Genomic DNA, 138,669 nt, shown 5'->3' with positions numbered 1-138,669 from the left:
GGGGGATCGATTCACCCACTTTTCAATTTTACCCAACAAAAGATGACATTTTTTTCTCACCCTTTGATGTTTTTATTTTTTGTAGGCTTGGCTTTGGTTGTTTGAATGAATTTTAAACTTAAAAAAACCGAGAAATAAATTTTAATTTTTAACATAAAAATATTGGAAACTTATAAATAAATAAAATTATATATATATATATATGTATCAACATAAATTATAGATATTTATATTTTTTAAAAAATAATTTAATACAATATATCAAAATTTTGAAAAGATGACACCATCTTAGTAATTTAAAATGATATTTATACTAAAAATATGTAGTTATAAAATGCATTTCAAAATATTTTTATATTTTTTTACAGAATCATAGATATCATGTAATTTCTATATATACTTAAATATATACCTTTTGGAAAACAGAGAAGGAGAATTATTGGGATTTTAGAAGTAATAGCCTTCTTTTGAAAAAGCTAAAATGAGTATTTTTGTATGGGAATGTGTCTTTGTTCAATTAGTACTGGAAAAAAAAAGAGAAAATAAAAAAAAAAATAAAAAAGGGGGCACCGCTGGATTCCCGCTATAAAAGCTTTGGGAAGGCCATCGGGTCGATTTAATCTCGGTAGATATATGCCAGTAATCCGTGCGGCGAAAGAGAGAGAAGGGGGCGTTGCGTGTGGGCGACGAGGTGCGTAGGGTTTCGCCGATCGGCCAACCGAGCGCCAGAGAATCCGAGAAGCCATCCTTCGTCGCTTGCGCCAGATCGCGGTCGATCATGGGGAGAGGCAGGTTCAAGGCCAAGCCCACCGGCCGCAGGAACTTCTCCACGCCCGAAGAGATGGGTATTTTTCTCTGATCTGCCTCTGTTTCGGATACCTAGGGTTTTATGGATGTTTCTCGTTCCCATTCTGGGATATTCGTTTTACTTTAGTTTCTTGTAAGTTGTTGGTTTCTCCTCCATCTGATGTAGCGTCATCGGATCACGTCACGGGGTTATTTGTGATCTGTGTGGATCTTACACTTCCTTTGGATGGTACGCGGTGTATCCAGGAAATATTGCCGTAGCTTGAACATGCCATCGATTAGTACTCGGCTGATTAGCTGTTTTCTGATATTAGAATAATTGTGGGAAGGCGTTCGTTCTTGCGGAGTGGTTGGGGATGGCTTATCAACCAGGCTTTTCACATACCGATGTAGCGTAGCCTCGTGTTTTAGAAACCCCAAGATTTGGTTTTAGTGTTTTAGTTGATCCAAGTGGGCCAGCAACCTCGTACGAGTTCATCGAAGGGTGATATATATATATATATATATATATATATATATATATGTGTGTGTGTGTGTGTGTGTGTGTGTGTGTGTGTGTGTGTGTGTGTGTGTGTGTGTGTGTGTGTGTGTGTATAACCATAAAACAAGTCAGCCTATCTCAAATCACTTCATTGCCAAACAGATGCAACTGTTCTGAGACCTCAATATTTTTGTTGTTTGGTTGCTTTTTGAATAATATTTGTATTTAATCAAAAGTCATGCTGCTTGAACAACAAAGTGTCACGGCCTAGGTTTGATGAGCTAACTGGCTTATCAACTTTGTTTGACCCAAACTATGGTCAAAATACTTAGTTGAAGTTGATAACAGTACGCTCATAAGACATTTATAAGTCAATCTTAGTTTTGTTTACTTCTAATATGAAACTAATCATGGTGTTATAATTTTTCCCACTCAATGGTTTGATGTACTCGTTAAGGCCCCAATATAGCCTAGATCAAATCCTAACATGATGCATGTGAAGCGTAACTCAATAGTGGCTCCACGCTGTAGTGAGTCATCTGACTCTATCTATAGATAGTCCTTTCCTACTTGAGCTTCTTCACCATACCCAAATATTAAATCAGTTCTGATATCAAATGTTACAACTCGGGCTTGATAGGCTAACTCGTCTATCAACTTTGTTTGACCCAAATCATTAGCCAAAATGCGTACGTTGAAATTGATAGTAGTATACTCATTAGACTCTTATAAGTCAATCTTAGTCTTACCCACTTTTGATGTGGGATTAATCGGAGTGTTACACAAAGACTATGCATGATGATCTATATTAAAAGCTCATTGCATAGATTGAGCATAACACTTACTCAAAGTAGATTTCCAACAGTTCAATAACAGAGGGGAAAAAAAATAAACTCCATGACAGAGAGATAATGGAAGGGTACATGATTCGCAAGACAGAATCACTTCTCACAAGTGCTTGGACAGGGTCTTTATGTCACTGCATATATCATTCTTATCATACTCTTACACGATAGCCAAGAAAAGAAACCATAAAGTTTGTTTTTTTTTTCACTATATGGATTTCTCTTTTAACTGAACATGGATGTTTTGCTCATAAATTGTTACAAAGAGATGCGCTTCACTAAGAATTGTCCTATTTACAATAAAGTTACTTGAACGAGCTGCTTGAATGATTTGCTACTTTACTGTGGGAAACTGCTGTTTCATTGAATTATAAACATTTCTTTAATCCTTCCTTTTTAGTTAGCAACCCATGCGGTTGGGACATAATGGCTTGTTGTAGTTGTTGCAGCTGTTTTAGATTGTATACAAAAAAATGCAAATTCAATTTCCTTGGGAAAAATATTCAAATCCACCCTGTAATCTCTTTGGGTTCGGGACTTGAGATATCATGGTGAGAAGCACTTCCATAGTAAAACAAGGACTTTGTTGTATACATATATATAGTAAATACAAAGGTGATTTTTTTTGCAGTTCTAATAGGTTAACTAAGAGACCCTTATTTTTAATTTGTCCCTCATTTTGAGTTTCTGTTTTATGTGATTCTTTTTTTCAAATTAGTTATATCTTCAGTAGGAAATTTCGTAGGCTTTTTTATCACCAATTTGTGCTTGTTAAGATGGCACATAAACCATTGACTTGAATTCCAATTTGAGGAAAATTCTGGTTGAATGCACTTCTGTCAGCTATTATATTTATTTATTTCTCATTTTCCACTTGAAATTTAGTGCATTATTGTGGAATCACAATCTATATATTAAGTTACTTGAACGAGCTGCTTGAATGATTTGCTACTTTACTTCTAACTTCTGTTCAGTATATTCTTTTTGTTTGTTATTCTTCACCAGCACTTGTAGAAAATGCTATAATTTTTTAGAGAAATTTTTGATGATTTATGTATGTTTAGCTTCTAGATAATTTTTTGCTCTTAGTAGGTTTTTAGTTTGTGGATGGTTGTTTCCTTCTTTACCTAGAGTTGACAATGTTTAGTTGGCCTAGAAAGATCATATGGCTTGAAGAATACAAACTATTGTAGATCTATTTGAAATCCTTGTTTTCAGATTCTGTCTATTTTGCTATTACATTCTGTGCTCTGTTTTAAGTAACATGTTCCTGGTTAACATAATTGCAGTTGCTGGCTCTTCGGCTCGTCCTCGCACCTTTAAACAGGTTGGATGTTTGTTTTGCTAGTTAAATGAGGATAATAATATTATTTGAATACTTTTATGTAAAAAGTAATTTATGGCCATGACCCTGTCTGTTCTCTGTTGGCACTGCTCGTTACATGCATAAAACTCTTCTATATTGTATGCACTCTTAATTTACTTGTGCTGGGAAGTAACTTATTTCAACATCTCTAACCAAATGAGCCATGCATCTCCCTTCTTGATTATCTATCAGGTTTTGGGGTATATCTAGTATTTTTCAACTACTTGTATTAAATATAAACCATGCTCGGGTAGCATGTTGGGTTTATTCAGGAGAGAATGGCAATGAGGAAAAAAAAAGCTCACAATTTAGTTCTGAACTCAATTTGTAACAAACCCTTGTTAGGAGTCTGAAAATGCTGTTGTTTGATTGCTGATATATATAACTCGTTAAAACTTTAAATAATGAAATGATTTTTGACAGCCTAAGATGGCTATTTCGATAGCTTTTGGTATTTCATAATTTCATGATGCATGTCAACCATTATCTTCTGCTAACATTTCTTTCTGAATTTCTCTTGTTTAGACTACATATTGCTAGTTTCAGCTAATGCAGAAGTCTGTACCTTCTAGATTAGCAATTTGTAAATTCTTTCATCTTTTTAGTTTATATTATGTTTTTGAGCATTTTTGTTCTAACTTGTACGGGTTTCCTTTTCCTTTTTAGGTGCAACAGGAGGAAGCTGAACATAGTGAAGAGGAGGAATCTGAGGAAAGTGGAGGGGAGACTGAAGAGACTGAGGTAACATGTTTCTTTACTGTTTGTATATTTATTATATATCTTTGTTTGTTTTGATTTTTTTCTGTCATTTAAGTGTTATATCAGATTTATATTTTATTTTTTTCAATGATTTTTATATCAGAAAAAAAAGGGCATTCTTGACATAAGCGAGATTCAGAACCCAAACTTGGCAAAGCCTAAAAATGTGAAAGCTAGAGCAGTTGATGTAAGTGCAAAGCTTTTATTTCTTTACCTTTTCTTATAGAATTTTTTTTTATCAATTTGTGTTTACCTTTTCTTTTTATTTGTTCTGAAAATTATTTTTTAAGATAGAGTGACTGGTTTTATCTCAAGGATTAAGTAGTGGTTACAACAAAACTATGAAGCTAATTGTGTTCTATAGCAAAAATGTTTTAAAGAAGGGTCATGTACACAATTAGACAATTGCTGTATATCATATGTTTAGTAAAAACGCTTCTGCTAATGCAGGGTCTTGGGAGGTTGCACACTAGGAGATTGCTTTTATGATGTGACTGCATGTGGTTACTATAAAAGAAATATGCATTGAAGTATAATATATTAATAGGTAAAAATATGCTTAGACCACATTAACATTTTAGTATTTTACAAGATGACATTTATTTTCATACAAGAATTAGTATAAGTGATAAGCTCATGAAATTGTTAAATGTCTATTATTATGCACCACATATAATAGTATTTGAGATAATTATAAAATTTGTTACTATACTAATAGAGAGGAAATGTAAATCACATATGTGCCCTTAATTTCATGCAAAAGCAAACCATATACGTTTGCTGCATGTATGGTCATATATCCTTATATGTGGAGATCATAAGGACATTGTTGAACTATCTTAGCCTGATTAGGGAATAAATAAAAAGATGACTTTGACATATAATTAAATGTAAAGAGTATTAGTCGATAGCATTGTTCAGGTCATTTCTATACGTGATGTCATAGTAAGTAGAATATACAACAACAGCATTCATTACATGTTGAAGATCATGACCATAAATAACAAAATTTGAGATGGTTTTCTGATACAAAAGTTCCAAGCTTCACGTATAAAAATATTTCTTTTCCAAAGTCCCGGTTTCACAACCATAAAGTGTCAAAGATCTGATGTCTTTTCTTGAACGTTAGACAAGGCCTTTTGATTTAGTTTACTAAAAAATGAAACAAGTAAAAAGTGGATACTTGTGTGGGCAACATGATATTCGGCGCTATAGAGGGTTGTCTGGCTTTTTCAGTTTAATCCAACGTTTTTAATACCATTATGTACCGCCCGATACGGGCAGTACGTACCGGTCCACCAGCTGACCGGCACGCAGATCACCCGCTATCGGGCGGTATAAGGTATTTGGCTGTGACAAGACAAAGCGAGGAAGAAGAGGGAGAAGCATCAAAGACCCCGAAACTTTTGTAAACCTCCTGAAGGTCGCAGCTGAAGGGTTTCTCCTCCCTACCTCCATGAGGAAGGGTTTCTCCTCTCCACCTCCTTGATGTTGAATGCCGCAGCCAGTTTGGAGAGAGCAGCGGGCATACCTAAAATTGTAAATTTTTTTAGGTGTACCGCTTGGTACCCTGTACCGTACCATATCGAGAAAAGCTCAGTGCATTGGTACAGTATGAGATTAAAAACTTTGGTTTAATCTAGCACTACATACTGAGAGTTATTACTATAGAACCAATGCTGTTCATGAAATTACATGTTTTTGCTACTGTACATTGTAGAAATTGCTGTTTGAAGTTAACGGTATCTATTACTGTGTTTGCACTGTATTGAATTTGGTCATATCCATGAACATTGTGTCCATGATCCTTCTCGCTTTCAAACAATTATGGATGGAAATTCTTTTGCTCATTTTTTTAATGTGTTTGGGTTATTCGTGCTATTAGCGTAAACTTCAGATGATAAATAAACATTTGAGTGTCCTTTGTAGTCTCAAGTTGGACACTCGATTTCTAAGATGACTAAACTTCTACGACGGTGACTTCCACTTGGAAAGCAGCAACCTTGTGTCACATGGTTCATGTAAATCTTGTTTACCTGACTAACTTGTAGAGGCAACTATGCTTAAGTTATTATGTTCATGAATCACCAACTAGAACATTAATGATCCCCCCCTCCCTCAATTTGTCTAATTTTGGCTGACATGAGAGGCCTTATATGGCTTGAGATAATGATAGCCTGTATAAGTATAAAAAACTGATCAGTAATAACTTCCTTTTGGTAAACCTCCATAAAATCATGTAGGACAATTTCATTATGTTCTTTTGATTTTGAGACAAAAAGATACTTAAGTTGTTGAAAATCTCTCATCTTCTTGGGCTACTTGTCTTAACCAATTATTACCATTGGCAAGTTCTTGCTACAAAGCATCTTGCTTGTGATATGTTGTTTGGTTTACCTTTTATTGATTCTGATTCCTCCATTGTGAAGAGCCTTAAGATTAGTTGTAGGAAATTGGCTTTTCCATTTGTTGTGTAGGTCCTAATGTTCTGAAACAATTATTTTGCTCTCTGTATGATGGGTTAATTCTGATAATTAATCCCACATCAAATATGAGTCTGTCTGAGATAGTATATATATCTCACAACTCACCTCCAAAGAGCTCTGAGCAACAACTGCTTGTGTGTGTATGAATCATTTTAGGCCCAACCATGCATCTTGTTGAGTCTGTAGTTTGACGGTGGCTAACAGTGACGATGGTGGCATGATAACTCCAGAATTGCACATCAGTTGTGATGATCTTGGTGATCAATGTGGCCTGTGTATGTACTTTCGTGTAGACCTACAGTTGTGTCAAACATTTGATTAGGGGAGATTGTGATATCCTGATTAGTCCTATTGTGTATCGAGAACTCTTTTCTTGAGTATTTGCCTCATGTGGGTTGGATCTTGGATCATGGCATTAATTGCCTGTCACATCTTCCCTTTCTTGTCACTTTTCTTCTTCTAGACTTCGTTTTCGTGCTCTGGTGATTATGGTGGGTTTGCAGTCGTTGAGTTATAGTTGGCTATTTCTTTTTTTTTTTTTGCTTTCAACTGGCTGAATAAATTAAGCTAACTGGTAGTCTTAATTCTTTTTGTTGTCATTTCTGGTGGTAGCAATCTAAATAACTTTTACTTTTTATCAAACTGTAACATTTCTGTCATCACTTATTTTAGTGAATTTAAGTATATGGTTATGTAGTCTAGGCAGTTGTTAACGAGTTTCATAAAGTTTTGATATATATTCTTGAAATTCCAATGCAGGTTGAAAGCACTCCTGAACTCTCTCGACGTGAAAGGTAAACTGAATCTGCATATATTGTTCTCTTTAAGGGCTTTTGCTAATTAAGTTTCCATGATTGGCCGTGTAAGCTTTTATGCTTAGCAGTTCTTATTGTGTCATTGATCTATTTCGCTTTAAAATGTGTTCCTGTTGTAATTTGGCAAGCATATCTCGTAACCATAAAGGAAAATGGGTGGATTGCTTAGCACTTTTTAAAACTGTCACTGTCATGCAAAAGTTTTTAGTGTGCCTAATACTTTGTGGCTAATGCAGATTCTAGGTAATCTGTTCCTGGTTTTGATCAAGAATCAGTTCATGCTTTTGTTTTTACTAGCTGGAGATATGCATTTTGTTTTATCAGTTCGAGTTTGGTAGTTTATTTGTCAGTCACAAGATTTGCTGATTTTTGGTAGGCACTTATTAGTGTCTCGTAACTGTGTTGGAATCTAGTGTTTGGTTGATTAAAGTTAGGGATTAATGGTTTGATGTTTTATTTCCTAAGACTCCTTATCAAAATAAGACTGATAAGATGACAGCATTACTATCAGGAGCTGTTACTGTTCAGTAAGCAGCTGATAGAATACAGTTACACAATTCTCTACTGTTTCTCTGTTTCCTCTACTTTTTCATCTCCTCTTTATTTTGCCTAAATCTCAAAACTTTGATACTCGACCACTAGTTTTCATTCACTTTCATGATTGAAATTGACCATTTAATAATCTAGTGATAATTCGTATGTCATCTGAAAATGCAATAATGTAGCAATGCCTTGCAGTTTTGCTTTGAGTTACCACCACAATATCTTTGTGTTTCTTACATGATCTAGATGGTTGAATAATACATTAAATTAGATCAATTGTCAAAAAATACAACTATTTGCTATTAGTTATGGTAATGCTACAATTATGGGCCTTTTAGGAGCAGTAGACCTAAATGATTTTGCATTTTTCTCTTTGTTACCAATGTTTTATGACCTCTTTTCTATAGGGAAGAGATAGAGAGACAGAGAGCTCATGAGCGATACATGAGGCTACAGGAACAAGGAAAAACAGAACAAGCACGAAAAGACTTGGGTAACAATCAGACAGCCTTCACTGTTTACTGTCTAACACTTTTTGTTTGTTGAGTAACAATCTTGTTCTAAGCTCTCTGCGTTAACATATCTGCTTTGTTTTTTAGTAGAATGTTCTGTAATCAAGTTGATTGGCTGATATGTTGTATCAAACTAGTATAATATGGTTGTATTTTGAGTTTCTTTTGAGAAGTATATCATCTGTATTTTCTTGATAATGCAATCTAAGTACTTCATTATTTGCTTAAGTTTATTGTTGTCACCCTTTAAAAAATTTCCCAGTGCTCCAGAGTACTCCCAGTTTTGTCAGAATAAGCTGCCAATGTACTTGAACTTGATGCATCAGATATATTGTATCGGTCGTGACAACGTGGAATTATTAAATCTCAATATGTTTAATTTGGAATCATTCAATGTACTTGAACTCGGGTGTTCACTTGTTCTGGATGTTTGGGTCTGCATTATGGATGACAACTCAAGCATTTTATCACCCAAAAATTTGCCATCTATGACGCCAATCGCTGATATCTGCAAGTGTTACTCAGCTTGATATTCCAATCTTGATATTCATTATTGGTAATCACATGTTGATCTACGTATTATTTTCTGCAGAGCGCCTAGCATTAATACGACAACAAAGAGCTGAAGCTGCAAAAAAGCGAGAGGAAGAAAAAGCTGGTATGATGTGTTCTTTGTGTAAATCCTCTTTGGTTGTGCTGTTTGTTATACATGAATGTGATCAGCTCTTTTTTATAGTTACTTTTTATATCAGAAACTGGCTTTATTGATAGAGAACTGATCAAGATACTTGTTTGATCTTTTGCTTGGTTTTAGCAGATTTACAGCCTTTAGACTTTGCATTATGGTCCATGTTTTACTTTTTCTTCTTGTTTCAATCTTACAATTTCTAACTATAATTATACTCCATGTGCTTACTTACCCATCTGCTGTTTTGTAATGACAGCCAAAGAACAGAAGAAGGCTGAAGCTCGCAAGTAACTAACTGTACTTGGTGTGCTTTTCTGGCTCTACGTTTCATTTCCAGACGCATCTGATTGTATTTTCTAGTAAGCTGCCGCAGGTTGTACTTTTGCTGCATTAACCTTTCTTTATTCGATATGCTTTCAACTGTCGGGATTAAAATTTGAAGCCGGTTATTGACGAATACTTGGCTCTTGTGACAACAGAATATTAAATATAGTATTGAACAATAATCTTTGAATTGGCAGGTGGTGTTTTTGTTCCAGGGTAGTTGGTGAGTTGCATTCTTTTGAAGATTTTGTTCCTTTGTTTGCATATTCGATGTTTTTGTTGGCTGTTTGATTTTACCAAGTGGGATCTGATAAACTATTATTTGCATTGGTCGTCTTGATTAGTGCTGTTTTGATGATGCAAGCAGAATCAATCTTGTTTTTATATATATATTTTGTGGCTTGTTTTGAAGCCTGCATACAGATCGGCACTGCTCCTAGGATTGATGATTATTCTGGCTGCTGGTGGCAGAAGAGAATCTATTGCTTAGGCTTCGTTGTAAAATGCAAACGTGATCTTTGTGCCATAGATGGCCACATTCAGTAACAGGGGGCTGCTTATTGACTCAAACGCATCTCTTGAATATTTTGACTAGTGGGGGGGAGGGTACATAATGGCAACATACTTGAAAAAGAGAAATGTCAGATGAATCAACAAAGTTGTTACAATATTTACTAAAACACAATCATTACCGAATTATATACTCGGATGAAGGTAACCACGATACAACAGTATAAAACGAATCCAATGCTCTTTTGGTGTAGAAAACGATCACTGTTGCCAACTGTGTTGTACCAGCAGATCCAAAAACCAAATATCAAAGTGTACAAACCTGCCAAACCCCCTAACATTTATGTATCTGTGCCCCCCGAGTGAGCTAAGCTGAGCAGCAACCGGCTTTCTTAACAGCAGATACATCATCATTGGTGCCAATGTCGATTGTTTGACCCTTAGGCAACGTCTCTGGGTCATCACCAGCATCAAGTGCCTTCCTGCTCGTCACACGATAGATCTGAGTGAGCACTTCGGTGAAGGCATTCTCTACGTTCATCGATTCCAAAGCAGATGTCTCCATAAAGAAGGTATTTTCCCTTTCGGCAAAAGCCTTTGCGTCATCAACAGTAACAGCCCTCAGATGGCGTAAGTCTGCTTTGTTGCCCACAAGCATAATTACAATGTTAGAGTCAGTGTGATCCCTTAGTTCCTTCAACCATCTCTCCACAGCCTCAAACGTTGTATGCCGAGTAACATCATAGACAAGAAGTGCGCCGACTGCTCCACGGTAGTATGCACTAGTGATTGCTCGGTACCTATTAGAAGCAACAAAAAGAGACTATTAATTTTCTTTTTAACTTGCATATTAGAAGCTAAAACAAAGCTTCTCCCCAAGGTGAAGGCAATTATTTTATGTGGCCGCAGAAGCAGTTCATGTTGAAGCATGAAAGAGATTGTTTGTACTTTAAAATGAGCTGCATAAAGTACCAACTTAATAGTAATACTATCAACCTAAAATAACAAATGGAAACACTAGACCAAGTCAAACTAACTCCTCAAGTATGCAACAAAATGTGTACTAGTTTTAAAACCAATCTAGGTGATAACTGATAACAAATGAAAGAAGGGTTCATGCAATATAGCACAAAAAACTATAGAGATACCAGTTATGGATTATGAACAAGAAGCATCACATGCTACTGCTAAGGTACATATAGAGGCACATTACCTGCTTGTGCACAAGACTTGCGAAACAACTTGCTTATATCCAGTTATCTGGCAGCATATTTTTGATATACAGTCATACTATATCTAATAGTTGCCACTAGCCTTACGTGAGTGGCACGACCCCCATTTGCATATTCAGTCGCTCGAATGGCACCTTGGAACACTTATTACGGTAATAAAGATGACTAAATAATAACAGTGAGTTGATTAATTGAAAGGATGATACTTTAATGACCAAACAAGTCCAAGAAACTTAGAATACTTCATCTTCTTCGTGTTCCATGGAGACCAATAGTTGTCATAAATTTCAGACCATTTCCAATTATGAGATCTCAGATGTTCTGACGATTAGAGGTGTACTTGTTCACTTAATCAAAAAAATCTTCTCTAGCATTATGTTACTATGCACCTACTTGCATTGACTTCCCTGATAACCCTGACATCAGCCCTAAGGTGGTGGCCTCTTACTATATCTGACTGGTCACTATGGTCCTCGTTTGACCAGCAGTAAGAATTGGCAAATTTGGCTGGCCATGTTGGCCGATGGACTTATCCTTGCAAGGCCACCACTAAGCTGGCCTAGATGACATCCAATGAATTCGATTCAATGAGGACAGGAGAGAGTGATTCAAATAAATTTCAAGTTGGTTTTCTAGGCTGGAAAGGACTCCTGCAGTGCATATTATTAGTTTTCTTTACCTTATTTTACACCTTGCTATAAACCCTCAATCATTACCAACCAAGTATAAAACTGATCCACATGTTTGTTATGCACAAATCCAATCCAAATCTGAGATCAGGGTGCATCAAAACCCATTTCCACCAGGTTTTGTACCACATAAAAATGTTAGATCCATAAGGTGCCACGCTATGCCTGCTATGGATTATTAACAGAAAGCGACCTTAGTCTGACAATCATCCATAGTTTGCCAAAACATATAGATGCACTTGGATAAGCAAATGATCACTTTGACCATTAGTTGGTCAAATTTAAACAAAAGTTTAGACTCCGACAGCTGTCAACAGTTTGCCAAAAGTATAGATGCAACTTGGATGAGCAAAGGTTCCTTTTGACTGATCCTTACCCAATATAAAATAAAAACTTTCAGCAGTAGATGATGAATCACCATATGGCACAAAGGACATGTCACATACACTAACGTTAATAGGGCATATTATTTACACTATGGATAATTCATACTGTTTTCAGGTAATCACCAATCTACTGTAGATAAGTTCTATAATATAGTAGTGTGGTAAACCATACAAACATAAGGTACATAGCTGTTTTATATATATATATATATATATATATATATATATATATATATATATATATACTGTTCATTCATGGTCATATCTCAATTTCATGTATTCCTTTGGAAAAGTATCTTGTCCATATGTTAGCTTGTGAACATGTAGGTATGCATGTGTATAGTTTAGATACACTACAATCAAGATCAAAAACTACTATACCAAAGGACCAAGGTCCAAAGACCAGGATGCATTCTAGCGTCAAAACCTGCACACAACGACAGCAGCCAATAGGCATTTTGGACTGGAAGTGGCAATCTTGAGCCAAACCCGTTGGGTCAGTCTGACCTGATCCACTTAGTATAGCTTGTTCTGTTCAAGGATCAGATCTCAATCAAGAAATCTTAATCCATTGATGGGTTGGTTCAAGTTGGACATATATTCTAGGGTCTGACAGATCAAACAAAACCATTAGGCAGACAGGTAGGTACATGTAAAAAAAAATCTTGACCTCCAGGCGCAGAAGATTGGGCTCGAGCTACCCTTATATTTAATAACCTATAATCCAACCAGACCTAAATCAACTTAACCTGGCGTGATCACCACCCTAGTTTTGATATTGACATCCATGGGCAATTTTCCTACCATGCATTTGCTTAAAGGGAACTTCTAACCGTATCAACCAAAGTAAAGCAAGCAAAATTTCAATTTAGGTAAGCAGTCTTCCTAATTTCTAGCATCAGTACAACATCAATCAACCTCGAAAACTCTAGATGCCTAGAGTTTTCAAGCATATGCTTGCGATCATAGATGCTGTAAACACTGTAGAAGAAAACTAAGGTTTTCATACATGCAAAGCCCTTGGAAGAAATTAAGGTACAACAAAGAGAACATATGAAATTTTTTGTAATAGAATCAGCATCTTACAAATTGATAACATGCCTATCCTGCTTGCATTTTTGTTCTCTTTTCCCTTACAAGATATGGATCTATTTTCAATCTGGGGAACTTAGTGTACAACTCGACTAACACTTTGACTTTTTTCAGCACTTAGGAAGTGGCAGCAAAAACTAAAATCATATAAGGGTATCGAGAGTGGTACGAGGCAAGACAAATGAAAGAATCTTATTTTTTACTTAGGAACAGAAAGAACTTCAAGCAATACCCGTAAGCACGAAAAGACCAAGTTACCTATTCGGGAAGAAAATTGTTTTCCATTAGCTGTCTTTTACAAGTTCATATTCTATAAGGATTGATGATGCAAGTCATTAACTTGCACCAGCATTTTCATTCACAGGTAGTGAAGCAATCTGAAATACTGGCCACAATTAAAAGCATATGACCAAGAAAACTCCCACACGGAGGACAGATGGGCTAAATTTAATAAGCTGATTCTTAGGAAATCAAAACTACAATATATCTATACATAAAACCACAATTTATCTGTTTGTAGACTACAACATTGCATATACTCAACCATGAATTAGCAAATGATAGGAACGATGATGAGACCTTGAACTGCATAACTTCTTTTAATAATTACCCTACCAAGCAATCCTCTCCTTCTATATATCTCTACTCTATCTATCTAACTTGTCCAGCACCATATAGTAAAGTATACGATCGATTCAAACCCTAAATTAGTCCTCCCGAAACTCAATTGCACCACATAGAAGAAGATTCAAGAGAGTCTTATGGACGCTAATATGTGATCATAGAGACTTCCTTGATCCCCGCAATAGATGATCTGAAAAACAGCATATCATTCGCATCAAGCCCAACGAATGATTTGTAACGACCACCCAAGTAAGAGAACCCTAATTTCCGTCGGATCCAAACTAGCCGGCCCAAGATCTTACAAGAACACACCGCCCCATGTCCGATCGGAGATTCTGGAAATGGTAATTAGGAAAAGTAGCAGAAAAAGAAACCGATTCTTCCAGATCATCAGGATATGTAGGAGTATCGAATCGAACCTTTCTTGACCGGCTGTGTCCCAAATCTGCGCCCTGACGACCTTATCCTCGACGCGTATGCTCCGGGTGGCGAACTCCACGCCGATGGTGGACTTGGACTCGAGGTTGAACTCGTTGCGGGTGAACCGGGAGAGGAGGTTGGATTTCCCGACGCCGGAGTCGCCGATGAGCACAACCTTGACGAGGTAGTCGTAGTCGTCATCCGACCTGTAGGCCATTCCTCTGCCACCGCCACCGGCGCCGCCGACAACGCAAACGTCGCCGCTTCTCTCGCTGACCGGATCCGAGCTCTGTGTCGCTTACTGACCGGAGGAATCCGAGTCCGCTGTTGCTTCGTCTCGAAGTAAGCGGGAACGGCTCGTCTTGCGGAGGAAACGCTTCGGAGGAGGCGCGACGGGCGTCTCTTTCCCTTCGCACTTTACAATAAATATTATTATTTTTACATATATGCCCTTCGACAGACATACATTATTATAAATGTCAATATAATATATTTATAATTATTATTTAAAATATTAATTGGGCTGAATTTAATATATATATATATATATATATATATATTATGAAATAAAATGAGAGCTTTTAAAAGATATTAATGTAAATTAGAGTTTCAACTAATAAATCTTAAAATTACTGACTTTATAATGACATAAATATTTTCATATTTTATTGAATTTTCTCCTTTCTAGAAAAGATTTTTGATTGTATGGATTCAATGCATCCATGATTACCAACAAATTACATATACCTTTATAATTAATTTCTTTGTACCTTTGAAGATTAAAAGAAATTTTAGAAATATTATAATTTATATATATTTAATATTTTATCTAAGATTTATAGAGAGCATAGACTAAAGGCACTGATAAGGATAAATAATCTAAAGCACAATAATGTTTGAAAGGATGGATATGTAAAAACACATTCAAAGAAATGTCAATTCTCCTTTGAGAAAAAGAAAAGTTCAAAACTTGAAACTTTCAACTTTGAAAGTATTTCTTAAATCAATTGATTGACAAAAATATGTCTATCAACATATTCACAACTTTCTATTTCTGAAAAAAAAATTAGAAAAAAATTTGGAATTTTCTTCCTTGATTTTTGGATGAAAAGAAATTGCATCTACACATGCAAAGGAATGCCAAGTCAAATAGGTAAAGATCTAAGAAGAACACCCAAAGTGATTTGCTTGTGAAATCTTCTTGTCTTCTCGTTGAAAGGAGGACTTGGTCGGAGGTCTGACAGAGTCGATCATGTAGCGTGGTTTTCCATTCACCAAACATTAGAATCGGTAAAGCTTTAGGACGACGGCTTTGACTACTTGAGAAAAATAAAAAGAGTATTATTATTTTGTAGGCTTTAGATGAATCCGTAGTAATATAAACATCTAAAGTATCATAATCGTATGAGTAATTTATAATATGATTGGTGAAAGGGACCTAACCCGGAGCACAAGACCTCAGGAGGGAGATAGAGCAATGATAGATGTGTCGTCGATAATCCGGGATGCAACGGTCTGCGCTATTCAACGTTGCGCGTCAACTAGTCCCTCCGCAACAAATTAATAATTTATAATAGTTAATTTTCAACAAATTAATAATTTTATTTTGGTTATGAAATTTTCACTACCTTTCGAGAATTTATAATAATTAACATAATTGTCTACAATATACAATTTTATATTTACTAATGGATATAGTTGATGTTTAACTAAATAAAACTTAAAGATGATTTATTTCAACTTTATTTTTTATTTTTATTTATCCTTATTGCAACTTCAACACAAAAGGTTTTGGTACCAAAATCTTTGGAACTCGCCAAAAAAAATCAAATTTAGGTGCAAAGAACTCCTATGAAGGTATAGGTTATATGAAACATGAAGTTGTATATGTGTATATAACTATATAGATCATCCTCACTAGTGTAATCACTTTAACACCAACATCCATTACTGGAAAGAGTAATCAGCAACAGCTTGAATGTTTCTCTTACATTTTACTCCTCACATTCCAATATGATGTCTTGACTGTTAATAATGTGCATACATACACAGAGAGAGAGAGAGAGAGAGAGAGAGAGAGAGAGAGAGAGAGAGAGGGAGGGAGGACAAGGGCAAGTCACTAGAATGGCCAAGTATAGGAGCCTATTGTTGTGGGCGCAGGCCTATTACGTGATGTTGTGATCCTACGTTACAACACTGTGTTCCTTTGACGACAAACCTGCTTTTTTGACTCTCTCTTGTCAGTCAAACATCCGTTTCGGTCAGCAGATTGATGCGTTCACGTTTGCCCACTGTTGTTTGACACCTACAACTCTCTCTCTCTCCCTCCCCCCCTCTCTTCGCCTGCACCAACTCAGCCACTGCATTTCTCTTGGTATTTATTGCCACAACAAGTCGATCTTCCAGACAGATATCGAGAGTTCACATTTATAATTCGAAGATGACACATGCATGATGATGATGATGCCCACTCTATCCCAAATGATGCGGCTTCCCAGCTAGTTTTTCTTTGAATGCTTCAGCATGAGGTATGGCAAGGTAAGAGGGCATGGCATTGCGATGGTTGCCACCATCACATAACTAGCAGTCAATCATCGAGTGATCTTTTATGTACGTGTTATCGATCACAAGGAGTAGTTGATTATGGGCATCCATAGCTCATGTTGTTAATCCAGTGGCAAATATTTGTTGGTGCAGCGAGACAGATAAATTGGAGGCCAGCATTTATGTAATGTAGGATAGAAAAATGCATGATAAAGATAATATCCATCAGTTACATCACATAGCCCAAAAGTACTTGTAAATAACTTGCAAAACTGAGCTACATAGTCCGAAAGTAGAGCTACGACAGTACTGCAGCATATTGGAGTGCTAAAACCACAAGCAAAACAAGCTTATAGATAGATTCTGCCTCACCATCGTCGTTCTTCTAAACCTGCATTACAACAGCATTAGATGAAGAAGAAGAAGAAATCCATAGTAGCATAAAATAGAGAGAGAGAGAGAGAGAGAGAGAGAGGACCAGGTAGTAGGAGGCTCCATGTCGGAGGGGATGGATGGTGACGCCCCACTCATCGGTGAGCACAGGGCGGCCGGAATGGTCGATGAGGATGGCTTCGTGTCCGAAGGCCTCCCTCACGTTCACCGGCCCAGCCGCCACCTCGAAAGCCACCTCATTGATGAACACGGTCGATCTCGCTGCTGCTGCACCACCTGATCCTCCAACTCCCATCACTGTAGCAGAGGAAGAAGAAGACATGGGGGGTAAGAACGTATTAAAGGGACGGATAATGTAAATGGAGGCATAATTGTGGTTGGAAGAGGAAGGGATTACGTGCTGGTGAAGTACTTGGCGGATTTCAATGCCATGCACACGTCCAATCTAGGTAACAGCGCTATAATGTGGAAGCTAAGATCGAATGCCTATGGTGAGTGAGGAGGGGGAGGATGAGGAGGAAACCATGACCACCATCCTCTCTATCTTTTCAACAACGTACGCGTGTAAACCCCTCTCCCCGCACTCGAGAATCTCCAATGACATGACCACATAGAGGCTACTTTCTCATGTAAACCCCCTCCCCGATCAATCCCCTCAATCATATTTCTCTCTCTCTCTCACACACACACACAATCTTTTATTCTGTAATATCTCTTGTCATCACCAGATCTCGTGCACGAAGATGTTAGCAGGCCTCTTTCCCTTCTGGGACGAGGAAAAGATTATAAGAGTGAGATCAGCTTCGTGAGAATTAGCGAGTGACGGATGGGTCAGCTCCCAGTTGTGGGAGCATTGTAGGGAGGGTTACCTACACATAGCCTCTTCTGTTCATGTACTTGTTGGCAAAAGCAAAGATATTGAAGTGAAAACACACACCACGCTGAGATGAGATAGATGCAGAGAGGATTAGACAAGATAGAAACATCATCGCTCGATGTGCAAATGAGAGAGGCACATCAGAGAATTAATGCGACATACCTTGTATCTCATCGATGGAGCTACCAACGATAGCGGCAGTAGCAGCAACACCGGCTGTTGCACCACCACCACCACCACCGGAGGCATTGGCGCTGGTAACTGTAGTGACAACAGAAGGGGCAGAGGAAGATCCGGTTCCATAGAGGTGGTGCAACTGCACCGTAACCTTGGCATCGTCTTCCCCACTCTTGAAGCCCATGAGGTCACCCCACGGTCCGGGGTGCACCCCCGTGCCGTGCTCTGGCACACCGATGATTCCTGTTAGCTCTGCCGCTGGGAAGCAGTATCCCTGCGGACCCTGCAGAAGAAAAGGCTCGCCGCCCAACTCCAGCGGACCGTGGAGGTACATCGGGTTCACTGATGTCACCGGCAGAGGCGTTGCTGAATGGACCATGCTCGTCAGGGCGCCGCCCATGGAGGCCACCGGAAGTTGGGTTTTGTCAGACCCGGTCGATTGTTCGGAGGATGAGGAGGACGAAGACGTGGCGGTGCTGGTGGGCTTGGTGGCCACGGGCGGAGGGGATGGAGCAGCGGAAGAAGGCTGCGTCTGCGATCGGGTGGCTTGGAGGTGGCGCTGCTTGTTCTTGCTCCGGGACTTGCGGTTCTGGAACCAGTAGAAGACGTTGGCGTCGCCGACCTGGCCGTACTCCTGCAGCTGCGCTCGGATCCTTCGAATCTCGTCGCGCGGTGGGTTCACCATGCCGGAGTTGAAGATGGCTTCCAGGATGCGGATCTGCTCCGGCTTAGGGTTCCATCTCGGCTTCGGCTCCGGGCTGCGCTCCTCAAAACCTGTCCGTCACCGCCATGGATGAGTTAGTGCCGGTGTACACGACACATAAAAACCCTAACCCTAATTCTGCAGCTTATTCCTTCTGCTCTACAAACACAACTGTTCATTCACATCATTTGCATGGCGATTGGTTAACACAGCACGACCAAGTAAGTACACACATGTACCGAAGCTAAGACTGATGAAAGAAGGAATCATCGAGCTTCCACCAGCTATAGAACAGCAGGTATATGTCATGGTCGCGAGCGTCACCTGAAGCGTAGGGAGTTTTCTGGTGACAGGAGTTGATGTCATGCTGCCATTGGTGGTGGTGGGCGTTGCAGGGTTTGGACTTGAACATGCTAGGCCAGTGCCTGTTGGATGAGGCCATGATGATGATGATGATGATGATGATGATGGTGAGGGATGCTCTGTGTCTGGTGGTGGGATGAAAGAAAGGTCGATCAGAGGAGGCAGCCAGTGGGGAACAGCAGCAGCAGCAGCAGCAGCAGCAGCAGCAGAGCAAAAGGAAGGGGCGATGTAGGATGTGAGATCCTCCTACTCTTTTGCTTCCTGGTACTGCAACCTCGACGCCTCGACCCTCCTTGGACGCACGACACCCCAAAGTCTCCCCTTTCTTATAATAGCCTCCACCTACTCCTCCTGCCTTCAATTTCTCGCACCTAATAAGATATGTATTCATTGTGGAGATATTAAAGGAACAGCCATTAAAATACAACAACGATCTCCGTCCACTAAACCCCAAGAACATATCTCTATAGCTCTATATATGCATGAGAGGTGACGGTGACGCAGCAGGAGAGAAGAGGAGGAGGGAAGAGGTGGTAATCGGCATTAAAACTCCAACGCTAACGCTACCAATCAAAAAGTAAGTACGCAGGAATTCCCCCGTGCACCGAGCAAGAAAGACAAGGCAACCCACCCCATCCTTCTGCTGGGGCTTCGTTTGTACCGCATGCCATCGGGCGAGGCAACAAAGATAGCTTTTGCAGTGGCTATCACAAGGGAAAGGATGAGTCTTGTTTTGGATTGCGAGTTGCAGTCGACCAAAGGGCAAAAAGGGAGGAAGGGGAAGCATAAAACCGAGTCATCTAAACAAGCATCATCACAGCAGAATTACCATCACTTGAACCATCATCATCTGCTGCTGCCTCTCGGTCTCGTTCGGTGTGTTCTTGCTGGAGTGGGAGCGTAGAATTATTGTAATGGATGAGGTTGTTGCAGGAATAAATGGGAGGTGGTGGGGATTTAAAGGTGAAGAAGAAAGCATGAAAAGAAGCTTTGATTGGGAAAAGAGATGGGGAGTAGTAATTGCAGGTTTGGGTTATTTCGGGCATGGAGAGGTGCGCGATTGGATTGACTCGAGGGCTCTGCTTTTCTACCCTTTTCTCCAAACTCCTTCAAAGTCTCGACTTAGTATCATAAGTGCAATAAAAGCAGCAGTAGAACTCTTTGCAGAACATCACTACCATGCCATCAAATTTCACTATAATGGTTCTTATTTTCTCTCTCCAAAGTCTCAACTTAGTATGACAAGTGCAACAAAAGCAGTAGAAATCTTTAGAGAACAACACTGTCATGTTATTTCTTACTCCCTCTCTCCAAGTTAACTCCTTCAGGAGCCTTAACTTTTTAGAATGATCAGTGCAGTCAAAGCAGCAGAAATCTTTAGAAAACAACACTGATATGTTATATCTGCAACATATCTTTAGAGAAACTGAGTCTTTGCTTAGTAGGTATGATAAGTGCAAAAAAAGCTGTAGAAATCTTTCAAGAACAACACTAACATCTCATGAAATTTCTACAGCATATGTTTAGATACAATAATTCCTATTCCCTCTCTCCAAATTTGCTTCTTCTAAGTCTCAACTAGCATGACAAGTGCCATAAAAGTAGTATAAATCTTGAGAGAACAACACTTACATGACATCAAATTTCTGTATCATATGTTTAGAGGAAATAATCATTCCTCTCTCTCTCTCTCTCTCTCTCTCTCTCTCTCTCTCTCTCCATATCAGTCTTACATAAGTTGTGTGAGTTATTATTACCCATAGAGGAGCATTCTTCTGAGTAACTCCTTTTCTTTATTCAACCTTGATCAGGTTGTGAAGAATATATCATCAAAATAACAAATGTTCAGCGTGTGCCAGCCACATTGAGATATATTGTGGCATCCATGCGTCTTTGGCTTGATAAGCACATGCATTAGGCATGATAAAAATTATCTGGTGGATCATAACACTTACATATATATAGTGATTTGATTAGTCGAGCATTCGTATAGTGATTTGATTAGTCGAGCTTTGTAGGCTCGAGTCGTAACATGTTGAAATAATAAGGAAAAAAAGGAAACAATTATAATGAAAAAATAATCATAAATTGACCATATAAAATTCATCTTTATGTTGATGTTGATTTTGAAAATGTAATCAACCATTAGACCAAGAATAATAAATAGGTTAAGATAATAATATTGGATCACAGTATAATCTCTGGATGATACAGGTAATGGCATACTACTTTGATTGACCGGACTAATTAACCATTACAAGATCAACTAAGCAGAAGAACTCTGCAAAATAATTAGCTAACAAGAATATGGAGATAATTGTGTTGGAATGGTTGAAATCAAAGGCCTTCTGTTGACTTGTTCTTCAGATACTTAGTTTCTCTCTTGCTTCCTCACTCTGCACTTAGATATATGTTATGTAATTCGAAAGATAGCTCAGAGAAAACTCCAAAAATTAGAAAGGACAAATCATAATTTGAATATCGCAGTGAGAAAAAGGTGAGTTATAAAAGAAAAATATACTCATTCTCCCTCTTAAGTCAATACTGTCTTTCTCTTCCTCTTCTGTTTCTTATTGTAGTTTGTGAGAATGTAGGAACTATCAAAGTCAACTCACCCAGTTCTTTTATCCGCTATTTATTTTAACTATATTCTTTTGCAGTCGATATTGATCGGAAGGAAAAAAGACACCAAGTTTCCCATAGACCTTCAAACAGAAATTGAATTCATCTTATGGTTGGCTTTCATGAAAATGTGAAGCTTGGTGGAAATCTAGCAACCAGTATGTATGATTTGAAACCATATTTGGAGCATGGAGCTCATCTAGAGAGAGAGAGAGAGAGAGAGAGAGAGATTTGGCAACCTTAAGAAACTCGTGGGCTGTTTCACATGATTAGAATTGCTGTTTGATGAATTAATAGCATTGATGGCTGCCACTTAAAATTGGTATGTGGGTGTGAATGACTCATAACATGAGCTTAATATTTCTTATGATGATCTCAACTTAGTCAATCCAATATGAACTTCTCTGCCATTGGCTACTTTGTGGAATTTGACTCTCAGAAAAATTGAGATCATTTTAGTTATTAGCACTCCATATATTTATCTTTTAAAGAGTAAGAAATTACAATGAAGTCATGAGGTTGAAGTGAACAAGAATTTGACACCAACCATATGAGTGTCGATGCAGAAAGTACCCCAAAAATCTAAACCTAATCTGACCCGAAATTTCAAACAAACATTATGTTCTGATCTAAACTGAGAGATGCTATGCTCTTTGATGCACACGCATGGAGCACTCATGGCATCGCCCAAGCCCTCACTCTCTCCTCTTCTGCCAACTCCGTTCTTTCTCTTGATTGATTGCACGTACTACTCTTCGGTAGTCTTCGAAACGTAGTTAGAGAAGCTTTTGATGATGGTGAGATCGGTGATCTTCTTCGCATAAAATCTACTGCAAAGAGTAGAGAGAGAGAGAGAGAGAGAGGAAGCAAAGATGGCCATCGACTGTATGGTATTATTGTGGTCACAGATCTCAAAGAATGGATTACTTCATTTAGGAGGGGAGGCATAAAATAAGAGGGTTGAATGACTCAGATGTCTTGTACGGTGGAGCGAAAACTGCGGGACGCCAATCCCATCGCCAATGCCAGCAATGGAGCAAAATGTGTCCTGGGTGGAGTGAGGTGACGGCGACGTGTGGAGGTGTGCGGTTCTCCGTTGTGTATGCGTGGAATCGGATGATCACTCAAGCAAACCAGCGTGACGGTGTGTCCATATCTATCATCCATGAGAGAAAGAGAAGAAAAAGCTGCTGAACAAAGACTCTCTCTCTCTCTCTCTCTCTCTACATCTATCATCCATGAGAGAAAGAGAAAGAAAAAGCTGCTGAAGAAAGACTCTCGCTCTCTCTCTCTCTCTCTCAATGCAAGCAGCAGCAATGGCGGGGTAGTGTGGAGTTAGTTGGCTGAGAGCTAATAAAAGCGCCTGTGTCGGGAATCTTCATGCCGTGTAAATGGAAACACTATTTATTGTGGTCATCCCCCAAGGCAACTCACCCCGATAGCACTCTGCCTACTGTGAAGATGGAAAAGAAGAGAGAATTGCAGTCCAAGGGAAGCCGGATTGACATGGCTTATATATATATACATATATATATAATCTTATTCTATTTCCACACACAGAAAAATTAACGAAGGAAGTCAATATTTGCGCATCGAGATTATATATAAGTCACTCAATTTAAAGATATATTTTAATCACATTCACGAAGAGTTCTAACTAATTATAAGTCCCTAATCCTCCTACCACATAATAGGTTACATGCTTTACGTGCAAAATGGGGTTTAAAGTACAGCCTTCACACTTCACATGGGCCACAGTGAATGCTCCTATGCATCGATATGGGAACATCAACATGCATACGGTTTGAGGTTTGAAGAGGATAACGGGGAGAGAGAGAGAGAGAGAGAGAGAGAAATGGGAGTCGCTTCGCAAACAACGATCATCCACAAGCTCACGTGCACGGCATTAATGCACCAACATGCCCCGCTCTAAATGCATGCACTCCCCCAAGCACAAGCAACAGAGATTTTGAAGTACCAAGTTGGATCGGACTTTTGGGTGTCGAGTGCATGCAGAACTTCTCGCGGATCGCAGCAGGGTGGGGTCGAGGTGGGAGGAGTTAGGAAGGCTCGCTGCAGACCTGCGGCCATGGCACGGAAAATTTTGGAGCGAGTCGAAGCGAGGTCGGCGCCTGACGAGGGCCGGTGTTGGTGCTGCATCATGTGCAGGTGCAGCAGCAACAGCAGCAGCAGCAGCAACTAATCTTTTTTGCTTTAGGAGAAATAAAGAAGTAGCAGGCAGGTTGTCGTCTAGTTTGGCCGAGGAAGGGCTACGTGAAGCGACATGCATGCATTGTTTAGTGATATCCACTGGGGAATTGTAGCTTGAATCCACCGCAACCAGACTCTCCCGTGCAGCTTCACCCCTCCTTTCCTGGATGGCCTGGACGGAAGAGATTGATTACTGTGGGGAAAACCCTGGCTTTTCCTTCTCAATCAGCAGTTGGTAAACGACTCCCGATTGATTTCTTCTCCATTGCACGAGATTATTCTTAATCCTGCATAGTGGTTGTTCTCTCACTATCATTACTGTAGCGTACGAGCTTCAGCAGAGAGATTCCCCAAGCATGGATGATGCCTTTTTGTACCCTTTTATTTTGACCTAGAACAGTGTTAAGAATCATACATTTCGTAGTTTTCCACAGTGATTTTCCTATTTACCCTAGCTGATCAGGCCGCCCTAAAGCCTGCAACCATATGGCAGGGGGATGATCTGGGAATACTTGGACCATAGAGCATATCATTTTCCGTTCCAAGTATACTGCAGCCAAGTAATTTCCTAGGGCTAGGGTTGTGTAGGCATTTAATGAGAGGCCTTCAAGTATACTATTGGAACTTTGGAGATGAGGTTTTATTTCTTGGAGCCACTTCCTTGGGACTACCCTTAGGTATGTGTTTGAATAAGATATCAAACACCTCAGTAACCTTTTCAAGAAAAAATAAATAACATCTCAGTACCAGCCAAGAGAAGCATTAACAACAGTGTGTGGATTACCAGGCCTACTTAAAAAAAATAAAAGAGGGAAAAGATAATGATATTAATACTACTAATAATAATAGCATTATCAACAATGATAATAAAAGATAAATTTTACATAGAATTTAGGTGCACCATCACTGCTCAACCTCAAAATTATCCATGAATAAAATATTGTCTTTTATCAATATATATTTTCATTCCATGGTAACATGAATTTATATTTTCCGTAGCAGCATCAAAATCTATTTGATTGCTTATTCATCAATTCGAAATACATCTTTAAAAAATGCTCAAATATAAAAAAATTTTGGTCCATCAAAACATGATAATGATGATGATGATAATAATAATAATAGTAATAATTTGGTGTCAACTGTGTCATGATGCAACTTTGTGTTGTTCAATCGCCATCTCCTTCATAGCCAATAAATGTACAGTTAATATTCTGTCTTCAATCTTTTGGCTTATTTTTCATCATCTTCCTTTTATTGGCATCGAGATATCTTTTTCTCAATCTCACGGCTTTTGGCGTTACCTGTGGGAATAATGAGTTCATTCACAGATAAGAGGCATGACAAATCAACACAAGATTGGAAGGGAACCATTAGAAGAAGACTTACCTCGATAAGCTCATCAGAAGCAACATAACCAATGGCCTCTTCTAGACTCATCTGCACATTTTGTTTACCCAAAAAAAAGTCAGCAAGGTCTGTGCTATGTTTTGTCCTAATCATCCCATCTACTCAACTTCAGCTCCTGCTGCAAAAACTGCTACATTCAAGTTGCTCATACAGAGCTACAATCTTGGACTACATTCTTTGAATGCTCGATCCAGTGCGATGCAAGAACTCTTGCTAATTACCCATGTATTTTAATAATTCCAATCATGTTAATGCTGTACATCATTTTCATATGTTTAATAATCGATTTTATGTCAAGGCTTCAATTTTCCCAAAAGAGCACTAGCTCAACCACACATGCAAATTAAATCTGTTCACGTTTAGAGCATGAAAAACAATTGTACACTTAATCTTGCTTTTAACCTAGTAAAGGTTCTTATGATCTTTATTCGCATACGTTTAACAAAAGCTCTTCATAGTATACACTAAGGTCTATACTTCATTTTCCTGGTTTCTAAATTCCTTATGGTGTTTAAGAGATTCCATCCTTTAAAAAAATAAATAGTTACGATCTACATTATTTCATCTATGCCTTTAATCAAAAACCACATAAAGTTATTCATGCATACTATCTTATGTGAAAAGATAATATATGAAAAGTAGAAAAAAAAACTCGAGAAAGGACAAAGTTTAACAATCACAATTTCTATTCTAGATGACACTAAAAGCAACACGATGGTGCAAAAGTTTAAGCAAAAAATGATTATGAGGATTCAATGGTCCAAAGTGAACTATCACCAATATGAATAGTTCATATAGCAGTAATAAAATGTGAACTAAAACAAGATGTGCTTGGTTCCAATGAAACAAGTTAAATTCCAATACCAAAAGTTGACATGGAAGGATGTACCCCTGAAACAAAATGCTGAACACTTGTAAAAGAACATACCAAACGAGGTGGGGAAAGCCTGACATTTTCATCCTTCCCGGGTGCTCGAATGTTTGTCAACTCCTTCGTCCTTACAGGGTTTACCTAACCATAACAATTTTGTACAATCATTGCAAATAGAAAATTAGTAATAAAAACATCAGAGTTGATGAGTAAATTCCCCTTACATCAAGATCAGAATCACGTGAGTGTTCACCAACAATCATTCCCTCGTAGGTCTTCAGACACAAAATAAGAGGTAATAAGTCTGTCAATCCTATGGTGGTAACAGCAAGAAAGATAATCACATCAAGGAATAACCTCCATTCCAGGTGAGACGAAGAGAGTTCCACGAGCTTCCAAACTCATTAGTGCATGTGCAGTGATGATTCCATTGCCAACAGATATCTGTTACAGAAGCAATTAAGAAGATCTTGCAATTGTAACAAATTAAGGCATATGTTGGACGTGAAAGTACTAGACTGAGAAGTCATCTTGTATCATCTTTTTTCTTGAAAGAAAAAAGTCACAAGATGTCACATGCAATGAAATTGCCATATCAGTCTGCAATAGCAGTGTTTGCTTCATCAAACATCAAAATGTTTTTAATAGCAGTTATATAAGTTTGCCAATTCATTCCTTATCAGGAGTAAATACAAGCATTAGATCTTTCTAGTTCCTGACCTTATAATGGATGTGTCACAGTCATGTGAAAGCTAGTAATAACATGTAAAACAAAGGTTCTATTAAGTCTGTGCTACCTATTTGGATAATTACTACGGATCAATGTGCAAGACTCCAATAGTTGAGATACCATTGAAGGATAAGGTTACTAACAACCTAAGTATAGAAAAGAGCTACAATTTGGGATATTAAAAAAACAATGAAGGGATTGATATGACAGTTAATGGATAATTAATCTAATCACGGCTGGACAACATATAATCATAGTTACAAAGACAGTTTTCAGATTCTGTGATCAACTTTTAAGAAGGGAAACTCATGAGAAAATTAGTGCTTTTGCATGATGAACACAATGTCATTTGTTGATAATTATTTAATAGCTTACACTATAATTAAATAGTACTTTTAATTTCAACAGAAGGAATTGATTTGAATAGTGTTTTTCCATCAAATTATTCAATGGAGTGATTCACACTAATAGTAGTTCAAGATTTCACCGATTACTAAAACTTTTATAGAATTGACAGGGAAGGACTTACTAGTACTCCTTTCCTGACATTCCCAAGTGCACCCCGATGCTTTGAGTATGCTGCAAAGAAATACAATTTGTACATAAAAAATGGCATCCAGTTTGTACCATAAGAGAAATACTTCAGAGAATAAAAGACAAAGGTAGTTCAAACTACACGACTGTAGAACTTACAAACTCGTCAACCAGAAATCATACTCGCTACTAAATATATAAATATAGCTGCATTATTGTAGAACACATCAAAAAACTTGTAATCCTAATTTGGTTAAGAATCTCTTATGAAGCTATTGTGCTATCATGCAATGATGAAATAAAGGTGCTCGTAATAGTTACATGGGCTGTTTAAGTTGAAGAAAGTTGATCCTATTTTAATTAGAAAGTAGGATGCCCGAAAGAAGGTTCTTGGATCTTACTCCAGGGAGTTCCATGAGTTCAAACTATTCCATGTATAGATAGGATTCAGCAAGTAGGTAGGATTCGGCAAGAGAGGGACTACGGACTTACTAAGCACTTTCAGTCAATAACTTCCCAAGCCGTTTTATGCTAAAGACGGTCACTTACATGAGCAGGCCTGCCCACCCGGGTGTCGGCTGACATTCCATGTAGATGGGATCGGAAGTTAGTCCCTACCTTTCAAGACCAGTACCTTGAACCCATAGTCGTGACCCTACACCTTTGAAAGTAGTGCATAACTCTTGCCGGAGAGTCATGTGACTCAAGTACAGAGAACAAAAAGTTTAATATCTGACAATGAGCATACTGCTTCACCAATAAATCGGTACCATTCTCCTAATTATATAATGACAACTCCAGATTTGACGAATCCAACTGCTTCAAAACTAACTTATTACTCCTGATTTGACTCACCCCTAGAGTATTTGTTCATATGAGCACCCGGAAAGTCAAAAGAACAGAGGTGATCCATCAATATTAAAGTTATTGACTTTGGTCATAGATGCCCTTAATATTGGACTCACTATTTTTTCTAGAGAAATAGTTGAAGCTGTTTAATAGTTGCAGTTGAATCTATATTTTGCTCTGCATCTAAATGCTGTTAGGCATAGCAATACAAGAAAATGAGAGCAGCCAAACCACCACACACCAATTTTTGTGGTTTGTTTGTTATTAAATTCAATAATGAGATTTTCACAGCAATTCCATGGTACAAACAAAACCTTAAAGCAGCACCTATTAAAATATGGAAGAATCCCTCATAAAGTATATGCCAAAAAAAAGCTGAGAAGTAATCATAAGATGGTACTGACAAAAACACAAATAAAAATAACTCTGAAAGGCTATAACAAATGCATAATTTCATAATTATCATGCATGATATAGTCTAATGTACATACATAAAAAAGCACGGTGCATGAATCCAGTGCCACGAGTGTCGCTGCTGAATACACTTCTATACCCAACTAGGCCCCTGCATTAAGAAAAAAATCCAATGCAGTACTTTTAAGATAAATAAATGATCCGAAAATGATTTAAATGGTCTTTTATGGAATTAGTTTGTGTAATTTGACAAGCTTTGGGAGGTGGAACCATGGAAGTATAACAAAGTAATGAACAGACAAAGTTCACGGAGGCCAAAGTACATTGTGATTGTAAGTGGAGATAAAAAAGTTAAATCATGTCACATGGCTTTAATATACCGGCTCTACTAAGAAAAATATGCTCTAAAAAAACTGGGGTCACATGATTCACTTATATACAATCTTTTCAAAGTGCAGCTTTCACTAGCTTTGAATTTCGTTTAAAACAGGTAACCCCAATTACAGCACCAGGTAGTAGAGATATGCATTTAGCACCAATAGAACTTAGTGTTCTTTTTCTGAGAAGCATCTCATATTGGAAGAGATACCGTGAATGCAAATTTAACTTTGGAAAGAATCATAAATAGTCTAGTCACTCAAAATGCAGGTGTTGTCTTTTACAATTTGCAAACAAATGTAACACGCAAGTAACAAGGTTTTGTACATATCGAACCATTACATTGTCAGTCAGTATTTACTGGTCCAACCAAAGACCAGCATCAGTCTATCAAACCACAGAGCTTGCTATCTCCGATGTTTGTCTTTTTAATATTCACTTGAGTGACACTAGACAAAATCGGTTGTTACTGCTCAGTAAACTAGTATCATATCGATCTGACAAGTCTTGCCAAAACAGTTATTGAGCAAAAATTTTAAACCTAGACAAGTATCACTTGTTTTGGAGAGACAATGTCATGACCCAGCACGATGAGTAACTAACCCAACCTGTTGACATTGAACCGTTGACTCAAAATATTTAAACCTGAGTTAATGGTGGTAGACCCATCTAACCTTTGTGAATCCATTGAAGGAACTACATTAGGGCACCTCAATCTCATCCACTGAAGGAGGACCAATATAGTCTAGAATCAAACCCAGATGCCCAAATCACTCACTATATCCAATATATCCAACACTACACCATATCCAATATTAGTTGCTCTGATATCATTTGCATGAACCACTCAATGGTATTACAGATAGCATTAGTCAAGTCTAAGGATCACAAAAAGACGCTCAGCTTCATCATCCTTGTGTGGTGGTCACGTGCATTATATATGAACAAGGGTTGTTGTAGACTCTTGCGTAGTAATGGGGCCAACTGTCTCTTGTAGAATACAGTTGCAATTTTAGTCTAAACAAAGCCAAAACTTTGATCGGTACTCAAATTTCAATGTCACTTCTGAGAAAAATTCCAAAACACCCTTGAGAAATTTCTTTTTCAAAACAATCATCGTGTTAGTAAAAATGCCAAATTCTCTAATGACCATATACATCTCTAACCATTTGGAATAAGACTTCTAACTAAATTTAATAGGATTTTAGAAAATATTTATATTTTCAGTCAATATGCAGTAATCAGAGGATAAAATGTCACATACAAAAATGAAATTTAAACTAGCTAATAAGAAAGCAATAGGTAACTATCAAGTATCCCATATAAAACTTTAAATATATTCAATGCAGAAAAGTGGAGTGAACACGTCATTCAGATATCCAATCACACAAAATCATAAAGAATTAAGTTCCAGAAGATAACAAATAAACTGCAGATATGCAACATGCATAAGGTAACTAAACATCCAATTATAGGCATTGCACAGTAACTGATCCTAATCAATTATCTAAACTGCAGAAAAGAATTTAGGATCTACGAAACCAATGTGCTAAGCATTTCAGTCTTCGCTACTGAAGCCATCTATATTCTTTTAGTAGTTCAACGTCCTACTACTTCTATCACAAGTTCTCAATCACAAAATTAAGAGAACAGAGATACTGCAAATTAAGCAAAGAATCACCCATATTAATCAGCAAATTTATCTTGGAAAGATCTGATGTTGAAACTAAAAAAATACAAGATTGCATTGTACAATTAAAACTGTTGAAACAAGGAACAAAAAACATGAATTTTACACAGATAAACCAGTGAAATATAAAAAGCTGCAGCAAACTGTAGCCACTAACCTAGAGGGACAAGTCAAAGACATTCTAGTCCTGCCAGTAGTCCCTGGAACAGGACCCATGTCCGTCACTTCAGCCCGTCTATGTGAAAGGGCTTCCATGACAAGGCCAACATGCTCATCATTAACCTGTAATATAAACTTACACATAATTCATGTGCTCATTTGACAAAATAAATTGCTCACCAAACAAAGTTGTTATAGTGAGTACCTCAATCGTTACTTCTTCTATAGGCTCTAGCTTCTGGTTGTTCTCCATCTTATACCTGCATCCACAAAGAAAACTTTCACTACCTTATGCATGTTACATCTAAAGTAATAATTCTTAATCAAATCTTTCTAAAAAATGTTCTTTGTACAGATAAAGTTTGCAGTGAAATTATCAAATAGCAAAGTTATTCAGTACATCCATCAAAGTGTAGAGAAGCAAACTTTATCTGAAAATCAAAGAAAGTACAGATAGCCCTTCAAACAGCCATAACAGCTTCAAATCAGTGTGATGAGAACTGAGAAACAACCAGTCCAATACAAAGCAAAATTGAAGGGGCATCACCCTTTGCTTACAATGTTTGCATATATACATATGCACAAAAGCATCAGCAGTACATGCATGTGTGTGTTGTATGCACAAAATGTCATTTTTTTAGTAAACAGAGATACTATATTTTTTGTATAATATATCGTGTAAGATACGTACCGAGGTTAATCACATAAGACATAGGTCTACATGTATGCACATGCACACAACATACACCAATACTACATGATATACATTGTCTAAAAGAATACCGACATATTAGATATGATATGCATGCCCATGCATAACCACATCATTTTCACATTTATCTAAAACAATTAACATATGTAGTTGATATGCAGTAGCAATCAGTGATATGAGTGCAGGTCACAACAGCACTCCCTAAACCTAGCAGGATGCATCATTATTGTAAACAAAGATGAGTAGCACTACAGATGCCCCATTGCAGTATAAATCTATACGCAAAAATGCAAAAAGACGTCTCAACCCTGATATATGAGATCATTGAGATGCAATCAATAAAAAGAGTTAATTACACTGAAGTGCCGAAAACTTACATCACTCTTGGGGGTGATACTGAGAGTTCAAATCCTTCACGTCTCATGTTCTCGATTAATATACCTGAAAAATTGACAGAAGGTAAAATATCTGACACAAACAACAAATTGCAAACAAATAATAAACTGAATGATAAGTAAAAAATGATAAAATAAAAAGTAAATAAAAATAAGATGAATAAACTATAAAAATAACAACCTAACTGAAGCTCGCCCCTTCCTTGAACTTCATATGAATCTGATAATTGTCCAGGAAGAACATTTATTGCAAGATTTGTTTCCGCTTCTGATAACAGACGATCCCCGATTTTTCCTCCGGTCAACTATAATCATATTGTTCAGAAAAAAAGAAAATGAATTAAGGAAGGATGAACACAGAAATAATTCAGATAAACCATATGCTATACCAGCATAACAAGTATCATTATCTACTTTGTGATGCAAAAACACGAAAAAAAGGTATAAAGCAAAAAAAGGTAAAGATGGCCATTATGCAGAGGTTGTTATGTATTCAATGACAAAAAAAGAGAATTCGTGTAAGATGAACCATGACAAGCATGTCTCTCCATGTCTTATTAATTGAAATCAATCTTTGAATGATATTTCAGGTGCAAAGTGGTTTAAATATCAACTATTCAACATAAGCATTGGCAACTTCCAGAAATTTGACCTCTGTTATCCTAATAAACCAGTAATATTATTTGTACCTGCAAGGAAAATCATATCATTTTCTACCTCTGCTAAACTCAATCAAATATCAAAATAACCCTCCGGTGGAAGGAACATCCAGTGCAAGACATGAATAGGGATACTAGAAAATCACAAGTATACAAACTCCAATTCCTACATTTATAATAAAGAAAATATGCAAAAGGTTTCTATTCTCACAGGTGTGTACACAAGATGCTTCTCAGATTAACATAACAATCCAAATTGTTCATCAAAAAACACTAGGAACAAATCAAATAAACATATGAATGGGCAAACCAAGCATTTAAAAATAATATAATTTTTTTCTTATAATGTACCATGGTAAAGAATAACGTCGGAACTTATGGCTCTGTTGTTGTTATTATTATTGTTGTATAATATATCATGGGAACAAGATGCAGCAACCTATAAAAAAGTTAACCGTACAAACTCACGTGATAGTTTTTATGCTACTTACATGGGTCCCATCGCGACCAGCCAATGAGGAATCATTCACACCAAAAGTCATAGAAATTGTTGGAGGATCCAATTGAACAGTAGGTAGTGCAGTTGTGACCTGAAGTACAATTATCTTTCAGCACATATAAACCACTTCAACAAATGCATATATGATTAAGAAATAAAAACGGCAATTTAACTTCCAAATATTTTATGAACTTGATGGAAATAGATGGAGGTTTGTGTGCCCAGATCCATATTGCAACCCTGCTCACCCATCCACCCAAACCAACCAACACCTACTGGGACCAACATGCATCACAAACCAAATGGACCATAACGACATACGAAAAGATCAGGGCGACCATATATATGGTTAAAAGGATATTGCAAATGCCCCTTCTCACAATAGTTATTTCCACTAATACCACTCATGTGAGTAGGACAAGTTCTCTTTGCACCATAATATATTAAGTAACAAAAATATACCAAAGGACACAGGACTTCGATGCTGAAAATAACTGAAAAGCATAGGACCCTGGCACCAACTTTAAATGGAATAATTGATGACATCTTTCATTTTGGCAAGGTACATAGTTATTGACATGCAAGAATATTAAATATCGGAACATGTCGAACCTCAACATTTGCCACAGTGTGACCAATTGAAGGACTTGTTAATCCAGCCACAGATATGATATCACCAGCTCCTGCACTGTCGATCATAATTATATTTGTTCCCTTTTTTTTCATAAGCTTGGTTACCTACATGATAAGTCAGATAGAATCAGATATGCAGAACAGGTTCAGATCGGACAAAGGTTGACCATGCCTGTAAACTGCCAGGCAACAAATGGATGCAAAGCAATTTATTAATTTTCCAACCTTTCCTTCCTCGAACTTCTCAGCTCCATTATCTGTGCACCTAAGACCGTGAATTTTATCTCCTATATGGATGATTCCTGATGAAATACGACCGGTCAAAATTCGCCCAAGATAAAAATCACGTTCCATCATGGACACCTGCAAGATACTATAGTTCATGTTTCTCATGTTTTGGTACAAAGAGATGCCAAAAACAAAACTCGCCTTCAGTTAGAAGTTCTAATACATCATCCTAAAGAATGCTATTGAGATAAGACACTTTGCAACTATGTAAACAAATATAGTCAGTGCTTTATTTCCGATGGTGTCACCAGAGAAAGAAATTCATTGTTAGGAAGTTCAACTCTGTACCACAAAAGTTTACTTTTATCTCTCCATATGACAATGGCAAGGACTTCTGCATAATTATATATGCATGCTGCTTAATATTACATATTACAAAGTCTTATTATGAACAAACTTCCAAAATTGAATGAAGCACATAATGCATTGAAAATAAGCAGCAAGTTGCATACTAATAATACAAACATAAAATTAAGCATTGTTACCATTTAAATTGTGTAACATGTTTCTGAAACAATTATACTAACCAGCATCTGAAATGGGGCCTCAAAATTTGCTGCTGGAGAAGGAACATGCTTTATAATGGCATCAAGTAATGGTGACATGTTCCTTGCATCAGCCGCAGGATTTTTTGTGAATGTTAAGGAAGCCCAACCTTCTTTGGCAGATGCATAAAGAACTGGGAAGTCTAGCTGTTCCTCTGCAAAATGATAATCAAGAGGACCTCAATATTATATGAACACAACACAATTTAATCCTTTGAAAGCACTTCAGTTCAAACCTAAGCCTACCTGTAGCACCAAGATTTGCAAAAAGATCGAACACCAAGCTCTCAACCTCATTGCATGTCTCCTCAGAGACTGCAAGAGAGAAGAATATCAAACTTGCTATTAGATTATAAACATATATATCAAATTTACCTGCATCTTTAACAAACAGATGTAACCTCGTGCAATAGCTTTATCAGCTACTGAATAATGATAATTAGACAAATTAACCAAGTAAAATACCATTATTTAGTCATTGTTACCCTTAATTCATTATTCAAGTAGAAACACAACACAGCACGTATTTTCTCTTCCCCTTCGATCTTTTCTTCTGCTGCTGATACATTTTAAATTGCACAGCATGGGAAGGCAACTTGAAGCAACTTAGGCCTCCTCAACATTCCTCCAAACCTCACCAAAGAATACAATGAAACCCAACAAACTCCAGCCTCCTAGAAGCTTTATTACCCTACATTAACTATTTCCATTTCACTTCAAATCTGCAACCAAACCTCGAAAAGACAAAAGTCCAAACCCCACTCATCAACCCTAATCATGCTACTAAGAAGTGCACCTGCATACCATTCTTCGGATCTTAAGTATATTCTCTGTATCCTGCTGCAAACTGCTTCAGAGAAACCTCAGGTCTACCACCCTGTGGCCATCCCTTATTGTTGAATGATAATTTAAGAAATCGAGTGAAGGTAAATAATCTGCCTTCATCTGGTTGTATGCCAATTCATTAATGAAGTTACTGCTATAGAAAAGAAAATGACACTATTTATGAGACACAGAAGAAGAGATCGTAGGTCAATTTGATGCCTAATATATTCAGAATTAAGAAGCTCCTTAGGTAAATCACCACCAGCAAACTTGTGTGTGTATTCAGCTTCTTGAAAGAACTTTGAAGATAAGAGGAACAATAAGCTGTTTGAGATTAACAAAAACCACCCAAGTTTCATTCTAGGGACTGCAATAATGTTATACATGTAATTTAACAAGCTTCAGCGCAAACTTGAAATATGTTAAGGTGACAACGGAGACAAAAATTAATTAGACCAAGTGCGACATACAACTAACTCATACAAATTCTCATTAGATTTCATAATTGTTCAATACCATGCCCTTTTTTACCATCTAGTATAACAGCAGATAACTTACAAAGTAAACAAAGATAAAATTATCAATGCCTATTATTAATGTTTGAACCAAAAAACTGGGTAAAGCATTAGGCTTTAGAAGTTAATATATAAGAAACATTTAGGCACTATGTTCAGTAAGGGATTATCAGGCATACCTGAAGGTCTGTCAACCTTGTTCAAGAGAAGAATTGGACGCAAACCGAGCTTTAAAGCCTTTGCAACAACAAACTTTGTCTGTGCCAGAGGGCCTTCCCCAGCATCAACAACCAAGACAGCTCCCTCGACCATCCCAACAACTCTTTCTACCTATGAAACAATATCATGTTACTATTCCAAACCAATCAATCACTTCGTCGTATTCACTTGTTCACTTACTTCTCCACCAAAATCAGCATGGCCGGGAGTATCAACCATGTTGAGCTCATTGTCCTTCCAAGAAATCGAAGTCACCTAAAAGCACAGAGATATCAAAAATTCAAGATTAGCCGACGCATGCAAGCTGTTCGACGTGCTTACTACATAACCAAGTTCCACCGACGGATATGGCAACGGAGGGGCGATACCTTGGAGGCGATGGTGATACCGCGCTCGCGCTCGAGACTGATGGAATCGAGGGCGCGCTCGTGGGGGATGTCGGCGCCGCACTGGCGGAGGAGCCGGTCCATGAGGGTGGTCTTCCCGTGGTCGACGTGGGCTATGACGGCCACGTTGCGGATCCTGCTGGGGTCCAGCGCGGTCCCGGCGGGGGAGGGCGGCGCCGCGGCGTGCGCGGCAGCGGAGGAGAAGAGGCGGAAGGAGGAGGAGGGAGTTCTGCCGTAGAAGGGGAAGGGAGAGACGGGGGCTGATGAGAAAGGCCGGAGCGGCCTGCGGAAAGCGCGGAGCAGCAGGGTGGCCATTCCTTCCTCTCGCTTTCTTCACCCACCAGCGGCGGCGAGAGGTACCGCCGACTGCTTGGATTTTGTGCCGCACGGTGGAGCCTTCGTCTTCGTCGACGAGGGTTTTGGGTAGAGGGATGGCGATGGCCCAGACCGTGAGCTAGCAGGGGAGAAGCAGAGAAGGAGATTAGGGTTTTCCTTAAAGGAGACGGTCGCATATGGTCTAACGCATTGCGTCGGCGACCCGAGTCAGGCCCAGTCAACTGTGGCACTAATTCACTAATTTTATTTGATTTCGTTATTGATGCGCGGATATTAATCAATATTTTCCAAATTAACATCGATAATCATAACCATAACAACAATAATAATAAAATAATATGAATCTTTTATCATGTGATTATAAATATGATATAAAATAATAAAAATCATCTAATCATTTTTTAGCAGACAGGGTTAAATTAAACTCCTATTGATCGACAAACTACTTAATAACACTATTGGAGATATAAAAGTATAAGATGATGTGGCATTTACCGATATGATTTTTTTATGTATTAGTATTTATCAAAAATTTAAGATGATATCATAATAAAAAATCATGAGTCCAATTACAGTGATCAAAATTTTTAAAGTTTTATTAGAATAATTATTCAACATTAAAATCAGAGATGACTCGAAGAGGGAGCGAGCATGAGGAACATTTATATTTTGTTTTATCATGAATATATATTTTTATTTTTAATTTGAATTCGTCGTGCTTTAACCACAATACGACATCCTCTTACCTAAGTATCGGAGAGAAAGCACCAAATAAATATTATTTATCTGTATTACAGACATGACTTGAAAGACTTAAATACGAAATCAATATAGATTTTTCTTGGATCTCAAAAGATGTTAATAAAATCATCTGGATTGAATCAGCTATAATCGAATCAATCAACGAAGCCACTCGATGTTGAAATAGATATGATTGACTCGACTCGTTACCATATACACAAATGATCAAATATCTCTATTAATACATATCTAACAATGAAAATTATTTAAGATAAAGTAATATTAAGGATGTCAATTTTAAAGCTTTTGTCATGCAAATTGCTACGTGTTCTTTATCAAACCAACATTTAGCAAAATAAATCGTTTTAAACATAAACAAAACCCTTAATAACAAATAAAATCCATCAGCAAAGTAACATTATTCACACTATCTATCAGTGTCAGCTCCTTTAGCCCCATAAAACGATATTTTGGAGAGAAATTACCTTTGTCTTAAAAAAATAAAAAAATCATTGTACATTGATCCTATGTGATTTTAGAGTTAGTATTTGTTATTTATTATTAAGTATTGTATCTCGACTACTATGAAACCAACTGATATGGAGTATCCTAGCACTAGGTTGTCGATCGGTAGTCATCTAGGAGTTACGTGAAGAACAATATGACATCTGTCTAATGTAAGAGAGGAATGGGCTGATGATTGACAGTCCCTTAATCATCCCCTGTTATACCCATGGTGCACGGGACGGTACAAATTGATGCCATGCCACAAGGGGTTGAACGGGGTTAGGGGCCCACATGAATATGCCATAAGAGGTATAGGTGACCCTAGCAATAGTAGTTCTCTCCCATCAACTCTGTTGGTATAAAAGTAGGTCCCCAACGTCTAAAGAGAGATTAGTCCAAAAAACTCCCACCAAATACATAACTAATTTCCTATCACCTAACTTAAGAATAAGATGGGTCGGGTCAGAAATATCTTCCGACATTGACCTATTGTGCAGGGTCCCGATTAGATCAAATATACTTTAGCTTTATATCGGGATAACCTTATAATCGTTCTCGTCATTCGGTCTCAACCACTCCATCTCTCTCTCTCGAGAAGATTCACATAGACAATTTCATGCATTCAATATAAGATCGAGTCGTACTTACTCTCGATCCACGATATCGCTCTTGATCCATGGTATCAAGTTGTTAACACTAATCAATATGAAATTAAATATGATCCAATCATAAATAATGAGGAGAAAGAATGGAGAGGCCCGATTTGACGCTTCCATTCCAATGTGATTGAAATCCGGTCGGCATCGAGCTCATCCGAGTCCGATCCGTTTAGTCTCGGCCCGAAAGCGAACGAAAACGGTTAGGCCGGAAGGCCAAGTTCGAGTGGAACCCAACGGACACCAACCTAGGGAAGCACGAGGATAAGATTTACGCCTTCACCTCCTTTGGCAGGCTTCTTCGAGTGAGATGACGACGACCGCAGCGACCCTGTGGTCGCCGACCATGGCGTTCTCGGCCTCACATCGCTTCCAGTCTCCCGCGTCCTCGGTCCATCTTCGCTCGTGTCTGGGCCTCACTTGCCGCACCACCGCCTCCAAACCCCTCGCTCCGGCCACCAAGAGGTGCAGTACCATCAGAATGGTTTCCAGATTCCCCAACGGCAAATACATCAGAGAAGACTACCTTGTGGTGCCAATCTCTCTCCGACTTATGTGTTGTTTCTTCCAGCCGTTGTTTGCTCTTGTAGCGCTGACTGTTCTGTGGGGAGCAGAAGAAGGTGTCGGCCAAGGAGGTGCAGGAGCTGGTGAAGGGAGAGAGGACTGTTCCTCTAGTCGTGGACTTCTACGCAACCTGGTGCGGACCCTGCATTTTGATGGCCCAGGAACTTGAAACGGTAGTCATCGGTTGCCTCCACTTATTCTACACTTCTTCTTCCTTTCCGGTTTATTTTTCTTTGGCCTCGCTTAACTCTTTCGGCAGAAAGTTGGAAGCAGAAACTTGCTTCTCTTTCTGCGAAACATAACTACACAATGCCGAAAGTGATGGAGTTTGACCTGTTTCGTTTGTGCTTGGAGCCTGAATTTGTGGAATTTCTGGTGCTTTTTTATGACGCATGCCAACTGTTTGATCTTTTGCTCGCCTCTCTGAACGATATAATAAAATGTTGTTTAGGTATAACCATATCTGCCAAATAAATTATGGGTATTTTTGGTGACACCGATCAATATCAACTTCATTTAGAGCACGGACCGATTAAGGGGCCTCCAGGTAAAGCCCCCCTTTAGAAATCGAGAGTTTTCAGTAACCATCAATATCAACTTCTTACTAAGTGCCAATCATCTCTATAACCAGGAAAATCAACGAGGGATATCATTGGTTAGAATTTTCATCTAGGCTGAGGAACAAATGTTTACGAAATCAACAACAGTATCATATATTCTTTCCTTTTTCACATTCTTGCAGCTTGCCGTGGAATATGAAGGCAATGCACTCTTTGTGAAGGTGGACACTGATGATGAATACGAATTTGCCAGAGATATGCAGGTAACTATCGTCAGCTATCAGCAAAAGAAACCAAAAAAAATGGCACCAAATGTTATCATTATCTTCTTCTAAACATGCCATAAAAAAAATTCTTCTTCTAAACATGTAACCATCTAACAGGTACGAGGGTTGCCAACTTTGTACTTCATTAGTCCAGACCCAAACAAGGATGCCATCCGTACTGAAGGGCTTGTGCCACCAGAGATGATCAAGAACATAATTGATAATGAAATGTGACAAATATCCTCAAGGCTCATAGGCACTGTACCTGGTAATGTTGTTTTGAGATTGCTCATATCTCTGCTGGAAGATCATCTGTATCATGGAATCAAAGCGTGGCTTATCCATTGTGGTTTATGTTGGGATCATTTGCTTGCTGATTGCAGCAAATTGGTTGGTGGCTCCAGTGCATGCAATCGAGAAAACTCAGTAAAATGGGAAATGTGTTGTTGTAACTTTTTTTCAGATGAGTAGTTAGGGTATCTGGATGTGAGGCTTCAAAAGATTAGGAAAATGTTGATTTTTTGGTATCGCCTCTTTATGTTATTTTGAGGGAAGTCACATCATAATCTTACATTTGAAAAATGAAGTTGCTCTAATTCCCTTTATATATCTTTGCTAATATTAGTTATTTGATTGTTGGAAGTTTGTTTCTTTTGTCAAAAGGCCAAGTCCATCTTTTATCCTTGCTGCATTTCTTGATTTTTATTTGTCAGAAAGCTTTGTGGCTGGGGGGATTGCTTTTCCCACGAGCCTGCCTGGTTACCGAAGCCATAGGTAATGCTCTGGTAACTCACACATTCCTGCATTTGGTACCCTTGCTTTTTATGATTCCTCTTGTCTTACCAAGGAAAAATCTCGTAGATACCCATAACTTGTTGAATGTCTCAATTGGCAAGATAACTTCGTTGCAGTAATTATAGCATGAAAAGTATTCTGAAGATATCACCAGGTTCACTTCTTTGCCGTAATGAAGCCTTTGTTGTGTAATATGACAGGTACTAGCTGGAAATCATTTCATACAATTCCCATGTGTTACTGAAAGTTACTGTAAGGTTTACTATGTAACTGTAAACTACTTTGTCTCATGTGCTTGACTGCTTGTTAACAGATCTCACATGTTCCATCTCCTCCAAGGTAAGGATTCTAAGATCATAAGTTCATAACATATCAAATGTTTGAGCAGGAAGTTGCTTGTTTCTGTTCTTTTTTTGGTTGATATTTCATTATTTTTCTAGACATAAAAATCATTTGAGACTTCCTTATTCTTACTCCATTCAAAAGCTAAAACACAGAAATTTTTACTGGAGTGTTGCAAAATTCTTCTCAGAGGCATGAAGGTATGGACCTTTTGCACTGGCTGCTCGGAACTAGAGCCTGTGTTGGGTGTTGTGACCATCTACATTGGTTTACAAACCTTCCATGGGAGAACCTCAAAAAAGTTTGAGCATGTTGTGTGTTCTACTCCTGCAGAGGTGTAAATCATTGCCTTCAGCTATCTCCTTCATGACAGATAAAGAGCACATGATGAAAGCAACGAGTCATCCAAGATGAGCAGGTAAAATCCACCAACCTCATAGCATCTCCTAGTGGCCACCAGAAAGAGTTGCCAATGGAGTCTTATTTTTTGCATTGACCCTCTCAATACTTATAATTTCTCATTGGCAGCATGTCACTTTACAGAACACTTCATTAGCTTCCTTTCCAGCTCCCTGTCATCATGCATTAATCATTCGGAAAAAAGGCAAATCCAAGTCTAAAGCTGCAGGCAGCATAGCCAGAATTAACAAACGCGGCCAAGAAAGTAAGTAGCCAATCTATCTCGATACCCTTGTACAGTTGTTCCAGCAATTTTTCCGTTGTACTGTTGATGCTCATTTTGTGCACTCAGCCAATCCATCTTGCAATTAAAAGGCATTTGGACTGAGGAAGAAGGATTATTAGCAATTCAATCTTATAATGATCAAGCTCAAGAACCGGTTTGATGCAGTGGGACCAACGAGGAAGCTGATACATTCCATGGATTGACTCTGACATCCTCATTATTTCAAGAACTCAAGACCTAGCAGAGATAAAACTACAGGTTTGACGTTAATACCATTGCAGATTTCGTGTTGTTTGTGGGTGCAGATGTCAATAGTAAAACCTGCTGCAGTCTCCATTGTTTGGTAACTTAATACATGGTCCTGTAAACTCTTTTTTCTCTTCTATTAACTTCTCATAAATATTCATCCACCCCCAACACACCAAACATCAGAAATCAGTCATTCCACTTCAGCTTCCTGCATATATTGCGGATGAACTCTGATCGCTAGGAAAATGGAACTTTCATATATTTGGTCTATTGTTAGTGCTAAGCCATGGTAACAAAAGAGTTACCACGGCTCTCAATAGCAGATAAAGATCCAGATACCTTGGGACCATCTTCTTCTTGTCATAGACATCTTGCTTCTTCTATTATCTATTACTGCAACCTATCCATTTTATCAGATCTGTTTCTAGTGAGACTTTGCAAACAGATCTTTTCTTTGAAATGACTCTTGCAGACATACCTCTACTAAGATTGCTGTGGCCTACAGGTCAAAGCTTGTAAACGCGAGCACAGATGCGTATAAAGAACACCAAGGTGCGTCTATATTCCTCGTTTGTTGGCCTAATCCATCTACGTTGCTTTCATGTATAGTGGTTGGTCCATTTTTCTTGTTACATAGAGATCGATGCAGGAACCTGGTAGGGATGCTGTGCTCCTCCTCTCTTTGCTGTCATTTGGATTATATGCAGCGTCTTCTGCCATACCTTATGATTGCTAAAGAACAAACCGAGACTGTGGACGCTTGTAGCTGTATTTTTCCCGCTCATATTCCCTCTTCTACCTCACACTGCTCATCCGAGAATCAGCCTGCAGGATGATGTCACTGCAATATCCAACTATCATCAGGTGAACTGTGTATGAAACATAAAAACACCTCTGTTTTCTGGTTATATTCTCTCTTTTCTGCTTCACATTTGCTCATCCAGAGATTACACACAGGATTCTGTGACTATTCACAACAAAGTATCCGAAAGTTTCATTGAAGGCAAGGAGAACAAAAAGAACAAGAAGCAGCGGTAGCAGCACAAGGAAGACAATGCAACTACAAGCTCTCTAACGAGCCTTGAGCTGCCACAGCCGGTCCTCGACGAACCTATCAGATCGCTCGTTCCAGCGGCCGTCATCGAAGTTCTTGGAGTAGCTGTCGGCGTCGTAACCGAAATTGAGCTGCTTGGACCCGTACATGCTCCTGCCTTCCTTCAGCAACCGCTTGAGGAGATCGCGCCAGCTGCGGCTCCGCTCGAGGCCGACGGTGCGGCTGAGGAGGTGGAACCGCGAGTGGCCGCGCTGCAGCGGGAACCACGACGGGGAGGCCATGCAGCGAGCGAGGCGGGACGATGGCTCTGGCGACTCCATCGGGGTAGCCAAGCAGCGCTCGCTTCTCCGGTGGGTTATATAAACGGAGGAAGGCTTCCGTGGGGCAGTTCGGATCAGGTATGACGTGGCTTTACAGGGAAATTTGTGGAGGCTTGTCCGTATCTTTTATCGTTATACGAGTGATGGTGTTTGGTGTAGGAGCGAAACAGGCGATCGGCACCGAAGTCTGTAAAAGGTACGCATTCCAAATCACTAACTTTAAATTGATCCACCCACTGCATGATTTGGCGATTTATATACACAATTCGAGTACACCGCAAGCACCGTTTAGGGCGAACCAACTTTACACGTGTGGGGCAGGGCGGTGGGGGGGGTGGGATTAAGAAACGTCTCGATCCAAAAGAAACCGAGCTGCCACAGCAACCAAAACGGGCGCCCGTTGGGTACGTGTCGCGGGACGGCGACGATGCCTTGAGATTCGGGTGATGCGGGTGGGAAGGATGCGGATGGACGAGACAGGAAGGGGGTTTTGGGGGGCCGCGCCGAGGACGGTGGTGTGAGCTGGTGAAAGATGTGGGTTGGGTACAGCGAACCGTGGTGTGCCCCTCAGCGAACATCCCGTCCTCTCCTTTGTTGGGGACCGGAGGCCGTATAGGATGGGGCACGTGCAGCGGACTTTAATCTCGTAGGTGGGGAAATGATGATCGTTTTATCTCTAACCAAACTTTTATCTTGAAACTTCCCATCGTCAGTGGCCAACATTATCACTGATACAGGATTGATTGACCTTTCTAATTGATTCTTAGCGCATCATGCAGCATTGATTGAATTAATTCTGAGCACAGGGTGAATCCTTGGATTCTTTATCATGTGATCGTCCTGCCTCACTTTTACCAAGTAACCAGAAGAACGAAAGATACTATCAAAATAATCTATTGAGATGAAAAGAGATGAGTTGTTAAGAATGCAAAGGAGATAGGATGCATAATTGGTTGGATGTAGTATGAATTATGCATGGTCGATAGTTGGAGTCGACGATTCTTTCATGGTTATTTTCATTTGAGATCCAAGTTGATCTTTGCGAATAGCTTCATTCACTATTTCCCTTCGACCTTTTTAGTGAAATATGATAAAATAATAATAATAATAATAATAATAATAATCCATGAATGTTGGCCATTTGGGATCCGAGTAGGCCATTTGTCACCTAGTGTTTGAATAAGAACACTGGACCCCTTACCATAAATTCAACTCTAGATATAGATAAATATTTTTTTTTTGAAATGATAAATGGATTGTAGTTAACTTAACTGGTTAAGATTTTTTACTGTTTGATAGCAAAAAGTAAGGGTCAAATCTGATAAATAAATATCGATCCTTTATAACCAGGTGTTGCAAGAATGATATATGATTTGGGCAAAATCAGAATGAAATTTTGATTGAATATAATTTTCTATTTATGTTGATAAGATTTAATATTTTTATTAACATATGTTCTAACACTGAATAGCAACTGTATAAACAGCTAGCAGTGCTACATGTTTCGGACAAAAATTTGTGTCTTCCTATACCCGTATCAAACTAATAATTACTTTAGTACATAAGTAGTCTTGGAGCTTACTAATGAAAACAGATTATCTTATTCCTTGTGATATTATCTGTTTAAGAGGAATAAATTAAGCTTGATGCAACGCATACAAATTTGATTAACACATGAAACATAACATTAATATATAAAGAAAAAAATTTGATTACCACTTGATGCAAAGCTTTTTACTTTGTTTCTCACCTAATAACCCATCAAATCATAGTCAATCAAAAATGTCAATTGTATCAATCTCTAATTACAAATTAGTCTATGTAATTAGTTATCATTAATATTTTGATAATTATACTTTAAAAAATTAAATTGATATTTTTTTAGTTATAAAAGTGAAACACTTAATATTATTTCTCCTCACACATATTGTCACGTGATGTTAAAAAGAGGGATAAAAATATAATTTTATTATTTTTACCGCTCAAAGGATATTAATTTCATATAAGGGTAACTTTTACGAAATTTTCGTTCTCCTCCTAAACGGCTTAAGGACAAGGACAAGGGTGATAAGTATAATGACGAGGATGAGGATTATAAAATCGAAGGTGAGGGAGGATAATGAAGTTTTCATAGAAGTGTACCTTATATAAAATTAATAAAATTATTTTTTTTATCATTTTTTTAGCATCATTTCTACATGTGCATTATCTTTCATCAGTAGAGTCAATGGTGTAAGGAGAAACAATATTAAATATTTTACTTTTGTAACTAAAGATAAAATTTTAAAATATTCTATGATGTTAATATTATTTTTTTAATATGTAGAAATCGGAATGTTAAATATAACTAATTATATGAGCTAATATATAATTAGGCTCTCAACGAACCAATGACAAATATTAATGAGTTAGTTGCATAAAATTATAGAAAAGGAATAAATCGAATCCAACCAACGACATGAATTTTATATATACCAACAATGCTATGTGGTTAAGGCTGCAATGATTAACTTAGATCATTTAATGATTGGCAGATATATCTCGAGTTTTACGTGAACTGGTGGCATGCATAGCTTATTAGCCTATCATCTATAAAAGCCACGGATAAGGATTATTTATTAGTATTATTATTGTCCTTGGCTCATTGATTTGATTGATTATATCGCACTATCTAAATGATTAGGACATGAGTCATGAAAATAACATCTGTAATTAGAAATTCAAACCCAAAAGATAAGAATTAGACGACGATTAAAAACTCAGGGAGCTCCCAATCTATATGAAAATATACACTCATTTGATTGGATTCGAGTTGTCATCTCTAATTTCAGATGGAGTTGGGAAAATATTTGTTAGTGTAAACAACTTTAAGATGTGGCCTCGGGGCCGACGCGGCTTGGTTCGGGTTCGAATGATAGAGAATCTTCTTGGGACGACCCTTGAGACTGCAGAAGACCGACTACGGTGGTCCGATCGCGGAGGGGTCACCGTTTCCTTCGGGAGGGGGCTCCTCGCCTAGGCGTTTAGTGGGAGGCCTCCGTTTTCGCATCTGCACACAGGTCGGGTCGGGAGAGTTCGGCTCGACCCATCCGACGATCAAGTTAGTGAATAGTCGCAAGAGTTTTTTTTTATTGTTCTCACTTTTCCTCGGAGCGCGAGGGTTTTTATAATGAAGGTTATCGTTGCCTGATGTGCCTGCTTGTAGGGAGCAGGATCATACTCCTGGTAACGTCTGACATCGACATTGGCGTGGCGTGAAGGACCGAGCCTGAGCGGGATGTTAATGTGCCTCGATCGACGTTTCGGTCTGTGTTGACCATGTGCTGTCAGGTTAACAGAGGCGCGAGGTGTCATCTGGAGCAGTTGACATCAACCCGAATCTTATTATCATTATTACCCTCGTAAGTAAAAATTAAGATTATAAAGTAAATTCATAAAATTCCCCATACGACACGAGCCTAAACAAACCACGTGCAACGCACCTGCAGTCGATGATTTCGTCAACCGCGTTTTCTGTGTGGGTTTCAATCTAAAATTCCCCCATTCTACAGTGATACGCACACTCCGATGATTCCTTTAACGTACTCCCGTCCTCTCATCTGCGGCGCAGACATTTCAGGCAGAAAAAAGGAGTGAACATATCGACCCTTGTCTTGTTCGCTGGCCTCCCAACGTCTTCACCAGCAATCTTCAAATCCGCCTATCCACTCGACGCGTTCGGACTTTGAACCACGAGGAACACGCGTCACGTTGTTTTACGTCGACGTGCCCGATTCGATGGAAGGGGAGCTACAGCAGATCCTGCACAACCCTCGCACGTGGGGCCCGCGGTGTTGGTCCCGACCGCCCTCGCTCACGCGTCGCGCACATACGGGCATGGCTTAGGCAAGCGATGTCGAATCGCGACCGTTCGTTTGAGATCTCGTAGGTCGGCCTTCGTCTCCTCCTCGCTCTCCTTCGGTCTTTCCGGCGAAGGGTCTTCATATATATATATATAGAGAGAGAGAGAGAGAGGGACTCGTGGGATCCCAATTCCTTCTCTCTATCCGCTCGTCTCCTCGCTTACGCTCGCCTCCTCAATTCGAGCTCAAGGAGCGAGTGAGAGAGAGAGTCGTGTTAAGTATGTGTCTTTGATCTTGATCTTGTTACCTTGGGTCGTCTTTGATTGTCTGTAGATTTCGTGAAGTCAACGTTCTTCGAACTTTTAGATCTTTTGTTGTTTGATTCATGGTCGGCGTTTGAGTTTGTGGACTTGCTTCTCTGTGTCTTTGGAAACTGGATCGGGGGCTTTGGAATTTCTGTTGGATGATGATCACTGCGTTATCAGCTGCCAAAATTCGTGTCTTTTCTTAATTTCCGGGTTTCAATTGTTCGGGGGTAATAATACTTGTTGGTTAGTTCGTTTGTTTTCTTCGTCAAAACCCCTTGGTTCTTAGTTCATTTAGACGCCGTGGAGCGGTACCTTGGTTCTCACGGTTGACCCTCGCCCTGTTGGATTTACCTGCAACTTTGGTTCTCTAGGGGTCCTGTACTCCCTTGCAAGATCTTGGGCGCTGATTTTGACGCTGTCGATTGATCGACTTTGTGAGATTAGGTCGCTGGTTTTGTTTGTAGCTTGGGATCGAGTTATTCCTTTTTGTCTACTTATGATGTCTTTAGCCTGACCCTTTGCACTCATACTTCTTCGCAGTAGACATTAAGTTAGCGCAAATCTTTGTGCTCAACTTCACTTGGTGATTAATATACCCCTTCAGTTTACTCTTGTGTGGTTGTATTTCTTTGGCTTTGCATGGATCTGCTGTGGACCTCTAGTTTCTTCTCAGTTTTACTTGATATTACACGCGTTCACCAAATTATTGCTATTTCCGGAAGGTCATCTAGATGATCTTTTAGCAGCAACTGAGGGTTTTAGTCTTAGGTTTTTTGTCGATAATTTTGTTTGTGATTTTTTGTCTGGATTCTGATGCCCGAGCTGGATAGGACTTACTCTGCGGAAACTTATACGGTTGGCTCGCTCGGGCCTTCTGTTATAGGTTGAAAAATGCGCCTTTTGTTCTTTTGTGGTGACGAGAATTCCTATTACGTGGTGATACTTTTTCCATAATTGAAGAGTCTAATCTAAGAATTTTTATGTTTAATGGTGAGACAGAAGAGATGCAACAGTGACCTGTCAGGTTCTGCACAGTTTTCATGGAATTACTCTAGCTTTATATATAGTCCTTAGTCATTTAACAGCCGGCTACGTAGCATATGTTTCTTTTGTAAGTGTTTTCATTTTCGTTCTGCTGTTTTTACCTAACTGGCGGTTCGTTCTGCAGGTCATTCTAGGTTGGAAGGAATTCTTGTGCATATTAAGGAAGGTGATCTCAGATAACTGTGTTTGCTTATTGTATCTTGTCCATTGTGGTAAGTAACGAGTAACTCATATACAGATTATCTTTGTCATTTCTTCTTTTTTGGAGTGCTACAGATCTGATGATTCATCTTTACGGTACCTACCTGCCCATGTCTGGTGCATCCCATTGGACCATGGTAGTCCAGAAGTAACAGCATTATTTTGCCTGCAGATTTATTTTATCCATCAGTTGCTGTAAGCAACAACTAGGACATGTAGAGATTACCATTGTCATATCTGTTTCTGTTATGTTTCTTGTGGTAAAACTCTGGCAATGCTTTCGGTAAGGAACTTTGACACTGAACAGATCATCTATCCATGCTGCTCTAAGAATATTATGATGATGTAGCAGTCTTTTGTTAAGTGGGACCTTTTTATGGTAGTTATTCGATTTGTCGTCACTACTTATCTTTTAGCTTTATTTTAATAGCTTAAGGGCCACTGGTGTTGTGAAACATGCTTCCATTGTTCAATCTTCATTAGCTTTTACAATTTTTTTCCTAACAAATTAGCCTAGCAAAATCCATTTAAGTGAAAATGTAACACCCTGCTTTAGTACCTGGTCAAAGATGGGAAGAGACTTGAATAGATTTATCAGGGGACTACCATCCCATACATATGCACTGGCCTAGCAAGATCTGATGCACATTTATCTTATTTTGTACTTGAATATAGTTCAGTTAAGTTGACGTCTTTACTGGGCCCTAAACTTAAAGATCATGGTGCATCAACAATTAACGCAGCGGAAACAACAAGAATACTATGAAAAAAATAAAAAAAAATAGAGTGACTATGATATAACAAGCTCTAATGTCTCAAATCTTTTGAGTCGACCACATGAATCTTTTTCCATCATTGAACTCTTGAACTCTTAATAATGTAATTTGAATCTTCTTTTATTGTATCTAATAAATCCTTTTGTCTTTCCTTACACCATCGATCTTAGTAAACGTACATCAACCTTTTGAATATGGCTATATTTTTACTAATTTTATCCTCTTTTGAGGCAATACCTAATTACTTTCATATGAAATAATTTATTTTGTCATCTTATCCTATAACTCAACACAACTAACTCAACATTTTAATCTCAATTACATTAATTTTTCATGCATATTATTTTTTTATTGCTCAATACTCTGATCCATAAAGACTACCAACCGTACAATTATTTTATAAAATATTTCTGGAACATGATGGCTGCATGACAAAACCGTTCATGTCCCTTTTTGCTTTAACAACTCAGCTTTTACTCCATGAACAATGTCCTTATCTGTCTCTCCTTGTTGAATAATACATCCAAGATACCTAATTTTTTTTTGTGTGCATGGATCTCTTGTTCATGCATCATACTTAAAATTTAAAATTCTACAAATTTGTATTTGTTGGAGCACTATTGTGTCAATTCTTCAGTCTGAAAGAAATTCAGATTAGGCCGTCAGCTACTATTGGTCCCAACTTCTGTATCTTCTCCAGTGAAGCAGTATTCTTCTGACATAAATTCATATGCCAGTGAGCCATGCATGCTGGGATGCTTGCTACTGGCTGCAATAGCAGTTGAGAGTATTATATATTTATCTTTTAGAAAAGAAATCTGATGTAATAAATTTATGCAAACATAACTTCTCTTGAAAAATAAGAGTGTAGAAACCTACTTATTTAATCCTTTAAATGGATCTAACAGAAATTTTGTTTCAAAATTGAGTTTGCTGTATGTTTATGCATTGAAAAATTCTGGTTTGTAACAGCCGACTGAATCTGATAAGAAATGTGTCTGTTGTCTTATTTTGCAGTTGATGCTTCTCAAGTTGAATTACATGTAAAGCTCAAATGCCGGCATTCAGAATTAAAAGCAAATCAAACTCAGAATATTTAAGATTGCATGATCTTCATACATGTCGCAAATCAGCTAAAACATCAAAAAGCTCACAAACTCAGGTCAAGACGTTTCAACTAGAGACAGAACTGGATACATTTTTCCAAACCCAACAAAATGGTGAGCCATTAGGTGTAATGAACTTTTCAACGTATAAAGAAGGAACAGAATCGTAAAGACTGTCATCTTATGTTGTTTAAAATTTATTTTTCCTGTCAAAGAGTATGTCCGAAGTGACTTGATGTGTTTTTAGTCATTCACAAAATTGGTTAGGCTTGTGTGGACTTTAAGAAATCAGTAATACCAAAGTATTAGTTCTTATTTTGGGCTCCTCTAACTCATTGTGTACCTGGCATCAAAATTAAATATTGCAAGACAACCTCACTTGCTGATGCTTTAACATTAAGCAAAATCTCTCTTTTGTTCTGGTCATTGTTAATCTCATATTTGTTTCTCACACAGAATAGTAGCATAGCATATAATTTATAATTCATGCTACTGAAACGTTAATGCATTGTTTATTTGGATTCTCCTGGTGCTGTAAGTTCTGAAGGTATTTCTTTCCCCCATCTTAAAATTAAAGATAGGCAGGGGCCTAACAATAATATGAAATAAGAGTGTCTTTGGAGTGAATAGACGTTCCAGTGCTATTCAGAAACTTATTACTATTTGATACTTATATTTTTTTTTAATTTATGAGTTATGACTAAGTTTGCTCAAGGTTGTGTTCTAAATATGAGATAAGTTTTGCAACTTCAGCTTCTTCTAATAAAGAAGTATCTGTATGCAACTCAACACTTGCTGGATTTGATGGACCCTACACTCAGTTGCTGAACGCATCCCCATTTTCACTTGATCCAGTATCAATCAGAAGATCGGTACTAGTTCTCACTTTACTGGCATTTCAACTTACTCTAATATTTGAAGTCTTTGTCAATTCAATTTATTTCATTATGTTCTTTCTTGATCCGTGTAAGATCTTTTATCTGAATGAGATTTGGTTTCTAAGCGCGATATCTTTTTTCCTCCCTGTAAATTCTGAAAATTTTGTTGATGCTCAGGTGTAAGCATAATATTATTGTTTGCTATGCCGTAACCAAACTCTGACAATAAATTGGCATTTTTCTGTATAACATATAACATCAGGGCTCACCCCTAATCTCTGTCTGTAAGAAAATCTCAAGTAATCCTATACGGGGAAAAAATGTATGACTTTCTCACAAGACTTGATTGGCCTACTGTCACTCGATCCAAGTGTTTAGTCTGACTTGATAATACATTTTTTGGAAAACCAACAGCAAATTGCTTGATTCAATAGTATCAAAGCAGACACCTGATATTCATATATCACTAGTGGATACTGCAAGATGGGAAGTAATCGAGCTTATGTGTGGGATTGGGACTGATCATTTGTAGATTGTAAATTATAATTCTACGTACCTTCTAAAAATTTAACGAACATGGGGGCCTGATGGGGAGAGAATTTGAGGGTTTATATTGGTTTATGTTTAGTCTAGAACACTAGATACACTTGGTACACCAAGGATTTCAAGCGTTTTAAGGACAAAAAAAAGAAAGATCTTCTTCCTTCCTCTTTTGGTTAAAGTGCTGCTGATGGATTTCAATAGGCTAGCTACCATCACTATAGCCATCTAATATCTTATTTCCATGTCCCCATGAGCATTGCTTGCAATAACACATCATCTTTAATATTGTTATTTTTCTATCATTGTTAAATGATTGGTATTAAATATCATAATCTATTTAATATTGTTAAATGATAGTCACATATACCTTCCTTAAAATCATAGCTAGAATTTATTCTGAAAATTTTCGGAATCCTGCTCACTATGTTTGCTACGACTCCTTGATCAGAAGATCTTTTTGGACATATTATAGCTTACAATGCATGTGCTAGTTTTGATTATGGCCAATCTCTCCAAAATTTTGAGAAATTGAGATGTTTCTTTCGAAAAATTTGTATGTGGAGTTTGGTTTTCCATTATGGCCTTGTTGAACTTGTTATTTATGACTGCAGGATATACTATCAGAAACAAATCCATCTAACCTTGAAACAATCTTCTCTCCTGATCTTGAGCACCGTGCATCTCCCCTGAAGTCGGCAAATTACATTGATGAAGGTACTTAGTGTTGGTTTATGACTTTATTCATCTACCATGCATATAATGTTATCTATTCTTCTGTTAGATTAAAACCCCAACATGCCTTAGTTCATTGACCCCATGAAGCAGAAATTCTAAGATTGCTATTGTGGCCACCATATTGACTTTCTTTTCAGTATGTGCTCCAGCCTATCTCTTTGCTATAGTTGTGGTCTATGGACATGTTTAGAAAAGAATGCACATGATCAAATATCTACAATTTAAACTTCTCTAAAAAGTGTTTGTGTGGTTTACATAATTATGCCAAACTTGAATCAGCATTACAGCTGTTAATGATTTTGGTGCTATTGTACTGATGTGTTCTCATTCATGAATGTGCAGAAGCACACATGAACTGTCTATGCACATACAATTAGAGGAATGTAATGCCGGTGGCAGGTTTAGCTTAGGATCTCAAGCGTGCAGGTATAGTTGAAAGTAATACACACACACACAGAGCATGGCTTACATGGTATGTGAATATTGGCAAGGGTTGCATGCTGGTGTGCTGGAAAACACTAGCATTATGCTATTATAGTTTTGGGTTCCATGCTGTGGCATGGCGATGTGCCATGCCAGTACAGTCGAACATGATCGTCATGTGCAATCCTTGGCTAAAATTTTGTATTACAATTTACAACTATCATGTATGAGAAAAATCATGTCATTGATATAAATATATTATTATATTTAAGGGTTTGGAGTAAGGTTTCAAGTTTCGATCTGAGACCTGTAGCAATCCCTGACTGAACTGGTAGAAGTCTGGCATATACCAAAGCACCCGCACATGGTACACCGGTGTATTGGTTGGCACATACCAAAGAGAGAGGTAGAGAAGAGGGGTGGAAGAGGAGGAGCATAAGGAATGAGAGGAGGAGAGGGAGAGAAGAAGGAAAGGAGGTGAGGGGCTGTTAATAGCCTGTTGACAATTGTCATCAATAATCTAGATTAAGAAAATAAAAAAATAAAAAATGAATCTATGACCAGATTAGTTGAAATTGCATGTTCCAAATGCAGGTTCCTGGTTGGACAGATAAATATTGATTGGTACCTGTTGGGGTCCAATCGGTTCTTTGAACCTTAATTTTTTAGTAAAGTATTAAGGAATAACAATAATACAATCATAGTGAATTTTTTGTGCAGATTGAATAGTATATACAAGGTAGGCATGTAATACTGATTACAAACCTTGTGGAGTTAGTGGGCACTAACACACCATAAAAGAATGGTAATAAAATATGAAAGTGATCTATCTTTTCCCGTTCGATTTTTTTTTTCTTTTTTGGGTTCATGTTGTGGTTGCTTGTGTTTTCCTTTCACTGGTGTCCATGACCTTTTTGCAATTTTGAGAGAAACATGTTTTTTCCATTGATAATTACTTTGAAGCAAGTTTCTATTGTAACTGATATAAGATATCATTTCTAGACAGCCTGATGCTCGCTAGACTTGTTATCTATCACCAGCATATAATAAATTGGAGGGTCTTTTTTCTGTTGCAAATCTCCACTCTTATAAAATCTGATGCATATATATTGTATGTTTTTTTTTGCTTCTTTATATTATGTTCTTATTGTGTTTTTCTTTTCTGTAATCTATCTTGATGGTCAAGTTGACGCATGCTGATCTTTCATTTTTTTGGGTATGTTCTATAAGTTGATTAATGGTCAACTATGGCATATTTTTCCGGTTTTCCAGCAAAATATGAAGGCACCAGATTGCCTCATCTAGTTGCAGATGGTGCTAACAATGCTACCTGTATCTCAAGTGAATATCAAACTTGTGGCTTATCAGAATTCTACATTTCTGATAGCATTCATGAAGGCACCAAATTGCCTCATCTGGTTGCAGATGAAACTGATGATACTACCTGTGTCTCAAGTGAATATCAGACTTGTGGTTTATCGGATTTCATATCTGATTGCATTCATGAAGGCACCAAATTGCCTCATCTGGTTGCAGATGTAATTGATGATGCTACCTGTGTCTCAAGCGAATATCAAACTTGCAGTTTATCAGATTTCTACATTTCTGATAGCATTTCTGCTTTTCCCTTTGACAATAGTGTTGAAGTTACTGATGTTACAACTGCCACTTGCCCTGTTAATGAATATATGAACTCTGACATAATGATTGACATGGGGGAGGGATATATGATTCTTCCTTTCCTTGAGAGGACAGTGGAAACTGGAGATGATGATGACTCAGTTCAGGAGACCATGATGAACTTCAACGAAGCTTCTTTGTATTTGGCAGTTCATCCTGAAAATGAAAATAAATGCAACTTTGGCAATTTGGAAGAGATAGAATGCTTTGATCAACTGTTGGTTTTTAATCGATTACCTGATTTACCTCAGGCAGTTTCATCGATTTTTTTACCGCAGAAAACACAAGAAAAGATGCCTGTAACCCTTGTACTTGATTTAGATGGTAAGAGTCTTGCATATACCTTCCTCTTTCCATATAGTTGGATATCTTCATGCGACAAATGTGTTACTTGATCTATTGTATTATTGTTATTATTTTGAGATGAAAATAGAGGAAGAAAATCCTCCTGGTCTACTTTAGTGATTCAGATGTCAAACTAGAGTGTTCAAAAACTTTGCTTTATTTATTTTTCTGTCTTTGCAGAAACTCTTGTCCATTCTACCATGGAACAATGTGATCATGCTGATTTCACCTTTCCAGTTTTCTTTAACATGAAACATCACACAGTATATGTAAGACAGAGACCTTTTCTGCAGATGTTTCTTGACAGCGTAGCTCAGATGTTTGAAATTGTTATATTCACTGCCGCTCAAAGCATATATGCTGGAGAGCTTCTGGACATATTGGATCCAGACAGAAAGATAATCTCAAAGCGTATATATCGTGAATCATGCGTCTTCTCTGACGGTACTTATACCAAGGACCTAACCATTTTGGGAGTTGACCTGGCAAAAGTTGTCATAATTGACAATACTCCACAGGTATTTGATCTCCTGTATCCTATGTTTTTTAATGTCAGAATCAAAATATGTGATTTTACAGAAGTCTTAAAAATTATTGTAGGTAGCTAATCAACAAGCCATATTCATTTGTTGCTAATTTGCTTTACTTGTATTTTGTTCTGTTTCTTGTTCTTGTTTATTTGTAGGTTGTTTTCTATTTTTTTTTTTTTCTTGTAGTTCTGCTCTTTGTAATCCTATTGAATTGGAGTTCTTTAGGAAAGATTACTTGCTTTATTTCCTATCCCGATCCAAAAAGAGAACCCAGCATTATGTACTTCTATGGTAACAACAATATATTACAATGCATGGTATGTAATTTCGAATGATATCGCTTGGTACGAGCGGTACATACCGATCCGATGGTATACCGGTACGCGGACCGTCCGCTACCGGACGGACCGTGCTACAGTACTACAGTAAGAGGAAGAAATATTTAAAATCGTTCGGTAAACCTTGGTGTACTGCTCGGTACGTCGGTACCATATCGTACCGAGCCAACCTCGAAACATCGGTACGGTACGGTATTGCATACCTTGCTACAATGTCCTAAGTATTTCAGACTGGCTACAAAGTTTTTCATTCCACCATTTAGCTCTGTATAATGGAATATGACTAGTTAAACGAAGAGTATATTAGCTGCTATTATATGCATATAATTGCACAAAGTGAACAACCGAATGTTCTCCAATTCTTGCCTGGGTGTTGATACTTAGTGGTTGGTCTGCATCATAGGTGAAAGTGGATTAAGCCATGTAAAACTGCACTATCATTTGCATATAAAGAGTCATGTTTTTGTTTTTCAATAATGACCAGAAGAATTTTTTATTGTAACAGTAAAATAATTACTTTGAAACTTTCTATCAATTTTTTCTTTCTTATTTTCAGGTTTTTCGCTTGCAAGTCAACAACGGGATACCGATCGAGAGTTGGTTCGGGGATCCTTTGGACCATGCTTTAGTCCAGTTACTTCCCTTTCTTGAGACCTTGGTCTACGTAGAGGATGTTCGTCCAATTATTGCTAAGAAATTCAGCAATAATGAGTAGCAGCATTCTTTCCATGGGAGATTTTGCCTTGATGACTTCACCTTGCAGACTCTCCTGTAGGCATGCACCTTTCCACTCTCAAACTATAGAAATAACATTTACATGTACAATATGTGTGTCGGATTTAGATTTAGTTTATTGGAGCTGGCTATGTAATTTGGAGAAATGGTTACTAATCACTGTACCTGTGTTTGACGCTCAAGCCAACAGCTTTGATATGTTTGTTTCTCCCTCTTTCGACTTTGTACAGGAATGTCATGATGGAAATAAAATGGTGTTGTTCGCCCCGTTTGTTCAAATGTGCCCGTTTATGTGGTGGAAAATCTTGGATACATCTAGTTTATCTTCTGACTCTTGATCGAGAGGTTGTAGGATTGGATCCTGTTTTCATATCAATATTTTTTGCTTTTTGGGGTTGCTAAATCTAAAAGAGAAACAGATTTTGGGGTTGGATCTCAATGTGCCAATTGGAAGACCAATTTCTTCCAATAATGCCTGCAATCCAGAGTAGATAGGTTATTATTGTGTTAGACTCTAATACCATCGAACTGGTACTGGAACACTTAAATAGGCAAGGGGAGAGAGAGAGAGAGAGAGAGAAAGAGAGAGAGAGGGACGCGATCAAGTCGTTGAGTGGATCTCAAAGCGAGATGGAAGCCATCTCATATGTGCGCGGATCTCAAAGAGAGATGAAAGGCAGTGAAGCGAGATGGAGCGCACGACCAAATATCGCGATGGAGGTCCGATATATGCGAGGATCTGGAAGCGAGGTGGAACGCACGATCTGATATGTGCGGGAATCTCAAAGAGAGATGGGTGCGATCTCCCCTGTGCGTGGATCTGGAAGCCAAATGGATGTGATACGTGTCCCCGATCACAAACGGAGATGGAGCGCACGATCTAATATATGCGTGGATCTCAAAGCGAGATGGAGGGCAGGATCTACTTTATGAGCGGAGCTCGAAGCGAGATGGAGGGGCACGATCTGATATGTGCGCACATCTCATAGCGAGATGGAGAGGCACGTTCTAATACGTGCGCAGATCTCAAAGTGAGATGGAGGGGTTCGATCTAATTTGCGAGCGGACCTCAAAGCGAGATGGAGGGGCACCTTCTGATATGTGCGCGGATCTCAAAGCGAAGCGACATGGAGGGGCACGATCTGATATGTGCGCACATCTCATAGCGAGATGGAGAGGCACGATCTAATATGTGCGCAGATCTCAAAGCGAGATGGAGGGGCACCTTCTGATATGTGCGCGGATCTCAAAGCGAGATGGAGGGGCACCTTCTGATATGTGCGCGGATCTCAAAGCGAAGCGACATGAGCGAGATGGAGACGCCCTGTAGAGATATTTCGATTGACTCGCCTTCCATCTCAATCCTCCCCGCGGTTCTGCCATCGTCTCATCCCGCAGCACCGAGCAAGCTAATTGCCCACGCTTACGCTTCGTCAGTCCATTTCGATGCACCGTCCTTCGCTCCTCGCACCACCTCGTCCTCTTCCCCTCCCCTTTCTCCCCCCGCCACGGCCCCACTGGCGCTTCCCCCGTGGCCCGGCCGTCCTCCACAGGCCGCCGAGAACTCGCCTCGACGCCACCTCCCGTCTCCCGCTCCCCATTCTTGCCCTACTCTCTAGCCGGAGTATGGTTCATTCCCTTCACCATCTTTTTCCCTCTTTACTTGGCAATACCGGCTCTTTAACCCCCTTTTTGATAGGGCCGGTAGCCGTCGCTGCTGAAGGCGTTCTTGGCTCGAGCGAAGAAGGAAGTGACGATCAAGAAGCTAAATTTGTTGAGGTTGGATACGTTAGTAGCACGCATGGGATCAAAGGCGAGCTTCGAGTGATGCCAAGCACGGATTTCCCGGAACTTAGGTTCTGCACGGTATGAAGTTCCTAGGTTTATTGTAGCTTTGCAAGAAAATGTGTGACCTTCGATGCCTGTTTTGTTTTCTTGGGTTCTCATTTGAGTAATCTTTGCATTCTTGTTTCATGCTTTTATTGGGTTTTGATTTGGTTTAGTCTTTTTATTCGTTTCCTGCTGTGAATTCGTTGTTATAGCCAGGGATAAGATGGTTGAGGACCCGCATTTCAGGGAAGGAATTGATATCAGAAGTGCAGCTTACAGGTGGGAGAGGCCATCCCGGGCAGAAGAGTTGGATTGTTAGTTTGAGTGGGATCGACACCGTGGACAAGGTACAATTACTTCTTTGAGTTTATCTGTGGTGGAATGGTTAACTTAGGGTGGTTTTATTATATCTTACTCCATTAACACTTTAAGCTACTATGTTTAACCTGAGTGTTAATATGTTGAATATGAAGTTTACTGCAGAGTGTTTAATGGTGGTAAATGCTGATCAGGATTAGTGGATGAGATAGATACCTTCAGGTAGCTGGAGTGACACAGTGTGATAGTCAACATAAAAATATTTGCCTCTTGCTAAATTAATAACCTCACACTGTTTGTTATAATCAGATATCATGATCTAAACCATTGTGCAATATGAGGATGAATAGTTATCAAGGAATTTAGTGAATCATAGTATTTTAGAGCATTACCATGACAAGTTACTTGATATGAAACTTGCATCATCTTAAAAGGCTTCCTACTACAAGACATGGATATTTCCTTTATAAAATCAGTTTATTAGCGAAAGTAAGCTGTTGCACTTATTACCAAAGAACTTGTTCTGATTTACTAGCTTATGCCTCCACACAAAGTCTTTTCTCAGTCAGAAGAGGGACATGGCTGGGACATAGTTTGTAACTTTGTATTCCCTTGTAGTTTGAATCTGCTTCTTTGTAGGCACAGCTAAATAAGTTCTTGAGCTTTTAAAACACCATATAACTTTTTTTTGCAGGTCAGTCATTGTCAACATTGAAATGCTTAAAGTTTCGGTGAGATCTTACAGCAGTAGTTGAGAATATAATCGTCATACTAGGGAACTTGATTCTTTCTACACTTGCTGGTTATGTTTCAATTTTGGGAATGCAGAAGTCAAATAATATGTAGTCTATCACATAAATGGAAATTTAGAGTTGCATGTTCACTCAACTTGAAGATTGTTAATTCAGTGAACATTAGTGGATATGTATGTTGCCTTAAACAACATCTCTTTATTGTCTTTAATTCAGGCTAAGCAGATTGTTGGTTCAACTTTTCTTGTAAAGGAAGATGACAGACCAGACCTGGAGGAAGGCGAACTCTACACCCCTGATCTTGTTGGCATGCGAGTTGTTCTGAAGGTCTAGTTTTTAAAATTATATCATCCATTTAGTAAAACAGTTTCCTATCTACTTGATGAGTGCATAAAATTTATGACTAGGCTTTTACACAATGCACTAAAGGCTCTTTTCATTCATCTTTCATATGATCTGTTAGATGCAGTTTAAATGATCACTTCTGTGGATGTTTAAGTGCATCATCAAGAATCTGGAAGACCAAGCATCAAGAATCTGGAAGACCTTGGTTTGATTATTAAATTGGGACTGCTCTTTTTTTTTTTTGTGCATGTGTTCCTGTACCTTACTAAAGGATGTATATGTTGTAAAATGACTTGGTTCGTGAACTTAGGTCACCTACTTCCCCCACTGAAATCTTGTTTTCTACATATTTTTATTCCACATTTGAAGAATATATTATGTACCCTTTTGTTTGATTTTTAGTTCTTCTAGTTTGACAGAGAATTTTCTTTTTTAACCTAGTAAGCTTAATATATACTATTTTCTTCAGGAATCAGGCACTCTGGTGGGTACAGTTGCTAATGTATTCAACTTTGGCGCTAGTGATCTTCTCGAAGTCATGCTTGCCAGTGATGATAGACAAGATCAATCTAGTTCATCAAAACTAGATTCAACTTCTTGTGGTCGACATGTATGGGTTCCATTTGTTGAAGCAATAGTTCCTGAAGTGGACATGGATAAGAGAGAAATGTTGATAACTCCTCCAAAAGGTCTACTGGAGCTGAATTTACGTTCTGATATGAGACCAAAGAAAGAAAGGCGTCAGCTGGTTAGGTCTGCTCCTTTTTACTGCTATTTGAGAATTAGACTGTCATTTACCCTTATATTGATTACAGTCCAGAAGGAAAAGCAAAGTTATCACAATGGTAGTTGCTGCACATGCTATAGTTGCTTAAGGTCATGCTTGACAAACATATTCCAATAACTTGTGTAATCTTATTAAATATTAGAAGGAATTTATAGCTGAATTTCTAACTTTTAAAGAATAATGGACTGTCCAGTTCAATTACGCTTTGGTTGATGTTATTACCTATATAATGATGTGTCTTTCAGGGGAGTAACCAATTAATTAAGGATTATGTGGGTTTCAAAGATGTAGCATCATTATGAGGTATTTGTTGGTAATCCCTATCTTTGTAATTACAGGAATGGAAGGAAAGAAAGAGGTTGCAGCAGCGTCTTATTCCCGCTAAAAAGAAACTTGCTGAAATGTGCCAGACGCATGTTCTAGAAGGATTAAAAATTGGAGAGAAGGTTCAAAAGAGTTCGCTTGCAAGGCAGATTGTAAACATCGACTGTAAATTACTCCAGCATGCTCTACAAAGTATCAACAAACCTCTCCACAGGTTCTGCTTCCTCTGGTACCTGGCAAAAGAGCGTGAAGAATAATATTTATCATTTGTTTTTCTTTGTTATCATCTAATATACATGCTTCTTCTGTGCTAACCAGACATCATCTCTTTAAAAAAGTTATGCTAGTTGAATTTTTGGTGGCCTTTTAAATTCCTCACTGGCTTTTTTTTTTGTTTTTTGCATTTCCACCTTTTTACTCATTGATTACTACAATTTTTTCCCAAAGAAATTGTTTCAACTTTATCTACAGGAGCTTGTTTTCCAATTTGACAAAATTAAACCAACAATCTTTTATTTGTATTCTTATATATAACATCTTGAGTCGGTTTGAATGTTTGATGGGCTATATTTAAATTAAAAAGAACTAATAAGTGGAGGACTTTAAGCTAAATGCAAAGCCTTACCGGCACTATCTTCAGATCTATATCTTAAAGCATTTGGTATTATGCCAGGTCACTAGTGTGTACTTTAATGAAGTTTTCTGCTTGCTGAGGCAAGCAGAAAGCTTTGCTATATTCAGGACATGAAAAACTGTAGAATATTTGATGCAGTAAATCTTTCTATAGTTTCTTTTTTGTATTTTATCCCTTTCTTCTTTGGTTTTCCAAATTATTATTTTTCCTTCTTTTCTATATAAGTCCACTAACAGTATGGAAAGATTCTGTATATTTTAGTTGCAGCTTTCATTTTGCAGTACAAGTAAACAAAAACTAATAAGATAACAGACCTACCTATATCCATAAATTTGATATCAAGCTAGTCAACCAAATTGGCCTTGGTGCAAGTGATACCCAGTCAAGTATATGGATAGACCACCAACAGTCATGGGAATGCTACCTGAATTATATTTTTGATATTTGGGTCAGTCTTAATTACTCTGTTTTTCAAGTCTATCCACAAACATTACTTACTTGAGTGTTAAATTTTTGACTAAATACAGCTTTCCAGAGTTTGCTGGTGCTAATTCAGCTAAATTATTAAGGCGTTCAATCAGAGTATCACATGAGTACCTAAGAAATCATACAAGTAAACAGAAGGATGACTCAAACTATCTATTATACAAAGAAGGTCTGCAGCTACTTTCAAGATCTAAAACTGCTATCATTGTCATTATAAACGGAAACATTTGTGATGGAGATTCTGTGCCAAATGATGGAGGTTCTAAAACTTCACTAAGCCAGTTTGAGGATCTTCTTTTTGGTTGCAATGGATTCATGAAGGTGCGGTCCTATGATAAGTTCATGTTTATAGCATCTTTCTGAGCTAATTGGTTTTTTTATCCATCTTTTGTTGCAATTACATGTTGCAACACAACTAAGGAATGGAGTAGCATTGTGTCATCATGTGATCTTGGATGGTACATTATGGTTTGGTTTGGAGTCATACTTTAAGGCACACTGCACACATATAACTATATAAATGCATACAGTATATATATGGAAATGTTGAATGCCATGCATGATATAAGCATATGCATCTATATATCATGCCTCATCTTAATTTTTTGCAATCTATAATTGCAACTGCATTCATGAGATCCATCTTCATGTTCTTAGTCCATCTATTGCAACTGCATCCAAATTTGCTTGCTGGACGGTAATTTTAATAATGATCTTCTATTGTACATCAAGTTTCATTTAATTACTTCATTTTCTCTCATATGGTTGTCCTGTTTATGAACATTTATGGGCTCGTATTTATCAATATCCATATTGTGCAGGTGGTTTATGGGCCTTGTGTCTAACTAAAGCGAAAAATTTTTCAAACAGTTGCATCTTAAGTACCAAGTTTGATAATTGATACCTCAAAATATGTATTACATTCAGAGCAAAGATGAATCCAATAAGACTGATTTGGTGTGTATTGTACGTGTGTCCAATAGTTTCTTTGTCTGTTTTTCACATAACAACCATTTTGGTGATTCCTGCTCACTTGCGCCTAAAATTCATTTTTCTGGTTGATTTGGATGTTTACCTAATTCTTTTCTATGTTGTCATAATTTGACTTATTTATTATTTGTCTAAAGTATGCATTTTAACAGTTAATTTAGCTAAAGGTCTCGTTCCTTTTTTATTCTGAGTGCTTATTCTTTTTGGTATATCTTTGTATCATTTAGTCACCAAATAGCAGTTTCTTCCTGAATGGACCAATGTGATCCTTCATGTCCCTTGTAATCATTTGATAAATTTTGATGGACTTTCTAATCTTAATAAATTAAACAAAATTTGGGGATAAGATATTTGATGCAGCATTTGTCAAGTCTGTCAAGACTATTTTTTTCTTGCTAATTTCTGGAGATTATATATAACTTTAAATTGAATATGACCAAACTTCATACAAGGATGTGGTCTCTTTTTGATAAAAGGGGAAAAAACAGCAAATCAGGATAATGAACATAAAGAACATGCTATTCTCAGTTAGATTTCTTCCTTACAATTGCAGTAGAAGAAGAATGATTCCAAAATTACCTCACTAGTATACTTTTTGGTATGTACTCCATTGTGACAAAGTTCCTTTATAGCATTTTCTTTGTCTATCGTCATATGTGCATTTTCTTTAAATATTATTGTTATATACTAGATTCTAATTTCCTGGAGCAACTAATGTTTTTCAAAGTACATGTGCCACCAAAAATTTTTTGGTATGTGGCGAATCAGTAACAAGTTCACACTTTACATGCAAGAGCCGTTATTCAGTCGATGATAAACCATTTGTGCCACAGAACATTCTCATCAATTAATCTAGGTAATCATTTAGAATAATATACTATATACCCATACGTTGCAAATTTGAATGAGGAGAGATCTTTGAATTTGTGGTGTGTGCAAATATTTATCAGGCCAAATGACCAGCATTCATGCACCTGTAACCTACTGTGTTTTGGTATCTTTTCTTGACAACTAGGACATTAACTCATTTGATATTACTGTTCAGTATATTTTGTATAATTTTTCTCTTTGTTACTGATAAGCAATAATATGAATTTAATATAATAATCACAGAGGTAGATGCTTTTTCATGCAAGTAATCTATTTCTTCTATTTGGACCTCTCTCCAGTGCTTTGTTATTTAGGATAACCATATTAATTCTAAGGCTGTAACCCATGATACATAAATTATGTGCAAATTCTTCTGTGCAAATAAGTCTTCATTAACATTTGGAATATGTTATTTGTGCATTCAGGTGGAAGAAGAGAGTATGACAGTTCCTCTCATTGTGGTTTCTCCAGCTCATTTAATCCAGTCGTATAGAGAATGTTTGTCAGATAATGACTACTTTGGCATGAATAGTGAGAAGGTGTTTGATACTTAATTTAGTCACACTGTGTTGGTTGATTCTTAAAATTTTGTACATTTTTGAGATCATGATAGTGAAAGATTTAACAGTTGCGACATTATTTATGATCACATCTACAGGTTTGGGTCTTAGAAGAATTACAGTTACCAGTTGTTAGTATACCCATGGATCAAAATGGCAGCAAAATCCTGTTAAAGTCACCTTGGGAAATACTTCAAGCACCAATTGGTTCCGGAGGATTTTTCAGTTTACTGTTGTCACATAATATTTTACCTGAACTTAACAAAATGGGTGTTGAATATGTGCAGGTTAGACAATTACTTTGGTCATTCCTTTAAGTACTGCATTTAGCTTCTAATATTTGGGCTTTCTGATCAATAATTAAATTGAGTGTCATTTTTGTAGTCTCTGAGTACTAGAGGTTGATTTCTGATGTTACATCTATTTAATTGTCATATGCTGTGGCATGGTACCAAATTTGGTAGCTGTTCTACATAATTAAAAGCGGATGTTGCAACCAATGTTAGCCAGTGTTCCCTCGTATCTAGGACAAGTACTTTCCCGATACTCAATCCATTAAATTTCTAATGATTTTTTGCACCCTTTTGACCATAGAGGTGATCATTTATACATTTTTTGGGTTATAATCTCTATACTGAGAGATTGGTCATACTAGCATCCACAGCCACATGTTTCTCTAAAGTTCATATAGAACTCTAACCAGTTCAGCCAAGAAGAAACAAGTGAATATTAATTTTTAAATAAAGCTCATATTGTCAACAAACTTACTTTACTAATGTGGTTTTTATAAAAGAATCTTTAGTAGATATATTAGCATGATTGAGGTGTACGTTGTGTAAGATTAAAACGAAGCAATCAGAGATCAGGATTAGCCTTGATCACCTGTGTGAAGTCACTAGTTATATGCAACATGGAAGTTTTAGTTTGTGTTGTTAACTGATTGACACTTGGAATAGTTGTAGGGTGAGATTACATCAAAATTAGAACCATGGGGATAGGCATTAGAAATTTTGTATCAGTAGTAATAAAATTAAAATAGGGATTGCAATTCTGACAATATGAAATTTCAAAATAGATGGGCAAGAAATTTGAGAATTAAGAACTTCCTTAGATCTGTTATTTATAGTTTCAGTTGCTCGAGATTATAAATGTGCTATTGATAGCCAGATAGACACAGGCCTGGGGTACTTGTTGATAACCTAACCCAGATTTTTCTGAGCATGAATGAGTTCATTTTCCTGGGTTTAAGTATGAAATATTAATGTGCCAAACAAACACACACTCAATAACAAATACTGCTGCATTTTGATACTGCCTTTTCTAGTATAGCAGCATCTGGGATGGAGATAGATATATTTGTGGACTTGCTTTGGTACAAGTTCCATTATACGTAGTACAAGTAAATAAAAATAGAGAAGGATAATGGTTTAGTGGCTTTTTTATTAGAAGAAAGAAATACGAACAATGTGGTTTTTGTCTTTTGTGGTGAAAGAAACCTTTCTGTCAGAATCTAAGATCCAGGAGTTTCTCAAGCAACTTTTGATTTGATTTTGCTGGAATATGCTTACATGACAGGTCTGCAGTTTGAATGATAAAGCCACAATCCTGCATCCCTTGTTCCTTGGGTTGGTAAGTTCCTGCAGAGCAGATGTAGGGATCACAATGTTTGAGAGCAGCAAGGGGGAGGGGGAGGACGAGTGTGACATGATATTTTCCATGAGGCACATCATCAGGTTATCAAGACAAATTGAGAAGCTCCAGTTTTGCGCCGTTCCGGAGCAGCATGTGCATGTTGAGCAGGTGGATGATGAGTTGGTCACCAACTATCCAGATGCACCTAATTCTTATCGTCTACATTGTCCAATGTATGCCTCCCTGAACTCATGTTCCCTGGACGCTGTGTGTGTTGTGAAGGTCTTTGAATAAATTTGTGGCACTTATGTGTCCTTTTCCCTCTCCTGCATCAGTTGTTTGATGGCGTGGAAAAATTGCATGTGAGTCATTCCCTGCTTCTTGTCTCACATAGCTTCATGTCATTGTTTGCAAGTAAAAATGAGAGCTTCTGTGCTGAAAGAAATGGCAGTTCTGCAAACTGGTATTGATTTTATAGAATGTCAACAAGATTTCTGTGCCAAACACTTGGATCATGCATCAGTCATGCTCCTTTCAATTTCTGTGCCAAACCCTTCGACCATTCGAGTTAATGGAGCTATCAGCTTTGAGGCAGGGCATTGTTCTATGATCATGCTTCTTTCTCTTTTTGGGCTTTTGTCAAAAGGTGATCATGTTTTTATTTTTCTCATGTGGTATTTTTATTTCATGCTTCTTTCTCTTTTTGGGCTTTTGTCAAAAGGTGATCATGTTTTTATTTTTCTCATGTGGTATTTTTATTTCTTATAATCAGGTAAATATCCTTCATCGTCTCTTTTCGCCATTTGCAACAATCAATAGGCCCTCCTCATGTCTTCATTTTTCTTGGATGGTATCGTACGTCTTGTTACCTTCTATCACGTCGATCATCGGGCTCTCTCCATGCATACCTTGGTGCTTTCGTCCTTTATCGTCATTTCATTGTGCGAGACTTTTCCTCCCTCCTCTCTTGTATAACTTACTTTTTTGATTAATGAGTGATAGAAGTGATGAGCGAAAGCAAGTGGACAAAAATGATGGAGAACAAGGGGTGAAAGTGTCGAGATCGATGATCACGATATGTAGAGAGGGCCCGACGATCAACATAGAAAAATGTAGCCAAGACACATGTCATGGATTTAATTGGTTTTGCCAAAGTCGTGCGACACATTGGTATGTTTATCTAGAAAAGGTCAACCTCCCCAAAATCTCTTATAGTCCCTTGAGGACATGCAAAAAAGAAGACAAGTTAGAAAAATTGTTTAACTCAGGATCTCGTAAGTAATCATTTCAGCAAACACTTGATAGACAATACAAATTACTAACATGGACTTCAGAAGCCTGAACAGTTGTGTGATAAAGGATCTACGATGGTCCGTCGCAACCAAAGGTCCCCACAAGTGTCACATGATGCTACTGTAAAACAAGATAACGAATCAACCCTAGACACTATCCTAAATGATCATTCAGTAATGTGCTACCCAACTAGCTCCTAGGTGATGTGTTGGCTAACACTTTGTTTCACTCTAAGGAGCTAGAAAACCCTCAAAATGGTTATTTGGATGGCTTATTTCTAGATAGTTTTGCCTTTATGTGATAACTACACACCAATTACATTTAAAAGCCTGAAACGAACACAATGCCAACCAAAATAGGGTTGCTAAGCCTACTATAAGCCATCTACATATTGTGCAAAGTATAAATAAAATCGAAAGACATGAACATACATAAGCATTACATCGAACACCCTATTTATAATTTTGTTCATGATATTTTCTCTCATTTATTCTTTTGACATCCTCGTTGAAACTTTTGTGGATGTTGCATTTCCTAGCCTTTGCTGAATCTTTAATCTTTTGCTCTAATTACAATGCGGCTTTTAACTTCCAACTACTCTCTGTTGCTATTGTTGAGTAATCAAACTTTGATTCACCACGTTGTTTCGACTCTCCAATGACTTTTGTGTGGGGTCAATCAAGTTGTACTGATCTTTAATGATTCCTATAAATTCGTTAAATGAAGGAAAAAACCTTCCTTGTTATGTGTTAGTCTCTTAAATATCTCATGCTATTTAAACTGGGTAGATGTCTGTTGGAACTTTAATAAGCATTATCTCACAAACTTTAAAAATTTTGAGTCTTTCCTTAGTAGAATTTGCCTATTAATTCTTCTTTTACATAGTTATTGCCTTCAAGTAGGTTTCCATCACTTTCGTTTTTGATTAGTATTCTATTGAAAAATGAAGCAGATAATCCCCTCTTGATAGAACCGATCATCTTTAGTGAGAATTTAACAATTGTTATCATCTACTTTCTTCGAAGAATTTTTGAACATGTGCAAAATTCCTCTATTAGAAAATTAAGATAATTACAGTACTCAGTTTTGCCCATTCTCTTAAGAGTTGAGAAAATAAATGTAACTTGACTTCGCTTGCCTCCTCAAAGGTTATACTTCATACATCGAACTGGTTATTAGCTTATGATTCTTTACTCACACTTTCAAAACACCCGAAGTATGTGTACTCTTTGCCCTGAGTTGACAATTATGATTCACCTTTTCATTACTATCAAACTTCTAGAATGCAAGAAGTTTTACCCAAAAAGAGTAATTTTTTGTCCCGACTTAGAGCAAGTCTCTACTAGTTTTGATTGCCTATGAGATTATATCGTCTTTTCCATCATTTTTATCGCATACTCCTTTGAATATAAAATGTATAACATCATGTACTATCTATTTTGTTCCTTGGTAAAGCACTCCTCCGTCGACCCAAAGTCTCTCACTTTTGACTATTTTAATAAGAAGTCTGTTGACACTAAACTTACAAAGTTATCTGGTCTTTACCCTTTATCCTTGTTTCGGTACTTGGAGTTTGCCTCTGCATTCTTCACCTCCTTGACCCCTTTCATGACCAAACGCTCTACCTCTATGAGAATAAGGGATCGATCCATGGAAGTCTTGCCTCTATGGTACCATGACATTGTCATGCCTATGTCCATACTATTTGTCACCTCGCATCTGCGTCTCTTTTTTTATGATTGGTAGATCTGTCTCCATAGCACTGTGGTACTCCTTTAAGTTTATCTTCATTATAACCAACACTTGGTTTCGGGTAACTAAGTCTCTCTACACTCATCGTCACTTCCTTGTCCTTTTTTATCACTTGCTTCAACATCTTTGTGTTCTTCGAGTAATTCCTCTTGTCAAGGGTAAGATAAATAATAACTCTAATACATGGCCTTCACCATCATGTTACAAGGCTCGCACCATTTTTGTTCTTTACATTCTTGGTAGTAATATTCACTTACTCGGCTTTGTACTTTGACTTATCTGGCTCTCTTAAGTGAATATAAGCTTTGAAGTATTCCAACCCTCTAGTCACTCCGATCATACCTCTATATAATCAAGTCCCCCTATGGGACTCATTGATACTTAAACTCAGAATTCTCCCCTAGTAGTACATGCATGCATAGAAGACTCACCTTTGTGATACTATGATATTCACTACTTGAATCAATAACCATTTTTATCATAGTATTATTATCTAAAGTGGACCTCCCAGTAACTAATGATTATACCTTTATATGATCGAGTCCCTCGCGGGACTTCTCCCGTGTGTGTCATATTGTATCAAATTATTCCACCAGAATTTGCTATACCATGTCACCTCTAGATGACATCTCTATTGCATTTTGATCTTTGTAAGATGAACTCGGACTACGATCTCTCCTAATGCAGCCTTTGTCAATGTAGCACAAGGCTTTTATCACCTTCGATTGTGTTCACTCCTTTGGCAATCAACATTCGTCCACCCATTCTCAAGTCACACTTAAACGAAATGCATCTCTAGGATAGTTTGTTGCCTAGCAACTCTCAAAGTCCACTGACTTCGTTAAAATTGGTATATCATTATTTGGATCATGGGCCCTTACCTCCAACATAATCTTTACTACACACCGCTTCTTTAATGGTAACTCGAATGGTAGCATTGTAACATATTTTTCAAGGGTACCCACATTCATGTTCTCTTGCCTCGTACCAAGGCCTTTGGATCACAACTTTGTCACTGCAAGTTAAGTCATCTTAGTTCCTCTGTCCAATGCTTTATCAAGATAAGATGCATGTGCCTCGAAGCTCCATTTGACCTTAGCACCATGTAAGATGAGTCCGCTCCATCAGAATGAGAGAACCATGAAATAATATGATCTCGCTTTTGCCTTTGCAAAAGTTCATATTCTCAACCTTTTTTTAAGGAAAGTTTTATGTCTCCACTCCAAGTTTCATCTTCTATGTCGACTCCTTTCATACGACTTGGGCACCTAACTAAGTTTCACCTAAAGTGTTTTACTCCTCGGTTTGTATTAGATTGATGATGGCTCTCGCACTCATCATTCCACAAGTTAAACCTCCATTGAGTCTAATATCTATATTAACTCTAAGTGTGTCTTTGTTTAGTGTTGCCTTGGGTCATTCCCCTATTTGATCTCATAATGCGTCCACCAATATATTACCTCGTATGAGATTATGTGACGAGTTCTCATCACTCACTTAGTTCGTTGAGCTTTGTGGAGCTGTTATCTTGAGATACCCTTTCTCAACATGTGTGGTCTATTGTAGATGATTTCCTCTTTGGAGAATCAAGGCTTATCCCTCTCAGATATCTTTCTCATTGGGATTTTTTTTTGTCACATCATTTATTTTAGAAGTTTTAGAGATCACCATCCCCTTGGACTACTCCGCCTTACTGAACAAACTATGCACTATTCTGCCCCTTTGAACACACTTACTATATTGCAACTCTTAACCAATATAACCCTTGTTATGCCCCTCAAAGTTTAACAACATGCTGAACTTGCTGCACACTTCATATCCTTCTCATACTAAAAAGAAAGTTTTAATGCTTTAAGGCTCTGAGTTTCGATCATCTTGAGATGACCATGGATAGTTTATTATTCACATACAAGCCCTTACATAAATATCGAATTCTTCAAGTTAGCAATTCCTCTCACTTCCATGAGCTTTGTACAACTATTTTAGTCGTCAATCAATCCATCACTCCTTACATGGTCTTATCCTTTTCCAAACACCTTTCTTTCTCTTATGGTGCCTCTCGTGCCAAGGGTTGGTCATTCTTTTAAATATTAATTTTGGATACCCACTCTACTATGTGACTCCTTTCCCTATATTTCAACACTCATTTTCCTCAAATGGTCACACATACTGGCTGTCTTCAACGCAGCCCTGCTAAATTTCTCACATTTGTATGTCAAGTGGTTCTAAGTATGCTTATCCCGCTCTTATACCATCTATCACGGACTTAGCTAGTTTTACCTAAGTCATGTGACACCCTTACATTTCGTCTATAAAAGGTCAACCTCCCCGAAACCTCTTATGGTCCCTTAAGAGCTTGTAAAAGATAAGACAAGCTAGAAGAAATATTTAACTTAAGATCTTGTAGTAATCATTTCAATAAACACTTAATAGACTTCGCAAGCTCTAAAAAATCACACAACAAAGGGTTTAAGGTAATTCGTCATAGTCAAAAGTCCTTAGAAGTGCTCATATGGCACTAGTGTAGAACAAGATAACGAATCAGTCCTAAATACTACCCCAAGGGCCCATCCAATTATATACCACCCGAGTAACTCTTAAGTGATGTGTTGGCTAATACTTTACACCATTCTGCATAGCTAAAGAACCACTAAGATTATTACTTGCATGATATGTTTCGGAATAATTTAACATGTTCGTAAACATATTGTAAGCTCTCATTGTACTATGTAAAATAAAAAAGATACAAATATTCACAAATATTACATCCAATATCTTATTTGCAGTTTGTTTGTAAAACATAAGCAACCAGGGGTTAAGGACACTATCAGAAAAACGAAAACCTTCCCTTTCAATATATATATATATATATATATATATATATATATATATATATATATATATATATATAAAAGGAAAAACAAAAGTAAGAGAAAACATACATTATTCATATGTCAATTTAGTACTATCCAGCCCCTATCGTTAGTATAGATAGAAGTATAGATGTCAAATGATTTCACCAGTACGGAATAATAATAAAAAAAACAAGCGAGAGTTGGTAAATTTATACAAAAATTAGGTAAGATGTAGTTTACCATAAAAAAGCAAATTTTCACTTATAATAATATTGAAAACAGCGCATGTTCTGTGAAATTACAAAGCATTGTAGGCTACATTTGTATCTAATTCACAAACTACTACAAACTCCAGTTGGATGAGTGCAGGCTGCAACTAACGTCGCAGAACCTCTCACATATCAAATAGGAAAGCTCCCTCAGTACTAAACCGTGAAAACTAGACATCCCTCATAGACGAGAACATAAACTACTAAGCCAGGATATCTTTAGCAAGCACCATCAAATGCACTGATCGTTGTTGCTGTTATCATCACTCATATCCTCAGAAGCAGCGTTGCCCCCATCTACAGCTTCAAAGGAGATGAGGTTACATGAGAAGAAGGAAGACGCTACAACAAATGCAAACAATCAGGTAATACCTTCATTTTCAGTAGATGCATACACTGAGCGGCGAGAACGTGCTTGCTGCTGTGTGGGCTGACAAAAATGGGAATGTGCAGTCAATTAAAAACCTCTGTAATATGATCATTTTTTGTTTTGACACACATGTTTGATGCAAATGCATCAAAAAGTTGACTTAAAAATATGTTGCAGATATCGGATTGGACTTTGATGAGCAGATGACTGCTGACAGAACAGTGAACTGTATCATAGCATGGTAGATACTCTGCAACATCGGTGGATACCTGCAACTTTGGACGGAGTGCCTCAAGGGGACCTTTGGGCTTGTGAGCATGTCCTCCCTGCTGTAATTATAGAACCAAATCCAATCAGAGAAAAAGGTTGTGTCAAGTCTTAAACTTGTAATAACGATGCATATAAGAGCCGATCAAAATACCTTTCCTAAAGCCCAATCGGCTGAATCAAAGTAAGCACGTTCATGATCCTGCATAAGAATTTCTCTAAATGTTAGTTGTCCAAGAATGCTATAACTATTCATATGGGATATGCAACTGCAGCATAAATGGTACCCATTACAGACACCGGAGCACTTGCCTTGGATATGAGGGGTGGCTTTTTGGGTACAATTCCTCCGTACTTTTTCTTGATTGCTTCCTCCTGCAAAAGTTATCATAACAACATAAATCGATACATCCTCATTGATATATTCTCAAAAATTCATGCATGCACATCTCAAATACCAATTGCAATCATCTGCAGATCAACAGAAAGGAGGTTATAGTATCACCTCTTGTTGAGAAGATGGCATGGCAGTCTCCTCACTTTGGTTCAAATGTTCTTTGGCATCCATTTCTGACATGATGAGCTGTAATGAAGCTTAAGAAACTGCAGTTGAAATGATAGTTATAATAAATTAACTAAAAGCATAAAAAAGGATCTTGCAAGTTATTATAAAATAACTAAAAACATGAAAAAAAAGAATCTTTGGTGAGACTAGCCCGAAACAAAGGCTCGAATAACTGCGGTTGATCTGTAGAATGAAAACAAAATAGGAAGACGACAACAAGATGAGCTCAGACAATTACGAACCATACACCAAAGGCAAAAACAAAACTGAAACAAGAAATAATCTGTTGACAAACTAACTACAAGCAGATGCATGGTATAATTTACATAGATTGATCAAAACAACTTGCAAAAAACGTAAACACAAAAAAAAAAGCAGTACTAACTAGGCTAGAATATTTTCTAGAATCGTTGGCAACTTCTCTAAATTTTCATCTAACAAATGGTATATCAAAACTTTTGCTCCAACACCCATTTGGTGAAAGAGCAGCAAACAAAAAGCTTTTTACATATAATCACTTATTTGACTATGATAGGCAGCAGAAAAAATGTTTCTAGTCTGCAACATGATAGTAAAGCATTGATCCTAGTACAGTCTAAAGCTTAATCAGCTCCTATGCAGATAGAGGTATCTAGAAGCCGAAGGGCATAGGCAGAACCAAGAAAATGTGAAAATCCCTGATAACAAATTAAGAGAATTTAGGATAGATTTTGATTACATTAGAATGGTGTATGGATCTGATTCAGCATAATCTTTCATCCTTCAATTTTGGCAGCCCACTTGAGGAACTCATCTATCTGAATCATTAATGGATAACCATATGTCTTAAGAATCTTAAAGATGAATAGATTCCTTCACCAAGAAGACACACATGGGCAATCAAAATGCTGAGACTCATTTTTAGACATTCATAAAAAGTCAACGTGATCTAGGAACAAAAATTTTAGAGAAACAAAAATGGAATGAGAGGCTGAGAAATGATGATGAATGTCACAATAATGGATCATCATTTGTACAATGAAACAATAGGTTTATAATTCACAGAACACATTTACCAAAACATTATGGGTTCCGGGTCAGATGAAAGAGGAAAATGAAAAAGAGGCAACCTACATTTTCCTTAATTCCCCTTCCACATAGCACTATGAGTGTTTCATTATTAAATTAATGCACCTCACAAGGTCACATACAGTATAAATTGGCTTAAAGGTATCCCTATGAATAATGCACATTGATTCATCTCCAAGACATGTCTAGATAAGAAGGATGTTCACTAAATTTGTGGATACGAAGAAAATATCACCATAATAAATCGGATTTATAAGGATCATGTGTAAATTGGTTCAGGAGAAAAAGTCCATCCATATTCCGATTAATCATCATCATGACCATACAAAGAATACTGACAAACCCTACTTATACGGCCAAGTTCCCAGACAATATACACCATCGAGAAGTCAAATGGCTCTATTCTCGTAATCCATCTAAAAAACCGTAACATGCATTTGATGACCCAATCCCCAAATCCAAATCCATTTTAAGTTCTTTCAGTCCGTATCTAAAAGAAACACCTTTGCGTGGATCATGCTAATGTAAATCCAAATCGATCTAAAGAAGCCTTTTTGCTTGGTCTTGGACAAATAAACCATCCAATAACGGGTTGTGATCGAATGAGGCGAACAAGGATCCCGGATTCGCATGACCATAGGAAGAGGGATTCGCGATTCCTCTTTCTTCGTGCGACAAAAAAAGGCGAAAGCGAGTTCCTACGTATTCTGATGGCCGGATCACAAAAAGAAGAAACGAGAAATGGGTGAAATAACATGGTCTTCGTACCTTCTTGAGCGATATGAGGATCGCGACCGAGAACCCCGGTGTTCGTCTTCTCGCTCCCCCCAATTCCACCGTATAATCAAGATCGGATGAGAAGGAGTGGAGGGGGGGTGGAAGAAGTAGAAGGAGATGAATCAACTACGGACGACGCGTGTCCGCGTTCGCGGACGGGTGGTCGAAGCGGGCCGACATCGCCTATCTCGCCCAGATTAGGGAACAGCGATTGGTCGATCTTGGGACCGCGGGACCCACGCGGTAACACCGTCGTTCACGGAACATATGACGTGAGCTTCACCGTGTGGGCGTTGTGAGGGCTCCAAATTCCCGGTCCCTGTTCGATGCACCACAGTGACCGCCCTCATTTATCTCCGTCCAGAATTGGCAAGCGTGTCTTCGTCGGTGCAGTTTGTACGCGTCAATCTCGACTTGATTGGTTTCATCCGAGTCGGATTAGATTGAGTTCTAAATAGGACCCAAATGTGTTGGGACCTAAAGAAAAGCAATTCGAGGAGCTAAATAGGACCCAAATGTGAATTTAATTAAGCATTCAGCTTACAAACTGGCCCCTGATTTGAAGAACCGATGGATACCAAATTGGTTGCCCAGAGTTTATAATGGGAAGGAGAATGTGGTGAGGAGAGTTGGACTCAAATAGATTTGGGGTTGCTGTTGGGCTTTTAGATTCTTTTTTTCTTTTTTTTTTTTGACTCGACTTACTCTAAGTAGTTAGATCAATCATATATAGCTAGAGTTGTTAATTATACTCGTGGGTATAAGTATTCACAAGGATTTACCTCTGATGCGATAAAGATGAAGATATTTTATATTATTCACATGGATATCAAGCGAGGATGAATAGAATGCTCCATAATCTCTCTTTGTACCCATCCTTTTTTTATTAATATATTAGCCTAGAGGTCGACTTCAACTACTTAGCTCACTTGATATAAATCTGATTAGGTTAAGCCTTGATTGAATCGATTATATGTCCGTTATAAGCTTTTAGTTTGATTGAATCAAATAAAATAATATCAACATTCAATAATAAGCTTTTAGTTTGATTCAATATTCCTCTATCACATGATCTCTCTCTCTCTCTCTCTCTCTCTCTCTCTCTATATATATATATATATATATATATATATATATATATATATATATATATATATATATATATATATATATATATATATATGGTAGGATTTTCTTAAGGTATAGCTGTCATAAAAACAACATTTATCTAAAAAAATAATGATGGAAAACCATACTTGGCTGGACGTATGCATAAATAAATGCCACCGCAGTATCACTCAACTCTCACATTTATCATCGTGATTGGCATAGCTTCTCACTCATCTCCCAACCAAACGATTCAATACAAATCAAAATCATCATAAGATGACGCTCCTTGCGTGTTCATCTTCAAGAATTTAGATAAAATTCTTCCATGGCTCTCATCGAAGTCTCTCTAAGTCCAAATTTGTTCTTGAATCGTCAGATTCTAACACACATATACGCACGCAATCGAAGAAGAAAAAGAAGGAAGCATCGTGACTCGATTGTATGGTAGGAAGTGCATTAACACGAGGTGATGGGTGATACCACCACAAATCCACGTAAGATTCTTTGTCATTTAACACCCAATATTAATGTGGGATCAATTTGGATACTCAAATTTCGCTTCCATGAATGCGAGTTATGATGCTCCTTTTTTGTGCCTTTAATTGCTCCACGTGTGTTATGCATACCTGTAACATATGTATGGAGGCAAATGTGAGAATTATATTGGATGATGATGCTATATTTATACATTACGAAATGCATGGTTTATGTGAGCTAAACTTCATCTATCAATCTATATTTGTGATGCAAGTTTTTGAAGCTATCATAACCATACGCAAACACACACTATCCTCCTCTCTATAAATTTCATGTGGTTTACATGGATTAAATTAAATGGATCATATGTCCTCATACGATCTGACAAAGACTTCCTACCGGAGCTTATGCTTCCGTTCCTAGGGTTTGTGTCATGGGACTAGAAACCTACTACTCTTTTGCTCCCTAAGGAGCCATGCATTAATGGTGGGATTTCTCAACCCCCACGTTTCATGATCAGACATATATCTTCCCACTATTCTCTCAACCGCATGCTTTAATGCAGATCAAATCAAGCTTCCATCGAAAAGAGCTTAGGTGGCGTCTCCGAGCATATAGAATTGTTAGATTGGAAAGCACACTCGACATTAGACCTACCTACTGATTAAATGTATACGACAGCTATGATAAGACTGTTTACTTATTGAGTGAATCTATGCACGGATACGATGAGAATGTTAGTCTATAGTTACTCGAATACTGATATCATATATTATCTATACATGATGAACGAAGGACAACAATGTTTCAGATACTTCAAGGTAAAAAAAAAGTGATGTTTCGAGTTTATATCCTTTTCGCTCTTCTGTTCATTAACTACATAATCTAAGCAAGATTACATGAGTTCGAGCACTCGGTTCTTATCATGGTTTGACTAACCTAAACACAGAAATGATACTTCGATATCAACCGTGAAGAAGAAGACTGCTCAATGTATTTACTTGGTCCATTAAATTCTTCATCCAACAACCACATGAAATGTCTATTCTTTCACAGTGGCTCCATCACTAGCTCATGTCATTTTTCTTTTTTTCTCGCCACATGAACTGACCCAAATTTATTTATACTTTATGCTTTTGGATTGAAAGAGAGGAATTACCATCAGCTTCATGGGCTATCATATGCGCAATGAACCTCGATAACTTTGATCTTACACATGTGGCATCTTCTACGGCTAAACAAATTAGGAAGCATGCAAGCGACTGAATGAGAGAGTTGGTGGACATAGAAGATCGAAACAAGAAAAGGAGGGCGAAGAACAAGAATATTCGCCCCATGCAACGTTACGCGAATTATAAGCCTCAACTCCATGTAGAATATTTAGGGTGGAGAAGTATTACGATGACTAGTTTGGAGTATAGAACGATAGTAATCACCTCAACGAGCAGATTACAAGGAATGTAGAACGTCAGTGGCTGAGAATGGCTGTCTTCCGACATGCCAATATCAAGATACGGTGGGTAAAAGTTACTGTAGCTATAATTGAATGTAGGTGACACTACAGAGGATCTCTTCCCTAGGCCTGGAGGAACCCGGAGATGACTCGGTACCTTCGTCTTCCCCATGGCCATGGAACCGGCAGTTGTTTTGGGTCACTGGAGTTCACACCTAACGTTAATTTCTGCAGCAGAAGACTATGAGGTTTGGTTGTGCCATTAATGCTACCGGTGAGCAAAACCAGATGCTTTCCCCTTGGTCAACCCGACCCACATCGTCACGTCTCTCTCTCTCTCTGATAAGTGCTATCCACCACCGCCACCCTCCCGTTGCATTTAGTGTTATATATACTCATGATCTGCTCCTCCACCCATTGCCCTGAATCAACATTCCTCACTTTTGGCACGTAGCTAGCGACAGCTTCGGCCATGGCCAGTAGTTTCAGGAGCCATTAGTGGCAGCCAGTGGGAGATCGAGGAAGCCGAGAGAAAAAGAGTCATAGAGAGATTAGAGAAGAGGGAGGAGAAGGCTGTAGGTGTCCCCATGGTGCTGCTAAAGATAGCTGCACACTGGGAGTTCGCCTGCTGCAAGGTCGCTAAGAAGCTCAGGAGCCATGGCTTTCTCCTTAGGAACTCAGCCAGATTGCACCAGGTCCATTCCTTGCATTCTAGTGCGACCAAGTGCTCCTTAGAGGGAAGAGAGGGCCAAACCCTGGTGTGTGACTTCCATGGCACCCTCCTTGGGACACCATCTTTGTTTCCTTACTTCATGCTGGTGGCCTTTGAAGGTGGCAGCCTCTTGCGAGCTTTCCTTTTGCTTCTCCTCTCGCCCTTGCTCTGGGTTCTGGGTAACCATAGGGAGATCACCATGAGGATCCTAGTCTTCGTCACCTTCTGTGGGCTCAGGACCAAACACTTGGAGCTTGTGAGTAGGGCAGTGCTCCCAAAGTTCTATCTGGAGAACCTTCATCTCCAAGCCTGTGAGCTGCTGGCCGCCACCGGGATGAGGGTGGTCCTCACCAGCATGCCAAGGCTGATGGTAGAAGGCTTCCTGAAGGAGTACCTCGGTGTGAGTGAGGTGGTGGGAGCTGAGTTGCAGGTTGTCAGAGGCTGCTACTTCACTGGGCTCATATCTGGATCAACCCTGGCCGCAAAGCAGAAAGCTCTCAAAGACATCTTTGGGGAGGCCAAGGCTGATGTAGCCCTCGTGAGCTCCTCCAACCTGCATGATCATCTGTTCATCACCTACTGCAAGGTCTGCCACTGTACATTTCACACTCTCCAAGCATCCAACTAGCTTTCTTGCATGATACAACAGCAACAACAACCACCATAACAAGATGGATGTGAGAAATATCCCATCTCTGGCATATTCTATACATCTCTATTTTCCTTTCAGTACAACACATTCCACAAAGATTAGAACATGCATGAACATAAGAAAGCATGAAGACCTATATATATATATATATATATATATGTGTGTGTGTGTGTGTGTGTGTGTGTGTGTGTGTGTGTGTGTGTGTGTGTGTGTGTGTGTTCATTCTTAATGAGGTAGGTAGTCCAAACAGTGGATCCTTATGCTACTCTTTCTATAGCATGCTGAACTTGTTACTTGGCCAGGAAACGTTTGTTGTGAACAAGGAAGAGGATACCAGCGGCATCAGCACAGAGATGCCGAGAACCAAGTACCCAAAGCCTCTCGTCTTCCACGATGGAAGGCTAGCTTTGCTTCCCACCCCCTCGGCCACACTTGCTGTTTTCATGTGGCTACCGATTGCCATACCTCTGGCCATCATCAGAATCGCCATGGGGATCATCTTCCCCTACAGGGTTACCGTCTTCATCGGAGCACTCATCGGCATACGGTTCGCCGTTGGGAGACCGCACACGTCCACTTCCGACGCCAGCACAGGCTCTTGCAGGAAGGGAGAGTTGTACGTGTGCACGCACAGGACGCTGTTGGACCCCGTCATTCTTTGCATAGCGCTGCAGCGGCCGGTGCCGGCGGTGACGTACAGCCTAAGCCGGATGTCCGAGATCCTGGCGCCCATGAAGACGGTACGTTTGACGAGGGATCGCAAGCGTGACGCGGCCACCATCCGGCGCCTTCTGTGCGACGGCGACCTCGCGGTGTGCCCCGAGGGGACGACGTGCCGGGAGCCGTATCTGCTGCGGTTCAGCTCGCTGTTCGCGGAGCTGGCGGAGAACATCGTCCCGGTGGCGATGGACGCCCGGGTGGGGATGTTCTACGGCACGACAGCGAGCGGGCGGAAGTGGCTCGACCCGGTCGTGTTCATGCTAAACCCGCTGCCGGTGTACACGGTGGACATCCTGGAGCGAGTGCCGCCAGAGATGACCTGCGCCGGCGGGTTGACGGCTACGGAGGTGGCCAACAGGATCCAGAAGCAGCTGGCCGACGCGCTCGGCTTCGAGTGCACTGCCTTCACCCGGCGAGACAAGTACATGATTTTGGCCGGCAACGAAGGTGTGGTGAGCAACCAGTGCGAAGGGCGTGTGGTGAGTAATCAATGCGAAGGGCAAGAGAAGAAGCCGCCCAAGTAAAGTTAGTTGCTGACCGTGACCGATACTGGTGTAGTACTGCGACTACTTTCTACATGGCATAAATTTCACCATGTCTACAGGATCATGTGACTCATATCACATAAGTCCCTTTCGTATAGAACTGTTCTGCTGCTACTGTAAGTACGGTTTCCATTCAATGATGGGCCAGTAAAGGAAGAAGAAGCGTAAAGAAGTGCTGCATGCTTCACTCAGTCTTTTTCTTTTTAACCATATTTATTACAACTGATTATGTAGCACAAATATATATATATATATATATATATATATATATATATATATATATAATATGTTAGTATTTTTTAGTTACCCATTAGTTGAAATTTTAGTTTACATTAATAACCTTCAAATTTAAATTATGATACTGAAGATATTAAGGATAGTTTAGGTTTTTTCGATTGCAGCTATATTAAGGAACGTTATCAATATCAAGAATTTTGGATGAAACAAATATATATATATATATATATATATATATATATATATATATATATATATTTAAATCAGTTCTTGCATTAGTGTTATATTTAATTTTTCTTCCAATTCTTTATGTTCTTTCCATATGCCCTGAAGTTTCCTGTCAAATCATGTATAGATTTTTAGTTATGCTTTATTTATTTCTTGATGGAACATCTAAGTCACGCAACTATTCACAATCGATGCCAACCATATACTTGTCCAATGCTTACCTGCCTACAGTCAATTCAAGGATGCAATCATTTCAAATTAAAGAGGAACATATGATCCATGAAAAAATCGTCCTTACAACCATAGATCTTCTAATTATCTCAACAAGATCTTCTAATTATCTTCTAATTATCTCAACAAGATGAATGATTTTTGGCTATTACTTACATGGGACTAAATGTGGCATCATTAGATGATGCACTGAATTATCCCACCATAAAAACACTTGGGTTGGTGGGTGGCTGTCTTGCTCAAGAGGACATGCAGCTTCTTCTCTAGTAGCATTTGTCATCTTTGCATCACTAAATCATAGAGGTTATGAGTGAAGCTTGTCCTACACAAGCGACAAGGAACCGTTCAATGGAGTTGGCTGGCTCATGGATCGTAAATGTACCTCCATTAGTAGATGGCATGACTATGATCCATGTTAATTTTGAGATACCAATCTCTCACTCAAATCTGTCAATTGATTTGCTCGAACTTGTCAGGAAGCAATTAAATTCAGATGAGGTACTTGTTATACTTGATTTTAATTTGGTATTCATTAATTCTACTAAAAACAAAGAAAAGGAGGTAGTGAAGTAACATGATGTTTATTCCTCCCCATTCCCTTCACCAGCATATATTTTTCATCCATCTCAAATTATTGTCTGGCCCAATAGATTTATACTAGCAACTATGTCACATTTGACCCTTCTAATTGATGTTTCTTTAGAAGAAAAAAAGCGGAATCATCTATTAATGTATCATACTCGAGTCTGTAAAGTGGTTTCTCTGTAAAGTGCAACATATTGAGAGGTTCTAAATATTTTCATACACAACTTCCAGGTTATATAGCTCTATTGATCATCATGAGTCAGTAGAGTTTAAGAACATACCTCGGTGGGAGACAAAGACGCGAGTCCGTAAGCTCCTGATGGTGTCAGTCACAGTGGCAAGGCACCCGAAACTTTGATCCTGAAAAGGACAAGGATGTACTCAATAACAGAACTCACATAAGTCTACATAATTCAATTTCATGTAGGCAAAACATGCACTGCTGCAATGGTGTAATTTTTGTTTGATCTTGCTCTTTCCAAAGGAGAGTCTCCATAATCCTGTGCAAAATGCACTGTAGTAGATGGGTTCACTGAATCCTCCCTGGGATGGCCCATTTGATGACCTCTGGATCTGGCTTCACTGCTCCGTGCTGTTCTGAAGACCAAGACCAGCTTATAAAGAACTAATCAGCAACAGTGAGTTCACCTACAGCAGAGAAGTTGTTCATCCTTGAGATGAAGTTGGTGGAAGCTCCCAGTCTGCAGTCAATTTTTGGTAAAAAGATAACAAAACATTAGAGATCATTAAAGAAAGCTTTGCTGCATGCATGAGACCTGAAAATTTTCATGGTGATGTCGTCTCTCATAAACCTGATATATGTGGCTCTCATACGTATGACATGGATATGGTATTAAGGTATTTCCATTTAAGATGGGCAACACCAGTCATACCTGATAATCATACCGTGTTAGAATTGTCAACAAAAGGAGTGCAGTTTAAGATGGCATCAAGCACAGTGGCATTGAATCTGAAAGATAAGGATGTATCAAACAACAAAACCCACAGAAATCTACACAATTTAATTGCATGAGTAGGGTTAAGCATGCACTGTTGCAAATTTTTCGTACATGAATGGCACAGCTGAAATGGCCTAATATTTCATACATGCACCGTTGCAAACTTACTTCCAGAGAAGTCTGCAGGAGTGGGTTCATGTATAGCAGGAAGGTTGTTCATCCTTGAAATAAAGATGGTAGAAGCTCCCAGCCTGCAGTTAATTTTGGCGAAGAGACAATGAAAACACTAGAAACAGTAAAAGAAAGATTTGCAGCATGCATGAGACCTGTAAAATGCCATGGTGATGTTGTCACTCATGCGCCTGAAATATGTTGCTCATATATATAAGATGACCATGGTACTCAAGGTATCTCTTAAATATGCAGGCCATTTGTCATCCTCTTGCAAGCTGACACATTGACAAGCTCTGGATGTCATGCTTCACACGAACATAAAAGAAAAACCCTCTTCATATATTGACTCTAATGGTGAAGAAGCCAAACTTCTCAACTATTTAAGATAAATATGGAGCTTAGAAATTCATATTACACATAAATAGAAGGGCCATAGCAATTGATACATTCATTACAAGGATGAGAACCTGAGAGTTTGTGAAATTTGTTGTTGAAATGTGATTTTCTTGTCAAAATTAGTTGCTGTCTACAGATTTAGCAGACAAAACGTTGTAGTAGTGATAAACCCACAAGCAACTCCTATTGATACCTATCTTTCACTTATGACCTACATTAAATGCATTGAATCTTAACAACTTGCGGAAGAAGCATAAATTATAGTACCATCTCCAGCCTTCAAGAAAATCAATTGAAACATGAACATGTGGGAATAGAGAGAAAATGCCATTTCATGGGCAGGACAAAAGCAATCCATCTTATTACAAAGAACATTAACAAAAATAAAGTTTCTGTAGGTTATCACTATGATTTATGAATATACCTGTATGACCAAACCTTCAGATTTGGTGGTCCTTGTCCCAGCCATGTTGATTTGTGAAGCACATGCACCGGTGACTTCTAAACCTTCATATGCATCATTATATTATAATTACTATCTTATAGCAGTACAAAAACTGTTTTCTGCACCTACCTACTCTCAAGAGGCAAATGTATCAGGTACAAAAATCCAAGGAGATTTCCCAACAAAACAGGTCAGCTATATAACAGAAACTCAAAATGAAAAGCTTCAGTGTAGATGGCACTCCCATCAACACACCAATCTTCAAAAGCTGATGGCAACTTCCAAGCCAAACATAGGCAAAAAAATATTTGTTCACAGATCTCCATGACTAATAACTAATAAGTGGGTATAAAGACCTACCATAACGGCTGCAGTTTACTTTCATACAACCACGACACGATCTTGTAAAATTCAGCACTTATGGCCATTACATTCGGAAAATCTAGGAGCGGCAAAGTTACACTACTTGATTGCAGTATTATATTTGCATTACAATTAAGCTGGCTCACGGTAAATAAGCAAAATTTCTTTCAAGGACAAGCTCTGATACAAGGACGTATGGCCATTCATCAAAACATAAAAAGAAAATAACACATATTAAAATTTACCTGAGAAGTGTCAAATTCCTTGCCATGATCATCCTTTTGCTAGTTGGCTGCTTGTTGAACGGGCTGCTTTGCTATTTCAAACAGCAAATAAGTAAGCTAAGTAGAATATTTAGAATAATTGTTTCAATGTACTCTACCCTTCCAAATCTGACATTAGTAAGAACATGGTCAAACAAGAATGAAAAAGATAATTCCGTAATACATATGGTGGATGGGATTCAGGGGCCAGTTCTCGTTGCCAACACTAACAGAATATTTATAGGGCAAGAAACACAATTACAACCCCATTAGCGTCAAACATCGCGCAATCCTTCTACTGTACTCCACCAGCCAGTGCACAAAAAATGATTGAGAACGAGAGGGACAAACACCTGGTCTGGTGGCCGGTCTTCATTGGACGAGGAGCCGGGAGAGGGAAGCGTGCCAAGAAACGCCCTCGGCCCCCCCAATGGAATTGCGAAGAGGACGGGCTATCGGTGGGCGACGCTCTGAGACATCAAGTTGCGGAAGGGGAAGCCGATGGTCGGGCGCGTCGGCGTTCTTTATTACCAACGCCCCGATGACCCAAAAGGTACCATCGAGGTCAGGAGTTCCGGAGGAGAGGCAGAGGCGGTCGCGCCAAGGGCGACAAAGGGCTCCCCCGGGAATGGCCGTCCGTCGCCGCTGCTTTCTCGGGGCTCACTGGTCCCAGATGAGCATATTTGACCCACTAATGGCCATATAGTGCATAAGAAAGACACGAATAGATGCGATCAAGGAAGATTGGGCAAGTTCAACTTGAGAGAGAGAGAGAGAGTTGGCGCCCGCAAATGTCGGCATAATATGGCATTTGATGTGGTCAGCGACGAGAAATATTTACAAAAGGCAACAAGCTTCTTCATTGGAAGTATTCAAACTTTTCATACAAATCAACTGTTGTTCATGGTTGTTACACTCAAGACACACCTCATCTTAAAAAGAAATGGCAAATGCTTTGTCAAACATCACAGATAAGCCAGAAAAGAATCCATAAACCTTGAACTGTCATCACAAAGAGTAGGGAGCAATCTCTTGGGTGTCAGAGCAAAGAGGAATCTATTAATTTGTGCATTCACATTAATGTTGGAGATAATGTTAAATGCCTGAGATGTGTGGTCAACAGTCAACAAGAATATTTTGGGGGAATTGTCGACATTGACTGCATGGTAATGCAATATACGCTTTGCTGATTGATATTAAGCATGTCATACATTCTTAACGTTCTCCAGAATATAGACACATAACTTTAATAAACTTCCATGCATGCGATGGTGTTATTTGCCACATAAAGTCACGAACCTCTCCAAAGTTTCAGATGTACCAGCGGGTGACGAGAGTGACACGCTCCTTTTGACGCCTCTTATAGTTCTAGATTCCTTGACAACTTCTTGTACAAATAAGATCAGAACAAGAAGAACCAAGGAATGATGAGGCTACATATGACAGCTGAAGTTGCGACTATGGATCCTTGGTCGCATGCTTTTCGCAACCCTCCCACCCTTGAAAAATGTTGAAATGCCAAGTACCCAGCTATTGCCAATGAAACAATTGCACCAGCTTGGGTTCCTCTGTCAGAAATATAGAAGACATTGATAAGAATGGTGGAACATGTGTACAATTTGTTCTCTAATGACTAAAATTCCATTATAAACTTCTTGATTGCCTCCCGCCATGATCAACTCATGTGACTATAATTCAAAGCAAGATCTTAGAGATCCACCAAAAAGAAAACACCATACTTATATTTCTCTTTTTGAGTGTAAATGTCTATCACAAACTTGCCTTAAATTCATTGTTTGGTACGGAGCCACAATGACAAGTAACATTGCTAGGAATGGTAGCTCAAGTCCACCTATATAGCAAGAAAAAAATTAATAAATTCAAATTTTCTCTGGAAAATATATATGATGTCTTAGATATTGCAGAAAAGCAGTCTAATCTTAGCAAGGTAATGCAAACTTCTTCTTGAACTCTATGAAATTAGAATTTGGTCCTTTGATGCACGAAAGTATAAATATTACACAACAAAAGGAACACTTACCTGGAACAAAATAGAACAGACGAACCAGAAGCGCCAGAAATGCAGTCCAAGTACCATAGTCACCCCTGTATAAGAAAAGCAAGATCTAGTCATTATACTACTGAAATAGTTTAATTATATATATGACAACTTCTTCCATAAGCTCACTTGATCCATGAAATGACGGACGTTGGTGCTTGCAGAGCAAAAAGAGGGACAAGAAATGATTTCTGGATAGCTGTGCCTTTGGCAAACATTAATACCCTGAGAATATGCAGCAACGATTAGAGAATGTTCACAAAAAAAATATTAGAGAACGTCAAGTATATAAAGAGAGAAAAGGTACATAAACCATGCCACTTAACAAGCAAAGTCTGGTACCTTAGAGATAAGGATGTCTATAGTAAGAGAGAATAGAGATTGGAGATTTAGAATACTGGAATGATCAACAAAGTTTAATTCACATTCTGACAGGGAGAAGTTGAAATTTTTTGGTAGTCGCTAAGCTGGAGATAAAAATTTAATTCTATTCTAGAGTCCAAAATTGTTCCCTTAGCAAAGGAAGACGTGCCAAATTCCCTTTTGATTTTACTTTCTCAGTAGCCCTGCATTTTTACAGATCAAGTTTTTTTTTCTTATAATAGGCATAGAACACGATCCTATAGAGTATAGACCACAGCCAAGATATAAGTCCATTGAGTTCCATGTAAAATCAATGAAGTTTAGAAAAGATGATCACAATTCCACAAGACGCAAAGCAAGCACATAGCGTGGATTAAGCTAGGAATAGCCACTGGATCAAAGCCACCAAGGATTTGATTAAGTAAAGATACAAAATCCATTCGTGATCCAGTAAATTAACAGATCAAGAATGAGGATCAATATCTGAAATTTTAGATTTGAATTTCAAGTTAGCGGATCATGTTGACTACTGTATAAGGCTCTCTCTCTCTCTCTCTCTCTCTCTCTCTCTCTCTCTCTCTCTCTCTCTCTCACTCTCTCTACACATACATATGTATTTGAGAAAATATTGCAATTATGGGGACTCAAGCACTCAACCATTAATTTAAAGCAAGGATACCAATCGGCTGAGATAATCGTAGTTGGTGACAGTAGAACTACTTGCTCTAGTTGAACAAGAATCCAATTCAACCAAACTAACTTTTGATTGTGGCTTCAGATTCAAGATAGGTTATTAACTGAGATCCTGCCAGATGCAGCTAATTCACACAAGACTATTATAACAATGTCTTCTGCACTACACTAAACAGACATTTAGTAGCAACTTCAGAGTTGCACAACATCGACAAAAAGAACAGATACTTTAAATGTCACTCCTTAGATGAATTAATAACAATGCACAAGGAAAAATCATGAGAGAAAACAGAAAAGACATCAATGATGCGAGTCAGCGTACTAACGCGACCGAGACAGCAGAAACCCATTGAAGGGTTTGGGGGTTGAGCGGCGCACAATAGCAGACGACGCCGCCACGGCGTTCCGTCTGTTGTCTCCTCATCGGCGGTATGGCGACAGCGGGAGGAGGTGGACCCAGAAGCCTGAAGGATCAAGAAGCAACAGTGATTCAGAAGAAGGTAAAGAGTTCCCAACTCACATGGCAATGGTGGGACAATGGAAATTAACCTGAGTGGATCGAATCCGCCGGTGGTTCTTCCGCTGATCCCGCCGTTGAGAAGCGCAATAGCGGGAGTGCGGCATTTGAGCTTTGCGTGGGGGATCGAAGAGGTTAGAGATGGGGAAGGGAGGGTGAACCGGAAGCCGGCGGACGTCATCTTCTGCGGCTAACAGATCAAGAAGGAAGAAGACGCACGACGCGATACGGGGAGAGCGAGGAGAGGAGAGGCGAATAAGAAGAGGGAGCAGGTCGAGTCCGGACGCGTAGCACGCGATCCTCTCTCCATGTTTGTTAATCTGTTCGTGTGTAGGGTAGGAAAAGTTGGGGATTTCTCCGAGACGGAACTCCACCTGGCCGTTCAAGAAGCAGAAACTTCTAGATCGACCGACTTCATCGTTCACGCGCCGAGCCAGGTCGGTTCCCATAACTCAATCGCCAATCACCACGCGGGTACGCAAACCCATAGTAGCACAAGTCACTCCGATCACTCGTCCATAAGACGCGTTCTTGGCACGAGACACATGTGACGGTAACAAATATGAGAGAGAAAGAGAGGGAGGGAAGATATCGCTCCACGTGGACAGCAGAGTGGTGGACCAACCAGGGGGCCTCGGCCCGGTCCGTGTCCCTGATTCACTATTGACGATCGGAACCCATTTTTTGTTTCTTTTTTATTTTTCGCAAATTCATTCTCGTGCGAGTTCCTAAATTAATATCTGCAATTCGTATTCCTATTCACAATCTCTTAAAATAATTAGTATAAAATTAATAATAATTTTAGAATTACTACATGACACTCTTTTTTTTTTGATAAGAAGTGTTTTGATAATCGACCCTCATCCGTCAACTAATCATCTTAGAGACATTGACATGAAAGGAAATGGTCGAATCATCCTCCAATAGGCAGTATGATTCACTTAACTGATCATGTATAAAATTTGACCGAACCTCAAAGCCATTTTGGGTAGGTCAGGATTACATAAAGACCATCTCGAAGCCACCTTCCCCACGTCAAGGCTACCACGAATGTCATAGGAATGTCCTCTTACAAAACCCTCTCATCGAGGCTCCAGTGAGAAAGCTCTACTTGCAATCCATAGTACCTTCGCACAAGATAGGCAACTGTCTTCCTTTCCCCATGTGGACGTGTCCACCTCCACTAAAACATCGGGGTGTTACTGTTGCCTGTTCAATGACTAAGGGCTCTCACCTTTAGGGACAAACATGGGGCACCTGATTGTCCCCACTGAAACATTCTTAAACCTCACACACTAAGTGCAAGCGTTCATGGGGATGATGGAGGCCATTGCCCCACTTATGCCCTACCTGGCTCAACAGACTATATCGTCATCATAACCACAGTTAATATCTTAACCATAGCCAACACCTCCTGACTAACATAGTATTAGCAGCCTAGAACCTCCCCTGACTAGCTGAACTTCCGATAGAATATCACGAATGGTCATCGTGCACCCGCAACAACTCCGTTCAACGAACCGTTCGTCGCTCTAATATATATGTACAGCTGCTTGGTAGCATGTTTTGGCTTGGTTTTAGGTCATTTTGCTTGTAAAAATGTAAGTTCGAATAAGTTACAACGCTACAATGCGATCGCTCACCGAACCGAGCAAAACAGCCCTAAAACAGCTTCATTTTCGCGTGCCACGAGCTGATTTCTATAGCCCATTACTGCACGCGAAACATCAACATCTCAGCACCCTGGAACCACTTGGGTGGCACAGGGCTGGATGGGGCTTCGGTATAGTGTCGGGTGTTGAACACTCTTTCGCAAGTTCGCACGTTACCTTGACGGGAACTTGTTGTCACACCCGGCACCCGATGAGCAACTGTTTGTGGACTCGCAGCTGTTCGTTCAACCTTCTAAAGTTCTTATTTTCCCCCTCTCCCTCTTTTCTCTTGTGCACGCAAGGTGCTCGCTGAATTGCTTGCCAAGCTTCCCCTTTTCGCGAGACGTTGTGACTTGTCTGTCGCTCGTTTTTCGAACTAATCAACTTTCTCTTTTTACAGGTCCTTCGGGACCTGCGAGAGGTTGCAAGTGGGCTGATCTTTACAGATACAAATCGCAAGGGCAAAGCGCGACTTAGGCAATGCAAGCTAAGTTCACGTCTTTGCTGCAAGGGTACCTCGCGACTTAGGCAACGCAAGCTAAGTTCGTATCTTTGCCGCAAGGGTGTCTCACGCCTTAGGCAATTCTAGCTAAGGTTGTGACAAGAAGGAGTGCCATGCTTTCCGACAATGAAGTTCAGTACATTGTTACACCAAGGCTCGGCCTTACTTGAATCAGAGACCCAATCAATAGATTCAATAGACGATTCCTTAAGGGCTCAACTATGATAGATGGGCCAGCACTTAGACGAGATGCATCGAGAGTTCCAATAGTTCAGAAGGGGAGATGTAGATGACCCTACCTCAGGCTGCTTCCCATTTGTCTAAAGCATCTAGGAGGAGACGATCACAATAAATATTTGTCTCCTATCATTGGATGCCTTCGATGACAACTCTAACCTAATGAAGCACACTGTTGCTTTTCGATCTCAGATATCTTTGTATGGTAACTAGGACACTTTAATGTGCCGAGTATTCTCAACGACATTGAAGGGCTCAACGCAAGAGTGGTACAATTATCGGAATCCTTTCTCGGTCTTTGCCTTCACTTAGCTTACGAAGGAATTCGTGGTCCATTTTCTCGAGAACATATGTTTGAGGCTATCTGTGGTTATGCTACTCGGGCTAAGATAGAGGGATGATGAAACCCTCTTTGACTTCATCATATGGTTCACTAGTGAAATTCGAGACGTGCAGGATGTCCACTCCTCTCTTATGATACAAGCTTTTATGATGGGGCTAAGGCCCACTCGCTTCTTCTGGTCGTTGGTGGAGAGACCACCAATGACAGTCCTCAAGATACTCGAAAGGGTCAATCAGTATATAACCACAGTAGTAATGATCTTGAGTAAGTGCGAAGAAGCCCATAAAAGGTCACACCAAGAACCACCTAGAAAATCAATCTTGGGCTTGCCGTAACGAAGGAAGTATGGTTGACCCAAAAAACCTCACTTGAGGTAAGGATCAACTCCTCTCAACATGACGAGGATTGAGATCTTCTTAGAAATAAAAGAAAAGAAATTCTTGAAAAACTTATTATCGATGAGGATTCTCTTAGAAAAGAGGGATAAATCAAAGTATTATCACTTTCATTGATGTTATGGTCACGATGCAGAGGAGAGTCAAAAGTAGATTGAATAATTCATTTATCGGAAAGACCTTGGGAGGACTTTCACTATAGTTTGGATAAGTAATACCTATGGGCTAAAAATATAATTGATTATTAGTACTTAATAATCGAGTTGTGATCTAACTTAAGTTCATTCATTCCAATTGAAGCCAAGAGGCTTTTAAGGCGTCGAGGAGTATTTTCTATCATATTGACAATCCAATCCGTCGATATGATATGATAAGATGATCATTTTATAGAGATATTATTTATCTGAAAATATGATTATTAGATTTTGATTTTCTAATCCTTCAAACAACGTGAAATTAAATATATGATATTATAAAAAAATATTTTAGTTTTGATTTCATAAATACATGATAATTGACTTGGTTGCATTATAATCTGTAAACGCGGGAGACGCGTCACTACGATATCCCAAGAGAGTCGATCAAGTAGTTTCTACGAAAAGCAACGCTTATAACGTACCTGCGCTGTGTTACCGGAGGCTGCGGTGGCCCCGCAACGGACCTGCCTCAGAGCAGGTGCGGCAGCTGGAATAACCGGTTCATGACGAGTCAACACCTCTTGAGGACGCAACGGACGAACCGGTTCATGACGATATTATGGCCCGCTTCAGGTCAAATACATCGATGTAATCATATCTCTGTACGTGCGCGCCCCGCCTCGGCCAGGGACCGGTCCACTACTCCCGGTTCCTTTTTCTCTCGACGTCACCCGTTGCCTGCCACGTTCGTTTCAGTGCTCTGATCTCGTCGACGACGCCTGCTCACGATCCCTGTCACGCCGAGGTCCCGCCACCGCCGCCGATTCCGAAGGAATCTCTCTCCCTCTCTTTTAAGCTACTAGCTCGTGGTTCGTTTTCTTTCTACTCAGTTCTTTTTCGTTTTGCCCTATTCTACTCTTATCGGTGCCTCGCCCACCACTTTTTGATTCAATGATCCATTAATTTCTCTGTCATTGATGGTCTTTGATGCTTTGTCGTTGTTGGCTACGTACCCGGTAATGTTGGTCAAGATTTCGCCTTATGTAGTCTCTTAAAAGTTTTGTTTCTTTGGTAAATGGTTTTGATGTTAAATCGATACAAATAACGAACTTCTAAGATTAAAAATGACATTTCTACATCTAGAAGGATCCAGATTATCTCTATGGACTCGACATTGCTTAGCTCACATTAGAGCGAGGATAAGATTTACGACAACTTTCAGTTAGGATTCACGATCGGTGTTTTATAAGTTAGTGGATTACATTTGTTATTTCATAAGTTAAGAAAATCTGAATTGTACCTATAGCATTTTTGTCCATGGCATAGCCAAGCTCACTGAATATATTCTGAAAAAGGAATGTTTTGTGCTTATATAGGAGTCTATATACATTCCTGAAGTAGGTTTGGCATTCAGGATCTACTGGTAGATGGAGTGCATAATGATTGATCTAAGGATGATTTTTAAGGGGAAAAAGAATTGTTATTATCTTCTGTGGTTACATGAATTGACACTGATTGATCTTCTTAGGCCACACAGATTTTTCTGGAATGGGAAATTTTGCTTGCACTGAGGTTTTGAATATTGCTTTTTAACTATTGAATTAAAGGAAGTTTTATTCTCTGTGCCCTATATATATATATTTTCAAACGATTATTGATGTTTGAATTTGATGACACCAATGAATGTGCATCACAGTTTGAGATTTATTTTATTACTAAGCACACTATATTAAATAATTCTTTTGATTTGTGCACAGTTGAGGACTAAAAGCTTTCATGTTCTTATAATTTGGGAGATCTAAATATAATTACAAATTAATGAGTATGTATTACTATCCACATTAGCTCAGTTGGTTTCACCATGATTGTGCAAGGACAATTCTTCAATTCTACCCCATGTTGTTAAAATGGGTTTTTGGGTTCAAATAAGTAAGACCTTACTAGATCTATTTTCTCTCAATAGGTTTCATCTGTTGCTACGGCAAGTTACTCAGGGAATGGCACCATAGGGTTGCCAAAGGTATGGTCGAGCAAAAATTTGGTTGTACAGAGACAAAGTTACCAATGACGCAATGGGTGATGCAACAATTACATACAAGGATCCTCATGCTGTTGTTGAATGGTTCCACAACAAGGATTTTCATGGAGCCCCCATTGAAGTACATATAGCAGAGTCAAAAACCAAGGATTTGAATGATCATTCATATGCTCAACAGAATGGCTTTGAAGCAAATTCAAGCACGGTACCTGGGGTGTATGATGATGTGGATTGTGGTGGAGGTAGAGGTATAAGTCGTGGTGATGCTTCAGGACAGTCATGGCAGAAAGATGGAGACTGGATGTGTCCAAATACAAGGTCTTTGGTATGACAATGGTGAGCCACTTGTTCTTGCACCATGAGATCCTTATTTTGTCTTGAATCTATCATGAATAGTTACAAGGCAATGCAATATGTTTTCTTATACATTTTTTTAGCAGATGTTCGAATGTGAACTTTGCATTCTGAGGTGTTTGTAATTGGTGTGGGACAGCTCGACCTGCTGGTGCTGGTGGAACAGGTGCTGTTGGTGGTAGAGGGAGGGGCCGTGGTGGTGGTGATACTGGGGAACGTGCCCGTCATGTTGGTGGTTCTATGGGGCTCTTTGGTTCAAATGAGTGGCCCTGTCCAATGTAAGTAACACTCCTTGTTTATAAGGGTAGCTGTATCCTGTTTGAAATCCTTATTGTTACTTACGTGGATAGTATCTAGTTTTTTGCAAGATGAAATCCAACTATATGAATCATGGGGTATTATAGAGCCAAAAAGTTTATATTACATATATGTCGTTTGGCTCAATCACTGTTTGCTTCAGTGAAGCATGCTGCTCTGTAAGTTAGATGGCTAGCATTATGTTTTTTATTCCGAAAAATGCCTAAGGAATCCAAACATCTAATCTCTTTTGGTCATTGCATGACTTTTTTGGAAGATTTCAAGTGAGTTCTTTAACCTTAATTTTGCCAATCGACTTTCTAAATTTTATCTAATGTTCCAATGAAATCCTGTTGTCAATTCCATCCAAAAGTTTTGGCCAAAGTTGACCTCGTTGCACTGTAAGAATTGACTTTCAAACTTGGCCTAAATCTCACCAAGAAAATTTGTTTGACATGTCACATGGTTCAATGCCTACAACTTGGACATTAGCTTGTCATCAAGTGCAATTGTTAGGGTTTAAGAATTGTCCATTAGACAACTTTCTTGCCTGCATCTATACTGGATTGACAAGCCAACTCATATTGTGTAGTTATCATAACTATTAGCTTATCGATGTAAATTGACTGCTGACTTGACCAAAACATTAATTATAGTGTGAATTGACAAAAGCTGAAAACCAGATTTGCAATTGAAAATTTCCTAGTAAGATTAAGGACTAGTTTTGTAATTTACCCTTTCTCTTAGCCTAAAACACTTCATTAGTTTGCTTTAATTATTATTCTCTTTGATTTTTGACTCTATACACCAGCAATCTATTTAGTGTTATTTCTGATTTCTCTTCGACAAGCTCTCCTATCTATTATCTTATTCCGTTCAGCGCTCTAACACGCAACATTATACTCAACTAAGCTTGTTCAGTGTCATTGAGGTAGAGAATCGACTCTCTTCTTCACCGGTAAGTCAATTAGTGTCATTGAGGCAGAGAATATGATGCCCCGGGAGGAGCTTTTGAAAAAGCCGTCTTCTTCATGTCATCAAGAGCACTCACCATTATATAGATCAGAGTGCAGAGATGCGAACCACTTTCTTTTTCATGCCACTTGAGGTTTCACCGTTTTGGTCTTTGCCAACTAGTGAAAGCTCATGCATAACTATAGCTCCATTTCAAGCATGGATTAAATGTTCTTTATTGTACTCTTTGATGTTGGCGAATTAAGTCCTCTGATTTGAAATTGTCTTTTTTTGTCTGGACAAATTTAGGCAAACAGGAAAGGAGCATGCAAAGATATGAACTTAGTGATACTTCCCCGCTTGTCTTATTCCTTTCTTGTGGATGATTTTTATCATAGTCTTATTTTGGATCTTTTGTGTGCTCTTGTGGAGTGTTGTCTATATACTAGCATGTAATTGCACGTGCTTTGCAGAAGCAATTGTTTAGTTTATTGTTGTGAAATAATTGTAGGGAAATGTAGGGACGACATCACATGCACAATGGAAGAACATAAAATAAAAATCCTAAAATTTTCAAAAATGTGTTCATCGTCGTGCGAAGATTGGTGTGTAAAAACCTACGAAACTGAAAACCACGTGTAAGATAGTTGTGTTCCCTAAGGAGATCGTATATCCTTGAATGAAGGAGGTCAAGCGTCCTCCTCTCTAGCGGTGATCCACACGGTAGGGGCTGCGAAGATGCTTCTCAAATCGCTGCCCAAATCTCCACACCTACTATCTGAGGAGAAGGGTAGAGAAGAATAGGAGGTGACAACCAAAAAGCCTAACCTCTAGTCATTTGGTTCTCTTCCATTTATAGAGGTCTCCTGTCAACTTAACACTAATGAATCCTGTCATATTCGGTATTAAATCTTCATCTAACTATCCAAGCTTTTTAGATTAGTGGATCTTTATCCAATAATCTCTCATTCACTCTTATTGGATCTCATCCATAGGATCTAATAATACAGGGGCTTATTGGATATCCAATCAGATAGGGGCTTCGACAGATGTCTTATATCCGAACCTTTACTCGTTGCAGTACCTATTATATGTATGTGACCCTTTAGGCCCAATATTGAGTTGGCCGTGAGTCATACCTATTAGAACTCATTCTGGCTCGGTGAATTATTATCTTCATAATAATTCACTTGACTCATTGATTACGGATGTACTAGGTCACTACGCCGCAGTCCCCAGACGATACAAGGGAATCAATCCTTTGGACCTATATGTCCTCAGTTATCGTGTACCTATAATCCCTCATCCATTTAATATCCCATAGACTGTATATCGGACATGGTGTTGTCAGGCCCATATGGTTTCTTCTTGAGTCTCGCTTTAGTCGGATTCTTCCGGAGAACTCTTTCTCTCTCAATCCGAATGATCTTGGCCAATGATTGGTCTGAGCAAGAACACGTAGGATATTCCTCTCATGACACCGAGAGCGGATGATCCTCTATCAACATTCAATAGCCCTCATAAGGTTGATTATCACTCCCGATGATCGATTGTACTAGATATAAAACTTCCAAACCTATAAGTCCGGTATCAAAGAGTGAAGTCCTCATACAGGACATCCTTAATATCTCAAGTCTAAGAATCAGGTACACCATTGGGACGACGGAATCGCTGTCTGAAAATGAGGTATCATCAACTATCTAGCATTTCGTAAGCGAATTAATCAGTGAACTCATTCTCCAATGAGCACCTGCACTATAGCTCTAGTGTCTCCACGAGCAGCTATAAGACCAGTCGTCTCCATCGTATGAACCGGTGTACGGCATATCAGTTTGTCCGGTTATCTCGATGTTCGTATCGAGTAACCTATGACTAGGATTATTTAGGGTCTGTGTTTAAAGGTGAATCAGTCCTATTATCGTGATCTCATAACGATCTAATTCTAACTGCACAGATCCATGGACATCACAATATATATATATATATATATATATATATATATATATATATATATATATATAATCATGTTTTATTAGTAAATGGATCGGTAGCTTACATCTGGTAAATAACACTGCAAGCCCCTGTTATTGCCTGTTTGTTTGCGACAGTTTGTTTTATCTGCCCCACCTACTATATTTTCTTGACAAGGCTGATACTCTATATACACTAATTGTTTCAGGTGTGGGAACATTAACCGGGCAAAGTGCATAAAGTGCAATATATGTAACACCAACAAGTCAGGTCACAGTGAGTGTGGTGTAAGGTAATAGGTCATGAATAGATTAGCCATGCTCTTAGGGTATTTGAATCCATATATGGATATAAAATTGTTCTAAAAGCATTTAGGGTTTACATTACCAAACAGATTAGTTTTTTTGTATAATCTCCTGTTTCAACTTGTTGCTTATTCTATGTGTGTTCTATTTCTCTATATCTATGCTTATGCTTGATAAGCATGCTACAAATGCAATTGCTAATGATTATCAAGCAAGCAAACAAGCATGTATGTTCATTTGGCTTTAGTCATATAAGACTGTTGGTCGTCGGTGATACATGGACACACACTTTGCTTCCGGCGCCTGAGCATATGGACTTATTTTTTCTTAATTGAACATGTTTGTGTATGTTTTCATTGCTTAATTGAGCCATCTTATGTTATTTTTTTTGTCATATTCTTGGTTATGTTGTTTTATTTAATAGAGGAGGCTGTGCTGGTGGATACAAGGAACTTGATGAAGAAGAGATAGAGGAAACAAGGCGACGACGGAGAGAAGCTGATGAGGTAGATGATCTTTTAACCTTCTATGGTGATCTTTTTTCTTTAATCTTTGGATTCTAATATTGCATTCTTGGCTTCCAGGATGATGGGGAATATATGATGAATTTGGCAACCTTAAGAAGAAATTCCGTGCAAAAACACAGCAGGCTGAATCTGGACAGATGGTTCCTGGTTCTGGACGTGCTGGATGGGAGGTTGATGAGATAGGTATTTTTTTAACCATTTCTCAAGAGTTCAGAGACCTAACTACATTCTGTCGAAGAATTTATTATCCTTTTCTGTTTCACTTTTGTAGATGCTTTTATGAAAAAAGAAATAGCTACTTTGTAATCCACTGCTGTTTTTGTAGTTTGCAGTTAATTTATGAAAGTTCTAATATGCATATACTCTTAGATCCTATTGTCTCCATTGCTATGGTGAGAAAGAAGGGGATACTCTGCCAAACCATCAGCATTTGCTGCAAAGCATTGATGACAAGAAAGAAGGGGATACTCTGCCTATTAACTGCTTGCTATTAATTATTATTTGCGCTGATTAATTTTTTATTCTATAAATTAATTTTAATTCTTGTTATACACTATATTACATTGTTAGAAGGATTCCTTAACTATTAATTATTATTTGCGCTGATTAATTTTTTAGTCTATAAATTAATTTTAATTCTTGTTATACACTATATTACATTGTTAGAAGGATTCCTTAACTGTTAATTATTATTTGCTCTGATTAATTTTTTATTCTATAAATTAATTTTAATTCTTGTTATACACTATATTACATTGTTAGAAGGATTCCTTAACTAACATATCCATACTGCATTCTATCCTATTTTTGGAAGATTTGACATATCGGTTTATCTGTATCGTTTATCCTCTTGTAATTAATTATTATTTGTGCTGATTAATTTTTATTCTATAAATTAATTTTAATTCTTGTTATACACTATAATACATTGTTAGAAGGATTCCTTAACTATCATATCCATACTTCATTCTATCCTATTTTTGGACGATTTTACATATCAGTTGATCTGTATCATTTATCCATAACATGCTTCCTAGTTCTTTTTACCCTTTATTGTGTCTGCAACCTTTGGTAGAAAGATGTATTTCTACGTTCTGCATTCTTTGTGACTTAATTGGTTTTCTATTTCTTATCATATCTTTGTTGTTATATCTTCTAGGTTATAACTGGTAATATTCCTATATGCTTCAACAATTTGCCTGTGAATTGAAATATCAGGTGCATGATCCCACAATTATCCTATGACCACGTGCTTAAAATATAAAACTAATAGTCTAATACATCCTATTCTCAACATGTTTTACTTAGTTACGAGGATTTGAACTTTTGCTTTGATGTTTTACTTAGATATCTTTATTGACATATGTGCTGTTCTGCGTAATTGTTTTACTCTTTTTTCATGGCATTTACTAGTTATGACTGGGAGACATGGTATGGATAAAAGCAGAGACCGCTACAGAGATAGCAACAAGCGAGAAAGCAGCAAGAACCGAGAAATAGATGGTCCTGAGAGGGAAAGGCGCTGCAGCCGAAGCAGAGAAAAGGAGAGGGAGTGTGAGAAGGAAAGGCGGAGAGTTTCAGATACAGAGCACTTGGTACAAAAGATGTTGGTGATTGGTAGTAGTGCTTAACCAACCCTAGATTTGATTACTGTGCATTCTCTTGGTATCACAGCGTTGAAGTTTTGTTATTCAAACCGTCTTATATTGCCTGTACCTGGAAGCTTTATGCTAAAATTCTCAGTTCCACACTTATTTCCTGCAGTTCTTTGTTCTACCGACTATGTCTTCCTGTTCTATGAACTTATGAAGCCAATCTGCCTGATACCTCTCGTGGCTTAAGTGATAGTTGCTGTTACAGAGTGCAAGCATTTTTATTTAGCAGTCATGTGCAATGCTAAGGACAACGTGTTTCATACAGGTCTCCCGTACGGGTCTTCATCTGTAATAAACTCGATTGTTCCACTTCACCCGTTGATCGTTTGACTCGAAGCAGAGCGGGGACCACATCACTTGATTCAATCCATATGCAGGTATCCATCTGCACGCCGTGCCCGAGTGGATTAAGTACTGCTCTTCCTCTCCACTACCCCTTCTCGTGTTTTCCGGTGGTCCGCACGTATCAGATTTTAACGCGATGCGGAGCAACCAAAGTCTCATCCGACCGTCCCCAACATTTACCCTGTTAGTTATCCGTCCGTTTAGTAGGACCCGAAGAATCAACAAATGGGTGACTAGCCGGGTCGTCTCTAGCGTGTTAAAAGACCACTGCCATAAAGCGGCACCCCACCACCATATAAAGCGGCAAATATATATCTATTCCAACGGATGATGTCGTTTTAACGAAAAGATCAGACGGACGGTACCCTACGAATATCGCCCTTTTAAATAGACGTCGAGTGGGACTTCGAGTTCATCTCTTTGACTCTCGATTTCGCCGATCCTCACTCCCCTCTTCCTCCTCCTCCTCGTTTCGGTCTCAGATCCTCTCGCGGTGAGTGATCACCTAATCTCTTGTTTGATTTCGTACACCTTTCTTGCCGTTAAAGGTTCTTTGCACAGTTTCTTTGGTTCTTTTAATTTGAAATCTTTTATTTTTTCCTTTCGGTCTATTTTACCGTCGACGAAATCAATTCCGAGTGATCTTTTGGTACCTGTGATCCGATCGTGCTGTGGTATGAGAAATTTTAGGGTTTCTTTACTAGAGTCCGCTTTATTTAGATGATTTTGTTGTTTGATAGGTAATCATGGGAACAAGATGCGGGGTGGTTGTGATTCCTCTTCTTCTCTCGATCTTGTTGCTTGTTTCTGCTGTTCCGGCATCGGCCGAGGAAGATGGATTTATCAGGATTGGCCTGAAGAAGAAACCCTTAGATGAAAGCAGCAGGCTTGCGTCACGCATAATGGACAAGGAAAGGAAGAGCTTGATGGGCCGGAAGTATGGACTTGGAGATGGTCTCGAGGACGAAGGAGATGCTGATTATATTTCCCTGAAGAACTACATGAACGCGCAGTACTTCGGGGAGATCGGCGTTGGAACACCTGCGCAGAAGTTCACCGTGATATTTGACACTGGCAGCTCAAATTTGTGGGTTCCATCTGCCAAGTGTTACTTCTCGGTTAGATTTTTGTTCCCTCTTATAATTCTCTGAACGTTTATTTTGTGCAGTATCAGTTTGTAACTTCATATGTTTATCTAATTTATGTTCTGCAGTTGGCTTGTTATTTCCATTCGAAGTATAAGTCAAGCAAGTCAAGCTCCTACAAAAAGAACGGTTTGTAGTTTCAATTCTTTTTTCTGATCTCAATACTTTCAATTTCTCTTTTATGAGCTACACTTTCATTAATGTGTTTATGATATTTTTTTTAAAAACAAGAATATTTAATGGTTTGCAAGTTTCATGATGAAGTATTAATTTAATATGATTCTAATGATAGAATGTCTACATATTTTGTTAAAATTGTAGGGGGTGAGAGGGGGATCCCTAACTTTTAACGTCTCTTGTGACCACCTGTTTCATCCCATTTGTTTGATGTAATAATTAACGTCCCTTGTAGAGATACTTCAGCAAAGATGAACATGTAATTGAGGTTAGCGTATCACTTTCTCTTGTTCACCGGGACAACTAAAGATGCACTTTGGTACTTTCTGTGGGGTGCATTTGTGGACTCCCAGGGTGTATGCACACACAAACACATGTAGATGGGTATGTAGATGAATCATTCAAAACCAAGTGATAGGCAGAAAAAAGGAAAGCTCCATTTATCCATGCGAAATTCCATTTGTGCAGATATTTATGGTTCCTGAGTTCATCAAATTGCTTTTTTTTTATCTGGAAAATAAATCATTATACAGGTCTTCAGCGTAAGAGTATATTTATCTGCATAACTGACCTGTAAACAATGATGTAGCGAAAAGTGATGACATATCAGAAAAATGGCCGATAACTTGTCCAGTAAAGTGACATATTAGCAAATTATCGTGTTAGTGGTTGGATATCACTGAAATATGATAAACAACTATTTTCAAGAGATCTTTAGTATATTCATGGGCCAAGGAAACAGCAGAATGGCAACCACTTCTACATTCTATTTGTGATTTCTGGTTGTAAATTGAAAAACCTGTTGTCCCATTGCGATTAGGACATGAACAACGTTATATTGCATCCATTATTGACTTATTTCCAGACTAGCCTACAGATTCTTCAAGCTGGGGTAGGTTCCTTTAGTTGCAGTATCACAATCTTATTTTCATTTCCCCTGAAGTTTTTAGTGAACAATATCTGCATTATTGTTTGTTTTCTTGTCCTGTATTGTTTAATGTTATGTCTTTACAAAGCACCTTCATGTTTTCATTTGAAAATTATTTTCTTGTAAGCAGGGAAGCCAGCAGCCATTCGCTATGGATCTGGGTCAATTTCTGGTTTTTTTAGTCAAGATCATGTTACGGTTGGTGATCTAGTTGTCAAAGATCAGGTTAGCAATAGCAATAGCTTCACTGAATTCCTCCATATATAGTTCATTCATTCTAGTCATTCAAGTCTCTGCTCAAGTTTTGAACTCATAAACTGATGTTATTTAGGTTTTTATTGAGGCCACCAGAGAGCCTAGTGTCACGTTTTTGGTTGCAAAATTTGATGGCATACTTGGACTTGGATTTAAGGAAATATCAGTTGGCAATGTTACACCTGTGTGGTATTGTGACCATTACTCTTCAGAACTTCTCTTCTTAAGATATGCTTCCGTTATTACTTCCAATAATCATATGCCTTATTAGGCTTCTCCACATCATGTCTTATGAAGTTTTCACTATGTTGAAAGAAAGGCTTTATTGACTGAATGATTGATCAATTATATTTCTATTGACAGGTACAATATTGTTGAGCAAGGCCTTGTAAAAGAACCTATTTTCTCTTTCTGGTTTAATCGAAATTCCGAGGACGGGGAGGGAGGTGAAATTGTATTTGGAGGTGTTGATCCAAGTCATTACAAGGGTGAACACACTTATGTTCCTGTGACTCAGAAGGGATACTGGCAGGTAATATCTGAACCCCTTTTTTGTCTGATCATTCAGTTGGATGCTGACACATGCCATGTCCTTCTATGTTTACTAATATATTGGCTGTTGTTACTGGTTCATGCTGGATGACAGTTTAAGATGGGAGATGTCATGATTGGTGGCCAATCTACTGGTAATGCATATGGATTTTTATATCACCCATTATCATTTGATATTTTTCCTTTTACCAGCTTTTAAGATGTAATTTGTACATTGTGCTGTCTGTCAGGGTATTGTGCTGGTGGTTGTGCAGCAATTGCAGATTCTGGAACTTCTTTGCTTGCTGGTCCAACAGTATGTTAATCTTCTGGTGGCCCTTTTTAATAACTGAGCCCCATCCTCCCCCCCCCCCCCCCCCCCCCCTGTTTGCTTTAGAAAGCAGTCTTAAATCTATAGAATCTGCTTGTGGTAGATATAAATACACAACACACTTTGATTCTTTACATGTTGCAGTTTTTCTCTTTTCTAAATGTTTTGATTGCCCAAACATAGTTCTTCTGTTATTTGGAAAGACGAAACTTGACCTCATTAGTGTTGTGCTCATCTTTCATTTTTCCTAATCGAACATAGACATGGTATCTCTTCTTCGCTAGGGTTTTTCACAATAGAATTTTACTGTTATCGATTTTGTAACTTGAGTATATACAATGGGATAATTTTTTGCTTTGTATGTTGTAACTTCTATGTTTTTTTTCTGGGAATTTATCTCTTTTCCAAGTAATTGATGGAGGAAAAACTTTCTGAGTGTTCGTGTTGTTATAGCTGTGGGCAGGAAGAGGTTTTTTCTGTTTTTTTGAAGTGTTTTCTGAAGAATTAAAAAATATATTTATTTCATCTATGATAATAATTATTACATGAGAAATAATGACTTTAAAAATACACAAATTATTTGTGCCATCCGTTCTGTGTCAAATGTAAAAAGCATGGGTTACTATTGAGGAAAATGATAACGAAGACCATGTGATCCACAACATCTTGAGACCTTATGTCTTTGACTATTTGTTGGAAGTGTGTACACTGTTGACCGGGTAGCATTACTTCATGTTATTCATGCTTTGAAGCCATGAGATATTGTAAGGTTGAAAGTCTGCTGCTGTACTATAGGATAATTAATCATCATTAGCAAGAAAAAAACCTAGAAAACAGTCTTCTTAATCAATTAATGCACTAAATTCCAGCTTCTAAGGTGTAGCTCTTTTTCACCCTGAATAAAAGAGTTTCTCAAGATCTTTCATGGTCAACAAAGCGTATTTTCTCTGTCAAGCCACAAAGTAGTGTGATGCAGGTTTTTGTCATGATAAATGTGAATCATGCCAAGACAAGACAATCCTAACTTTTTTGGGTTATTCAACAGACAGAACATGGTAAGTTGGATAATTTTGTTGCATTCAATTGGATTCAAGATAAGTTTTCTCAAATCTGGCAGATAATTAATTGGCACCTAGATCTCTCTCAGTTAGTTATATTTGATGGTCCATGGCTAGATTTTGTGATGTATATGCTCTGATGTCTACTAGCTACTGCTATCACGCTTGCGTAATCTTTGTCCCTTTTGTAAAATTCTTGTCCTCTAATGATACCTGATCAAGTTTCCTTTCACTTGATGAAGACCATTGGATTAATTTTGAAGAAACTATTAGTTTTCAATCTTTTTTTTTTTCCGGGTAATGGATTAGCCTCCTATATCCCTGTATCCTCTTGCAGACCATCATTGCAGAGATCAACCACAAAATTGGAGCTTCTGGTGTTGTTAGTCAAGAGTGCAAAGCAGTAGTAGCTGAATATGGGCAACAAATTCTGGATTTGTTGTTGGCAGAGGTTTGCAGCAGTTTCATAAGCATGTTAAAAATTATTTTTCATAATTTTTTGCATATGGAAACATATCTGGTTTATTTTACAGACACAACCTGCCAAGATTTGTGCTCAGATTGGTCTGTGTACCTTTGATGGAACCCGTGGTATTAGGTCAGTAGTAGATTGCTGGAAAGTTCAATTATGATCTTATTGTCTAATAGCCCTATATGTGATTATGCAATTTACTTAATGATGGGCCATTTTACTGTGCAGTATTGGCCTTGAGAGCGTGGTGAATGATAATGGTGATATATCAGCTGGTCTCCAGAGTGATGCTATGTGCAGTGCTTGTGAGATGGCAGTTGTTTGGATGCAAAATCAGTTGAGACAGAACCAGACAAAAGAACACATATTGAATTACATCAATGAGGTGGGTTTTCTCTAAACTATATTTTTTGGGAGGATTTATTTGTATATGTTGAGTCATAGCTTGAGTTGCTTCTCAGCTATGTGATCGGCTACCTAGCCCCATGGGAGAATCAGCTGTAGATTGTGGTGCCCTTGCATCAATGCCTGGTGTCTCCTTCACTATTGGTGGTAAAGTATTTGAGCTCAAACCGGAGCAGGTAATATTGAGTGCTTGGGTGATAAATATATTATTTATGACTATTTCTTTCTACAAAAATGTTACTTGCTGGCTATTTCAGCTGTTAGATACGATTTTATATAGCTATATGCACTTGCTTATGATTTTACAAGTTGCATGACTTGGCTTACATTATATATTCATTAATAGCTGCTAAGTTTAATTTGATATTTTTTATAGGTTTTCCATTTGACATTATTTATCTATCTGTCATACTCAAGATGTGAAAGAATTCTTAACTTTGTGTTTCAAAACCTATAAGTTGCTTTTCTTAAATAGATTGTCATGGCTTTGACATTATTTTCCTTGGTTACTCATATGTCTGCAAGTAAATAGGAGCAATGATTGTACTCTCTGAACCTTGCTTGGCATGTCAGGTTAAGTGGATACAGCGTTCGTGTATAATTGAAAAAAATAAACTTGGCACTTCTCTCAGTACAAATATTAGGTGCATCGAGTAGAAATTTCCGTGTGCCACACGGATGATTTTGTGTTCGGCCCCTGAACCCGGGCCTGACCCACTTATTAGTGGGTCCAGTTCAAATCTATCAGGTGAATCAAGGTTCTAGGGAAAGTATATACTATGTAGTATACAGATGGGTGAAAACAGTGTACTCCATATGCTGTGGATGGCATAATGAAAATGGTGCCTATGGGCAGACTTTTTTCTGTTTTAGAATGTTTAGAAGTAGTCAAGGTTGTAAAAAGATTGTATTTATTGGCGAGAAAGCCTGATCTGCCGACTTACCCATCCATGATCTTGCCTGCTCTGCAGTACATTCTCAAGGTCGGTGAGGGATCAGTGGCACAGTGTATCAGTGGGTTCACCGCTTTTGACATTCCACCACCTCGGGGCCCTCTTTGGTGTGTATCTCCATTTCTGCCTGCATTCATGTGCATGCTTGTTCTGTATTAACTGTTGTTCGTGATACTTCTCTGAAACTGCTGCAGGATACTGGGAGACGTCTTCATGGGAGCCTATCATACGGTGTTTGATTATGGCAATTTGAGAATTGGGTTTGCAGAAGCAGCTTAGAACAGAAATGCTTAGCAGACGTCTTCATATAGAATAACCAAATAAAAAGGACGGCAGGTGATGCATGTACATAAAACTGTGGGCTATGTTGTTCTGCTTCTCTGAAACTACTGTTGCTAATGATCCTTCCAAGGAAACATTTGTTGCTTCTCACTTTGTAGATGTAGTATATCATCTAAAACTCCTGCTTGTTGCCCGAAATTGGGAATAGCTAGATGTGTCATGGCTGAAATTGATTCAATTTGATGGATCAAGTACTCGCGATGGATTACCATATCCTGTCGAGGAACTTACTTTTTCTATTGCGACATATTTTGGTTGTACAATGCATGGGGATTTTGGAGCCCGTGTGGTATTTGAACATGTGAGTTTTGGTGATGGAGGATATCTACTTCAAGTGGGGAGATGTTGTGGACAGATTATTATGACATTGTTGCCAATTCACGGAAGGACCCAGTCAACTACCACTTGTGGAGTAGTGCAAGCGCTATCCATTGGATATAGGGATGGCAATGGGGTGGGGTGGGGTGGGGTGGGGTGGAGAATGCTTCCCCCGTTCGCATTCCCTTTCCTTGCCCCATTCCTCATTTAGACCGGGCAAGGATAAGGATGAGGAATCATTATCCCAATTCATTGTTCGTTGTTTACAATTGTCGATCGCTGAAGGAATTATTGTTTATTGATGGAGAGAGAGGTGGATCGATGAACACAAAGTCAAATAGCAATAACAACACCACCTGCGATGTGCATAACGTATTGTGCCGTACGAAGGAGTTGTTATTGTTAAATGAGAAGATATTTTATTTGATTCAATTGAATAAAATGATTTTTAATTAAATCATAATTAATTTAATTAAGATTTATCAAATCTAATTTGAATAACGAAAGTCTAACTTGTATAGTATTTGGGCGTAGCATCTCAGGTACGAGTATGGATATAGGGTGAGAGTGGATATAGGGTGAGAGTGTTCTATCCGTTTCCGTTTCTTTTCTTTTTCATATAGATAATATAAAATGTTCCTTATCCTCACTCCGTTCATATTTATTTTTTCCATCCCCACCCCATTAAGGGTAGGTGCCCATGGATACCCATACCGATTGGTATAATTAACATCTTTTTTTGATAAGGAAGTGATAGTCCCCTTATGTCATAATCATCTTCCTCCAACACGATACGAGCAAGCTCGATAAGAAGAGCTAGTACGTGACAAACGTGATGGCTTGATATTAAGCTTCAGTGGTCGATCAAGAACTCCAACCGATCAAATTTGCTCTAAAGAAGAGAATGTAAACTTATATAGATGTTATGTCATCAATGTTGCACACCAAATCAACATGGATACATGCCAAATCAGCAAATTCCTTAGGCTGCTGTTAGATCTGGCTGGCTGGCCATGTTCCGATGGAGAGATGATCGGCGACGAGTAATCGCAGCTTCCCACTCGGAGAAGATCAAAGACATCTATTCTGCAATCATGCGTGGAAGAGACAAAGACACCTCTTGCTGGAATAGCTGTTTAATCCTCAGGTACGTTCCACATCTCACAGCACGAAGGAATGCTGACGTAGCCTTCCTTCTTATCACACGTACACAGTCGTATGCTTCTCTCTCTCTACTATCCCTAAACCTTGTTGTTCAGTCATTAACTGCAGGGTAGAAACAGAACATTGTGAGCCAATCAAGTCTTGACAACTCGTGATAATGCAATCCACAATGGTGAGTTCCATGAGAAGCTGTTCTCCAAGATAACACCAGAGATCAACTATTTTGTACAGGTTATTGTCGGTTATCAGTTCTATGCTTGCAAAGATTTTTATCGGCTGAACCTGTTGCAACAATGTTGGTAGACAACACAGTTCTACATCGAATGGAATGGAATGCCTTAGTGGTGACGCTTCTCTTCTGGCAGCAAAATTCTTGGAACCCAAGCATGATGCCAGCAACCAACGCTAATATCTGCAGATCCAAGTAACTAATTCTTCAGCCACCAGGAAATTTTATTCTTAAGGCTAAGATATACAAAACTACAATAAACAGGGTTCGAATTAAATAGGCAAATATGATATCTCGAGTATGCCAATCAATAATTACCCATGAGCTGGGCTTCCAGAACCTATAGTTCTGTTTGTAAGAGAAATAAAACTTAATCCTGGTTGACTGTAACACATTCGATCAGTAGGAGACGATATCCACTGAATTTTTTTGATCATAAACACAAGTGAAAACATGACTCAAATTCATGTACGGAAGGTATTGTTCCGGGTATCACTTACCAAGGGGGATACCTAAAAAAAGGGGCTTTGGTTAGAGAAATGAGATCCAGATTCTAACAGTTTTACTTTCAGCTCCGCTATGGGTGTAGGTCAAATAAAAAGTTAAGGTCCAAGTCAAGTTTGGATACAATGTAGGCTTAACAACAATGAATCTATATAAAATATGTTTTGTGAACTGAAAATACTAAAAAGCCAAACATAAATCTATTTCATGTTAAAATTAACTAATTAATCATAATGAAAGAATGCTCAAGTAGATAGTCTCAAACACCCCAACGTCGAAAGGAAAATATGCTTTGAAATAATAACTGCTAGAATGTTGAGAAGTTATGTGAATAAAATAACTACACAATCAAATTACTCATTATGAATGTAAAGACTACGATAGCAATACATCCTATTAGAAATAAAATTACTTGTTTCAATGGGTCTTCTCTGAGACATATACCCTTTTAATATGTCCAGGAGTCCCCAAGTCAAGCTCAGGTCGATTCTAAGTAGGATCCAGGTCAGATGCAGGTAATGGATAAGAATGTCTTCTCTATTTATTGAAAGAACAAAGGAACAAAACTAGTGCAAAGCAGGCACCCACACAAGCTCCTCCATATACAAGATCAAGATTTTGTTAGTGATACCAGTGATTTGGAGGGGATCTCTCAAAAAGTAATTTCCTAAACATGAACTTGCTGATAACTAGAACTTCGTATCAGCTTTCCAAAGTTTGGAACTTGTAGGGAAACATAAGACATCAATTGTCATCACAATATCAAGCTTATCCACCAAACTTAAACCAACATAAGCAACTTAGTCAAGAAAGAAGATAGTCATGAATGATACTTGATGAATGTGTCTGCTTTGAATATCAAGCTGAGATTACTTCAACAAGAAAGTAAAATGTAAATTGATATGAAATATCTAGAAAACTAAATTTTCATAGCAGCTCGGCCTATTAGCATAGTTTATTATGATCAGTTCGGTTGGGTTAGCACGCAACACAAATCTTGGAATTGCCAATTTATCACCAGTTAGAAAACATCAACTGCAGATGCAAGAGTGTTCCAAAGCCCTCACAAGAGCAGCATGTGAACAATGAAACTAAGAATGTACCAAGGATGACTGGAACGCAGAAAGATTATATAACAGCTACAAAGAAAAGCAGTAAGTAACTGACAGCAACTGATAATGAAAAAGAAATCAAAAGTGAAAAGGGTGGACATGTCACCTACTTCAATGGAGGATAATTTCTAATCCTGATAGATGGAATCATGTCCACGTATTGCAATAGTGTTTGCTCCACAAGCAATGGACATTGTCAATCACATGCTGCAAACTTCTGCTGAAAGATTCAGCAGATAAATGAGAGTGTCATGAAACACCACATTTTCTTTTATATCTAACTCAGTAGATACTAAATCAAAGAGAGAAGACACCAAATTCATACTAGCAATTGATTAACTTTCATCATCCAATATTTTCAAAAGTATTCTTCTCCTAGATCACATTCCTCGTGGACATCAAATCACGATGCTGCTTACTGTGCAATCTTAGCCTACCTTGAGATAGTTACAAATTATATTTCTACCAGTATTTATTGTCCAGTAGTTGCAAAAACATAGAAAAACCCTCGGGTAAGACAAAAGTTGGAGACACTCCGATGTTGTCTGGCTCCAAACTTTCGATGTACTTAAAGGGTTCCACTAGAAAACAAAATTATTCAAGGTTGTCCTTAATCATAAAGCGATTGATTTTTGGGATGTAGGATTATGGTGGCTATTTGTCCTTGCTTTAGAAAACAGTAATGGCATCCGAATCCCATAAATCTTTTCTAATTAACTACATGACTCTTCAGCAAACTTGAACATACTTTCGCCAAAATAAATTCCTGCAAACAAACTTATCAACTGGAGCATGCATATGTTACCTAATTTCGAGGTTTACCAGGAAACCTAGGTAACACATTCAACATGATACCAACAATAAAAGGAACAGTGTTCTTCGAGGACTTTCGTACCAAAAGAATGCCTATCTCCGAATGAATTCTTTGCTTGCCCTAAACAATTGAAGAACAATTTCACTCAAATAAGAAACTTTTTTTTTTCCTCTCTGACGGCTTATTTTACCCAGAGAATTTGATAAGAATTCTTCTAGGGGCTAAAGCTACGTATGCAATTAAAGCATAAATTAAGCAAGAAGCACAGACATAGAAGAATTTTTGCTCTAAGGAGACATCTCTAGTAATCGAACTAAGAAGAATAAGCTGACTCACAGTCCGGCAGCAAAGCTCACCAGATCTCCATCGTCAGAACACATAGAGAAAGGAACTTTTAGCGGTAAACATCAAAAGATCAACTCATAAACTACCATAGAAACAAATGAAAAGGGCGAATGTGGGGTTCACCAAAGCCACTCCTTCCATTCGAAGAATACGCCTCCTCTCTTGGACACCGCAAACATCTCCTCGTAGGGAGCCACGAACTCTCCAAAGGCCAAGCCCCCGAAGACCAGCCGTCCGCAGCCGGCGGGAGGTCGAAAAGCGGAATGGAGCACGAGCCAGCGAGGTCGCCGAAGACCTCGGCGTAGTCGTCCAGGCGAGCAGCGACCTATGTCGGGAAGACGTCGGCGTAGGCGGAAGCCCCGTGGCGGTACCGCTGCCGCCTCCTCCGCGGCGGCTCCGAGATCCCACCATGGGGGGAGAAAGGGGTTTGGATTTAGGGCATCATCGAGACCATCTCATCGTTCTCTCCCGTTCGGCTTCGAGGATTCTGACGACGAAGAGGAGAAAGCAGAGTAAAAAGGAAAGAGAGACCAGCAGAAGCAGGCGCCTCCGTTTCTGGTGGTGGTGAACAACAACGGCGACGGGTGGGATGAAGAAAAGCTTCCGAGTTTGAATATGATCGTCATTGATGCGGCCGCTTCTGATGCCTTTCAGAGAGGGAGGAAACGGGGAGCAGCTCCTTCGGACAAGCCGGTAAGAGTCGGTCTCAGATTTCAAAACCAGCGGGGCCCACAAAGAATTTGCTGGGCCCCCAGGAATACGATCCATTTAAAAATAATAATAATAATAATAAACTCATTAACATCGTCGACACACCCAAAATATAGCGTTATAAACTCAGTCCCTCGTAATGACTCAATATTAAATCGATTTTAATATTAATTATCATAATTTTTGATGAAATGATTAATCTATCAACATTTAAATCATTAATTTAAATTTAAATTAAAAAATAATATATTTATTATTTATATTCACTTTGGATGTGAAACCAATAGAATGTATTTATTATATATTTACTGCTCATCAATTATATCGACATAAAACTCCTATCTGTAGTTATACGAATCAAATCTGATTCACATGTAACCTAATCGGACTTAAAGTGGGCCGGACAGCGTAGGCTGATTTCCAAATCTCTGGTTGGACCGGGCGGTCGGGTCCGATTCAGACGTACCGACAAGAGGACTCGGACGGTTTGGTGAGTACGTGATGAGGTCGGTGGCGACCTGCAGGTGATAAGCTGGTCCATGTCGTCATCGATGTTGGCAGGTCGAGCCTCTGTTGCGTGTGCACGTGCTTTTAGGTGGAAAGCAGGAGGAGGAGATGGCCATGCTAATGTCATGCTTGGATTCGAGAAGCATGTGGGCGTTGATGTCACGGTGAGCATGGATGGTGGACACCGGTGAGACGGCTTCGTCTCCGAATCCTGAATCCTTCCTCTTCCTTATTGATCGAGGCGCATCCATAAATCACAAAAGAGAGGGGAGGGGTTTGATCCAATCAATGTGCTCATTAGCATGGTCCAACAATGAAAGGTCTCATTCGGGAAGGAGTACTGCACAGGTAAAGGAGGAGGACGAGCTTAATTAATAATACATCAGTCATGTAAAAGATGCGACGACGATGCTTTGCTTTAATTTCTAATCTCATCCCAATGCCATGGGCAGTACAAACATGAAGAAAAGACAACGTGTCCAGAAAAAGTGAGACTGCCATATGGCCTCAACCATGCATCTTTAATGCAACAGGAACAAGGACAAACATGATGCTGGTGATCTTGGTTTACACTGCAAGTGAAGAACTGCACAGGAGTGCAGTGTTTTGCATGATCATTGCCGCTATTGTATGTTGTTGACGCAAAGGAAGATAACATAATCATTCATGCATGCACTGTGAAATCCTGTGGACTTGGATCCGGAGGATTCTACGGATGCAAAGGTCCGACTTGCTGTGTCTTGCGGCTGGAAATGTTGGAGTTTAGTGGAGGAAGAAGAGATCTTCTGTAAGATCATCAACCACATCGCCTTCTCCTTCACAGAAAGCAAAAAACCAAGGAAAGAATAGCACCAATGCGAGTTGTTGAAGATGATGATGATGCAAAAGGATGGAAGAAGAAAAGCGCAGCTCGAATCAGAAAACCAACAAGTGGAATACAGATGTTTCATTTCCCTTCTTCTCCATGCCTCCTCCACTCCCTCGTAAACCCTAGCAACACAACGACATAAATTGAGAAGAGGCCAGGATCATGGCCCTCACAAGCTGCTGCTGCTGCTGTCAATCTTGAGACGGGTGCGGTTGATGCAGGTGCTGCTGTGCCGAGGGTTCATCCTCGTTTGCTGGTTGCTGCTGCTTCTTGAACAGGTGCTTGTTGTTGTGCATCCAGACCTTCAAGACCTGCCTCCTCACCCCGGCCTTGGCGCAGAATTCCTGGACCTGAGCCTCGTCTTGCTTCTGAATCCTCCACCCCACCCGATCCGCGAAAGCCAGCATCTTCTCCTTCTGCTCCACCGTGAACTTGGTCCGGAACCGCTTCCTCTGCGCGGTGGCCGGCGTCGGCGCCCCGGCATTGATCCTCTCCTCGCTCGATGACTCCGTTGTCGTCCCCCCGCTCGCGCTGGCGTTGCCTCCGAAGGCCACGAGGGCGGAGGAAGGCGTGGTGGGAGAACCGAAGGGGAATTGCTTGTGGTGGTGATGGTGTTGGGGAGGAGGAGGGAGGAGGAGAGCAGGACGGGCGGCGACTCGGTAGTAGGGGTCAGTAGCCTCGTTGTCACCGTCGGTCTCCTTGCGGTGGAAGCTCCTGTGGCAGCCGCAGGCCGCGCACTTCAGCCCCCCGGGCGTGGACGGCTCGCCCTCCGGCATGAACTCGCCACAGCCATCGAGGACGTGGCCGCCGATGCCGGCCGCGTGATTGCGGAGACATTCTTTGTACCTGACGGAGACATCGGCCGTGGCAGCGGACGTCGAGTTCCTAGCCGCGGCGGTAGATTTGGAGTCAGGTGTAGTTGCACCACCGACTGCAACCGGATCGGAGTTCCTCACAACAGACAGAGAGACTTGGTGATCTACAGCAGCAGCTGTAGTTGGGTGAACCGATGATGGCATGGTGATTCCATAGAAACCGGAATTCCTAGCAGCTGATGAGCCACTTCCACTTCCTCCTCCTCCTCTGCTGGGGGAGATCAGAGAGGAAAAAGGATTGAGGACGGGTTTGGAGAAAGCTGATCCTCTAATAGGAGGAGGAGGAGGAGGAGGAGGATTGTAACCTAGAGATGTGGAAGAAGGTAGCTCTATCTCCTCCTCCTCATCATCCTCCTCATCGACAACGGCAGCTTGGTTCTTATATTCCATAAATCCCAGCTCTCCTCCTCTACCTAGATTTCATCTTCCACAGCATCCATAAGAGAAGGAGAACCCAACAGAGGGAAGGGACACTGTTGAAGCTCTTATTGCACACTGAAAAGAGCACAGATGAGATGAGAGGGACAGGTCGAGAACGTGCAGCACTGAAGCGGTCAGCAGCTAATGTGATTTGGGTGTGGGGGTGAAACAAACAGTGTGAGAGATGAGAATGGAGTGGCAATGAGTAATACTGGGGTTGGATTTCCTACCATCCATCTCTTCTTCTTCTTCTTCTTATACGTATCGCTCCTTGTCATACCTGTCTCCCTCCCTCCCTCCCTCCCTCTCTCTCTCTCTCTCTAGCTTGCATTCATGTGTGGTCTCCATGTCTCCATCCCTTAACCCTTATCTACACTATCTCTACGGTGCACCACAGAATCCTCTCTCTCTCTCACTTCTCTCTGTGTTGATTGAATTGGAAGGGTTGGGGAATTGAAAGGGAGTGGGTCCTTCACTGTCTTCAACCACATCAGTCTTGTTGGTGTGTCAGACTGCAGCACTAAAACTCTTTCTCTTTCCTTCATTTTACCGGAGCCAACCTCGCCATCTTTTTCACATCGCTTTCTTCTTCTCACCTACATTGCTCCTCCTCCATGGCTGTCTTCAACTTTACCTTTGTGGTGGACTAATTGGCTCGCTGATTTGTTGGCTCAGATAGCATAGCGCACCTCTGCTCCGTCCGGGAATCAAGAATACGTTAAAGCCCGTGCATCGTACATGAGATCAAAATCGGAGGCTTTCTGTTCTTACTTGAGATGGAAAATGCTATTAATATAGCATTGAATTCGATTTGGGTTAAAAAAATATTGGGTAATTCACCAAAAAATAAAAATCCTACTTTATAGGCATCTACCAGAAGTTGGGTGTGGACACCCCTAAGCTGACATATCCTTGTTCTTAAATGTGACTTTAAAAAATTAAAATCACCTAAAATTAAAAAAAATATAATGAAATCACTATTTGTGTAATATTTATCTACCATGTTGAGAGATTAAGGTGAATTAGATAATTTTTCATGATATTACACTCATAAATGACCTATGTTAAACTCCATTATAGGGTCAACCCATAAACACATCAACTTTGACTTACAAAATTCCCAAATCAAGTTTCAAAAATTCAAATAAAAAATTAAATAAACATGAAATGAAGGTGGGAGGTTCAATGAATCATATAACAGATACAATCCGTATCTGATATGATATTATTTGGAAGGAGGGAGAAAAAAAAAAAAGTACAGTGTATTCAGGAGCCTACAATACTTAAAAGATGAGGCAGAGTCATGGCTTCCAAAGATTGGAGCTGGTGGATCCTAAATCCATCTGAAGAAGCAAGAACAGTACTGTTAAGCATCAGGGAAAGCACTACTTGGTTAAACTTCATTACAAGAATATATATATATATACACCATGAGGGGGTCATGTTCTATAAAAGAAAGATCATGGCAACGACTACCCCAACATCTTCCTCTTAACTTGGTGATAGAGATGGACGCCAACTTCCTCCAATTGCTAGTACTGCCAAAAAATGTGAGAGAAGTCATGCCTCGCGCTCATATCACATGTTCATACATCCTCGTAACCATGTGCAATTCAATAAAAATCTACACAAAAGGAAAACGGATTGGCAATGAGCAAACATTATGTCCGAAGAACACCGACAGATCATCCAATCCCACAATACTTTGGTTTATGTATTTTACATGTAGAACATTTCTAGGATATGATGTCGCATCCAACCTTCAGCTTAGCTGTGACGGGCTGAGCAAGAACATATGGCAACCTTTAAGACAATTCATCCAACATTCTTCCACTCCTAAGCTTTTGCATATGACTGGAACAAGTGATTCAAAAAGTCCATCTTCCATGGTAATTGGACAAAGTAGATCTATTTATATTAATTTTGTGCAGCATAGCATCACAGGTGTTCCATCTGTGATGTGACACCAGAACTCCGACGGAAGAAATTGTGCGCCGAGATGAGTGCACTCAAAGCGAGGGCAACAAAAGCTAGGAATGAGATGGCAATAGACACATTTGCCATGTCCATGAATTCATCACTTCCGAATCTAGACATCCAAAGATCATTACGGGAGGCAGCCACAGAGGATGCAGCAATCAGAAGGTAAGCCAGTATCTGCAACAAGCAAAACTTCAGGAACAGATTCAATCGATGCTTAAAACACTCAAGATAGTTACAGCTTTCGATTCAGGAATGCTTCGATCAAAGAGATATTTTGCAATTTTGGCACTTTGACATGTTATATTACCTTTGAGACGACATAAAAAAGAACACGGGGTACCTGAACTTCTATCTCCAAACCAAATCAAGAGAGTATACACACTGTATCTTGTCCCATGGTTAATATAACATGAGCATGAAGCATAAAGGACTTAACAAACCTATAATTCATCTACTTCTAACTTCAAAAAAATATAAACCAGAAGATACAATATACAAAAGCTCATGTTGAGACTGAAAAAGTAGTTCACAATACCAGACTCTGCTCAGCATCAGTAGTATCATAAGCAAAGTGTAAACCGCTCTGAAGACTTTGTCCATCATAATTAGGTCAATGTCATATTAATTGACAGGGAATGGATTTCCAGTCTTAGTAATGTTATAGTTATAAACCTAGTATTGTAGCTTAAAGGACATTGTTAAAATACGCTATGGACAGTGACTATGTTTAACTAGAGGCTTTATACACCCTTTGGATGTCCTACCTACTTAAAAACCCATTTATGCTTCTTTTTCTCTCATGAGCAAAACAGAAGCATCAAATTAGATTATGGGCCTATCTTGGTCTGGTTCAAATGAAATGAAAAACTTCAGCTTTCTTTTGTCTCTTAGAATCTCTGACCCCCGAAGATAACACAGCCATACAGCCAAACAATTATCCTTTGACAAGTTATAACCGATGGGATGGCCACAAAATTTTGATCTTTAATGATCTTAGAGGTTACCAGAACAAAAGCAAAGCAAGGCTACTTGATTCTTTTTAATTAGAGATGAGATTTGTATTAGAAAAGCGAACTGAACTGAAGAACTGTATTCGGTGTATAGTATAAGTGGTCAACATTCACCAGTCCAAGAAAATAAAATCAACACAAGGAATTCATGTCCTGACTGGTGATGTCAACAAGTAAACAAGGCTTCTTGATGTCATTTGCCTCACATTCTCCAACATAATCGCAAGTCCTAAAACAGCACATAGATTATATGATCTTCTAAACAGTGAATTCAGATAATATAATATTATATATATATAGGAGAACGAGATTTATACCCACCTGATCCATTGTGAGGTCGAAGTAGTAATTGATCGGACTGCGGATGATGTATTTCTTCAGTATCACATGGTGGACCTTCGCGTAAATGTGGAACGCTGAGTAGCCGAAAGCAATCGCAGTGACAGAAACCAAGTATCTGCAGCCACCAAACAACAAGAGACGAACACCGCTCGATATCGCGACATATAAACCTCAGCAAAGATCCAAAAGACGAGACCACATTTTAGGTGGGACGGACCATCAGCTAGAAGCTCTCGAATGGAGGAAAACATCGGTTCGTACCGGTACTCGCTGTATCGGCCGAAGGAGTCGCCGGCCCACCCCTCGGTGTTGTCTGCAACCATGACCGAGAACGACACGAGACACAGTAACGCAGCGGAGACCCTAAGTCCGAGCGCCGCCCTCATCACCGCCCCGAGACCATTCTCCGCCTTCCTCGAGACACGGCCGCCACCCTCCCCGCCATCGACAACACTCACCATGACGGCTAACTCGTCCAGGCTCAGCCGGCCAGCCACCGCCAGCGCCGTGACCGCCGGCTCCGGGGACTCCGGCCTCTCGGGGGTGTTGTGAGGCGGAGGCGGTGGCGATCGCTCGGGGGAACTCATCGGCCTCACTTCAAAGCGTGCCCGGAGGGGAAAAGAGAAGGGAATTGCTGAGGCATTGAGAGACTACCATCTACGGTGTAACTCATCGGGAGAAATGGAGTATATTTTTCGGGCCTAAACACGAATCTCAACGAAGGAAATGCACTGAGGAGAATAAAGTAAGTTTACTCGACATAAATCAGATTAAGAAAAGTTTAGAATTGGATTAAATTACGATGGCAATTTATTGAGTCAGTCACAGCTTTTCTAACTGATCATTGCCTAAATTCCCTATGAATTTTATTTCCCTATTCGACAGTTTGAAATTTTAAGATACAATAAGAAATTAATTGCTGATGTAATATATATTATTATTATTTTATTGTTGGAAAAGATGACAATATTTGTCTCATGAGTCATTCTCTGCTTCTAATGAATGCACCCACCAAAATTTGGTATCCGTTTACACCAATTCCCTACTAGTTCTAAATCTTGGAGAACATGTCAACTTTGCTTGTAAATTGTCAACACTAATGATTACCAAATGCTTTACACAGACTGATTCCATGAAAGTAGATAATAAACAAAATCAAACTATCAAATCTTGTTAAAACATACACTTCATCATGGATGAATATATTGTCATGCTCGACATTGGAGCCAATATTAATGTGGAGGGTTCAGGTTTGGTAATTCAACATCAACAAGAAATAGCAGTGCACGTTGGGGGCATGATAAAGCAATGGTTAGGAACCTATGCTTTCTCCTCACCCTATAAATCCCCGGTAATCAGGTGCAGATACAATTAGCTACTTTTCCTCCGTGCCTCAGGCTTTCTTTTGCTGTGGAAAGCCATGACATGCAGAATATTAACCATCTCATACTTTTGACTAGGAAAAAAAGAACTCCACTGCTCCTGGTACAAGAATCGATATCTTTATAAGTAAAGAGAGACCATTCTTCCGGGAACGACGAGGAAGCACGACTCTGGAAGGATTGCTTACATGATAGTTGGGCTCTTCATTATATTGTGTGATGCAGAGGTTTGAAGGGATAACCTTGATGATCAGAGAGTTGAGAAGAATTCATGTGATTTGTAGTATTTATGGAGAACAACATTATAGAGAGGATGGACTGGCTCCAACAGGTTAGTGTAGGGACCCAACACTGCACTCGTTAATGGAGGTCCACCATCATCTTTTGACCAGCTATACTGAGACACGGACAGACCACTCAGGCAGTAGCATGAGTGGTAGAAGTCCCGCTGCTTGCCAGGCTTGTCCCTGAATCCTCCCTCAAGCACCTACAGATGCAATGCTTTAGGTGTTTCAAATATTAGAAAGATGAACAAGAGACGCCAGTGAACACAAGCATATGGTAAACAAAACTATGCAAGAATTTGCGCTTCTGATAACATATGAAACAAGACCGTCTATACTATCATCACAACCATAAAACTAAAAGAACCTGCACAACTACTAAACAACCTGCACTTCCCTTCTATTTAAAAGAAAATATCACGATGCTTCCATAACTTGACAAAGCTAACAAAACCCTAGTTTATTCTTGACAGAATCTCCCAAAACATGTTAGGAAAAAGAATCAGAAAAATAACATGCAAAAAGATGATTTCAATTTCCAAATTTTGCACAAGATATAAAACCGTCAATTAAATCCTCTGTAGCAAAAATAGATGGGACACTTGCTAAATCCTAATGATGAAGTTGGACATGAGGCTAATTGCTGATGATTTTCATAAGGACATGTTAAGAGTGTGATCTAATTGATAAAAACTTCCCAAGTTCTATAACAAAAAACCTTAAAATAGCTCTTGAATCCCATTATGCATTAGTTTTAGAATTAAACTTTTGAATAAACTGGATACAGAGTTTTCTTCATTATCCAGCACATACCTGGGAACATAGGAGTATATATTGCTGCAAAGCGATACTATGGAATAAAGGGCCACATTCAGTATGTCTTCCTATAAAAGAAAAACCAAAATCTGAAAGTTCTTCTCCTGTTTCAAGATCATTGCACTACCAAGTCAGCACACCAAAATGCCAAGTAAGCAAAGTAGTTTAATGAAATGCAACAGCAAATAAAAAATACAAAAATAAAGTATCAGTATCTACTCAATTGTACAGAATATATATGATTCATACTGATGAATGCAAGTACAGCCCCTAACAGAGAAAAAAAAGAAGAAAAGAACAGGAAGGGAAATCATGGCATGATCAGCAGAACATAATTCTCATTTCTTTCAGAACTCTCCTGTATGAAAGAATACTACGAAGGATTTTGAACTAGCACAGTTCACATTCTTAGTACTCATGCAACAGACTGCATATGCCATATGCTAAATATCTCCAGTTATCAGTTGATTACAAACAGTAGATAATACAAACATGCCAAGATAAACATATTATAACTTGTTTCATTATAACATATATTAACAGGATCCCCATATCTCATTAGCAATCTAATGGTTCAAGTTAGCTCTAATTAAAAAAAAGTTGATTTTGTCCTTGGTCATCATTATATAGCTGGCAGTTAGATAACCAGGCATTTCTGAATCATGTCAGGAAAAAGAATTATATACTTACATAGCCTTTTAAAGCATTCAATTCATATGATTGAAGCAGTTACAAATAAGAATGCTTGCAATTTCAACAGCTTTATAAGTCTACCTTCATTTTCAGGATGAGAAGTCCCAGCTCTGCATAAGTTTTCATCTTGGCCAGTTTCCTCTGCAGTGAAATTACATGATTTCTTACACTCAGCAGATGCCTGCACTCCACTGATAAAAGAGGACTCCAGCTGTTTGTGAACAATCGGCAATAGCCTTTGTGCCAAAGCAAGAACACCTCCCTAGTAAAATTTAAAATTTTAACTCTAATTTGGATGATTAAGAAAATAACTATAGAAAAAAGAAAGATAATTACTTGCCAAAAGGAGTAGCAACCGTCAACCAACTTATTTACTCGCCCTTGAAAGCCACACTCCACTCCTTGACGAGATGCTACCCAGTCCTAATTATACATTGCATGTAGACACTCTTAGGACCCCAAGTCTAGAAGTACAACACAAACACCAAACAAATAGGCATCTTGCAATAGAGAATTCAAATCAATTTTCTTAAATATCAATGACAAGTGATGTTAGAACTTGCAACTCAACGTGTTGAGCGCAATACACTGGATAACATCTTAATCAAGGTTTTTAATTCCGAATAATACTGCCCGTACTAGGAGGTACATATTGGTCCGCCAGTAGACCGGTACGTGAATCACCCGCTACCGAGTAATACCGTCGATTGGGGTTGTTTCCGCCCCATTACCACCCGGTACCGGGTGGTATTAGCCGAGGGAGAAGAAAGAAGAGGAAGAAGAAGAGGAGAACTTGGAGATCCGGTGTCGCTCTCCCTCCTTGTCTGAGGCGGCGACGTCTCCTTGTCGCCCTTTTTTGCGCAGGGAGAAGGAAATGGTTTCACTCCGCAAGGGCAGAAAAGAGGCGACATCGCCTTTTTTTTCACTTATATATATATATATATATATATATATATATATATATATATATATATATATATATAAGTAAAAAGGCATTGTCACCTCGTTTTTCTACCTGTGTGGGGAGAAGAAATCGAGCCACGCACCAAAAAGGGCGACGAGGGAGTCGCCCTTTTTTTTACTTATATATATATATATATATATATATATATATATATATATGTTTTTCTGTTTACGCCGAGCGGTATACTGAAATATACCGCTCGATATACAGTATCGTATCGTACCAAGCGAATCTCGAAACTTTGGTACAGTACGAAATTTCAATCATTGATCTTAATCAACTACAAATATATTCCATTCATTTAAACCTTGATAAATAAGCATGCTAGTCATTGCACAAATATCCAACACTCTTCTGTTACTAAATGGAAATTATAAGTTGACCACAGAATCAACATCCGTTTGCACTTACTATCAGGGAACCATGTTCAACTACCAATAAACAAACATATGTTAAGAGATAATGCATGTTTAGGAATGGATGATTGGTTAAGCTTTATACTTGTGTATAGATTAACAACTTGATATACTAGAAAAAGATATACCACATAATTTGCAGGGAGATTCCTCATCCTCTGCTGCATAATAAAAAAATGCAGCTTCTCATTAACCAGAAGCCTTTGGGCCAGCAAATATAAGCTTCCTTTGTAACACTCCGATTAGTCCCACATCAAAAGTGAGTAAGACTAAGATTGGCTTATAAGAGTCTGATGAGTGTACTATCAACCTTAACTTAAATAATTTGGCTAGTGGTTTAGGCCAAACGAAGTTTATAAGCTAACTAACCCATCAGGCCTGGATCGTAACATTTGGTATCAAAGCCAACCTAGTATTTGGGCACGATGAGAGGATTCGAATAAGAAAGGACTACCTGGATGGAGTCAGAAGACTCGTCATAGTGTGGAGCCACCACTAGGCTACACCTCACATGTGGTTTGATCTGGGCTATGCTAGGCCTTGACGAAAACATCAAGCCCTTGAGTGGGGGAAATTGTAGCACCCCAATTAGTACCACATCAGAAATGAGCAAGATTAAGATTGGCTTATAAGGGTCAGATGAGTGTACTACTATCAATTTCAGCTTAAACATTTTGGCTTGTGGTCTGGACCAAACGAAACTAATAGGCCAATTAACCCATTAGGCCTGGGTCGTGACACCCTTGTTTGTAAGCATACATATGAGATGATATTCAAAACTTGGTACGCTAATTAGTTTTAGATTCAGACTTTGTATTTATCTTGTAGTTATTACAAGCTCACTCGCCTAGCTGTGACCCAAAAAACTTGAAATTCAAAGCCTATCTTCATTCACTAATAGAACTTAAGGCATACATAATATCCTCACAAATAGAAACTTAACATATGCATGTTTAGCTCATCCATATGCAGACCCAGAACGACAATAATAACAATGTGGGTGTGTGTGCACTACATGCCAGTCCATCCCTAACCAAACTTCTAGTAGTGGCATGGGCAGTAAATTAGCCTACCAAGCCAGACCTTTGCATGAACAATCTAGGACAGGTGTCATGGCATGCATGTTAAAATGATAGATACAATGCTGTGTCATTATATGCAGCAGCATCGCAACATATATGCAAGTGAAAAACAATCTTAGACACTAGTACATCTGATCGGCTTCAAGTTATTAAATGCATTTAAGATTATGCAAGTGAAAACATCTACAAAATTGCACATGCACAAATTTACACAAGTTTCGCATATACATATCTTATTCCAAATTTAAATACATTTAAAACTTTTCATCCACTAAACATCCCAATAAGACACCATTTGATGTCAGAAAAGTTCCATTCTTATCAATTTAGGTGTTTCGCTCCATTCTAGACTTACACAGATGAAGTTAGTTTTGCTTTTGAACTAGGAAATGGTACTATTGACTTGCTAAATTGCAGAAAATGTAGGAAGAATTGGATGAAGTTAGTTTCGCTCCATTTCATGTGTCCAAACTCATGCCATTGAGTAACACATCTGCCAATGGTATAAATACAACATAAGCATAATGACAGTAAAACGCACTATGCCTTGAGATTCATTTATGCCAAATCCAAAAAGTACAGTTTCATCATGAATTCTTATCATAATCTTTTAAATGTTTGTTCCAGTTATTTATTAGATACTTTGAGCACTTGAAATATTGAAGATGCCAGTTACCAAAACCTTTGGCAGTATGAATTCACAATTCATAGGCTGACATATTTAAATTGTTGATTAACCAAAAACTTGGAACCATACTGAATTTACAATTCATAAGCTTCTGGATTGAAATATATAGGAGCAGAAATTAAGGTAAAGCATCAAGAGCAAATGAGAATATCCTTACAACTAAACTAGGCAAATCCAGCTTATCAGCCTCATTAATCAGAATCATTGTGGCCAGCCCACAGAATGTGTACCTTTAAGAAAAAGGAACATTGAGGGCTTGTAAATAATTCTTTTTCAGAAACTTTGAACCCAACAATGACAAAGCAAAAATAGTAATTGTTTAAAGAAAACATACCCCCCATGAGCTTCTGAACCAGGCTCCCCAGCAATACCACCTTCATATGTTTGACAGCTGAAATTAACAAAATTTTGATCGCCAACTACATTTCAATATGCCGGGGGCAAACAGTAGTAGAAAAAACAAGAAAAGGGTTTGTAGTGAATATGAAACTGGTAAAATATTTCATTGTAGTTTACATGCGACAATATTAATTGTGCATCACAATACTCATGATTAAAAAACAATGACTTTTTCATAAAGCCTTTGTAATTTAGGAGGTCTACATGTGCTAGATCCTGAGATAATAATACACTCTGAAAATAAAAACTGAAATGCAAAAGGCCATTGCCTTTAGTAGCTACTCTTCAGAATGGCTCATTTACCCAGTGTAACAGAGACCAAAGCGCTCATAACTCATAGCTTCCTTTGCTGCTAAAACTTCTACCTCTAGTCAATAATGTAGTTCTGCTTGTTTAAAAGGTCAAGCACCACTGTCTCGCAGAAGTTCATTGAAATTGTAAAATCAAAAGCATTTAGAATTTAAATGTAACCTGTTATTGATGCTTAGAGACCACTGCTAAAAGTTTCTTATAGCATATCAACTATTTTGATTAAATATCTCAAAGTTTTCTAAGATCTGGTATCGGTTTGCTAGCATGATTGATGACATGATTGAAGAATGAAGGCTTACGACCATGTCCAAGAAGCATCCACATTTCATTTCTTGGATGCTTTAGGCTTTCATCATTTGTGGCCTCTATGGTAATATTAAGGGGCACAAAAGCTATGCGGAAAGCTCAGTCGATACTGTAAAACCCTAAAAGAAACCCCCATTGTGTGCACCATCATATAAAGGCAATGAAATTTTTTTTATGCTATATATTATTGAAAATTTAAGTTATAGGAGGCCTTAAATTCTCAAAATTTCCAGTTATAGGGACCAACCTCAAAATATAATTTCCAAGATCTGTTACCAGCTCATCATCCAGAACATTGAGAATACTAGCAACCTGGTTTCACAAAGAATTGAAGCAACTTAAATAAAATGGAGTAAAATGACAAACATGCTTCGCTCATCACATTCTTCCAGCTTCTAGCATATATTAACAGAAATATGAACAAGAGGGGGAACTAACCGATATTGCCGTATAGCAAGCACGAACATCAATTTCACCGCCATTATGCATTCTGAGAAAATTAAAAAATGTGTATCACTAGAAAACCAAAATCATCAGTAAAACCTTCATATATTCCAGTGAAGCAAACAGCAGGTAAAACTGTTCATTGCATAAGAAAAGAGGATCCATTTATATGATAATCTGATAAAAAAAGTGACCGGATAGACAGTTCATCTTAAAAGGATATATAATGTGTCCCACAAGTTCAGCATGTTTCCTGGACTAATATGTTATTAGAATGTGCATGAGATACAGTTCAGTTAAGCTCCAATACATTTAGGCCAAGGCCTTACATGGATGTCTGTCCATTGTTTCGCTAAAACTTTGGAAAACATAACATCAGAATATCAGACTCTAAAACTACAAGACAACAATGGTTTAAGTCATCTCAAAACTATCTCAAAAGAGAACCTAGATACAATGGAAACAATCTAAAAATATATTGAGAAATTTCTTTAATCTGACTCATTTACAACTACCCGTATAATTTGATTTCCACCAACCAGGGCAACTTGAAAAGAAGTTTTGAAATAAGTAGTTAATAGATTGTCGAAGCACCACATGAAAAGGTCAGAACATTATAGGGGCAACCCAAAGCATATAAGTAGAACCAACAAGGATATAAAGTCCTGATTCAATGGGGTAAAATCTATGAGAGTGGATGGATACAGGGATACATCTGCCATTTCTTGATGTCCAATAGATGTAAAGCAACACTATGTCTGAAGATCAGTAACAAGTTCTCCTTGAGTAAGAAAGACCCTACTTTCTAGTGTTGCTCACAACCACTTTCCAATGTTGCTAGCAGCCTTTGATTTTTCATATCGTCTGAAACCCAGGAATTCAATCAACAAAGATGCTAGATATCCACATGTCCAATTAATTACTACCATAGTCCTTAACAACATAGTTCATCTCAGCAAATTTACAAATAAAATCATGAAAAGATATGGAAAACCATTAATCATCAATGTGCTATAAACCATAAGAAATGTTGTAAATGAATGACATGGAAATTTTAGATACTAATAACCTCCGTTGTATCATGTAACCATGTAAAAATAACGTCAAGCAACACATACTTATACCTAATATGTTAATGCAGATCCTTGCATACAATATCTCTTTAACACTAGGTCCCACTTTATAATTAATGGTACCAATATCTTTATTTGATCTCTCCAAGAAGAAGGTAACACATGTTGATGTATCAAGCAACACATTAATTATGTCAAGCAACACATGTTGATGTAACCTCCCTGAGAAGAAGCTCACAATTGCTAAGACTGCATTTTGCATTCACATATGTATGTAAGATCCCACTTTATAGCTATATCACTTTGATAGCCTGTAACTTCAATCAGATGATAAGTTTTTGCTCTCTATTAAGTGAAAGAACTTGTAAATATGCAAGAGGCTAATGTAAGTGCTATTAGTATGTTGAACACATTGAAAAGACTACAAGAAGTGCGATATTAGGCTGGCCCCATTAAAAATACAGCTAAAAATCAGTAGGTTCATATAACTAACCCAGACTGGTCAACTAAATAATCAAGCTCCCAAGCAAAACCAACTTGTGATGCAGACTACAGATCATGATATAGCTAACGATCAGTAGGTCTATGTGACTAACCCAGATTGGTGAACTAAATAATCAAGCTCCCAACACAAAACCAACTTGTGATGTAGACTGCAGATCATGATTCACGATTGAAGTATATTCTAAAAATATACATGCTCTTTGATAATTACGATTATAAAGACTATGTCCCCACAGTCTGCATGGTACCAATAGATATAGTGCACCACAATACTCGGGCGATAGAGATTGAGTAAATCACATAATTCAAATATCTTAAACATATAACATCAGAGTTTAAATTAATTGGATGTTCTTATAAAGAGAAAACAAATTTGAATATAAAGGCCATTAAGCAATCCATTTTGTGCATTTATCATGTCATGTAAAATCCAAAGACAATCTCTTTTGATGCTAAAAACACATATATAACACTTTAATGTACAGGTTCAACAATGAACAAGCAATATAGTTTACAACAATACTTAGGAGAGAGAGTTTGGGTGCCTAAACTACTTGATCCAGACACTGTAAATCACATAACAACAAGACAATTCTTTTAGATTCATCTCAATTCATATAATCGGAATTAACAGTAGAGGATGCTATATCATTTTGCATATTCTTCCTTTCCTGTAAAGTCCATGTTGTTGGCACCATATTTTTGACACTTCAGTCTCAACATATACAATCCAATCATTGAATCTGTGTACATGATTGAGATAAATATACGTACAAAGGTGTTACTAGCATAACATAAAATAGCATCCAGAAGTGAAATGTTGACTTAGCAGGGGCTTTTTAAGACGACATTGGAACAATAAGAAAAACTATGATTACTCGATTCATAGTCCAATTATTTCTTAGGCATAAATCCGTCACATATATTACTTGCATACATCCAAGTATGATTGTGAGAAATTATAAATGAATTAAACCTGAATGCACCTGAAGAATCTTTCATCTGCAGCAAAAACTTGAGCATATTTTCTCTGAGCACTCAAAAGATATTGAATCATGTAAGATTCTATTCAAATGACAAATTCAAACAAAAAAGCGACTAAAGATGCAGAGTTAGATCAGTGACCTATGTATAGATGACAACGACATCTCGCCTCCCAAAGTAATAAGTGTGTTAACAGCAGCATAAGTTGTTGCAAGATGAGGCATCTAACAGAGCAACAGATTTAGTAAATGTCAGAAATTCTAAAACAATATGATGATGCTGAAAATAGAAATTTGCACATGAACTTATTACAAATATAACCAAAAGATCAACGATGAGTCTCAGAAATTGTAACAATGAGTCATCTGTTTCAAATTCACCTCATACAAAGAAACAGTGACCAATTGGCTAAAGATTGCCTAAAAATCAACTGAGTCAAATCTCACTAATAACTAATAAATTGTTGTGGGGCAAAATTTTCTCCTTGACCCTGTAGTCTTATGCTAATAGAGTTTGTGAGATTTAATTGATACATTGTGGAGCAACGTGGAAGCCATAAAGTTCCCTACACTTTCTTTAATTTCAGGTACATTATGGACAACATCCTCGCCCAACCTCAACGCGTGAAGACGAGAAGAAAGATGGAATAAAGCTGAAAGATGTGGCCCTGCAATAGGATCCAAGCCCGTCCCTTAGGGATAATGTGAGTTTGAAGCACAGTGAGTTGTTTTCCTTTTTTTAAGTCCTCTTATTGTCATAAACAAAGCTGGGAGAGTCCTTAAACTATTAGAATTGATGTTCAGAAAATTTTAGACCTTTCTTCAGATAGATTTATATGGGATTCCAAAATTTCAAAAAAGTCTTCCATACATTATCTAAAATACTATACAAATCCTCTCTTTTCTCTCTTTCACCCTTGGGAGGCCAACTATCCTTGAACTGAAGAATAAACCGACAAGAGAATCACATCCTATCACTTTCAATCCCTATGTCACCACAGTCTTCTACACCTATCTTCTCTTGAGTCACAGCTTCCTATGCTAAGTTGCTATTAAGATATTTTCATGAATAGAGAGATTCACACAATATTCAGTACTTTCCAGACATTATATGCTCGCAGGCATAAACAAATTATTTTCTCCAGTGCAACTTATAACGTAGTTTATCCAATCACACGTATGCTTAGCATACGTTGATTGCTTAGGACGTTACCAGTGATTGTACACACGACAAACTGTCACAGAGCCAAAGGCAAGTTTTAATAAAAGAAGCAATTAAAATAAGAAAGAACAAACCTGCCCTGGTCCACCACCATATCCACCATTTTTGTCCTGTGGGATTGCAACAAAAACAATTTCAATTCATACTTCAAAAGTAATTAAATCATCCACAATGACAACTCTCCAAGGACATTGCGCATCACACTAAACAAGGCATGGAACTAGACAAGTTAAACATCACCATAACAATCAGATTATAGTAAGCTAATTAATATTTCACCAACCATTAAATTGTAGTTGTACATAGCTACCAAAGAATTTAATACCATTAACTGAATATTAGAGCCAATATAGGAAGAAAAAAAAATCTAAAAAGGAAAAGTACACTAGCATATAACAGGTTTAGATTCTGCAGAACCTAAAAAAGAAACTACAATTTCCCATACTAAGGAAGTGTAAACTGAGATTCTAAAGGGTGTAGTTTGGTGAAAATCTACAGAATGAACACTTCTAGAAGACAATTGCAGATTTAATATTTCCTTTTCTGAGATTAAAGTACCAAATAAAAAGGTATCAATATTACTTATACTGAAGGCACGAATGGGTAAAGAAAATTTTCTTTTAGGATTTGCTAATTATAGCATGGAAATAAGAAGATATTAGATGAGATACAAGAGAAAAACAAGGGAGAAATACAATAATCTGGCTCAAGGATAAACTTCAAGAAATGTGTGCGTCGTATCTCCGTACATCTCACATGTGGACAGTGCAATCACACCAACCAGAAAAAGAATATGGTGCCACACCAACCACCGTATCACACAATGTGGGGAAATACATGTTCATTCGTTCAGCCATGTTTCTAATCCAATTCTTTCCTTCTTTAAATAGACCCACCACTAGAAAAAGAAAAGGAAAATTTATATTTTAAGAAATCATATTCCTTCATTTAAGATCAATAAATCATCCTTACATAGGTTCAGGACATCCTCCATCAGCAAGATATTCGGTTGGGATTAGTTTTCTTTCCTGCAAAGTTATCTTCAAAATCAAATATATCTTCTCAATTTTCTTCTTCCTTTTCTTCATCTTGGACTATCTTGGTTGGTGAAGTAGACTTACATAAGATAATACCATGTTGCAACTTGTTACATTTATAAAAACCCCATAAATTATCAAAAATATTCTAAATACAAGTTAGACAAAATAGCTCCTGCATCATGCTTTACAAATAAGAATTCTTGGGGATCATAATCAATGGCATTGATACATAAAAACTAAAGAAATGAAGGCAATGTGCCAAAAAGGAAGGCTTTGAATAGAATTTAGACCTCACAATGGGACAAAAATTGCACCACATTGTCTTCAAGTTCTGAGTTGACAGATTCTCCCATTAAAGTGATTGAGTGAATAATCCAATAGCATAGCCAAGGACGACTGCACTTATCAATTACAAAATAATCCAAATCGATATAATAAGAAATAAAAGCCATAAATTCTACTTAAAGATAAAATGGCTATGTAAAAAACACATTCATATATATATTACCAAAAATCTTACTTGGCATCTAGCACATGATAGTTTGGTCCAAGTTGCTTGAGCCCTCTTGTTAGAAATTCAATGTGTTTGTCACGCCAAAGTTCTAGCCTGCACATCTACTGATTTAGTTAAAAGGTTCAACCAAACTTTTTTTAGACTAAAAGATCAATGAAGCACATTCAAATGGAAGAAACAAACCTTGAAGAATGCAAAAGATTGATAAGCATTAAACAAGCATCGATTTCCTTTAAAAAGAAAAAAAGATGGCCATCCTCAATTTACTTAAATAAAAAAGGAATGAGCAGAAAAGGAGGCAGAACCATTATGTACATTAAAGTGTGCCAATTCTCTTTAGAATATTTACATTACAAGTAAGTCATATACACACAACACATACTCATAATTAATTCCATTCTCATCTCTTCCATTTCCATCAAGTAAATCACAGCAGATAAGTGGATTTCAGGTGTACAAGCAGTTTTCTTGGGAAGCATGAAAATTTTCAAATAAAGGCAGATCATGTTACAGGCAGGTGATACAAATTTCTTTTGTTTGCAGGTGAGCTTCGTGTCAAGCACTGGCAATGAGAAGCTAAATTTACTAAAAATGTCTATGGAGTCTATTAGCACGATTTCTCCAAACCTTTAATACAAACAGAGGACAACTACATTGATTAATTTCCATCTCATTATGATATAAATCGTTGCCAACAAGATGCCTTTGGTTATTTGTGTCAGTATTCTGGAATATAAAAGGCTAAATAGAATAATAATGTTGGTATTACTATTATGATTCCTAGATTATATATATACACGCACCATTTGATTGGCCAAGAACACAATCCTAGTGAGCTTGTCTCATCGAATCAGGAAAGGAGGAGGTCTTTACCTCATAAATTTTGACTTTCCATTCTTGTAGTTCAAATTTCTTCCCTCGCAGACAACCCTACCATTTTGCAAAGTTTCTCTAATTATATTTAACTTTAAGAACATGCATAATGTGAACTGCCTTTGCCTATGTCCATTGCTATTTCTTATGCACATACCATTTTCTCGTTAATAAATCTCGAACACCAGAAGGCACCACAATTTCCTATTTCGCGTAAGTGGAACTAACTCAACGAGAATAATCTAACTAGTCAGTTTCCGAGCAAGAAATACGGCGAAATCGTCTCTTGTAGCTGTTCAGCGTGCGAGGGTTAAAGACTCAGCAGCGGCTGCACTTTCTCGAACAATCAGACCCGTCGGAGAAGAAAATATTCGACATCGACAGGAACGAAATTAGGGTTTCCCAGGAGTGATCGACAGGGGAGGGCTTACGTGAAGGACCGGGTGTGGGGGGCGACGCCATGGAAGAGGCGGTAGATCCCGTAGACCTCCTGCTCCACCCTGAGCTGTTCCAGCTGCGTCGTGGTGAGCCTCCCTTGCCGGTCGGAGGGAGACGGCGGCGGGGAGACGGAGGAGGAGGAGGAGGAGGAGGAGGAGCGGTTGGGCGAAGACCCCATGGGAGTGGAGCTACCGCTTCTTGGAAGACCGGAGGAGGAACAACGACCGGCGGCGGCGGCAGCTTCTCTCCTCGCTTCTCGCCTAGTGGTAGTAGTACGAATCCGGCGATCTTTTGTTTTGGGTGCTGCGCTGCGTCGGTGGGCGATGCGGAGCGGCATCACACCCGCTTTTGCTTTGCCTTTTGCTTGATGCCGGGTTTGATACCTCGCATAAAAAGAAGATGACCGCATAATTTCTTTGTGAGTTTTTTCTATTTTATATTTGTACATTTTAATATTATATCCCTCCAACTATATTCAAAATCCTCCGTATATAAACATATACATATATACAAAAATAAAACTTTATAAAAATTAAAATTTTAACTATCAAAATCCTCCAACTATATCAAACTTTGTATAGTCAATCTTTCGATGCCATAATCATTTTCCAAACGAACTATCTTTGAATGATGAATCTAAATTAGTTGCATATAATTATAATACTATTTGTTTCCATTGAAATTCAAGGTTAGGGTTTGTTAATGTTGGAGCGTAATATTTATTTCCGAACTTGCTAATTTATATTAATAATAGATATAGAGTGTTTTAGATATCTTTATTTAAAATAAATGCATTGAGCATGAGGAATGTTTTGCTCGACTCGGATGCATCAAGCCCTTTGGTGCATATGGTTTGGATGAACGCATCACATGCAAGGAGATAATTTGCTTGTTTATGGCTCATCAAATTCATTATATTATATTTCCGAACGAATGTATCATATGCGTAGGAAGGCTTTTTCTAACTAAGGTGCAACAAACACTTCAATACTTACTTTAGACGTCTGATCATTTTCTAATTGATCATTTTCTAATTTGCTTGAACCTTACAGATTATTTATATCACAAAGCGGGATTCAAAGTAACGAAATAGACCATGATGACATTTCTTATGGTGATTTTAATAGCTCATTATGTCTTCTATCTTATTTTGTGGTCACAGAAATGGATTTGTCATTAATTTACCTAAGATGGATGGATTGGATCAATGCTTAGTAACATTTTTTATGTTGATCATTCACACTCTTAGCTTAATAACAGTATATCAAATTAATTAATTAATTATTTATTTTTTATATGGACGCTGCTATTTTATTGGATCCGATTAACTATCCCAGCCACAAGTGCCATTGCAACCTTATAAGCTTATCGGATTCGGATTCAGGTTCGAATTCGAATTCGAGTTGCGGTCGTACGTCTTGCACACGGCCACGCGACCCGATGCTCTTCTCACGACGGCTATTTAAACCCACAGCCCACCCCGAGCTTTCATCATTTCCACTGTTCTGCTCTCGGCGAAAAATCCACCTAAAACCCTTGTATGCCCTCCAAACCCTAATTCTACGATTCGCGCGTCGTGCTTTCTCCCAGTTCCATCGTCTTCTTCTGCATTACTTTGGCTTGATTAATCGTTCGGGTTCTTCACGCGAATCTGTAACTCGTGGATGGATATCTCCTGCAATTTGTTCTTTCTTCCCGAGTTTAATTGGCATTGCCAACTTCGGCACTTGATTTGATCGGATTTTTCTTTTTGTCGTGCGGTACACCGTAGGTAAACTGATGGCGACTTGTATTCTTCGAGATATCTGATTTCTTTATCAGGATTTCGGTCTCAGTGATCCCAGATCGAACATAATCGAAGAATGGCGCGAAGAACAGTTTTGTTTTTTTTTTTCCTTGATTTCATTTTTCGGCGATCTTTGCGGAATGTGCTTGCATAAGACTAGATCGTCTTAAGGTGTCAATCGACCTTAAATGATTGAAGTGTTTATGGTAGCGCAGATGGATAATGCTAATTCTTATAATAATAAGCATGCGATCTATGTATCCCCTGCATGACTGGATTTCCTACCGGTCATTGCATAAAATTGCAAATCCGTTCAAGTAATGGTTCGGTCGTTTGATGGAAATGGCTGAATCAGAGCCCGCCGTGAGAATATGTAATTTATTAAGGTTAATCGGCTTAGGTCTGGTATCATCGGCATATGCTCACAACGAAGGCGGTGAGTTCAAAGATAGGACTCCATAAGGAGCACCCCTCTAGACACCAGGTTCTTCGCATGCTTCTAGCAGAAATTTTGGTGGGAGATGAAACTGGCATGATTGTCTTCACAGCCAGAAATGAGCAAGGTAGTTATATGGAAGGGCATTTTATTAAGATATGGTTTGATGGATGAGATTCAGTAACTCCACATGGATATTTGCACATACAATGCATGTGTCATAAGCTTCCATTGTATCATGATGACATCCGTTTCTAGTTCATAGCTTATGGTCTTTACAGTTTCAATGTGTGTATATATTTACAGTGAACGTGATGACTTAATACTTCACTTTGAAGCTGAGAAAGTAAAAAATAACTGTTAAGCAACAAGAAAAGAAGCGTGAGACACTTGACATAGTGTTGTTGATGCATTTGGTTTAATAATTTTTGTTTATATATTCCATTTTGCCAAACTATAATGATAAGTTTTGTTGGAGCTGTTTCATGGCGGGTATCATTAATTATCATTCAAGAAATGAAGAGGAATATTGGTGAGGGGACCTCTAGTTCTGATAGCTTGCTAAGTGTGGGGTCTAATTCATGCACCAGTTTTTAATAAGTTTAGTTAGATTTATCACATGGAAGGTCAGCATGAGATATTTGGAAAACATGTGGATTTTAACTTGATAATGGAAGTGGTACTTGCAGAATCTTTAGAAATGAGATGATGTAAAGATCTTACATAAACACTATTTCATGATACGAATTTGTCTTGAATGTCATTATGACATCATACAGATTGTTCTTATATGCTGCACTTTTTTGAAGATGATACCCAGCTTTCTGTTGCCTCTGGCTTCATTCTGTTGTAATAATTTTCCCTAGATTATTTAGGTTTTTTAGATTTCAACATCTTTTTTTCTGCTATAATTTCTTTTGTTTGCATCAAATTTTCCTATGATTATTTTATCAACTCCCATTTTTAAATTTGAGCATTGATAACTTCTTTATGGCACTAATATGGGATAGCTTTGCTACAGACAAAATTGATCACTTTGATAATTGGCAGCAACTGCTTCTAAGAGACCTATGATTAGACATTTTATGCCAAACCAGAATATGACTCAGTTAGTTGGCATGACCTTGTGCATCTTCTTGGTATATATAGGATCCTAACTGGAACACAGAGTCTATATAACTTGGTCACTTTTCCTAGAAAAGGATTATGGGAAAATAGTATATACAAATCTGAAAACTGTGTTATTTTTGTTTAATTCTGTAGCTTACAGCTTAGGATATTGGGAGTACTAGTCTTGGATCATCAGGTGGAAGTTATAACAAAGCATGCAAATCAATTTCGATGCATCATTTATAATAAAGGATATAAGCCTGGATGTAATACTTTCTCTAAGTTTCGGTACTTTACCTTGTTTACTATATCAACAGTTTATAACAAAACATGCAAGTCTATTTCTATGCATCATTTATAATAAAGGATATAAGCCTGGATGTAATACTTTCTCTAAGTTTCGGTACTTTAACTTTGTTTACTATATCAACAGTTTAGATTTTCTTATTCTCGTTTTGAAGTTTTCAATTTTAAGCTTGCTTTTGAGCATAATGCTCAATTTTGGGGATTCACTAGGGAACTTTTTATGCTAGTATTGCCATTGATGTGAAATTCCTAGTCTGATAGAATATTTCACTCAGGCCTATGTTTTCAAATCCATGTAACATCTGGAATACAAGCAGATGGTTATGCTATCTTAAATATGAGAGTCTAGGGAATGTAAAAATGACAAGATCAATTTGATGTTATTCTTATGATGCATTTAATATTTTAGAACATTTGAGGTCATAGACATGCCAGTAGGGCTGCCGAAGGTCTATGCCTTAGTTGACTGTTGAGGAAGGGACTCATAAATACAATTGTCTATAAACCTAGGAATAAGAATTAAGATGGGAGGTGAATAGAAAGGGATAACTATTAAATGTATTTAAATATCTACTCTGATATAGCGATTCAAGAAGGAATTGAAATATGTTTAACTGACTGTCAGTTGATGGGCGAACAATAAAGCTGCTGATTAAGATTTAATCTCTCTTTGCCAGCTATGATCATCCATCAAGCAGAAAAGCATGCTGCAGTTAAAAGGCATGTATGATTGATGATGTCTGATTTATAAGGTGGAAATCTCCAATTGTTGATCATGCCTTTTAAAAATGGATTTGAAATATTTGTGAACTAGTATCAAATAACGACAACGGATAATATTGTTATGAAATAAGCGATGACAGGGTAGAAATTCTTTTTTATCTGTTTCAGCTTTCTTTCAGACCTGTAATTGGGTTAGCTACGTCTTAGACATCCTTTGCCTGATATTCGTTGAGTCATGTATGCTGTTATTGGAGTACTTAATTTGGAAATTTGTAAACACAGTGGATTTATGATGACAGATACAGCTGTAATACTTGAGAATGCAAAGATTAACATGTCTGAAGGATCAATGAGGCTTGCTATCAACAAATGAGGCTGTATATAATCACAGATCCAGCCGATTTCATGGTGAAAGAGGACAATAATGTCTTTGATCGAATATGTGTTGATGACCATCGTTGAAGAGTGTCTGAAAACTGGCTGTTCTTAGGCGTGGCTTCCTGAAATGATTTTGGTATGGTTTCTCTTATTTTTCAGATGTTTTGTCTCAAGTTGCTTAGTTGGTCATTTTAAGGCAGAAGTTAATTTTGGTATGATTATGGGCAAGCTACCTTCTGGAGATGATATAAACTTGTCGACATGGCATAGCTCATTCCAATAGCGAAGTTGGTGAGAAGTGGGTAATTATTTAATATCATC

At 38.5% G+C, this 138,669-nt stretch overlaps 15 protein-coding genes and 1 long non-coding RNA gene across 30 annotated transcripts; 7 read left to right on the top strand and 9 right to left on the bottom strand.

The window, feature by feature from the left end:
• Positions 1 to 618: 618 nt before the first annotated feature.
• LOC135619973 (uncharacterized) lies at positions 619 to 9,816 on the top strand. The gene is made up of 8 exons (XM_065122503.1): positions 619 to 845; positions 3,423 to 3,460; positions 4,166 to 4,240; positions 4,362 to 4,445; positions 7,504 to 7,538; positions 8,510 to 8,595; positions 9,207 to 9,272; positions 9,559 to 9,816. Exons 1-8 carry the CDS (start codon positions 779 to 781, stop codon positions 9,591 to 9,593), a joined length of 486 nt encoding a protein of 161 aa, XP_064978575.1. The 5' UTR covers positions 619 to 778; the 3' UTR covers positions 9,594 to 9,816.
• Positions 9,817 to 10,251: 435 nt separating this feature from the next.
• LOC135619972 (ras-related protein RABA1f-like) lies at positions 10,252 to 14,939 on the bottom strand. The gene is made up of 2 exons (XM_065122502.1): positions 14,579 to 14,939; positions 10,252 to 10,936 (listed from the first exon to the last, which is right to left on the bottom strand). The coding sequence occupies exons 1-2, from the start codon at positions 14,794 to 14,796 to the stop codon at positions 10,504 to 10,506; spliced, it is 651 nt and encodes a 216-aa protein (XP_064978574.1). The 5' UTR covers positions 14,797 to 14,939; the 3' UTR covers positions 10,252 to 10,503.
• Positions 14,940 to 17,326: 2,387 nt separating this feature from the next.
• LOC103996488 (WUSCHEL-related homeobox 9-like) lies at positions 17,327 to 19,956 on the bottom strand. Its single transcript, XM_018830217.2, has 4 exons — positions 19,598 to 19,956; positions 18,556 to 19,344; positions 17,602 to 17,813; positions 17,327 to 17,514 (listed from the first exon to the last, which is right to left on the bottom strand). Exons 1-4 carry the CDS (start codon positions 19,713 to 19,715, stop codon positions 17,509 to 17,511), a joined length of 1,125 nt encoding a protein of 374 aa, XP_018685762.2. The 5' UTR covers positions 19,716 to 19,956; the 3' UTR covers positions 17,327 to 17,508.
• A 5,442-nt stretch (positions 19,957 to 25,398) lies between these two features.
• Positions 25,399 to 37,727, bottom strand: LOC135619968 (uncharacterized). Its single transcript, XM_065122498.1, has 19 exons — positions 37,163 to 37,727; positions 36,975 to 37,049; positions 36,755 to 36,905; positions 35,482 to 35,550; positions 35,218 to 35,390; positions 34,628 to 34,765; positions 34,382 to 34,507; positions 33,762 to 33,860; positions 32,793 to 32,916; positions 32,594 to 32,657; positions 31,710 to 31,764; positions 31,503 to 31,627; positions 29,355 to 29,428; positions 28,010 to 28,059; positions 27,108 to 27,194; positions 26,975 to 27,025; positions 26,808 to 26,891; positions 25,859 to 25,909; positions 25,399 to 25,773 (listed from the first exon to the last, which is right to left on the bottom strand). Exons 1-19 carry the CDS (start codon positions 37,493 to 37,495, stop codon positions 25,690 to 25,692), a joined length of 2,013 nt encoding a protein of 670 aa, XP_064978570.1. The 5' UTR covers positions 37,496 to 37,727; the 3' UTR covers positions 25,399 to 25,689.
• Positions 37,728 to 39,687: 1,960 nt separating this feature from the next.
• Positions 39,688 to 41,415, top strand: LOC135619971 (thioredoxin-like protein CITRX, chloroplastic). Its single transcript, XM_065122501.1, has 4 exons — positions 39,688 to 39,952; positions 40,035 to 40,157; positions 40,727 to 40,807; positions 40,928 to 41,415. Exons 1-4 carry the CDS (start codon positions 39,731 to 39,733, stop codon positions 41,042 to 41,044), a joined length of 543 nt encoding a protein of 180 aa, XP_064978573.1. The 5' UTR covers positions 39,688 to 39,730; the 3' UTR covers positions 41,045 to 41,415.
• Positions 41,416 to 41,568: 153 nt separating this feature from the next.
• On the top strand, positions 41,569 to 58,018 carry LOC135619969 (uncharacterized). Of its 2 annotated transcripts, XM_065122500.1 has the most exons (14): positions 41,569 to 42,365; positions 42,476 to 42,611; positions 42,699 to 42,890; positions 43,387 to 43,433; positions 43,531 to 43,745; positions 43,839 to 44,333; positions 44,415 to 44,451; positions 49,574 to 49,661; positions 51,444 to 51,646; positions 52,286 to 52,404; positions 53,565 to 53,667; positions 55,384 to 56,115; positions 56,317 to 56,654; positions 57,561 to 58,018. In XM_065122500.1, the coding sequence occupies exons 9-14, from the start codon at positions 51,481 to 51,483 to the stop codon at positions 57,717 to 57,719; spliced, it is 1,617 nt and encodes a 538-aa protein (XP_064978572.1). In that variant the 5' UTR covers positions 41,569 to 42,365; positions 42,476 to 42,611; positions 42,699 to 42,890; positions 43,387 to 43,433; positions 43,531 to 43,745; positions 43,839 to 44,333; positions 44,415 to 44,451; positions 49,574 to 49,661; positions 51,444 to 51,480; the 3' UTR covers positions 57,720 to 58,018. The 2 variants fall into 2 exon arrangements, with proteins under 2 accessions (XP_064978572.1, XP_064978571.1); XM_065122499.1 differs by lacking the exons at positions 41,569 to 42,365; positions 42,476 to 42,611; positions 42,699 to 42,890; ... (2 more) ...; positions 43,839 to 44,333; positions 44,415 to 44,451 and adding an exon at positions 48,225 to 48,375.
• A 1,044-nt stretch (positions 58,019 to 59,062) lies between these two features.
• Positions 59,063 to 67,594, top strand: LOC135619967 (uncharacterized). Of its 2 annotated transcripts, none has more exons than XM_065122496.1 (10): positions 59,063 to 59,363; positions 59,439 to 59,605; positions 59,782 to 59,916; positions 60,856 to 60,966; positions 61,454 to 61,732; positions 62,110 to 62,324; positions 63,257 to 63,536; positions 65,501 to 65,614; positions 65,734 to 65,922; positions 67,211 to 67,594. In XM_065122496.1, the coding sequence occupies exons 1-10, from the start codon at positions 59,186 to 59,188 to the stop codon at positions 67,559 to 67,561; spliced, it is 2,019 nt and encodes a 672-aa protein (XP_064978568.1). In that variant the 5' UTR covers positions 59,063 to 59,185; the 3' UTR covers positions 67,562 to 67,594. The 2 variants fall into 2 exon arrangements, with proteins under 2 accessions (XP_064978568.1, XP_064978569.1); XM_065122497.1 differs by having other exon boundaries at positions 59,064 to 59,363; positions 62,110 to 62,309.
• A 5,808-nt stretch (positions 67,595 to 73,402) lies between these two features.
• On the bottom strand, positions 73,403 to 76,635 carry LOC135619966 (uncharacterized). 6 transcript variants are annotated; one of them, XM_065122490.1, is made up of 8 exons: positions 76,475 to 76,595; positions 74,790 to 74,821; positions 74,579 to 74,676; positions 74,386 to 74,448; positions 74,228 to 74,275; positions 74,076 to 74,135; positions 73,809 to 73,866; positions 73,403 to 73,739 (listed from the first exon to the last, which is right to left on the bottom strand). In XM_065122490.1, the coding sequence occupies exons 3-8, from the start codon at positions 74,648 to 74,650 to the stop codon at positions 73,669 to 73,671; spliced, it is 372 nt and encodes a 123-aa protein (XP_064978562.1). In that variant the 5' UTR covers positions 74,651 to 74,676; positions 74,790 to 74,821; positions 76,475 to 76,595; the 3' UTR covers positions 73,403 to 73,668. The 6 variants fall into 6 exon arrangements, with proteins under 6 accessions (XP_064978562.1, XP_064978567.1, XP_064978561.1 ...); XM_065122495.1 differs by lacking the exon at positions 74,790 to 74,821 and having other exon boundaries at positions 73,403 to 73,733; positions 74,076 to 74,132; positions 76,475 to 76,635; XM_065122489.1 differs by lacking the exon at positions 74,790 to 74,821 and having other exon boundaries at positions 76,475 to 76,632.
• Positions 76,636 to 79,933: 3,298 nt separating this feature from the next.
• On the top strand, positions 79,934 to 82,343 carry LOC135619965 (glycerol-3-phosphate acyltransferase 1-like). The gene is made up of 2 exons (XM_065122488.1): positions 79,934 to 80,821; positions 81,190 to 82,343. The coding sequence occupies exons 1-2, from the start codon at positions 80,111 to 80,113 to the stop codon at positions 82,129 to 82,131; spliced, it is 1,653 nt and encodes a 550-aa protein (XP_064978560.1). The 5' UTR covers positions 79,934 to 80,110; the 3' UTR covers positions 82,132 to 82,343.
• Positions 82,344 to 82,848: 505 nt separating this feature from the next.
• LOC103996146 (cold-regulated 413 inner membrane protein 1, chloroplastic) lies at positions 82,849 to 90,102 on the bottom strand. 2 transcript variants are annotated; one of them, XR_010489581.1, is made up of 12 exons: positions 89,698 to 90,008; positions 89,475 to 89,612; positions 88,222 to 88,317; positions 88,075 to 88,139; positions 87,816 to 87,885; positions 87,333 to 87,601; positions 86,016 to 86,086; positions 85,387 to 85,469; positions 84,561 to 84,643; positions 84,327 to 84,403; positions 83,715 to 84,134; positions 82,849 to 83,295 (listed from the first exon to the last, which is right to left on the bottom strand). XR_010489581.1 is itself a non-coding variant. In XM_009416993.3 (6 exons), the coding sequence occupies exons 1-6, from the start codon at positions 89,844 to 89,846 to the stop codon at positions 87,436 to 87,438; spliced, it is 684 nt and encodes a 227-aa protein (XP_009415268.2). In that variant the 5' UTR covers positions 89,847 to 90,102; the 3' UTR covers positions 87,189 to 87,435. The 2 variants fall into 2 exon arrangements, 1 of the variants encoding a protein (XP_009415268.2); XM_009416993.3 differs by lacking the exons at positions 82,849 to 83,295; positions 83,715 to 84,134; positions 84,327 to 84,403; ... (1 more) ...; positions 85,387 to 85,469; positions 86,016 to 86,086 and having other exon boundaries at positions 87,189 to 87,601; positions 89,698 to 90,102.
• Positions 90,103 to 95,069: 4,967 nt separating this feature from the next.
• Positions 95,070 to 99,413, top strand: LOC135620433 (transcription initiation factor TFIID subunit 15-like). The gene is made up of 3 exons (XM_065123359.1): positions 95,070 to 95,305; positions 95,463 to 95,601; positions 99,275 to 99,413. The coding sequence occupies exons 1-3, from the start codon at positions 95,233 to 95,235 to the stop codon at positions 99,411 to 99,413; spliced, it is 351 nt and encodes a 116-aa protein (XP_064979431.1). The 5' UTR covers positions 95,070 to 95,232.
• A 2,317-nt stretch (positions 99,414 to 101,730) lies between these two features.
• Positions 101,731 to 108,121, top strand: LOC135619963 (aspartic proteinase oryzasin-1-like). The gene is made up of 14 exons (XM_065122487.1): positions 101,731 to 101,870; positions 102,118 to 102,495; positions 102,591 to 102,651; positions 103,758 to 103,852; positions 103,959 to 104,071; positions 104,246 to 104,414; positions 104,529 to 104,568; positions 104,665 to 104,729; positions 106,140 to 106,253; positions 106,336 to 106,400; positions 106,503 to 106,659; positions 106,736 to 106,855; positions 107,651 to 107,739; positions 107,827 to 108,121. Exons 2-14 carry the CDS (start codon positions 102,124 to 102,126, stop codon positions 107,909 to 107,911), a joined length of 1,545 nt encoding a protein of 514 aa, XP_064978559.1. The 5' UTR covers positions 101,731 to 101,870; positions 102,118 to 102,123; the 3' UTR covers positions 107,912 to 108,121.
• A 1,085-nt stretch (positions 108,122 to 109,206) lies between these two features.
• On the bottom strand, positions 109,207 to 113,124 carry LOC135619962 (uncharacterized). 2 transcript variants are annotated; one of them, XR_010489579.1, is made up of 3 exons: positions 111,412 to 113,124; positions 109,739 to 109,868; positions 109,207 to 109,558 (listed from the first exon to the last, which is right to left on the bottom strand). It is a non-coding gene; the product is annotated as an uncharacterized LOC135619962 (long non-coding RNA). The 2 variants fall into 2 exon arrangements; XR_010489580.1 differs by having other exon boundaries at positions 109,208 to 109,558; positions 112,584 to 113,124.
• Positions 113,125 to 114,568: 1,444 nt separating this feature from the next.
• LOC135619961 (zinc-finger homeodomain protein 6-like) lies at positions 114,569 to 116,043 on the bottom strand. Its single transcript, XM_065122486.1, has one exon. The coding sequence runs from the start codon at positions 115,809 to 115,811 to the stop codon at positions 114,738 to 114,740; it is 1,074 nt and encodes a 357-aa protein (XP_064978558.1). The 5' UTR covers positions 115,812 to 116,043; the 3' UTR covers positions 114,569 to 114,737.
• Positions 116,044 to 117,430: 1,387 nt separating this feature from the next.
• Positions 117,431 to 119,907, bottom strand: LOC135580896 (CASP-like protein 4A3). Its single transcript, XM_065119139.1, has 3 exons — positions 119,438 to 119,907; positions 119,156 to 119,291; positions 117,431 to 117,998 (listed from the first exon to the last, which is right to left on the bottom strand). Exons 1-3 carry the CDS (start codon positions 119,761 to 119,763, stop codon positions 117,780 to 117,782), a joined length of 681 nt encoding a protein of 226 aa, XP_064975211.1. The 5' UTR covers positions 119,764 to 119,907; the 3' UTR covers positions 117,431 to 117,779.
• A 408-nt stretch (positions 119,908 to 120,315) lies between these two features.
• LOC135619960 (protein farnesyltransferase subunit beta-like) lies at positions 120,316 to 133,967 on the bottom strand. 6 transcript variants are annotated; one of them, XR_010489576.1, is made up of 15 exons: positions 133,603 to 133,967; positions 132,305 to 132,391; positions 132,075 to 132,180; positions 130,819 to 130,854; positions 129,665 to 129,747; positions 129,516 to 129,569; positions 126,957 to 127,008; positions 126,766 to 126,830; positions 125,836 to 125,892; positions 125,659 to 125,731; positions 122,688 to 122,774; positions 122,433 to 122,613; positions 121,656 to 121,762; positions 120,747 to 121,045; positions 120,316 to 120,658 (listed from the first exon to the last, which is right to left on the bottom strand). XR_010489576.1 is itself a non-coding variant. In XM_065122483.1 (14 exons), exons 1-14 carry the CDS (start codon positions 133,944 to 133,946, stop codon positions 120,809 to 120,811), a joined length of 1,569 nt encoding a protein of 522 aa, XP_064978555.1. In that variant the 5' UTR covers positions 133,947 to 133,967; the 3' UTR covers positions 120,316 to 120,808. The 6 variants fall into 6 exon arrangements, 3 of the variants coding, with proteins under 3 accessions (XP_064978555.1, XP_064978556.1, XP_064978557.1); XM_065122483.1 differs by having other exon boundaries at positions 120,316 to 121,045; XM_065122485.1 differs by lacking the exon at positions 120,316 to 120,658 and having other exon boundaries at positions 120,835 to 121,059.
• Between the last annotated feature and the right edge of the window lie 4,702 nt (positions 133,968 to 138,669).

The sequence above is a fragment of the Musa acuminata genome, chromosome BXJ2-8 (assembly GCF_036884655.1).
Source record: "Musa acuminata AAA Group cultivar baxijiao chromosome BXJ2-8, Cavendish_Baxijiao_AAA, whole genome shotgun sequence".
Classification (NCBI taxonomy): Eukaryota; Viridiplantae; Streptophyta; class Magnoliopsida; order Zingiberales; family Musaceae; genus Musa; species Musa acuminata.
The sequence above is the reverse complement of the archived record's forward strand: the minus strand, read 5'-3'. Positions and strand labels throughout refer to the sequence as shown.

Excerpts from the sequence above, each read along its gene's own strand:
- LOC103996488 (XM_018830217.2), bottom strand. The coding sequence starts at position 19,715 with ATGGCCTCATCCAACAGGCACTGGCCTAGCATGTTCAAGTCCAAACCC. Across the intron at positions 19,345-19,597 it reads GAAAACTCCCTACGCTTCAG|GTTTTGAGGAGCGCAGCCCG; the intron begins GTGACGCTCGCG and ends GGTGACGGACAG. Across the intron at positions 17,814-18,555 it reads CTCCATCGATGAGATACAAG|TGATGGGAGTTGGAGGATCA; the intron begins GTATGTCGCATT and ends CCTCTGCTACAG.
- LOC135619971 (XM_065122501.1), top strand. The coding sequence starts at position 39,731 with ATGACGACGACCGCAGCGACCCTGTGGTCGCCGACCATGGCGTTCTCG. Across the intron at positions 40,158-40,726 it reads TGGCCCAGGAACTTGAAACG|CTTGCCGTGGAATATGAAGG; the intron begins GTAGTCATCGGT and ends ACATTCTTGCAG. Across the intron at positions 40,808-40,927 it reads AATTTGCCAGAGATATGCAG|GTACGAGGGTTGCCAACTTT; the intron begins GTAACTATCGTC and ends ACCATCTAACAG.
- LOC135619972 (XM_065122502.1), bottom strand. The coding sequence starts at position 14,796 with ATGGCCTACAGGTCGGATGACGACTACGACTACCTCGTCAAGGTTGTG. Across the intron at positions 10,937-14,578 it reads GACACAGCCGGTCAAGAAAG|GTACCGAGCAATCACTAGTG; the intron begins GTTCGATTCGAT and ends TGCTTCTAATAG.
- LOC135619960 (XM_065122483.1), bottom strand. The coding sequence starts at position 133,946 with ATGCCGCTCCGCATCGCCCACCGACGCAGCGCAGCACCCAAAACAAAA. Across the intron at positions 129,570-129,664 it reads TCGTTGTCATCTATACATAG|AGAAAATATGCTCAAGTTTT; the intron begins GTCACTGATCTA and ends TTGAGTGCTCAG. Across the intron at positions 125,732-125,835 it reads GGTTCAGAAGCTCATGGGGG|GTACACATTCTGTGGGCTGG; the intron begins GTATGTTTTCTT and ends TTTTTCTTAAAG.
- LOC135619965 (XM_065122488.1), top strand. The coding sequence starts at position 80,111 with ATGGTGCTGCTAAAGATAGCTGCACACTGGGAGTTCGCCTGCTGCAAG. Across the intron at positions 80,822-81,189 it reads TGTTCATCACCTACTGCAAG|GAAACGTTTGTTGTGAACAA; the intron begins GTCTGCCACTGT and ends TTACTTGGCCAG.
- LOC135619963 (XM_065122487.1), top strand. The coding sequence starts at position 102,124 with ATGGGAACAAGATGCGGGGTGGTTGTGATTCCTCTTCTTCTCTCGATC. Across the intron at positions 104,072-104,245 it reads GGCAATGTTACACCTGTGTG|GTACAATATTGTTGAGCAAG; the intron begins GTATTGTGACCA and ends TTCTATTGACAG. Across the intron at positions 106,254-106,335 it reads TGGATTTGTTGTTGGCAGAG|ACACAACCTGCCAAGATTTG; the intron begins GTTTGCAGCAGT and ends TTTATTTTACAG.
- LOC135580896 (XM_065119139.1), bottom strand. The coding sequence starts at position 119,763 with ATGAGTTCCCCCGAGCGATCGCCACCGCCTCCGCCTCACAACACCCCC. Across the intron at positions 119,292-119,437 it reads GGCCGATACAGCGAGTACCG|ATACTTGGTTTCTGTCACTG; the intron begins GTACGAACCGAT and ends TGGTGGCTGCAG. Across the intron at positions 117,999-119,155 it reads TCGACCTCACAATGGATCAG|ATACTGGCTTACCTTCTGAT; the intron begins GTGGGTATAAAT and ends TGCTTGTTGCAG.
- LOC103996146 (XM_009416993.3), bottom strand. The coding sequence starts at position 89,846 with ATGACGTCCGCCGGCTTCCGGTTCACCCTCCCTTCCCCATCTCTAACC. Across the intron at positions 89,613-89,697 it reads GGCGGATTCGATCCACTCAG|GCTTCTGGGTCCACCTCCTC; the intron begins GTTAATTTCCAT and ends TTGATCCTTCAG. Across the intron at positions 88,140-88,221 it reads TCCGTCATTTCATGGATCAA|GGGTGACTATGGTACTTGGA; the intron begins GTGAGCTTATGG and ends TTTCTTATACAG.
- LOC135620433 (XM_065123359.1), top strand. The coding sequence starts at position 95,233 with ATGCTTCAGGACAGTCATGGCAGAAAGATGGAGACTGGATGTGTCCAA. Across the intron at positions 95,306-95,462 it reads AGGTCTTTGGTATGACAATG|CTCGACCTGCTGGTGCTGGT; the intron begins GTGAGCCACTTG and ends GGTGTGGGACAG. Across the intron at positions 95,602-99,274 it reads AATGAGTGGCCCTGTCCAAT|AGGAGGCTGTGCTGGTGGAT; the intron begins GTAAGTAACACT and ends TTTATTTAATAG.
- LOC135619968 (XM_065122498.1), bottom strand. The coding sequence starts at position 37,495 with ATGGCCACCCTGCTGCTCCGCGCTTTCCGCAGGCCGCTCCGGCCTTTC. Across the intron at positions 36,906-36,974 it reads ATGCTGATTTTGGTGGAGAA|GTAGAAAGAGTTGTTGGGAT; the intron begins GTAAGTGAACAA and ends ATTGTTTCATAG. Across the intron at positions 29,429-31,502 it reads TCTTTGACTTGTCCCTCTAG|GGGCCTAGTTGGGTATAGAA; the intron begins GTTAGTGGCTAC and ends TTCTTAATGCAG.
- LOC135619967 (XM_065122496.1), top strand. The coding sequence starts at position 59,186 with ATGCACCGTCCTTCGCTCCTCGCACCACCTCGTCCTCTTCCCCTCCCC. Across the intron at positions 60,967-61,453 it reads GCATGCGAGTTGTTCTGAAG|GAATCAGGCACTCTGGTGGG; the intron begins GTCTAGTTTTTA and ends TATTTTCTTCAG. Across the intron at positions 61,733-62,109 it reads AGAAAGAAAGGCGTCAGCTG|GAATGGAAGGAAAGAAAGAG; the intron begins GTTAGGTCTGCT and ends TTGTAATTACAG.
- LOC135619973 (XM_065122503.1), top strand. The coding sequence starts at position 779 with ATGGGGAGAGGCAGGTTCAAGGCCAAGCCCACCGGCCGCAGGAACTTC. Across the intron at positions 4,446-7,503 it reads TGAAAGCTAGAGCAGTTGAT|GTTGAAAGCACTCCTGAACT; the intron begins GTAAGTGCAAAG and ends ATTCCAATGCAG. Across the intron at positions 7,539-8,509 it reads GAACTCTCTCGACGTGAAAG|GGAAGAGATAGAGAGACAGA; the intron begins GTAAACTGAATC and ends TCTTTTCTATAG.
- LOC135619969 (XM_065122500.1), top strand. The coding sequence starts at position 51,481 with ATGCCGGCATTCAGAATTAAAAGCAAATCAAACTCAGAATATTTAAGA. Across the intron at positions 52,405-53,564 it reads CAGTATCAATCAGAAGATCG|GATATACTATCAGAAACAAA; the intron begins GTACTAGTTCTC and ends TTATGACTGCAG. Across the intron at positions 53,668-55,383 it reads GGCAAATTACATTGATGAAG|CAAAATATGAAGGCACCAGA; the intron begins GTACTTAGTGTT and ends CCGGTTTTCCAG.
- LOC135619966 (XM_065122489.1), bottom strand. The coding sequence starts at position 74,650 with ATGTCAGAAATGGATGCCAAAGAACATTTGAACCAAAGTGAGGAGACT. Across the intron at positions 73,867-74,075 it reads CACTCCGTCCAAAGTTGCAG|CCCACACAGCAGCAAGCACG; the intron begins GTATCCACCGAT and ends CATTTTTGTCAG. Across the intron at positions 73,740-73,808 it reads TGCATCTACTGAAAATGAAG|CTGTAGATGGGGGCAACGCT; the intron begins GTATTACCTGAT and ends TCTCCTTTGAAG.
- LOC135619961 (XM_065122486.1), bottom strand. The coding sequence starts at position 115,811 with ATGGAATATAAGAACCAAGCTGCCGTTGTCGATGAGGAGGATGATGAG.